Source organism: Macaca mulatta, chromosome 11 (genome assembly GCF_049350105.2).
Source record: "Macaca mulatta isolate MMU2019108-1 chromosome 11, T2T-MMU8v2.0, whole genome shotgun sequence".
In the NCBI taxonomy this organism is placed as follows: Eukaryota; Metazoa; Chordata; class Mammalia; order Primates; family Cercopithecidae; genus Macaca; species Macaca mulatta.
In genome coordinates, this window is record NC_133416.1 from 8,604,147 (window position 1) to 8,747,849 (window position 143,703).

Here is a 143,703-nt window from a genome sequence, read left to right on the forward strand (position 1 = left end):
CACCCTCCTAGCCTCTATCACCTGCTCCATCCTGAGTAACCTCTGGTCACCTGCTCCATCCTGAGTCACCCCTGGTCACCTGCTCCATCCTAAGTCACCCCTGGTCAACTGCTCTGACCCAAGTCATCCTGAGTCACCTGTTCTGCAAGCATCCTTCCCACCAAACTACTCACCCTGCCACTCCAGCTTATACCCCTGCTCTCTTTAAAATAGCCAATCAGAATTAGCTTAGACTGTGCAGTCCAACCCTAGACAATAGGGGAACAACACAGCAGTAGGGGCTACCTGTGTCATGGATAAGAACCCCTTCCCCTCCCTTGTTCACGTGTACTCTCACCATTGCTCCATCCATGAGATGCACGCTTCTACAGAAGTAAATTGCCTTGCTGAGAAAATTTATGCTCAAGTGCTTTTTTCTTTTTTATTTTTATGCACCAAAAATTTATTTCTAACACAACAAAAATATGGGCACAGTGCCAGTGATCTGAGGTGGCTCTCCCAAGGCTCACTAGCAGACCTGCTGAGGGGGTCACCTCTTCCCCTTGCATGCAGAAACAACTGCAAATTCAAAGATACTACAAAGAACCATGTGGCTGAACAAAAGCCTATCTACTGCCCATTGCTCTGAAACGCCATCTAGTAAATCAAACTACAACACCAAAACTCACTTCACTAATTATGCCCTCTGCAAAACTAAGGAAAAGACGAAGAAAGACCCTGTACAGAGCCTAAGTCCTCTGAAAATTTCCAGAAACAAAGTCAATGGACTATATTCAATTTACAACACAGTTAAAGGAATACCAGCCTTCCTAGATGAGAAAGAATTAGCACAAGAACTCTGGCAATTCAAAAAGCCAGAGTGTCTCCTAACCTCTATACAAGCCCACTAGCTTCCCAATAATGGTTCTAAATCAGTCTGAATTGTCTGAAATTACAGTAATGGAATTCAGAATCTGGATGGCAAAGAAAGCTGATTGAGATTGAGGAGAAAGTTGAAACTCAATCCAAGGGAGCCATGTAATCCAGTAAAACAATGTGAGAGCTGAAATATGAGACAGTCATCTTACAAAAGACCAAAACTGAACTTCTTGAGCTGAAATTTACTGAAAGAACTTCACAACACAATAAAAAATATTAGCAGCAGAAGAGACTAAGCCAAGGAAAGAATCTCAGAGTTCAAAGACAGTTTCTTTGGATCCACTTACTTGGGATTATGTAAAGGGACCAAATATATGACTCATCAGCATTCTTGAGATAGGAGACAAAATAAGTAACTTAGAAAATATATTTGAAGATATAGTACACAAAAATTTCCCTAATCTTCCTAGAAAGGCCAAGATGCAAATCCAAGAAATATGGAGAACCCCAGCCAGATACTATACAATATGATCACCACCATGGGACCTAGTAAACAGATTCTCCAAGGTCAATGCAAAAAATAATAATAATAATAATAATAATAAATAAATAAATAAATAAAAATCTTAAAGGCAGCTAGAGAGAAGGGCCAGGTTACCTACAGAGGAAACTTCATCAGGCAGCAGCAGACTTCTCAGGAGAAACCTTACATGTCAGAAGAGATTGGGGACATACTTTTCAACATCATTGAAGAAAAGAAATTTGAACAAAAACTTTTATATCCTGCCTGAGATTAATAATTAAAGGAGAAATAAAATCCTTCTCAGACAAGTAAGTGCTGAGGGAATACATTTCAATTGGACCAGCCTTAGAAGAGGTTCTTAAGAAAGTGCTCAACATAGATTTGAAAGAATAACACCTACTACCATAATAGCACACTTAAGCATGTAACCCACAGCCACTGCAAATCAATTACACAATGAAGTCTACATAATAACCCACTAACAATATGATGACAGGATCAAAATCACACATTTCAATAGTAACTTTAAATATAAGCGGGGTAAATGACCCATTTAAAAGACCTAGAGTGGCAGGCTAGATAAAAAGATGTGACAAAACCATCTGTTGTCTTCAAGAGACCCATCTCACATGTAACAATACCCAGAGTTTAAAAGTAAAAGTGTGGATTTAAATCTACTGATGCAGAGAAGACAAAAAATAAAATAAAAAAGGCAGGAGTTGCTATTTTTATATCAGATAAAACAGACCTTAAACCAACAAAAATAAAGAAGAACCATAAAGAGCATTACATAGTGATAAAGGGTATAATCCAACAAGAAGCCCTAACTATCCCAAATATATACGTGCCCAACACTGGAGCATACATATTCATAAAACAACTTTTTGACCTATGCAAACACATAAGACGACCACACAATAATGGTGGGAAACTTCAAACCCCACTTAACCATGTTAGATCATCAAGGCAAAAAAATAACAAGGAAAATCTGGACTTAAATTCAATACTTGTTAAATTGGACCTAAGAGAAATCTACAGAATATTCCACCCAAAAAACACAAAATGTACATTCCCCTTATCTGCAAACGAAACAAATTCTAAGATCAACCACACTTGATTGGTCATAAAGCAAGCCTCAATCTATTGAAAAAAATTAAAATCATACCAAGGAAAATATCAGACAACAGTGCAATAAAAATAGAAATTAATACTAAGAAGATCTCTCAAAACTACACAAATACATGGAAGTTAAACAACTTACACCTGAATAATTACTAGGTGAACATCAAAATTAAGGCAGAAGGTCGGGCGCGGTGGCTCAAGCCTGTAATCCCAGCACTTTGGGAGGCCGAGACGGGTGGATCACGAGGTCAGGAGATCGAGACCATCCTGGCTAACACGGTGAAACCCCGTCTCTACTAAAAAATACAAAAAAAAAACTAGCCGGGCGAGGTGGCGGGCGCCTGTAGTCCCAGCTACTCGGGAGGCTGAGGCAGGAGAATGGCGTGGACCCGGGAGGCGGAGCTTGCAGTGAGCTGAGATCCGGCCACTGCACTCCAGCCTGGGAGACAGAGCTAGACTCCGTCTCAAAAAAAAAAAAAAAAATTAGGGCAGAAATTATTTAATTTCTTTGAAATTATTGAATATAGGGACAAAACTTACCAAAATCTGGGATACAGACAAAACAATGTTAAGAGGAAAGTTTATGGCCCTAAATGCCTTAATAAAATAGCTAGGAAGGTTTCAAAGTAACAATCTAACTTTGCACATAAAGTCCTAGGAAAAGAAGAACAAACCAACTCTAAACCAGAAGAAAAGAAATAACTAAAACTAAAGAAGAATGTAATGAAATTGAGATACAAAAATTTATACAAAAAGAATCAATGAAACAAAGAGTTGTTTCTTCAAAAAAATAAAATGAAATGAAATTGATAGACCCCCCTAGCTGGATTAACAACAACAACAACAACAAGAAAGAAGATCCAGATAAGCACAATCAGAAACAAAAAAAGTGATATTACCACTGATCCCACAAAAGATCCTCAAAAATTATTATGAACAACTCTATGACACAAATTACAAAATCTAGAGGAAACAAATTTCTGGAAGTGTATAATCTTCCAAGATTAAATCAAGAAAATAGGCTAAAACCCTAAATAGACCAATATCAACTTCTAAAATTGAATTAGTAATAAAGAACCTATCAAAAACAGCAAAAAAGTCTTCAGCAGATGGATTCACAAATTCTACCAGACATACAAACAAGAACTGATACTTAACCTACTGAAACTATTCCAAAAAATTGAAGAGGATATGCTTCTCACTAACGCATTCTATGAAGCCAGCATTAGCCTGAAACCAAAGTCTAACAGAGTCAAAACAAAGAAACTTCAGATGAATATTTCTCATGAACATAGATGCAAAACTCCTCAACAAAAGACTAGCAAATTCAATCCAGAAGCACACCAAAAAGTTAATACACCACAATCAAGTAGGCTTTATACCTGGGATGCAAAGCTCATTTAACATATACAAATCAATAAACATGTTTGATTCTCACATAAACAGAATCAAAAGCAAAAACCATATCATCATATTAATAAATGCAGAAAAATTCTCAATAAAATCCAACATCCCTTTATGACAAAACCCTCAACAGCCTAGGCATAGAAGAAACATACTCCAAAATAATAAGAGCTATCTATGACAAGCCCACAGCCAACATTATACTAATTGGGCAAAAGGTTGAATCATTGCCCTTGAGAACTAGAACAAGACAAGGATGCCCATTCTCACCACTCCCATTAAATGTAGTATTGGAAGTCTTAGCCAGAGCAATCAGACAAGAAATAAAAAGGCTTCCAAATAGAAAAAAAAAAAAAAAAAAAAAGTCAAACTATCTCCCTTCACTGACAATATAATTCTATGCTTGGAAAATCATAAAGATTCTGCCAAAAGGCTCCTAGAATTGATAGACAACTTTAGTGAAGTTTCAGGATTTAAAAAAAAAATGTAGAAAAATCAGGAGCATTTCTATACACCAATAACATCCAGGCTGAGAATACAATCAAGAATACAATCTTACTTACAATAACCACAAAGAAAATGACATGCCTAGGAAAACAGCTAACCCAGGATGTGAAAGATCTCTCCAAGGACAACTACAAGACACTGCAGAAAAAAATCAGAGATGACACAAATAAATGGAAAAACATTCCATACTCATGGATTGGAAGAATAAATACTGTAAACATGGCCATATTTGCCCAAAGCAATGTACAGATTCAAGATATTCCTATCAAGATAACAACATCATTCTTCACTGATTTACAAAATACTAATCTAAAACTCATATTGAATCAAAAAAAGATCCCAAAGAGCCAAAGTAATCCTCAGCAAAAGGAACAATGCCAGATGCATTAAACTATCCAACTTCAAAATATACTATAAAGCCACAGTAACCAAAACAGCTTGGCACAAAACAGGCACCAAAAAAAAGTACAAAAACAGACAAATATACCAGTGGAACAGAACAGAAAACTCAGAAATAAAGCCACACACCTACAACCACCTGACCTTTGACCAGGCTGACAAAAACAAGCATTAGAGAAAGGACTCCCTATTCAATAAATGGTACTAGAATAACTGGCTAGCCATATGCAGAGGATTGAAGCTAGGCCCCTACCTTTTACTACAAGCAAAATTAACTCAAAAAGAAGTAAAGATTTAAATGTAAGACCTCAAACTATAAAATTTTGGAAGACAACCTAGGAAATACTCTTATCAACATCAGACATTGGCAAAGAATTTTTGGCTAAGTCCCTAAAACCAATTGCAACAAAAACAAAAATAGACAAGTGGGACATGATTAAACTAAAGAGCTTCTGCACAACAAAAGAAATGATCAACATAGTGTGGAAAAAACATTTTAATGGTCCATCATTATGGTATGATAGATCTAAGTACTGGCAATCAGCCTGCGGACATGACAAAGCACATGGTTCATGCACCTAAAAAGCCATGATAAGTGAACAGAATGTGGACAAGGGGGTCAGCCTGTAAAAGGGAATAAAGTTTTGTTATTGGGAAATTGAAACCTAAGCAGGAAAACAGACTAGGGTATGACCCTATAAGGGGATAACGGAACCTGGGCGACATCCGGGAAGATGTAACCCCATAGTACTCAACCAATGAGGAACTAGGGGAGGGGCTTGCATGCTGGGAAATAAATTGTCTGCTGTAACTGCCCCAGGTGTATCTGCCTACCAGACACCCAATCTTGCAAGACTGCCACTAAATTCTTGCTTCTGCTGTTGTGTCTCTGAGCCCATTCTTTGGGGTTGGACAGGTGAATGTGTTTCTCACAAGCTTGGGGGCTCATCCGCGCCTGCATGAGGTGGGACTCTGGCTGAGAGGGGAGATGCGTCCCACCCAATTTTAGATGGCCCACTCTGAGCATTTTGGCTCCCCACAGAGGCCACAGACAAATCCAAGACTGTTATTCAGGAAGCAGCAAAGGTGATGCAGGGAGAAAAAGCTGGCACCATGGCAACCAGTCAACCTCCTGCATGAGCCAAGCTAGGAAAGTTGGACTGTAAGTACTACCTTGGTGGTTGGGCATTTTTGGAGGTCGTGTGTGCGTGACTGAGACATATCCCAGATACAAGCAAGTACGGAGTCCCAATCCACCATTCCGTTCTCCCAAGAGAGGGAAACAGCCAGACAAAAGAAGCAATTCTCTAGGTGTGCAAGAAATCTCCAGCAGGGGGAGTTGAGTACGTAGGAAGAAAACAGACACAGAGACTTACCAAAAATGGCAAACAAAAATTCTAGGCCTAGGGAACAAAGGAAAGAGGGAGCCAAAAAGACTTCCTCCAACATTCCCCCAGATAGTTCCTTGGGGAGAATTCTGCAGGTTTGGAGAGACAACCCTTGAACCAGGGACAAGAAAAAGCAAAAGATGATGAAGTATTTCTGTTTTATCTGGCTCAAAGACTTTTCATATATCAATGTTTTGGCCTAAGTTTGGCTCAGATGAGGATTGGGTGTGCCAAGCTTTAATTCTCTATGTGAATGATAAAACCACATCCTCACAAGAAGAGATACGTTACTTTCTCTGTTGGATCAAGGAATTAGCCCCCATGTTGCCCCTCAAGGAATAAGAAGAAAAAGAGCTTAATAAAAAGCCCTCGTCTGGTGAAAAGCCCAGGGACCCCTTGTCATGCTTTCCCCCTCCATATTTCTCACAGAATAAGGGCCAGGAAGATCAAGGGGCAGCAGGAGGGTTAGAGGAAGAAAGACCTGGAGACTGCGGGGGAGCCAAACCAAATGCTCCTTTAGAGCCTTATCCAAATTTAAGAAAAGGATTAGAACAATGTAAAAGGGATATTAAGGTCTACTCTATCCTTTCCAAACAGCAGACATCTCGCATGTTCCCCATTAGGGAACCTCCGTGCGGCTTTGTAAATGCTCTGCTTACAAGTACTGAAGTTAGCGATTTCAAAAAGGGGATGAACCCACTCCTAGAAGATCCCCTTTGTTTAGCAGATAAGTTGGACCAATTCCTATGGCCCAGCTTTTACACCTGGGCTGAATAATACCTATTATAAATATTCTATTCATAGAGGAAGAAAGGGGAATGGTTGGGAGAGTGGCCATGACTATCTGGGAGAGGCAACATCCTCTCAGAAAAGGAGTCTCATCAGCCGAACAAAAATTTCCAAATGTCCATCCTGAATGGGATAATAATTATCCCATGGATCACGCCCAAATGCAGTACCTCAGGGAAATAATAATTAAAGGGATTAAAGAGTCCACTCCTAGGACAAAAAATATCTCTAAAGCATTTGAGATTCAACAAGAAAAAGAAGAAATCCCCTCTTCATTCTTGCAGAGGCTCAGAGACCAAATGAGGAAATACTCAGGATTAGATCCACAGGACTCAGTAGGGTAAGGCCTTTTGAAGGTTAACTTTGTAACTAAAAGCTGCCTGACATTACTAAGAAACTACAAAATATTGGTAGATGGAATGAGAAACTGATTAAAAAATGACTGAGGGAAGCTCAGAAGGTCTTTGTAAGGAGAGAGGAAGAGAAGCAGAAACAAAAAGTGAAAACCATGTTTTTCACTGTGGAAGAGGTAGTTAGAAAAAGGTTAGATTAAGATCTCCCTCAAAAGAGACAAGGGAATGATAAATTTTGATATAGAGAAAGAAGGGAAATGCAGGGAAAAGCTCCTAAGACTACAAATGGATGTTACAAGTGTGGAAAGCCAGGGCATTTTAAAAGAGAATTTCCTGAAAGGAAAAAAGAAGAAAAGGTGATCCCCCTTATGACCTTTGATGAAGGTTGCAGGGGGTCAGGGGTTCCTTCTGAGTAGGTACCACCAGGAACCCTTGATAGATTTGAGGGTGGGACCCAAGGGGGAAAAAGTGACATTCTTGGTTGACACTGGGGAGATTCGCTCCTCCCTAACTCAACAACCAAAGGGTACAGAACTCTCTAAGGAAAACTTGACAATATCAAGGGTAAAAGGGGAGGTATTTTGGGTTCTGATATTCAAGAAAATTTTAATTATATTGAGACCAGATCAAATTGAGGGGTCACTCCTATATGTTCCTGAAGCAGGAACTAACCTGGGTCAAGACTTGATTGTGAGACTGGGTTTAGGATTAGGAATAGAGGAGGAACAAATAAAAGTAATGGTGGACCTCCAAATAGAGAGGAAGGAAAGAAAAATCGATCCCCTTGTGTGGGTTAGGGAAAGCAACAAGGGAGTGTTAAAAATGACACCCTTATACACTGAACTAAAACAACCAGGAGAAGTAATTTGCAGAAAACAATACCCCATTCATATTGAAGGGAGAAAAGGTTTCCAACTAGTAATAGAGGGGTTGATTAGAGATGGACTATTGTAACCCTCCATGCCACCATACAATACCCCAATTCTCCCAGTTAAGAAGCCTGATGGGTCATATAGATTAGTGCAAGATCTAAGGACTATAAATCGAATTGCCCAAACCTGCCACCCTGTGATGCCTAACCCCTACACCCTCCTCAGTAAGATACCCTATGAACATAAGTGGTTTAGTGTGATAGATCTAAAAGATAGATTCTGAACATGTCCCCTAGACTTTAGGAGTAGGGACCTCTTTGCCTTTGAATGGGAAAATCCCATGAATGGGAGAAAACAACAGTACCACTAGACTGTACTGCCACAAGGTTTTACAGAAGCCCCACATTTATTTAGTCAAGTCTTAAGTCCTGGAGGAAATCCAACCTTCCAGGGGAACCCAGTTATTACAATATGTGGATGATCTTTTAATTTCTTGAGAGAGGAGAGCCAAGGTTTCAGAAACCACCATAAGCTTGCTTAATTTCCAAAAAGAAAGGGAATTGTGAGTCTTCAAGAACAAATTGCGGCATGTTAGGGGCCATTTTGAGCTTTAGGAAGTTTTAGGGGTATCTGGTTACCTTGGTAAGCCAAGGGGCTGAGCTGCCCCTTTTCTCCCAAAGTTCTCCATGGAAAAAAGTGTACCGAAGACAATGGGGAAGAAAATGCCATGTTACAGTTAGCTGGACTTGTGCTGAAACTCCTGTGTGGCTCTTTTTGGTAAGCTGGGGTGATTACTAGCAAGATGGCCTAATAGGAACAGCTCTGGTCTACAGCTCCCAGCAAGATCATCGCAGAGGGCAGGTGATTTCTGAATTTCCAACTGAGGCACCCAGTTCATCTCATTAGGACTGGTTGGACAGTGGATGCCGGGCACCCGTGGAAGGCAATCCGAAGGGCATCACCTCACCCAGGGGCAAGGAGTTGAGGAATCGTCTTTCCTACCCAAGGTAAGCTGTGAGCATCTGAGCCTGTGGAACTCTGAAACAGATACTGCACTTGTTCCATGGTCTTTGCAACTTGCAAACCAGGAAATTCCCTCCAGTGCCTATGCAACCAGGGTCCTGGGTTTCAAGCACAAAACTCAGCAGCCATTTAGGGAGACACCAAACTAGCTGTAGGAGTTCCTTTTTTTCATATGCCAGTGGTATCTGCAATGCCAGTGAGACAGAACCATTCACTTCCCTAGAAAGGAGTACTGAAGCCAGGGAGCCAAGTGGTCAGGCTCGGTGGGTCCCACCCCCACAGAACCCAGCAAACTAAGATCCACTGGCTTGAAATTATTGATGCCACCACAGCAGCAACCTGAGATAGACCTGGAGGTTCAAGCTTGGTGGGGGGAGGGACATCCGCCATTGCTGAGGCTTCAGTTCGCAGTTTTCTGCTCACAGTGTAAACAAAGCTGTTGGGAAGTTTGAGCGGGGCAGAGCCCACTGCAGCTCAGCAAGGCCACTGCTGCCAGACTGCCTCTCTAGATTCCTCCTCTCTGGGCAGGGCAACTCTGAAAAAAAAGGCAGCAGCCCCAGTCAGGGGATTATAGATAAAACTCCCATCTCCCTGGGACAGAGCACCTAAGGAAAGGGGAGACTGTGGGCAAAGTTTCAGCAGACTTAAATGTTCCTGCCTGACAGCTCTGAAGAGAGCAGCAGACCTCCCAGCAAAGCGTTCGAGCTCTGCTAAGGGTCAGACTGACTCCTCAAGTGGACTTCTGACCCCCATGTATCCTGACTGGGAAACACCTCCCAGTAGGGGCCAACAGACACCTCATACAAGAGAGCTCTGGCTGGTATCTGGCAGGTGCCCTTCTGGGATGAAGCTTCCAGAAGAAAGATCAGGAAGCAATCTTTGCTGTTCCGCAGCCTCTGCTGGTGATGCCCAGGCAAACAGGGTCGGGAGTGGGCCTCCAGCAAACTCCATCACACTGGCAGCAGAGGGGCCTGACTGTCAGAAGGAAAACTAACAAACAGAAAGAAACACTACATCCACTCAGAGACCGCATTTGAAGGTCACCAACATCAAAGACCAAAGGTAGATAAATCCACAAAGATGGAGAGAAACCAGCACAAAAACACTGAAAATTCCAAAAACAAGAATGCCTCTTCTCCTCCAAAGGATCACAACTCCTCACCAGCAAGGGAACAAAACTGACCAGAGAATGAGTTTGATAAATTGACAGAAGTAGGCTCTGGAAGGTGGGTAATAACAAACTCCTCCAAGATAAAGGAGCATGTTCTAATCCAATGCATGGAAGCTAAGAACCTTGAAAAAAGGTTAGACAAATTGCTAACTAGAATAACCAGTGTAGAGAAGAACATAAATGACCTAATGGAGCTGAAAAACACAGCACAAGAACTTCGTGAAGCATACACAAGTTTCAATAGCCAAATCAATCAAGAGGAAGAAAGAATATCAGTGATTGAAGATCAACTTAATGAAATAAAGCATGAAGACAAGATTAGAGAAAAAAGAATGAAAAGGAATGAACAAAACCTCCAAGAAATATGGGACTATGTGAAAAGAACAAATCTACATTTGACTGGTGTACCTGAAAGTGACAAGGAGAATAAAATCAAGTTGGAAAACATTCTTCAGCATGTTATCCAGAAGAACTTCCCCAACCTAGCAAGACAGGCCAACATTCAAAGTCAGGAAATACAGAGAACACCACAGAGATACTCCTTGAGAAGAGCAACCCCAAGACACATAATCATCAGATTCACCAAGGTTGAAATGAAGGAAAAAATGTTAAGCGCAACCAGACAGAAAGGTCGAGTTACCCACAAAGTGAAGCCCATCAGACTAACAGCAGATCTCTCAACAGAAACCCTACAAGCCAGAAGAGTGGAGGCCAATATTCGACATTCTTAAAGAAAAGAATTTTCAACCCAGAATTTCATATCTAGCCAAACTGAGCTTCATAAGTGAAGGAGAAATAAAATCCTTTACAGACAAGCAAATACAGAGAGATTTTGTCACCACCAGGCTTGCCTTACAAGAGCTCCTGAAGGAAGCACCAAATGTGGAAAGGAACAACTGATACCAGCCACTGCAAAAACACACCAAATTGTAAAGAACATCAACACTATGAAGAAACTGCATCAACTAACGGGAAAAACAACCAGCTAGCATCATAATGACAGGATCAAATTCACACATAACAATATTAACCTTAAATGTAAATGGGCTAAATGCTCCAATTAAAAGACACAGACTGACAAATTGGATAAAGAGTCAAGACCCATCAGTATGCTGTATTCAGGAGACCCATTTCACGTGCAAAGACACACATAGGTTCAAAATAAAGGGATGGAGGAATATTTACCAAGCAAATGGAAAGCAGAAAAAAGCAAAAGTTGCAATCCTACTCTCTGATAAAACAGACTGTAAATTAACAGATCAAAAGAGACAAAGAAGGGCATTACATAATGATAAAGGGATCAATCCAGTAAGAAGAGCTAACTATCCTAAATATATATGCACCCAATACAGGAGCACCCAGATTCATAAAGCAAGTCCTTAGAGACCTACAAAGGGACTTAGACTCCCACACAATAATAGTGGGAGACTTTAACAGGCACTGTCGATATTAGATCAATGAGACAGAAAATTAACAAGGATATTCAGGACTTGAACTCAGCTCTGTACCAAGCAGACCTAATACACATCTACAGAACTCTCCACCCCAAATCAACAGAATATACATTCTTCTCAGCACCTCATCACACTCACTCTAAAATTGACCACATAATTGGAAGTAAAACACTCCTCAGCAAAAGCAAAAGAATGCAAATCATAACAAACAATCTCTCAGACCCACAGTGCAATCAAATTAGAATTCAGGATTAAGAAACTAACTCAAAACTGCACAACTACATGGAAACTGAACAATCTGCTTCTGAATGATTACTGGCTAAATAACATAATAATGGCAGGAACAAAGATGTTCTTTGAAACCAATGAGAATGAAGACACAATGGACCAGAATCTCTGGGAAACATTTTAAGCAGTGTGTAGAGGGAAATTTATAGCACTAAATGCCCACAAGAGAAAGCAGGAAAGATCTAAAACTGACACGCTAATATCAAAATTAAAAGAACTACAGAAGCAACAGCAAACAAATTCAAAATCTAGCAGAAGACAAGAAAGTTAACTAAGATCAGCGCAGAACTGAAAAAGATAGAGACATGACACAAGAAACCCTTCAAAAAATCAATGAATCCAGGAGCTGATTTTTTGAAAAGATCAACAAAATAGACCACTAGCCAGACTAATAGAGAAAAGAGACAAGAATCAAACAGATACAATAAAAAATGATATAGGGGATATCACCACTGATCCCACAGAAATACAAACTATCATCAGAGAATACTATAAACACCTCTATGCAAATAAACTAGGAAATCTAGAAGAAATGGTTAAATTCCTGGACACATACACCCTCCCAAGTTTAAACCAGAAAGAACTCGAATCCCTGAATAAACCAATAACAAGTTCTGAAATTGAGGCAGTAATTAATAGTCTACCAACCAAAAAAGTCCAGGACCAGATGGATTCACAGCCAGATTCTACCAGAGGTACAAAGAAGAGCTGATACCATTTCTTCTGAAACTATTTCAATCAATAGAAAAAGAGGTAAGCCTCCCTAACGCATTTTATGAGGCCAGCATCATCCTGATACCAAAACCTGGCAGAGACACAACAAAAAAGAAAAGTTCAGGTCAATATCCCTGATGAACATCAATGCAAAAATCCTCAATAAAATACCGGCAAACCAAATCCAACAGTACATCAAAAAGCTTATCCACCATGATCAAGTTGGCTTCATTCCTTGGATGCAAGGCTGGTTCAACATATGCAAATCAATAAATGTAATCCATCACGTAAACAGAAACAATGACAAAAACCACAAGATTATCTCGATAGATGCAGAAAAGGTCTTTGACAAAATTTAACACCCCTTCATGCTAAAAACTCTCAATAAACTAGGTATTGATGGAGCGTATCTCAAAATAATAAGAGCTATTTATTACAAACTCACGGCCAATATAATACTAAACGGGCAAAAACTGGAAGCATTCCCTTTGAAAACCAACACAAGACAAGGATGCCCTCTCTCACCAATCCTATTCAACATAGTAGTGGAAGTTCTGTCCAGGGAAATCAGGCAAGAGAAAGAAATAAAGGGTATTAATAGGAGGAGAGGAAGTCAAATTGTCTCTGTTTGCAGATGACATGATTGTATATTTAGAAAACCCCATTGTCTCAGCCCAAAATCTCCTTAAGCTCATAAGCAACTTCAGCAAAGTCTCAGGATACAAAATCTATGTGCAAAAATCACAAGTATTCCTATACACCAACAACAGACAAACAGAGAGCCAAATCATGAGTGAACTCCCATTCACAATTGCTACAAAGTGAATAAAATACCTGGGAATACAATTTACAAGGAATGTAAAGGACCTCTTCAAAGAGAACTACAAACCACTGCTCAGGGAAATAAGAGAGGACACAAACAAGTGGAAAAACGATCCATGCTAATGGATAGGAAGAATCAATATTGTAAAAATTGCCATAATTCCCAAAGTAATTTATAGATTCAATGCTATCCCCATAAATCTACCAATGACTTTCTTCACAGAACTGGAAAAAACTACTTTAAACTTCATATGGAACCAACAAAGAGCCCGCATAACCAAGACAATCCTGGGCAAGAAGAACAAAGCTGGAGGCATCATGCTACTTGACTACAAACTACAGGCTACAGTAACCAAAACAGCATGGTGCTGGTACCAAAAACAGATATATAGACCAATGGAACAGAACAGAACAGAGGCCTCAGAAATAACACCACACATCTACAACCATCTGATCTTTGACAAACCTGACAAAAACAAGAAATGGGGAAAGGATTCCCTATTTAATAAATGGTGTTAGGAAAACTGGCTAACCATATGCAGAAAACTGAAACTGGACCCCTTCCTTACACCTTATACAAAAATCAACTCAAGATTGATCAAAGGCTTAACCATAAGATCTAGTACCCCAAAAATTCTAGAAGAAAACATGGGCAATACCAATCAGGACATAGACATGGGCAAAGACTTCATGTTTAAAACACCAAAAGCAATGACAACAAAAGCCAAAATTGACAAATGGAATCTAATTAAACTAAAGAGCTTCTGCACAGCAAAAGAAACTATCATCAGAGTGAACAGGCAACCTATAGAATGAGAGAAAATTTTTGTAATATATCCTTCTGACAAAGGGCTAATGTCTAAAATCTACAAAAAACTTCAACAAATTTACAAGAAAAAAAAACCCCATCAAAAAGCGGGCAAAGGATATATGAACAGACACTTCTCAAAAGAAGACATTTATGCAGCCAACAGACATATGAAATAGTGTTCATCATCACTGATCATTAGAGAAATGCAAATCAAAACCACAATGAGATACCATCTCACACCAGTTAGAATGGCAATCATTAAAAAGTCAATAAACAACAGATGCTGGAGAGGATGTGGAGAAATAGGAATGTTTTTACACTGTTGGTAGGAGTGTAAATTAGTTCAACCATTGTAGAAGATAGTGTGCTGATTCCTCAAGGATCTAGAACTAGAAATACCATTTGACCCAGCCATCCCATTACTGGGTATATACCCAAAGGATTATAAATTGTGCTACTATAAAGACACACGCACATGTATGTTTATTGCAGCACCATTCACAATAACAAAGACTTGGAACCAACCCAAATATCCATCAATAATAGACTAGATAAAGAAAATGTGGCACATATGCACCATGGAATACTATGCAGTCATAAAAAAGGATGAGTTCATGTCCTTTCCAGGGACACGGATGAAGCTGGATACCATCATTCTCAGCAAACTGTCACAAGAACAGAAAACCAAACACCAAATGTTCTCACTCATAGGTGGGAGTAGAACAATGAGAACACAAGGACATGTGGAGGTGAACATCACACACTGGGGCCTGTCTGTGGAGTGGGGGCCTATGGGAGGGGTAACATTAGGAGAAATACCTAATGTAGGTGATGGGTTGATAGGTGCAGCAAACCACCATGGCATGTGTATACCTATGTAATAAAACCACACGTTCGCACACATACCGTAGAACTTAAAGTACAATAATAATAATAATAAAAAAGAACAAATTGCAATTTATAGAAAAAGAAGTTAAATATTTAGGATACCTGATTAGTGAAGGAAAGTGGAAAATAAACCCAGAAAGAATATCAGGAATAGTGGTTCTGCCTTTGTCTAAAACAAAGAGAGAGCTCCAAAATATGTTAGGTTTAACTGGCTACTGTAGGTGCAGGTCCTCATGACATCCCCAATCCTAGCCCTCCTATTTTTAGAGAAACCAGTCCATCTGTTTGTAATGGTAGACCAGGGTGTGGTCCTTGGGGTGCTCACTCAAACCTGGGGAGGGAAGAGGCAATCTGTTGTTTTTGTCCCCAGGCTTCTTGATTCTGACTCTCAAGGGTGGCCCTAATGTGTGCAAGCAGTACCTGTCACAGCCCCACTGGCAGAGGAAAGTCGAAAGCTAATCTTTGGTGGGGCCCTAATAGTGAGCACCCCACATCAGGTCAGGAATATATTAAATCAAAAATCTAGGAGATGGTTAATGGATTCTCATATTCTAAAATATGAAGTCATATTACTAGAAAAAGATGATTTGGTTGTAACAACAGATACTTGACTGAATCCAGCCAGTTTCCTATGGGAAGGAGAGGAGAACAAAGAGGCATGAGACCATAACTGCTTAGACATCATAGAATGCCAAACCAAAGTTAGACCAGACCTTAGAGAAGCTCCACGACATGATGGGATTAGGTTGTTTGTGGATAGGTCATCCCAAGTGACAGATGGCAAGATATATAATAGTTATGCTGTCATTGATGGAAATGAATACTCCCTATGTGAGGAAGGTAGATTACCTAATGGCTGGTTGGCCCAAACCTGTGAATTATATGCTCTTAACTAGGCCCTAAAGCTCCTTGAAGGCCAAGAAGGCACTGTATATACTGACTCTAAATATGCCTTTGGGATGGTACACACTTTTGGAGAAAATCTATACAGAGCAGGGCTTAAGAAATAGCAAGGGAAAGGAACAGATACATGGGAAACTAGTCAGCAGGTCTTAAAGAGACTTCTGCTTTCAGCAGAGATAGCCATAGTTCATTTAAGTGGCCATGAGAAAGGGAACGCTATGGAAGCTGTAGGGAACAAGCTTGCTGATTAAGCTGCCAAACAAGCCTCTCTGCAGGAAGAAATTAGGCTATTTAACCTAATTCCAGACATCCTGAAGTTAATACTAAGGTCCCAATTCACTAGAGAAGAGAAAGAGAAACTAGGCAAGATAGGGGCCACTCAGACTGAAAATGGAAGGTGGGTACTTCCTGATGGGAAAGAAATGATAAGTAAACCCCAGATGAGAGAACTAATGTCTATGTTACACAAACGGAGTCACTGGGGACCCCAGGCTCTGTGTGATGTAATGCTTAAGAATTATGGATGTATAGAGATTTACACCCTCACTAAACAACTATGTAGAAGCTGTGTAACTTGTCAAAGAATAAACAAAAAGGTGATTAGAAAACAGGCCTTTGGAGGAAGACCTCCTGGACTAAGACCATTTCAGAGCATTCAAGTAGATTTCACAGAAATGTCCAAGGTAGGAAGACTAAAGTATTTGTTGGTGATCATAGATCACCTTTCCAGCTGGGTGGAAGCCTTTCCCTTTCTGACAGCCACTGCTTGGAATGTGGTAAAAATAATATTAGAACAGAGTTTACCTAGATTTGGCCTGGTGGAAAATACTGATTTGGACAATAGAAACCACTTTACCTAAAGGATGCTAAGGGGAATTATGGAAGGTTTACACATTAGATGGGATTATCACACCCCTTGGCATCTCCCTTCCTCTGGAAAGGTAGAGGGAATGAATCAAACTCTCAAAAAGCATATTACCAAACTAATCTTAGAAACGAAAATGCCTTGGAGCAAATATCTCCCAATAGCACTCCTTAGGATTAGGACAGCCCCAAGAAAATACTTGGGATTGTCTCCCTATGAGTTATTATATGGGTTCCCTTGTTTGGACAGAGCTACAGATCTTCCTACTAGGGAAACCAGGGACCAATTCTTAAGGAATTATATACTGGCCATACTCTCCATCCTGTCATCCCTTAGGTTAAAAGGACTTCTGACTGAAACTCCACCTCTTGAGTTCATGACTCACCACTCCCAGGCTGGTGACACAGTGCTAATTAAGACTTGAAAAAAAGACAAGATCCACCCAAGTTGGGAGAGTCCCTATCAAGTGCTCCTGACCATGAAAACAGATATGCAAACAGCTGAACAAAAGTGGACTCACTTTACTCAAGTCAAGGAACTGGTAAAAACAAACAAACTAACAAAAAACAGAAGGGAGATTAAAAAAAAAAAAAAATGGGAGGCAGGGCAGGGTGACTCATACATGTAATCTCAGCACTTTGGTAGGCCGAGGTGGGTGGATCACTTGAGGTCAGGAGTTTGAGACCAGCCTGGCCAACATGGTGAAACCCTGTCTCTATTGAAAATATAAAAATTAGCCGGCATGGTGGTGTATGCCTATAATTTCAGCTATTCAGGAGGCTGAGGTAGAAGAATCACTTGAACCTGGGAGGTGAAGTTTGCAGGGAGCCAAGATCACACCACTGCACTCCAGCCTGAACAACAGAGCAAGGCCCCACTTAAAAAAAAAAAAAAAAGAAGAAGAAGAAGAAAAGAAAACCAATGCAAGGTGCATGGGTCACCCAAGGAAACCTTAAAGTTAACTCTGAGAAAAACCTAAAAAGAAAACATGAGCTGGCCTTATCTCTGGAAGTCAATATGGCTGGGATGGGTTACTATACAAAGAGCAGAAGGTCAAAATGGAAATTGGCAGGGGACCCCTCCATACCCAATCAGGTTAGTGGTTAATGTGACCAAGACAGTAGCACCCCACACTATAAGATTTGATGCCTGCCAGGTTTTATCTCATGGGAATTTAGAAAACCAGAGACAGCTCTTGCAGGTGGATAAATATATTTGTTCTGAACAAGATATAGCTTATGACAGGGCATCACCCTGCCCCAGCTGGAATGATGTATGATGGACTACCAAATTTCATGGTTGGACAATAAACATGAGGTGGGTAACACTGAGCTGGAGACCCTTGAAGAATAAACTACATCTGTCCAAGGGCTCCCCACCAAATAACTGCTGGAATATAGAATGAAATCCTACACTTATCACCATTGACAATCCAGCCATTCTAGACCAAGAACCAAACGTACTGTCTCGAGTATATGGTTAGGGGCAGACATCACAAGAAAAGACGCCATACGGTGATTTGTTCTCAAACTGATCGAGAACTTGACCAACCCCATTTGCCTGGGACTACTCCAACCCCAGACCCTAACAAACACTTTAATCCACCAAATAATTACCCTAAAAGAGTAGAAATAATTGAAGTAAAGGATTCCTTAGAAACCTAAGAATTTGAGACTTGTAAGAAAATCTAAGCAAATCTTAGAAATTGAGACAGAGAACAGAGATGTGAATGCCTGGGTCAAATGGCTCAAATTTTTGGTATAGACACTCAACAAGAGCATCTACTACACGTGTGCTGTGGGAAGACCTCAGGCACAGGTGTTTCTGTTTCCCCTAGCCTGGGATATTGATCCTGAAGAAATGTGTTGCATGTTGGCTCCTGTGGGGAAAAGAAAGAGAGATCAGCCTGTTACTGTGTCTATATAGAAAGAAGTAGACATAAGAGACTCCATTTTGTTCTGTATTTGAGATGCTGTTAATCTGTGACCCTACCCCCAACCTTGTCCTTGCAAGAGACATGTGCTGTGGTGACTCAAGGTTTAATGGATTTTGGGCTGTGCAGGACGTGTCTTTGTTAAACAAGTGCCTGAAGGCAGCTTGCTGGTTAAAAATCCTGCCCGTCCCTGGGCAATGGAACACCTCGGTGTAAAACCCGATTGTATGCTCTGTTTACTGAGATAGGAGAAAACCACCTTATGACATAAGGTGAGACTTGCTGGTGGGACTTGCTGGCGGGACTTGCTGGCCGTAATGCTGCTAAGAGGTTTATGGAGATGTTTGCATATGCGTATCAAGGCACAGCATTTTCCTTTGAACTTATTCATGTCACAGAGATCTTTATCCATATGTCTTACTGCTAATTTTCTCCCTAAAATGATCCTATTGTCCTGCCACTCCCTTATCTTTAAGATGGTAAAGATAATTATCAATAAATACTGAGGGAACTCAGAGACCGGTGTGGCTGGTGTGGCGTGGGTCCTCTGTATGCTGAGCGCCGGTCCCCTGGGCCCACTTTTTCTTTATACTTTGTCTCTGCGTCTCATTTCTTTTCTCAAGTCTCTCGTTCCACCTAACGAGAAACGCCCACAGGTGTGGAGGGGTAGGCCACCCCTTCAGGCTCCATACCAGGACAAGAATGCATGGGGAAATGAGGTTCATAGGAGTCTGTCATTGATCTTTCCGACATTGTGGAGATCAGATTCCAGAGCAATCCTCTCCTTCTCTATAGGGAATATCAACCACTCCTCTTGCCTCTTTAGGCAGGGGCAGAGTTCATTAAGCCTGTAGGAGAACTCTTGACTTGTACCCACATCCTAAACATCACTGGTAAGTCAGGCAATGGCAATTACTCAGCTCTTACATACCCTGGGCTGATGTCTGATGGTATTATGGGAACAGGAACCTTGGTAACCTGTTACCATCTAATTGGACCAGGACTGGGGCTTTAGTTCAGTTGGCCATTCCCTTCACCCTGGCATTCCATAAAATACCTGAAAATACACAAGGCCATTGAAACTAGAGAGACTTGACAATTCTTTTTTTCTCATAAAAATATTATATTTTTCAGAAGAAATATTACATATAATACATTGAAAATCACTCATTGCTTTTTCTTCTTTTTTCCATGAATGTGTAGGTGTCTGAGTCTCTTGTATTTCTTCTTTTATACAAGATATGAGCTGTTTGAAAACTATTTCATTATCTTTATCATCATCATTCATTTCAGCCACTTCAAATTTTTGTCTCTCCAAAAATGTTGGTGTAAAAACTGGTATGGGGCCCTGGCTATCCACAGTCTTCTCAGAAGTGTCAAGAATGCCTAAAACCTTTCTCTTCTTTCATGAAACCTGACCTTTTGTAGATGTCTGATGATTAGTTTTTAAAATACTTTATGTTTTCTGTAAAACCAAAGAAGGAAAATCATAATCAATTCCTTTTTAGTTCATTTCTTCCTGAGTAATCTTTCTTTCTTTTTAAATCATTCCTCCGGCCGGGCGCGGTGGCTCACGCCTGTAATCCCAGCACTTTGGGAGGCCGAGGCGGGCGGATCACAAGGTCAGGAGATCGAGACCACGGTGAAACCCCGTCTCTACTAAAAATACAAAAAATTAGCCGGGCGCGGTTGTGGGCGCCTGTAGTCCCAGCTACTCGGGAGGCTGAGGCAGGAGAATGGCGTGAACCCGGGAGGCGGAGCTTGCAGTGAACTGAGATTGCGCCACTGCACTCCAGCCTGGGCTGGGCGACAGAGCGAGACTCCGTCTCAAAAAAAAAAAATAAAAAAAAAAATAAAAAATAAAAAATAAATCATTCCTCCATCCGTAGCTTTTGTGTTAGTGTCCAATTCTGATTATACCATTTCACTGATGGATATGATGGCTGCTTAAATGGAACATTCCAGTCTTTAAAGATTTCTTTTTTTTTTTTTTTTTTTTTTTGAGGCGGAGTCTCGCTCTGTCGCCCAGGCTGGAGTGCAGTGGCGCGATCTCGGCTCACTGCAAGCTCCGCCTCCCGGGTTCCCGCCATTCTCCTGCCTCAGCCCCCCGAGTAGCTGGGACTACAGGCGCCGCCACCACGCCTGGCTAATTTTTTTGTATTTTTAGTGGAGACGGGGTTTCATTGTGTTAGCCAGGATGGTCTCGATCTCCTGACCTCGTGATCCGCCCGTCTCGGCCTCCCAAAGTGCTGGGATTACAGGCTTGAACCACCGCGCCCAGCCTAAAGATTTCTTTATGTACTTTTTCAGGTGGCATATAATGACACTCCACGAGTCTTTCACCAAACAGGTAGTTGTTCATTGTTTCAGCAACCATCTTGGCAACATCCTCAAACTCAAACTTCACAGATGCAGAGCCTTTGCTATTTCCAGTCCTTTTACTTCTGAACAGTCTGAACCATGTAACAGTGCCAAACTGGGAGAAATACGAAAAGATCTGGGTTTCATTAAGTGGGTGGCACACAAAGACGACTGCAGGAGTAAGTTGTTCTTGTTCTTTTTGCTGGGTTGTGCGCTTGCGAACCTGTACCACCTCCTTTTGAAACTCGACATCTTCCTGTGGGTTAAGTGACAGGATTGGCCCAGCTGGGACAGAAAATGCTGCCATGCCAAAAGTGGCCATCACTAAATCCATGAGGCACTCCTGGAAATGTCAGGTTCTCAGCTCCCTGACAAATTTTTCTTATCATAATATATATGTTGACTTAATAGGAGTCCCTAGAGGAGGTGCTTAATGAATTTAAGGCCTGAAATCAAACAGCTGCTGGGTTTCAGTCAACACTCTTCTCATGATCAACTATTAATAAAAATGTAGATTGGATTAATTCTATTTATTATTATCAACAGAAATTCATCAATTATACTTGGGACATCCTCAAAGGGGTGGCTAGCCAGTTACATGCCACCGGCTGAATGGCCTGGGAAAAGAGGCTTGAACTAGACATGATACTAGCAGATAAAGGGGGCATTATGTGTTATGCTGGGTGGGAAATGTATTTTCATTCCCAAGAATACTGCCCCAGATTGAACTATCGCAAAAGCATTACAAGGACTGAAAACTCTTGCCAACTGGAAGAAAATGCTGGAATTGATGATCGATTTACTGGTTGGCTAGAAGGTTGGTTTGGGAAATGGAAAGGTGTGGTAGCTTCAGTTCTTACATCTCTAATAATTGTAGCAGGGGCATTAACAGCAGTGGGATGCTACATTATCCCTTGTTTAAGGGGACTAGCACAAAGGTTAATTGGAACAGCTATTAACAAACAAATGCCCATGACCTATCAGCAAAATAACTTACTGTTGTTAGACACTTAACCAGACTATGAAAAAGAAAGTAAAGTAGTCCTAAAATGATTTGAGGACCAAAGGACCTAAAGATTAAAGTAAAAATAAGACCAAAAGATAAGAAAGAAGAAAGAAGGAAGGAAGAAGGAGAGAAAGAGAGACAGAGAAAGAGAAGAAAAGGGAACTTGTAAGAAAACATTTTAATGGTCCATTTTCAAGGCATGATAGATCTAAGTACTCGCAGTCAGCCTGTGGATGTGACAAACTGCATTGCTTATGCATGAAGGAAGTCATAATAAGCAAACAGAAGGTAGAGGAAGGTTAGCCCATAAAAGGGAATAAAGTTTTGTTATTCGGAAATCAAAACTTAAGCAAGGAAGGGGACCAGGGTATGACCCTATAAGGAGATAGTGAAACTTAGGTGACATCTGGGAAGATTGTAACCCAATAGTACTCGACTAATGAGGAACTGGGGGAAGGACTTGTGTGCTAGGAAATAAATTGCCTGCTGTAACTGCCCTGGGTGTGCCTGCCTACCAGATACCTGATCTTGCAAGACTGCTATTAAAAGTTTCACTCCCACCTGGTGCAGTGGCTCATGCCTGTAATCCCAGCACTTTGGGAGGCCAAGGTGGGCAGATCACTTGAGGTCAGGAGTTCAAGACCAGCCTGGCCAATATGGTGAAACCTCATGTCTACTAAAAATACCCAAAAATTAGCCAGATATTGTGGCATGTGCCTGTAATCCCAACTACTCAGGAGGTTGAGGCAGGAGAATTGCTTAAACCCAGGAGGTGGAGGCTGCAGTGAGCCAAGGTCATACCACTGCACTCCAGCCTTGGCAACAGAGCAAGACTCCATCTTAAAAAATAAAAAGTCTCACTTCCACTGTTCATGTCTCTTCTTTGGGTTTGGATGGGTGAATGTGTTTCTCACAAGAGCAAATAGACAATGTTCAGAATGGGAGAAGATATCTGCAAACTCTGTCTGACAAAGACATGACATCCAGAAAACAGGGAACTTAAATCAACAAGCCAAAAACAATCCCATTAAAAAACAGGCAAAGGTCTTCTCCCTTCTCTCACTTGTCCTCCTCTCCCCGTTGCCACCACAGTGGTGGCTGCCAGGTATGGTGTCCATGGGCTGGTTGGTTTGTCTCTCACCATTTGTGTCTGTGCCATTGAATTGACTGCCCTGGCTGAGCTGGATCAAACCGCCCTGGCTGAGTTTGGTGACCTGCCTGCACCCCTGGCAGTCCGACAGTGGGGAACGGAGTGGCCAGCGCCAGTGAAGAAGATCTGGCCACAGCCTTCTTGGCACAGCAGGAGAGTGAAATTGCAGGCATCAAGAATGACAAGGCTGGGCCAGGCATGGTGGCTCACACCTGAAATTCCAGCACTTCAGGAGGCCGAGGCAGGTGGATCACCTGAGGCCAGGAGTTTGAGAACAGCCTGGCCAACATGGTGAAACCCCGTCTCTACTAAAAATACAAAAGAAAAATTAGCTGGGTGAGGTGGTGGGTGCCTATAATCCCTGCTACTCAGGAGGCTGAGGCAGAAGAATTGCTTGAACCTGGGAGGTGGAGGCTGCCGTGAGCCAAGACCATGCAACGGCACTCCAGCCTGGGCAACAAGAGTAAAATTCTGTCTCAAAAAAAGAAAAAGAAAAAGAATGACGAGGCCAGCCAGATACAGTGGCTCATGCCTGTAATCCCAGCACTTTGTGAGGCCAAGGTGGGCAGATCACCTGAGGTCAGGAGTTCAAGACTAGCCTGGCCAAAATGGTGAAACCCCGTCTCTGCTAAAAATACACAAAAAAATTAGCTGGATGTAGTGGAGCACTCCTGTATTCCCAGCTACTTAGGAGGCTGAGAAAGGAGAATCACTTGAACATAGGTGGCAGAGATTGCAGTAAGCTGAGACCGTGCCATTGCACTCCAGCCTGGGTAACAAGAGCAAAACTTTGTCTCAAAAAAAAAAAAAAAAAGAATGACGAGGACTTCACCATCCTGGACGGTGGTGCCCCCAGGCCCCAGCCACATGGCAAGCTGCCTGGGGGTCCAGATGCTCGATGGAGTAATGAATGGCAAATACTACCAGGAAGGTAATGATCCAACAGACAGTTGTGCAGTATTTCACAAGTGGATAGATTGCAGTCAGAGCCTGAAAGTATCCATAAACGGAGAGAAAAGCAAACGGAACACTTGGAAGCCCTTGATGCCAATTCTCAGGAGCACGAAGCAGAGTGGAAAGAAAAGGCAATAAAGAAGTTAGAGGTGTGATATGCAAGATAGGAGGAGCAGCTACAGAAAATGAAAACAAACAGGGCAGCAGAAGAAGCCTTTGTAAATGACATTAACCAGTTGTTCCCAGGCACTGAGTAGGAATGTGTGGCCTGTCTGTGTAACTTTAACCTCAAGTCCAGAAAGCAGGCCAAAGACATCTCACACAGGCACTCAGTCCTCATCTCCCTCAAGCAGGCCCTGCTGGTGCACTGAGGAGCCACCCTGTGGATACACTACATCTGCAAGATCTTAATCCAAATCAGCGAAGCTCTTCATAGTCATTGGATTAATTATGTTGAGTTCTTTTGGACCAAATCTTTTTGTCTTTAGAGCTGATCATTGTTCATGATTGCATGTTTTCTTCTACTGTGTTCTACCCGGCATTCCGAGAGTAGGGGGAGTAGGAAGAAGAAGGGAGGGAAGTATCTCAACAGTAGCCTAACCTGTGCTTTTGTGCATTATTTTGAGAATAAATTTCTGTTTCAAACTATTTAAAAAAAAACAAAACAGGCAAAGGATGTGACACTTCCCAAAAGAAATCATACAAGTGACCAACAAACCTATTAAAAATACTCAGCATCGGCCAGGCGCGGTGGCTCAAGCCTGTAATCCCAGCACTTTGGGAGGCCGAGACGGGTGGATCACGAGGTCAGGAGATCAAGACCATCCTGGCGAACACCGTGAAACCCCGTCTCTACTAAACAATACAAAAAACTAGCCGGGCGAGGTGGCGGGCGCCTGTAGTCCCAGCTACTCGGGAGACTGCGGCAGGAGAATGGCGTAAACCTGGGAGGTGGAGCTTGCAGCGAGCTGAGATCCGGCCACTGCACTCCAGCCCGGGCTACAGAGCGAGACTCCGCCTCAAAAAAAAAAAAAAAAAAAATACTCAGCATCATTAATTTTCAGATAAATGCAAATCAAAACCACAATAGATACTATCACATGAGTCAGAATGGTCATTATTAAAAGGTCAATAACCAACAGATGCTGGTGGCATTGTGGAGAAAGGGAATGCTTATGCACTGCTGGTGGGAATGTAAATTCATCCACTCTGGAAAGCAGTCTGGAGATTTCTCAAAAAACTTAAAACAGAGCTACCATGTGACTCAGCAATCCTGTTACTGTATATATACTCACACCATCCTGGCTAACACGGTGAAGCCCCGTCTCCACTAAACATACAAAAAAATTAGCTGGGCATGGTGACAGGTGCCTGTAGTCCCAGCTACGCAGGAGGCTGAGGCAGGAGAATGGCGTGAACCTGGGAGGCGGAGCTTGCAGTGAGCTGAGATTGCGCCACTGCACTCCAGCCTGGATGACAGAGTGAGACTCCACCTCAAAAAAAAAAAAAAAATATATATATATATATATATATATATATAAAATTTTACCTAAAAGACACATGCGCTGGTATATTCATCCCTGTGCTATTCACAGTAGTAAAGACAAAGAATCAACTCAGGTGCTCATCAATGGTAGTCAACGACAGATTAAATAAAGAAAGTGTAGTACATTGCTTTGCTGGCGCATGTGCTTGTGGGCAGAACTTGCCTCCACTTCCCTGTCAGTTCCTATGTGGGCATGCACCCTGACATGCCACAGCTGCCAGCATGAGTACACTGCACACCTTCAACACCCTGCTGTGCCGCTGTTACCATTGGAAAACAGCATTCACAGGCACAGAAACCACCAGACTTGCACCCACCAGCACCATTCCCCCATGCCAACACTGCCACTGGCAGAAAACTACCGAGGGAGACCAGCAGACCTGTCCCCAACTCAGTGGCAGATGCTGCCCATGTTAATGTGCATACAGAGGATGTACACAAGCCCATGCCAACCAGTGCTCTGCCAACACTACTGCCAGTGCAAATGTGTGCGTGGGCACCAGTGGGGTCCCCTACCCCCCATGCCATACAGCCACCACCAAAGCTGTGACTGCCTGTACAGTGACTGGCATATCTGCACCCACCAGCACCCTACTACAGCTGATGAGCATGCAGCCTACTGCACTGCTGCTGTTGCTGGCATATGCAAGTGAGGATGAATCCCACTGCCACCATGCTACAAAGTGCTGTAGCTGGTACCATCCATCACAGTGTTGTGACCAGTGGTCCAGGAACAAATTGGTCCCTCCAATATAGCAGGCTTCTAACATTCGGGAGCTACAAAAGAAAGCAAGGGGTTGATACCAGCTGCTCAGAGTTAGAGCACCACAGTCCAGTCCAGAAGTCCTGAGCTGAGCCTTGGACCCCTAAAATCTTCCAGAAACAAAGCCAGTTGCCTGAACCCACCTTATATCACAATCAAATCCCCAAGGACATAAAAAGAATAAAAGAAAAAAAAACCTACCCAAAAGTTAGCAACTTCAAAGTTTGAAGGAACATCAGGCAACAAAGATGAGAAAGAACCAGTGCAAGAACTATGGCAACTCAAAAAACCAGAGTGTCTTCTTACTTCCGAATGACCACACTAGTTTCACAGCAATGGTTCCTAACCAGACTAAGATGGCTGAAGTGACAGACATAGAATTCAAAATATGGATAAAAATGAAGATTATTAATATACATGAGAAAGTAAAAATCCAATCCAAGAAATCTAAGGATTACAGAGCAATATAGGAGAAAATAGATGAAATGGCCATTGAAAAAAAGAACTAAAATTATCTGAGAGAGCTGAAAAATACTCCACAAATATTTCATGATGTAATCATAAGTATCAACAGCAGAATTGACAAAGTTAAAAAAATAATTTCAGAGCTTGAAGACTGGCTCTCTGAAATAAGTCAGAGAAAAATAAAGAAAAACAATAAAGAAGAATGAACAAAAACCTCTGAGAAATACAGGCTTATGTAAAGAGACCCAGTGTATGACTCATTGGTGTGCCTGAGAGACAGAAAGAGAAACTAAGCAACTTGAAAAACATATTTCAGGATATTGTCCATGAAAATTTTTGCCAACTCACTAGAAAAGCCAACATTCAAATTCAGGAAGTGCAGGGACAGGGAAGCCATGCAAAATACTACACAAGAAAATCATTCCCAAGACACATAGTCATCAGATTTTCCAAGGACAAAATGAAAGAAAAACGTTAAAGGCAGCTAGAGAGAAGGGACATTTCACCTACAAAGAGAACCCCATCAGGCAAATAGCAGACATTTCAACAGAAATCCTACAAGCTAGAAGAGATTAGAGCCTATATTCAGCATTTTTAAAGAAAAAAAATTTAACCAAGAATTTCATATTCAGCCAAAGTTTTACAAACAAAGGAGCAATAGGATCCTTTTCAGACAAGCAAATGCTAACAGAAACTGTTACCACCAGACCTGCCTTACAACGGTTTCCCAAGAAAGTGCTAAATATGGAAAGGAAAGACTGTTGTTACCAGCCAGTACCCCCCAAAAAACTCCAAAATTTAAGCACGTATACCAGTGACACTATAAAGCAGGCACACAAACAAGCCTGCATCATTACCAGCTAACAACATGATGACAGGATCAAATCCACACATATGAGAGCTAACCTTGAATGTAAACAGGCTAAATGCCCCAATTTAAAGGTACAGAGTGGCAAGTTAGATAAAGAGGCAAAACCCAATTGTATGCTCTCTTCAAGAGACCCATGTCACATGCAATGACACCTATAGGCCCAGAGTAAAGGGATAGAGAAAAATCTATTAAGCAAATGGAAAATGGAAAATAGGAGTTGCTATTCTAATTTCACACAAAACAGACTTTAAACTAACAATGATCTGAAAAGACACAGAAGAGAATTAAATAATGGTAAAGGTCTCAATTCAACAAGAAGACCTATTAAATACATACACACCCAACACAGGACCACCCAGATTAATAAAGCAAGTTCTTAGAGACCTATGAAAAGATTTAGATAACCACACAATGATAGTGGTAGAATGTAACACCCCACTAACAGTATTAGACAGATCATTGAGGCAGAGGAATAACAAAGACATTTTGGACCTTAACTCAACACTTGACAAAATGGCCCTGATAGATGTCTACAGAATTCCCCACCCAAAAACAACAGAATATACGTTCTTCTTGTCTGTGCATGTGACACATTCTAAAATTGACCACACAATTGGACACAAAACACCCTCAGCAAATACCAAAAAAAACTAAAAATCATACCAACCACACTCTCAAACCACAGTGCAACAAAAATAGAATCAATGCTAACAAAATTACTCAAAACCATACAATTCAATGGAAATTAAACAACTAGCTCCAGAACAATTTCTGGGTAAACAATTAAATTAAGGCAAAAATCAAGAAATCTTTGAAACTAATCAGAGGGCCGAGCACAGTGGCTCATGCCTGTAATCCCAGCACTTTGGGAGGCAGAGGAGGGCAGATCATGAGGTCAAGAGATTGAGACCATCCTGGCCAACATGGTGAAACCCCATCTCTACTAAAAATACAAAAATTAACCAGGCGTGGTGGTGCACACCTGTAGTTCCAGCTACTCAGGAGGCTGAGGCAGGAGAATTGCTTGAACCTGGGAGTCAGAGGTTGCAGTGAGCCGAGATGGAGCCACTGCACTCCAGCCCAGGCAACAGAGCGAAACTCCATCTCAAAAAAAAAAAAAAAAAAAAAAACCCAGAAAGATCTGACCTCACCCTACTGTATGTAGAATTTATCAGTTTAACTCTTAGAGATCAACTTAACCAGTTCCTCTCATTTGCCCACCCATCTCTGTCTTCAGATTTACAGACTAATGCTCACTCAGCCATTTTTACCTTGCTTCTCCCTATGTTCGTTAATTGTTGATTATTCTCAACAAACCACAAAAACACTGACACATTATAATTTGGTGCCTAAGCCAGAATAGTGGGGACTGCCCTCCATCTTCTTTGTTTGTTTTTTTGTTTTTGTAGCTTGTGGGCTTTTTAAAATTTGTATTGTTATTTGAAGTTCTAGGGTACATGTGCAGGATGTATCCCTACTGAATTTGGTCCACCAGGAGCTATGTGTTAGGAGATGATCAAATCTGTCACGTTACCATTGCTGCCTATACATTTGCAATAATTTTTTTGGTTTTACCTATCATAATCAATGGTTTCAGTAATTTATTAATTCCATTAATAATTGGGGCCCCAGAAAAAGTATTCCCAGGAATACATAATAGGTTTCTGATTTCTGCCCCTATCATTCCTCCTCCTGCAATAGTCTAAGCTGCTGGTAAACAGGGTGACCAGTCTACCCACCTGTCTGGGGCTTTGCCACAGTCTGAGCTGTCAAAGTGTCTCTCAAAATCTCAGGTTTATATGTATTTTGGAGTCTAGTAGTTAAGGTCAATTACTCACATATGTGGTCTGATGAGGTGTGACATAACACTCTTGCAGGGAAGGGAAATTACAATACATTTTCTTATCACATCAAAATATACTCCATATATTCCATAGTCACTCACGTAGCAAACTATAGACGTGAAATCATTTTAAAGCTTTAAAACAGCACTTTTAGCTGGAAATTTAGCCTAGGCAGGAGCCTCTATAGATCAAACCATTTTCTCATTACATTTAGCAAGTATTTCATCAATGTTAGATGCTACTAATGTTATTATAACAATTATTAATATTCAACCACAAACTATATCCAACATCAAAAATTGATATTTATTTGACCTGTATTAATTACAGCTGTGCTCTTACTACTTTCTCTTCTAGTTTTAGCCCTGGTATTACTATACCTGTGCTATTCACAAACATACCTTAATACTACTATGTTTGATCCCACAAAAAGAGGAGACTCAATTTTATATCAAAGTTTTTTCTGATTTTTTTCTCTTACAGAAGTCTATATTCTTATTTTACTCAGATTTAGAAGAGTTTCACATGTTGTAACATATTCAGGAAAAAAGAATTATTCAGTTACATAGGAATAGTCCAAAACACAATATCTATTGGTTCCCTAAGATTCACTGTATAAGCCTGATATGGCTTATACAAGATTGAAAAGTCAAGCCATAGGCTGGGAGAAAATAATTGCACATCATATATTTAATAATAAGTTTGTATCTAGAATACATAAAGAACTCTCATAACTCAATTTTAAAGAGTAAACAATAGGCAGAAAAGTTTGAACAGACACTTCCTCAGGGAAGATATTCAGATGGAAAATAAGCACCTGAAATTAACACCATTAGTCATTAGAGAAATGCAAGTTAAAACCACAACCAAATACCAATACACAAAGATTAGAATAGCTAAAATAAAAAGACTTTACAATACCACACATTGGCAAGAAGGAGGAGTAACTAAAATTTCTTATTGTTTAAATGCAAAATGGTACCAACGTTTGGAAAACAATTTGGTGGTTTCTTATAAAGGTAAACATAAATGTACCACATAACTTAGAGACCCTACTCCTACATATTACCAAAATGAAATGTTTACACAAAAACCTGTACATGATTGTTTATAGTGACCTTATATGTAACTACCCAAACCAGAAGAACCCAAATGTCTCTCAACTAGTTAATGGATTAACAAGTTGCAGAACATCCAAACAATGAAACACTGTTCAGCAATAAAAAGGAAGAACTACCTATACATGCTACAACAGGGATGAATCGCAAATGCATTGTGCTAAGTGAATGAAGCAAGACACAAAAGTTTCCATACTGCATGAATTCACTGAATGACATTCTGGAAAAGACAAAACTATAGGAATAGAAAGCATAGGGTTTGGCAAAGGAGAAGTTAATCACAAAGGGACAGAGGGAAATTTTTTGTTGTAATTTAACTTTTCTGTATATTAATTATGGCGGTGATTACATGACTATATCCCTTTGTCAACATTTGCAGAACTAATACACTAAAAGGGTATATTTTACTGTAGTATACTTTAATATAAAGTACATAAAGAGATAAAGCAATAAACTTTTCAGAAGAAAACATAGAACATCTTCATGACATTGGAGTAAGTAGTTTTCTTAACTAGTATACATATACCACAGGAAATAAACACAAGTTCCAACAATATTAACATTAAGAATTTCTTTTACTCATTTATTTATTTTGAGATGGAGTCCAGGCTGGAGTGCAAAGGCACAATCTTGGCTCACTGCAACCTCTGCTCCCCACTCCCAGGGTTCAAATGATTCTCCTGCCTCAGCCTCCCGAGTAGCTGGGATTACAGGCATCTGCCCCTACGCCCAGCTAACTTTAGTATTTTTAGTAGAGACAGGGTTTCACCATGTTGGCAAGGCTGGTTTTAAACTCCTGACCTCAGGTGATCCACCCACCTTGGCCTCCCAAAGTGCTGGAATTACAGGAATGAGCCACCGTGCCCAGTCTACATTAAGAATTTCTGTTCATTAAAAAGCACTACTAAAAAAGTTTTAAAGGTATCTCTCGTAAAGGGAGAAGTTTTGCAGTTCAGATGTCTATGAAGGGCTTATATCCAGAATATATAAACGATTCCTACAGGTAATAAAAAAAAGATAAAACAACTTAGAAAGAAATGAGCAAGATACTTGAACAGATGCGTCACAAAAAGTGATTTTCCAATAACCAAAGAGCATTTGAAAATTGCTCAATTTAATTAATCACCAAAGAAAATTCAAATGTGATACAACTACATCCCACCATAATGGCTAAAATGAAAAATACCTGAAAATTCCAAGTGTTGGTAAGGATGTGGAGCAAATACATCTCTCAGGCTTGAGGGAGTATAACTAATACTGAGAGGTGAAGCCAGCTGGACATCCTGGGTGGAGTAGGGACTTGGAGAAATTTTCTGTCTTAAAAGAGGATTGTAAAATGTGCCAATCAGCAGTCTGTAGCGAGCTAGCGGTTTGTAAAATGGACCAATCAGCAGGACATGGGTGGGGACAAATAAAGGAATAAAAGCTGGCCACCCCAGCCAGCAGTGGCAACCCGCTCAGGTCCCCTTCCACGCTGTGGAAACTTTGTTCTTTCACTCTTCACAATAAATCTTGCTGCTGCTCACTCTTTGGGTCCATGCCACCTTTAAGAGCTGTAACACTCACCATGAAGGTCGGAGGCTTCATTCTTGAAGTCAGCGAGACCACGAACCCACCAGAAGGAACCAGCTCCAGACACAATACATCAAAATACCTGTACAAAATAACCACAACAGCTTTATTCATAATAGCGCCAAACTAGAAAACACCAGCAGTAAGGTGAATACATAAACTGTAGTCTATTCACACAATGGAGTGCTATACAGTAACAAGAATGAAGAAACCACAACCATAGCCAATGATATTGTACATGGATCTCACGAACAATATATAAAATAAAAAATCAACAGAGGATTATACCCTTTATGATTCTATTTATATGGAGTTCCAAAGGACACTGGAAACTATATTGTTAGATGTTTACCTATTGGTTATGTGATGGAGGATGGTAACTGAAAGAATGTACAAATGGGATTGGGGATGTCAGTAATGTTTTTTTCTTGACCTGGATGACAATTACGAGTGTGTTCAATCCATGAAAGGTGTAGAAGAAAACAATATAATTGTATGGTTTTTTATATGCATTCAAACTTCAAAAATAACTTTAAAGAGTACTAAAAATTCTACTGAAGAAACCAGAAAAATAGTTTTAAGTAACCTAGAATGTGAGAAATATTTTAGTATCTGAATGGATCCTACCCCCGCCTTCAATTTTACTTTCAAGGCATTTCCCTTTCTGAAGTTGAGCAGCAGCTAAAATCCTTACATGGCCTTGGTAGAAAATGTAAGGCTTCAGGCTCTGTGGAAACCTTACAGAGAAAGTTGATGCAAGATTGCCATTTCTCTGTGTTAATGAGAGTTTATTTGGATGAAGCATAGTGAATTGTAAAGTAACTGTGACCCCAGGGCTAGAGGGAGAACCCTGCTCCCTGGGAGCATGGCTTGTTCCTTGGGCTTCAACCCATCTGAAGAGGAGTGTTGCAGATTGGATTTTTCAGAAGCAGATGCTAAAACAAAGTGGCGGTGGCAAAACATTTATTAGGAATTAATAACTTTGAAAGGAAGCAGAGCTGGGGAATGATGAGAGAACAAAAGGTGATACAAGAAGAATTTGAACTGTGATCCAGGCACAACAGAGACCAAGCTGAGTACCTGGACCAAACTGAGGGTCGGGCTGCTATTTCTCATGGCCCAATAACAAGATGCTGACTTACTGGGGAGGAAGAGAGTTTTTATCTCTGTAACCGGTTACAGGGAAAAGGCCCGGAAATTATCACCAGACCAACTCAAAATTACAAAGTTTTCCAGAGCTCATATACCTTCTAAGCTGTATGTCTATGTGTAAGTGTGCATTCATCTAAAGACATAAGTGATTCACTTCTTTTTTTTTTTTTTTTTTTTTTTTGAGACAGAGTCTCGCTCTGTCGCCCAGGCTGGAGTGCAGTGGCACGATCTCGGCTCACTGCAAACTCCGCCTCCCGGGTTCATGCCATTCTCCTGCCTCAGCCTCCTAAGTAGCTGGGACTACAGGCGCCCGCCACCGTGCCCGGCTAATTTTTTGTATTTTTAGTAGAGACGGGGTTTCACCGTGGTCTCGATCTCCTGACTTTGTGATCCGCCCGCCTCGGCCTCCCAAAGTGCTGGGATTACAGGCGTGAGCCACCGCGCCCGGCCAGTGATTCACTTCTTTTAATCTGTAACTAAGGTCTGAGTCCTGACGACCTTCCTCTGGAGCCTTAGTAAATTTGCTTAGTCGAAATGAGTCTAGGTGCTGGGGTACTTACCCTTATCTTGTCTCCTGCTAAATCACAGAGGTTTGGGGAGTTCCTTCAGACTTCCAATAAACGTGTTTAATCATGCTTTAAAGTTCAGGAAAGGCCTAGGCAAAACTCTTGCTGGGCTTTTGTTACATTCCAACCTTTGTATAAGAGCACTGGCTTTTAATCGTTAACCACTGTGAAACAGTTGTTATGGAGGCCTGTATTAGTGAGACCTGGCCTGCCACAAAGCCATCTTGGTAGGGAGGGCTGGAGGTGCTGACTCAGTATTTCAATAATAAATTGTTCTTTTTTTTTTTTTTCTTTTGAGATGGAGTTTCACTCTTGTCATCCAGGTCGGAGTGCAATGGCGTGATCTCGGCTCACTGCAACCTCCGCCTCCCAGGTTCAAGCAATTCTCTTCCCTCAGCCTCCTAAGTGGCTGGGAGTACAGGCGCACACCACCAGACCTAGCTAATCTTTTTGTATTTTTAGCAGAGACAGGGTTTTGCCATGTTGGCCAGGCTGGTGTCGAACTCCTGACCTCAGGTGATCCATCCACCTCAGCCTCCCAGAGTGCTGGGATTACAGGCGTGCCCAGCCATAGATTGTTCTGATCATGTATTTCTAGTTCATAGAAAGGAAAAAAAAATCACAGGAACCACAGAGGTCACAAGTATGATGGGGGAAAAAAGCTACTCTTCACACCATCAAAAGTATAATTCAAGGCAATAACTCTTTCATTTTCTGCACTCAGAGCTGTGTTTGCTACTTAAAATATCTGTGAACCAAGGAAAATTTCAAATGAGCAGCAGGGTATAAAGCAAATGAGAAATTTAAGCTGTTCTCCCAGTAGAAGGCAGTTATTACTAAATATATGTACCACAGCATTATCATCATCACACACATGAAACAAATTATCACTGTAAGCAACCACAATTTCAGTTATCTTATTTTCCTTAGGAAGTCTACCATCACTCACCGGATTTTTACCTAAATGAATTATTATTAATGTCAAAGAACAATAGTTTATTACACCAACATCTGTAGCTATCATAGCATTACTTAGTTTATATTTTTATGTATGACTGATTTACTCCACATCACTTAAAATATTGCCAACCACCAACAACATAAAAACAAAATGCCAGGTCAAGAATACAAATAAAATAGCTTTTCTGGCGGGCGCGGTGGCTCAAGCCTGTAATCCCAGCACTTTGTGAGGCCGAGACGGGCGGATCATGAGGTCAGGAGATCGAGACCATCCTGGCTAATACGGTGAAACCCCGTCTCTACTAAAAAATACAAAAAACTAGCCCGGCGAAGTGGCGGGTGCCTGTAGTCCCAGCTACTTGGGAGGCTGAGGCAGGAGAATGGCGGGAACCCGAGAGGAGGAGCTTGCAGTGAGCTGAGATCCGGCCACTGCACTCCAGCCTGGGTGACAGAGCAAGACTCCGTCTCAAAAAAAAAAAAAAAAAAAAAATAGCCTTTCTATCTCCACTTAGGATATTATCAACCTTTCCTTTCCCCCTTGCACGAATATTTTTAGCATTGGATTAGGAATTTAGGTTAGCCAGAACGAGAACCCTCGAAGTCTTAAGCAAGTATATCATACTTAATTCCTGAAAAATAAGGATTGTAAAACTTTATCTCACATTAAATAAATGAAAATTAAACACTTTTATTAAAGTAAAACCTCATTAGACTCGTAGGCTCCAACCCCCATGGTACCATTTTGCATTTAAACAATAAGAAATTTTTAGGTACTCCTCCTCCTTGCCAGTATGTGGTATTGTAAAGTCTTTTTATTTTAGCTATTCTAATCATTGGGTATTGGTATTTGGTTGTGGTTTTAATTTGCATTTCTCTAATGACTAGTGATGTTAATTTCAGGTGCTTATTTTCTTTTTTTTTTTTTTTTTTTTTAGTTTTTAAACAGGTGCTTATTTTCTGAGTATCTTCCTTGGGGAAGTGTCTCTTAAAATCTTTTTGCCTATTATTTACTCTTTTTGAGTTATGAGAGTTCTTTATGTATTCTAGATACAAACATTATCAAATATATGATGTGCAATTATTTTCTTCCAGACTATGGCTTGCCTTTCAATCTTTTAAGGGTCTTCTGAAGAAGTAAAGTTTTTAATTTTCATAATATCTACCTTATCAGTTTATCCTTTGGTGTTGGTCTTATGTCCAAGAACTCCCTGCTTACCCAAAGTGACAAAGATTTTTCTTTTAAATTTCTTCTTCCTAGTGTTGGTGATGAGAAATTGGAAGTCAGTATAATTGCATTTCCTTTGAGAATTATGTGTTTTTCCACTCTGAAATTTAGATGAGGATTTATGTTTTAGCTAAATCCTGAAAATGTCTCATCTGTTGTAGTTAATAATTTTTATTGATTGTCCTCTACTCCATTTAATATTTCTATAACTTGGATGCATATTGAAATTTCTGTATGTGTATCCTCCATTTCTGTTTTATACTCTTTGTCATTATTCCCATTTTACTGTATTTTAGGAGAATTACTTAGGTCTCTCAGGTCAACAATTTTTCTGGCATTATCCATTCTGTTCTTCACTTATTATCTTAAAGGTTTTCTTTCTATTTTCATAGGGCAAATTTTTATTTTTATAATCTATGGCTTTTCAAATTAATAAAATAGGCCGGGCGCGGTGGCTCAAGCCTGTAATCCCAGCACTTTGGGAGGCCGAGACGGGGGGATCACGAGGTCAGGAGATCGAGACCATCCTGGCTAACACGGTGAAACCCCGTCTCTACTAAAAAAATACAAAAAACTAGCCGGGCGAGGTGGCGGGCGCCTGTAGTCCCAGTTACTCGGGAGGCTGAGGCAGGAGAATGGCGTAAACCCGGGAGGTGGAGTTTGCAGTGAGCTGAGATCCGGCCACTGTGCACCAGCCTGGGCGACAGAGTCAGACTCCGTCTCAAAAAAAAAAAAAAAAAATTAATAAAATATCGTTTAATGTCTCCTTGAATATGTTACTTATAGTTCTTTTCTATATCTTCTCTGTTTTATAAAACATGTTTCCTTGAGTGTAAAGTATTTCATTTGTTGTACTTACTGTCTTGTTTTCATGGTCTTGCAAACCAAAAATGAAGATTTCCTCCTTCCCAGGGTAATCAAGGAAGAAGCCTCTCACTCGTGAGCTCCCAAAGCTGAAATTCTATTTAAGCCATTCACTGCGTTTTCTACATGAGAAAACAAATTATTTTCATGTGCCATATCACTACCAAAAATAAATATTAAATACAGTTCTATTATGTACGTGGTGTGTTAGTGCTCTTCAACATGTAATAATCTACTACTACTGTACTTAATCATATGAATGCACATATGTAATTGTACGTGGAAGAATATATTCCCTGCATGTCAAGTGCCAGTGCCTGGGCGGGCAATTTCCAAAGCACCTCTTCAGGTAGTCTGTTTCCATCCTGGGGACCAAGTTCAACTTTCAGGGTTTTTTTATTTGGTTTGGTTTTTGGGTTTGTTTTGTTACTGCTGTTTGTTTTGAGACAAGGTCTCACCATCCTAGCTGGAGTGCAGTGGCGCGATTTTGTGTTGTTGCTGTTGTTGTTGTTTTGTTATTGTTTTTAGATGGAGTCTCGCTCTGTCGCCCGGGCTGGAGTGCAGTGGCGCGATCTCTGCTCACTGCAACCTCCGCCTCCCGGGTTCAGGCGATTCTCCTGCCTCAGCCTCTCGAGTAGCTAGGACTACAGGCATGAGCCACCGCGCCCGGCCCCCCAAGTTCCAGTCTTGATTCTACCTCTTGTTAGCTGTGAGATCTTCAGCAAGTCACGCCGTCGGTCCGAACCTGGATTTCCTCATCCATCAGTACCGCCTTCTCTTTGCTGCGCGCGCCCTCGTTGCCTGGCAACCGGAGGCGACGCCCGGAATGAGATAGAGAGTAGGCCGGTGCATTGGGTGAGGGCGCAGGACAGAGGCGGTTTTGACCGTTGGGCCTTGTCAGTTGCTTAGGACTCGACCGCGTCTCCAGTCAGTGGCCTGAGGCGACTCCCGGATTGAGCGTACGCGCGTGCGTAGGCTGCGCGCCCACCACAGAGGCGGTTCCGACCGTTGGGCCCTGTGAGTTGATTGGGACGCACCAGGGTCTCCAATCAGTGCCGAGTTCCTCCTCCCCCTCCCCCTCCTCCTCCTGGGTGGAGAGCGCTGCCGCACCTGCGGAACAGGGGGCGCCCCTTCCACAAACCTGAGGGCTGCGGGTGCAGCGTTGTCAGATGCAATACGGTACCGCATGCACAGTCAACTTTGAATTTCAGATAAACGAGTTACTTTTGAGTGAAAATATAGTACCATGCAAAGATATTCGTTGGTTATCTGAAATTCAGAGTTACCTGGGAGTGCTGTGTTTATTTGCTGAGTCTGGCACCGTGGCCCGGGCCGCTTCCCTGTCCACTCTGGTTGGGTCTCCCAGGCTTGGGCAAGGAGCCTCCTTCTATGTCCTGTGGCAACTTCTTCAGGCTGGAGGCAGCTGTTTCTGTGGAAAGGGGCTTTCGTATGTTGAGCGAAGATGCCTATTGGTGTATATGAAAAATAACACTACTAAGCCGGGCGCGGTGGTTCAGGCCTGTAATCCCAGAACTTTGGGAGGCTGAAGCGGGCAAATCACGAGGTCAAGAGATGAAGACCATCTTGGCCAACACGGTGAAACTCCGTCTCTACCAAAAATACAAAAATTAGCTGGGCGTAGTGGCGCGCACCTGTAGTCCCAGCTACTTGGGAGACTGAGGCAGAAGAATCGCTTGAACCTGGGGGGCAGACGTGGCAGTGAACCGAGATCGCGCCACTGTACTCCAGCCTGGTGACAGAGCGAGACTCCGTCTCAAAAAAAAAAAAAAAAAAAAAAAGAAGGAAAGAAAAAAAGAAAAAGAACACTACTTAAAACAGGAAAGATATGTTATTTTCGTCGTTCATGGACAAGAAACAAGTCCTCAGCGAGATGACAAGCCTTGCCCACTTCCGGCTGATATGCCCAGAATTCCCACACAGAACCTCGACTTGGCCCAACCCTTAGGCCGGAAGTTTTCCCGTTAGAGATGATGGTCCCCTTCTCATGTTCATCTTTCTGGCGCAGCAGCAGGAGTCTGTTCCCATTTTTATGTTATTTCACTTCAAGTGACATTGAGATGTCTATGCAGTATTTTTGTCTTTGGAGTATATCGTACTGAAGAAATACAGTGAAGATACTGTGTTCCAAAGTCAGTTGTAATAATACTTTCCTCTGTGTGGTTAAGACAGCAATGCCAACTCGCTAGGGAATTAGGCTTATTTGTGCCACTTTGTTTTCAGTTTTAATGACTGTATTTACATATACATGCATGCACATTCCTTTCTCCGCTGCTTTGAATTCGTTTCCCCAGTACAAAAGATGGCATACTGTGTGCAATTTCTGCACCTTGCTTTCTTCACTTCGCCCTGTGTCCTAGAGTTCACTCTCTACTTTAGAACTTCTGCATTCTCTAGTATATCTGCATAATAATACATTGTGTTGCTCTGCCTCATCAGTCCTGAATTTGATGAATATTCAGATGGCGCTCCAGTTTTACTATTGTAAATAATGGTGAAAATAACCATATGCATATGCCATTTCGTATTTTTGCAAGCATATCTTTGAGATAGGATCCAAGAAGTGAGATTGGTGGGTCAAAGGATAAACACGTGATTTTATAGATTTTGCCAAATTCTCCTCCATAGGGGTTTTATCATTTTGTTCTTTCATGGCCATCATGTGACAGAAGAGCAGTACTGGAGCTTATGAACCTCGGGATGTCAATGTTTCTGAAATTGTATGCAAATATTAAGTACATTTGTCCAGGGATAGGTTTAGATGCATTGGCATTCTGTCCTCTATAATTGCCATGCTCATTCCTATATCAGGGCCCTTCCTCATATCTAGAAGGCTCTTCTCTTCTTTGCCTTGTTTTCTGTTCTTTCAGTAAATTCAAACTGAGCTCAAATGTCACCCCTCAGAAAAGGTTTAATTCACTTCTCTGACTTGTTCAGATCTCCTTTTTTGGGTTAATTTTTGACTCAGGGGTACACGTGCATGTTTGTTACATGGATATACAGCTAATGAGGGGATTGGGCTTCTAGTGTACTCATCACCCAAATATTGAACATTAGCCAGGGATGGTGACACATACCTGTAATCTCAGATACTTGGGAGGCTGAGGCAGGAGAATTGCTTGAACCTGGGAGGCAGAGGTTGTGGTGAGCCGAGATTGCACCACTGCACTCCAGCCTGGTAACAGAGCAAGACTCTGTCTCAAAAGAAAAAAAAAAAAAAAAGAAAATTGCTCAATTTTGTTAATAATCAAATAAATGCAAATTAAACCCATAATATGATACAACTACATCCCCACTATATGGCTAAAATTAAAAATACCTGAAAATTCCAAGTGTTGATGAGGATATGGAGCAAATAGATCACTCAGGCTTATGGGAGTAGATTACTAATACATCAAAAGACATTTACAGGCTGGGTGTGCTGGCTCATGTCTGTAATCCCAGCACTTTGGAAAGTCAAGGTCAGAGAATCAAGGCCTTGATCACAAGGTCAAGAGATCGAGACCATCCTGGACAACATGGTGAAACCTCATCTCTACTACAAATACAGAAAATTAGCTGGGCTTGGTGGTGTGCACTTGTAGTCCCAGCTACTTAGGAGGCTGAGACAGAATTGTTTGAATCCAGGAGGCAGAGGTTGCAGTGAGCTGAGATCACACCCCTACACTCCAGCCTGGCAACAGAGCAAGACTCTGTCTCAAAAAAAAAGACACGTACAAAATAGTCATAACAGCTCTATTCATAATAGCTCCAAACTGGAAAACAGCAGCAGTAAAGTGAATAAGTAAAATGTGGTCTCTTCACACACTGGAGTGCTATACAGTAACAAGAATGAAAAAACTACAACCACAGCCAAAGAGATTATACATGTATCTCACAAACAATACATAAAACAAAAAATCCAACAGAGGAGATTCTATTCTTTATAATTCTATTTATATGCATTTCCAAAGCATATTGGAAACTACATTGTGAGATGTTTACCTCTTGGTTATGTGATGGAGGATGGTAACTGAAGGAATGTACAAATGGGATTGGGGGTGTCAGTAACGTTTTTTTCTTGACCTGGATGACAATTACATGAGTGAGCTCAATCTATGAAAGGTATAGGTCAGAACAATGTGACTTGGGTACTTTGTTTTTTTTTTTTTTTTGAGACAGAGACTTACTCTGTCGCCCAGGCTGGAGTGCAGTGGCGCGATCTTGGCTCACTGCAAGCTCCGCCTCCTGGGTTCATGCCATTCTCCTGCCTCAGCCTCCCAAGTGGCTGGTACTACAGACACTGCCACCATGCCCAGCTAATTTTTTTGTATTTTTATTAGAAACGGGGTTTCACCATGTTAGCCAGGATGGTCTCAATCTCCTGACCTCATGATCTGCCCACCTTGGCCTCCCAAAGTCCTGAGATTACAGGTGTGAGCCACCGCGCCCACCAACTTGGGTACTTTTTTCTACGCATTTAGACTTCAAAGACAAGTTCAGAGTGTAGTAAAAATTCTACTGAAGAAACTAGAAAAACATTTTTAAAGAACCTAAAAAGTTAGGTGGATATGTCAGACATATTTCAGTATCTGAAGGAAACCTTCCTCCCCTCCAATTTTAATGGCAATGCATTCTCCTCTGTGAAGTTGAGCAGCAGCTAAAATCACCAGTCCAGCAAGTCCTTGGTGGAACATGTAAGACTTCAGGCTCTGTGGAAATCCTCACAGAGATAGTTGATGCAAGCCTGTCAATTCTCTGTGCTCAATGAGTTATTTTCAGAGCGCTCTGAGGCAAGGATGAAGCTTAGTGAATTGTAGAGTAACTGTGACCTCGAGGCTGGAGAAAGAACCCTTCTGTCTGTGGGTATGGCTTGCCACCCAGGCATCCACAGATCTGAAGAGGAGTTTTGCAGTTTGTGTTTTTCAGAAGCAAATTCTGAAATAGAGTGAGGGATTCAAAACACGTGCTAGAATGAATACCTGTGACAGGAAGCAGAGTGGCGATGGTGAGAGAGCAGAATGGGATTGAGGAAGAATCTGAACTGCAGCTCAGGCACAAGAGAGCCCCAGCCATGTTGGCAGGGAGGGCTAGAGCAGGTGCTGGCTGTTACAGTAGGTTATTAGTAAATCGGTCTGATGACGTGTTTTTGGTTCATAGAAAGGAAAATAAATCACAGGAGCCACGAAGGTCATGATAGACTGACTGGGAAACAAACTATTCTTCACACCATCAGATGTATAATTCAAGGCAATAACTGTCTTATTCATTGTCTGCACTCAAAACTGTGGTTGATGCTCAAAATATCTGTGAACCAATGAAAATGTCAAATGAACAGCAGGATGAAGAGCAAATGAGAAACTTAATCTGTTCTTCCAGTAGAAGGCAATAATTATTATATGTTGATTCATTCTTCCTGATTGGTTAATCAGAAACAGGTTTTGAAATTGGTGAAAGGCTTTGGAAATGTTGACTTTAGGAATAGCCTGAAATGATACCAATGAGTCCATTAACCCATCTCAAACAAGTACTTCTCACAGAGAAGTGGTGAAGACTCCCCTTTAAGCATCTACATCCAGGTACCCATGGGGGTTCTATGACAGTTGGAGCTGTCATAGAACTGTTGGCTGAAGTGGGTTGCTTGGCACAGGTTGGTACGTAACTTAGAAAAAGAAGGAAATGACACTGAGAATTTGTGATGAGAGAAAACAGGATGGATAACTACTATCTAGAGAGCTGAATAAACTATGGGAAGAAGTTGGAGAATAAAAGCCGGTAAGAAAGACAGACTGATAAGAGAAAATTCGAAAAAGGAGTTAGTACATGAGAGAATAATAAGAAATATTATGAAATAAGCCTATTTCTCTTTGACACTCTCCTAAAATGTCTTCAGCATGCTCCTCTCACCTAAGACAATTGAGTACCCTTGCTGAGAGCACTTACGACAACAGCAGGGACTGTATGGATAGATGGGCTGAAATGCAGTCATTCTTTCCACCTGATGCTACTTTGTTTTTGTCTTCTGTTAGGATTTCATGAAGTCCCTCTGTCTCTGACAGAATGCCACCGTGAGTGAGCTCAGGGTGCACATGAAGCATATAAGACAGAGAGTCATGATAAGACTGAAAGTGTAATCAGCAGTATGATGGATATTATCTTTTCCTGTGTCCCCATTAACACACATGAATAAGGCCCAGGACACAAATGATCACTGCACCAAATGGGTTTTGTGGTCAGTGGTCAGTGATAGTGAGGAAGGATGGCCAAGAAGATCACCTGTAGAGACATGTGTCCCAGAAAGTAGACCAGATACTGTTTCAACAGGGACTTTTGCTGGGATAGGTCAAAAGTCATGTCTTCCATCTTTGCGTCGTCGGCATCACTGACAATGTCATGGGATCTTTCTTCATCTACAGACTGCTTCTTATGCATCTTGGTTTGTTTATGCATATTCTGAGAGACAACAAACTCCATCACAAAAAGGATGGAGGAGAAGATAAAGCCAACCATGTCCCACACTCCTGGAACAGGCCATGTGAAGTGGTTCTCATAGCACTCTGCTAGACAGGCTTCCGCTATTCCCGTGGCACTGGAATTCTTCCTTGATATCAAGCCAGGGGATGTGCCCTACATGCACAACTGAAGCATGAAGAAGAGCAATGCTGAACCACAGTGCTCGCCCTATGTAGAAGTTGGTGGGATCTCTGCTCATCTGCAGTATGACAGGTGCCACACCCAAAACTTCGGATCTCTCGGCCATCTTGGAATCTAGGAAGACAAAGTAGCATGTAGTACTAGAATGTCAGCCTGAGAATCAACATGTCTTGTTCTGAACTCCATTTAGGATCAATAAGGTAAATTGGCAAGACTAACCTCTGGCAATCGGTGTGTCCCTCCACTCAAGCTCCTCCTGTCACACTAACTGGATTGTGCTTTAGATGATCCTAGCTCTCTATAATTTGTGACATTGCAACATAAGATACAGCAAAATTATCTCTGTGGCCTATTTCAGAAAAATCTAGAACCTGTCTTCTCAGTAGAAATTAAATACCTAGCTGGGCACGGTGGCTCACGCCTGTAGTCCCAGCACTTTGGGAAGCTGAGGTAGGCAGATCACCTGAGGTCAGGAGTTCGAAACCAGCCTGGCCAACATGGAGAAACCCCCGTCTCTACTAAAAATACAAAAAATTAGCCAGGCATGGTGGCGCATGCCTGTAATCCCAGCTACTTGGGAGGCTGAGGCAGGAGAATCACTTGAACCTGGGAGGCAGAGGTTGCAGTGAGTCAAGATCGTGCCATTGTACTCCGGCTTCGATGACAAGAGCGAAACTCCATGTCAAAAAAAGAAAAAAGAAATTAAATACTTATTGTGCTATGAATTTGCTGCTTGTAGGTAAATTCTTCTCAGGTCTAATATCTGTCTGTCTAGTTTTCTCCATCGTCACTCTCACTCCTTACTATTACATGATCATCTCTCTCTTGGCTTTCAACAATAGCTGCCTAATGTCAATTTCCTCCCATTCTCCACTATTGCCACAGGCTTTCTGTAGCAAACCTTATTTTCCCTTTTGCATGCTTTTCTAAAAAAAGGTTTATACTCTTTCAACATCGTTTACAAGTTCCCACTTAGCAATTCAATTTAATTTTTGACCATGACCTCCAAACCCATTCACATCATGCTTCACCCAATTTCTAGCCTTATACTTGCAACGTTTTCTTTTAGTCCTGGGTCTTCACACTGCTATACTTTCCAAGAGTGATAATTTTCAGAACAGCCCTCATTCAATTCTTCAGCTACGTAACTTCTACTAGTGACCAAATTTATTGAGTTGTCATTCCCTGCAGGAGGACATCCTTGCTCTTCCAAGTCTAAGTTAAGAGGCATTATTTGGTTTTCTTACCTTGTCTTAGGACTTACAACACTGCCTGTTTATTTGCTTTTAATATCTACTCATATGTAAGTGTAACCTCTTCATAATAGGAAATATGTCTAATTTGCTTCCTAATTTATACTCAAGGCTGGCACATTGTAAATGTTGAATAACTATTTGGGGAATACATTCTTACATGGAAAAATAACTGTTGCCCCCATGTGATATATGTACTTTCAATATACTGGCATATTATCTACAGAAGTATTAGAAGCTAAAGAAAATTAAAAGCTAAGAGAAAATTCTTAAAGTCCCAAATTCCCATGTAGGATATTGATTGTGATCTTACAAGCCAAGTTAGACTTACATGACATGGAAAAACACATATGTAGGACCTAACTGCCTTTTTTATTTTGTAGCTTGAAAATGACTGCCATGGTTTATTTTTATTTTTTACTGATACGTAATAGTTGTACATATTTATAGAACACATGTAATATTCTGATGCGGGCATACAGTATGTAATAATCAAATGTGGGCATACAGTATGTAATAATCAAATCAAAGTAATTGTGATATCCATGAGCTCAAACGTCATGTCATTTTCAGGAACATGGCTGGAGCTAGAGACCATTATTCTTAGCAGACTAATGCAGGAACAGAAAACCAAATACCACCTGTTCTCACTTATAAGTGGGAGCTAATGATGAAAACACATGGATACATAGAGGGGAACAACACACACACTGAGGCCTATTGGAGGGTGAAGGGTGGGAGGAGGGAGAGGATCAGGAAAAATAACGATGGGTACTAGGCTTAACATCTGGATGATGAAATAATCTGTACAGCAAACCCCTATGACACAAGTTTACCTATGTAACAAACATGCACATGTACCCTGAACTTAAAAGTTAAACAAAATTTTAAAAAGGTAGTCTGTAGGGCCCAGACTTATCAAACATCCTTAGACTTTATTGCACTGTGGCCCTGTTAGATTTTCCTGAGTTGGATCTTGTTCAACTGCCCAAACAGAGGCTGATACTTTGTGGGTTGTGTAGTTATTGATAACTTGTCACCATCTTCTCATAATTGAAAGTTCATGGGGAAACCTTACCATCTGGTTTTGCTATAAATGGATTTTGTTCATTGCTCCTTGGTTTTGCTGCCCTAGATGCAGATTTTTAAAGTGCACTGTACTAAAACCACCTACCTAGAATCTGCCCCATCTTCATTCTTAAAACACTTTTCTCTCCACTTGGCTTCTGGGATAAAAGTTTTCTGATTTATCTTTTATCTTATTGACTGCTGCTACTCAGCCAGCTTTGCCGTTTTTTCATCTTTGTCTTGATCTCCAGATGCTGGTAAATCCTGTGGATTGACCTCCAATTCTCTTATCTCCACAATTCATATTCACATATCTAAGTAAGGTCAACCATTCCTGTGACTTTAAGACAATGCGACCGGGCACGGTGGCTCACGCCTATGATCCCAGCACTTTGGAGGCCGAGGTGGGCAGATCACGAGGTCAGGAAATTGAGACCATCCTGGCTAACATGGTGAAATCCCGTCTGTACTAAAAATACAAAAAAACTAGCCGGGCGTGGTGGCGGGTGCCTGTAGTCCCAGCTACTTGGAAGGCTGAGGCAGGAGAATGGTATGAACCCGGGAGGCGGAGCTTGTAGTGAGCCGAGATCGTGCCACTGCACTCCAGCCTGGGTGACAGCACGAGACTCTGTCTCAAAAAAAAAAAAAAAAAAAAAAAGACAATGCATATGTTGATAAAGCCCATTTTTTTATCCCCAGATTTTACCTTTTCTATCAAATTCACACATGAATAACTGTCCACATGTATGTCTAATAAACATTTTAAAAGTTAACATCATTAAATGGAACTCTTGTCTTCACTTTCAAACCACTCCTAGCCCTGTGTTCCTCATTTCAGTAAATGACAGTATCATTCATCTGGTTGTTCTTGCTAAAAACCTAAAAGTCATGAGTTTTCCCTTTATAGCATACATTTATTCCATCAACAAATCCTGTCAACTAAGCCTTTAATATGTATCCCAAATCTTACTACTTCTCACCACTTGTATCTTTATTTCAGTAGAGATAATAGTCACATTTCCTAGTATGGATGAAAATAGTCAAACTCTGTAAAATATTTGAAGAGATTTATTCTGAGCCAAATATGAGTGACCATGGCCCATGACACAGCCCTCAGGAGGTCCTGAGAACATGTGCCCAAGGTGGATGGGGCACAGCTTGCTTTTATATGTTTTAGGAAGGCATGAGACTTCAATCAAATACTTAGGAAATACATTGGTTTGGTTCAGAAAGGCGGAACGATTCAAAGCAGGGGCTCCCAGGTTACAGGTAAATTTAAACATTTTCTGGTTGACAATTGGTTGAGTTTATCTGAAGACCTGGAATCAACAGGAAGGAAATGTTCAGACTGGGTGTGGTAGTTCCTGCCTGTAATCCCAGCACTTTGGGAGGCCAATGCAGGTGGATTACTTGAAGTCAGGAGTTCGAGACCAGCCTGGCCAACATGGTGAAACCCTGTCTCTACTAAAACTACAAAAATTAGCTGGGCATGGTGGTGAGCACCTGTAACCCCAGCTACTTGGGAGGTTGAGGCACAAGAATCTTTTGAACCCAGGAGGCGAAGGCTGCAGTGTGCTGCGATCGCGCCATTGCACTCCTGCCTGGGTGACAGAATGAGACTCTGTCTCAAAAAAAAGAAAGCAATGTTCAGGTTAAGATAAAGGATTGTGGAGATCAAGTTTTATCGTGCAAGGCCGGGCGCGGTGTCTCATGCCTGTAATCCCAGCACTTTGGGAGGCCGAGGCGGGTGGATCACGAGGTCAGGAGATTGAGACCATCCTGGCTAACACAGTGAAACCCCGTCTCTACTAAAGAATACAAAAAATTAGACAGGCGTAGTGGCGAGCGCCTATAGTCCCAGCTACTCGGGAGGCTGAGGCAGGAGAATGGTAATTTTAGAATTAATTTTAATTATTTAATGGTGGGAATGGTGAGAATGGTGAACCCAGGAGGCGGAGGTTGCAGTGAGCCGAGATCGCGCCACTGCACTCCAGCCTGGGCAACAGAGCAAGACTTCGTCTCAGAAAAAAAAAAAAAAAAAAGAAAAAGGTTTATCGTGTAGAGTAAGCTCTCAGATAGCAGACTTTAGAGAGAGCAGGTTGTAAAATGTTTCCTACCAGACTTAAAAGGGTGCCTGGCTCTTAGTTGATTATCTCCTGGATCGAGAAAGGAAGGAGGGAAAACAAAAGGGGAGGGGATTCTCTATAGAATGTGGATTTTTCCCACAAGAGACTTTGCAGGCAATTTCAAGATATAGCGAGAAAATATATTTTGGGGTAAAACATTTTTATTTTCTTTCTAGTTATGCCAGAGTCAGATTGGAAAGTAAGTCACAATATACAGGATTAAATAAAACCCATCTGATGAGAATTTATGGTTTGTAGGTCGTGACTCCCCATATCCCTTAATTTGGGCGAGATAAAAAATCAGAGGTTAGTCCTCACTAGATATCTGCTGCATTTCTAACTGGACTTCCTTACTTCACTTTTACCCCACTATACCTGTTTTCCACACAGCAGGCAACGGTTCTTGTTAATACATTACAAATCCTGCACTATCACAAATTTTTTAAATCCAGTTTACTCAAAAGAAAATCCAAATTTCTATGCCGGGCGCGGTGGCTCACGCCTGTAATCCCAGCACTTTGGGAGGCCGAGGCGGGCGGATCACAAGGTCAGGAGATCGAGACCACGGTGAAACCCCGTTTCTACTAAAAATACAAAAAATTAGCCGGGCGCGGTGGCGGGCGCCTGTAGTCCCAGCTACTCAGGAGGCTGAGGCAGGAGAATGGCGTGAACCCGGGAGGCGGAGCTTGCAGTGAGCCGAGATTGCGCCACTGCACTCCAGCCTGGGCGACAGAGCGAGACTCTGTCTCAAAAAAAAAAAAAAAAAAAAAAAAAAAAGAAAATCCAAATTTCTTTCCATGGCCTATTCCCCCATACATAATCTTACCCCTGCTTGTCTCCCTGGCTGGATCTTCATTTTCTCATCTCATTTATTGCACTCTAACCACATTTTTTATTCTTTAAAAAATGCCAAGTTTGGTTTTTTTTCTGATTTAGCATGCCAGCACCTTCTTCCATCTGCTTGAAATAATCTTTCTCCAGATTTTCACATGGCCTGTTCATTTATTTCATTACCAATATCTGCCCAGGCGCAGTGGCTCATGCCTGTAATCCCAGCATTTTGGGAGGCTGAGGCGGGCAGATCACGAGGTCAGTCTGGCCAACTTGGTGAAACCCCGTCTCTACTAAAAATACAAAAACTAGCTGGGCGTGATGGCACATGTCTATAATCCCAGCTGCTCAGTAGGCTGAGGCAGGAGAATCACTTGAACCTGGGAGGCAGAGGTTGCAGTGAGTCAAGATCGCGCCATTGCACTCCAGCCTGGGTGACACATCGAGACTCCGTCTCAAAAAAAAAAAAAAAAAAAAAAAAAAATTACCAGTATCCTTGGCAAGTCCATCTAAAATAGTATTCATTGCTTCTAACACTCTGTAGCCTTTTACTTTGCTTTTACTTTACTTTACTTTAACTTTGCTTTACTTCACTACAACAATATCTATCGTGAAGGTTGATATCAAATGATAATATGATAATTTAGCTGATACAATTTTTGTTGAGCCTCCAACTAACTGTAAATGAGAAAATAAAGCCTAAAGTTCATCGTACAGCTAATGACCATTTGATATTTTCTCTGTGAAAGTTTGCTAATCAGCTGAATAATTTTACTCCTATAAGAATAGCAATAATTATAGTGGCTCATAGAAAATATGCTCATGTATCAACATCCATTTCTACTGTAAATATATAACGAGTTCTGTGTTAGTCTGCTTGCATTGCTCTAAAAGAATACCTGAGGCTGGGTAATTTATGAAGAAAAGGGGTTAAGTTGCCTCATAGTTCTACAGGCTGTGCATGAAGCATAGTGCCAGCATCTGCTTCTGATGGGGGCTTCAGGAAGCTTACAATCATGGTGGCAAAGGGGAGACAGTGCCCCAAGGTGAGAGTGGGAGCAAGAGAGATGCCAGACTCTTCAACAACTAGCTCTTGTGTGAACTAACAGAGTGAGAACTCATTACTTCATGCGGGATCTACCCACGTGACCCAAACACCTCCAAATAAAGCAGGAATTAAGAAATAATTTGTAGGCAGCTAGAAAGGGTAAAGGTTCTCAGTGTAAATTTTCCTGTAATTAGAGCAACCCCCAAACCATTTATTTTTTAACAGAAAGGCAGCTTGAAAAACCAGGCCGACAAGCTTTGATATGCAAATGCCGGCGATTAGAAACTAGGTCCACCCAACATGGCCAGCATGACAAGTGCCTCCCTCTCCTCCTTGTCACCACACGTGCCAAGTGTCATGGCAGCCTCCAGATTAACTCACACGTGTTCAGGATATCGTGGTTGCCTGTATTTGCATATTAAAGGTTAAGGTGGGAGTGCCAGGTTTTTCGGGCTACGTGAACCAATCTCCTGGGCCCCATGCAAATTAGACACCTCCTCCTTCAGCCTCCTAATATAACCAACTACTCTGCCACGCACGGGGTTTCCCTCCCGGAGCCCCCCTCCCTCTGTCTCTGTAATGGGGAGCTTCTTCCTTCTTTCTTGCCTATTAAACTCTCCACTCCTTAAAACCACTCTCTGTGTCCATGTCGCTTTATCTAAATGATGCTAGACCAAGGACCCTGCTGTTCCTCCATTCATCAGAGCAGTATCATTTTGATTGCATTGGCCGGGAATTCATTCATTGGAGTGGTGACTGCAGAGCAAGCCCCAACCTCAAATCTCTCCTTTAATCTCAAAGCTCTCTTCCTACTATCCTGTTGCAAAACTTTCCTTCTTTCTCTATCCGCGGTCTCTTACTCTCTCTCTCTGTGAAAAGTGCAGGGATTTTTACAGTTCAGTGAAACAGGTCTGTTAGGAAAAATGGCAAACACTGCAGGCAGTAACTCAGTAAGCGCGCAGCTCTGTGGCGTCTCTGGGGAATACATGGTATTTCTAAGCCAACATCGCCACCTAGTGGAAGTAGAAATCCTCTTCAGGAGGCACATTTTTTAGAGTAACAATTAGCTTCATTTTGCGCCGCTAGAAATCAGGTTCTAAGCTACTTCTGTGAACGGGAAAGTTCTGCCTTCAGCAGTTAGAAGTAATATGCCCTCAACAGGGCGCAGTGGCTCACGCCTATAATCCCAGCATTTTGGGAGGCTGAAGCGGGTGGATCACGAGGTCAGGAGATCGAGACCAGCTGGCCAATATGGTGAAACCCCGTCTCTACTAAAAACACAAAAATTAGTTGGGCCTGGTGGTGCGCACCTGTGGTCCCAGCTGCTCCGGAGGATGAGGCAGGAGAATTGCTTGAAACGGGGAGGCAGAGGTTGCAGTGAGCTGCACTCCAGCCTGGGCAACAGAGTGAGATTCTGTCTCAAAAAGAAATAATATGTCTCCTGCCAAATTTTAGTCTCGATATTGTCCCATAAGCAGGAAAATGGCCATTCTGTTCCTACGTTTTTTAAAGACACCTAGTCTGTTTCCTGTTAAAATGGTATAATTAGTAAGGAGATTTTAAGTTCAGAGGTTAACCAGAACCATTTTTCTGAGGGTAAATGCTTTAGCATGGGCCGTAATAGCAGGCAGTCTAGCACATTGCCTCTGTTAAAGGAGCCTTGCCCAAAAACAACAGTCTCTCCAAAGATCAATTTTTTGGGGAGCCAGGTAGATCACAAAGGTTTAGGAAGTCAAAGGGAATCACACAAGGCCGATAAGTTAAGGTTGCATAAGTAAAGCATAGTTAGTCCCATCACTTAGCTCATCTGGTCCCATGGTTTGGAGGATCATGCCTACAACCATGGGTGGCACATTTAACAGGGTGCCAGGACCCAGGAACGAGGGAAGGAAAACAGGAGGACGCTCCACTGTTTTATTCTCCATCGGGGGTCACAGGGAAACGAAGCAGACTAAAAGGACACTTTTATTCTGCTTCTCTTTCTAGATGGGTAACAGATTATCTGAGCTGAGCATTGTGGCTTGCGTCTGTAATCCCAGCTACTCGGGAGGCTGAGACAGGAGAATCACTTGAACCTAGGATGCAGAGGTTGCAGTGAGCCAAGATCGCGCCACTGAACTCCCACCTGGCAACAGAGTGAGACTCCATCTCAAAAAAAAAGCTTTCCAAAATTTAACTCAGGTATTTCACCTCACATGGAAAGATGTTATGCTGCTCCTAAGCCAGACCCTCACTGCAGCTGAAAAGCAGGCAGCTCTGATTTCCGAGATGAGCAACAGATCTCCTATAATACACCAAAAGGGAAAAAAGCAGATAAGGAAAGAGAAGAAATAGCAGAAATGCCATTCCCAATTGTGAGGAAAGCAGTTCCCCTTGACAACCCTATTTGGGACCCCAGTAACTCAGGAGATGAATGGAAAAGGAAGCCCGTTTTAAAGTGTGCATTACAGGGCCTACAGAAAACCAGGGCTAAACCTCTCAGTTACTCTAAACTGTCCAGGATAAACAAAAAGCCAGATGAGAATCCCGTAGCCTTTATGGAAAAACTGAGAACGGCACTAACAGAACACCCCTCCTTATCCCCTGATTCAGTGGAGGGACAGCTCATCCTAAAGGAGAAGTTTCTTAAACAGGCAGCTCCCAATATTAAAAGAAAACTACAAAAGCAAGCTATAGGACCAGAGAGCACCTTAGAGAACTTCCTGAAAGTGGCCACTGTGGTCTTCTGTAATAGGAACCAGGAGGAGGCCCAAAAGAAAGAGAGAATGGTCAGAAGGACAGAGGCTCTGGCAGCAGCTTGCAGGCTGGCAAAGTCCAGGACCCGGAGATGCATCTGCTGGTTGCTAGCAGTGTGGCAGGCCAGGGCATGTTAAGAAAGAATGCCCATACAGCAAGACAAAGCCACCCCAACCCTCTCCAGCCTGGGGCAGAGAGCACAGGAGATGGAACTGCCCCCAGAGGTGTGAAGGTCACTGGGTTCAGAACCAGTCTCACAGATAATCCCACAGAACTGACGGGTCCCGGGGCTCAAACTCCGGCTCCAGCGGCTCTAACTGCCATTATAGCACAGGAGCGCCGGGTGATTCCGGAAATTAAAAGAAGGAAAGTAGACCTCCTTCTAAACACTGAGCAAGTCTCTCTTTTTTCTCCTCTCTAATCCAGCCCTCCCCTCTGCCCATAGCACAACCAGAAGAGGCATCTCAGGAAAAACTCTAATCTAGTATTTTTCTCAAGCTTAGTTGACACATGCTTCCAAGTCATTGTCATGATAGCGCTACTCATCAGAAAAGCCTCCAAGTTAACCTTAGGAAATAATTTAACTGTTTACACGCCACATAATGTGGCAGGATTACTGTCCTCTAGGGGGAGCTCTTAGCCAACAAACAGCCAGTAAAGCAAGAAGTACATAAGGTAGGATAAGCAGCAGTCACTCTAAATAACGTCTCTCCCCAGGCACAAGCGCTCAATTAGCTCTTACAAGCACACTTGGATTAAGCAAGGGAAAGGTAGCTAACATTTATACTAATTCTAAGTATGCTTTCTTGGTTCTCCATGCTCATGCTGCCATTTGACAGAAAAGACTTTTTTTTTTTTTTTTTTTTTTTTTTGAGACGGAGTCTGGCTCTGTCGCCCAGGCTGGAGTGCAGTGGCCAGATCTCCGCTCACGGCAAGCTCCGCCTCCCGGGTTCGCGCAATTCTCCTGCCTCAGCCTCCCGAGCAGCTGGGACTACAGGCGCCCGCCACCTCGCCCGGCTTATTTTTTTTTGTATTTTTAGTAGAGACGGGGTTTCACGGTGTTAGCCAGGATGGTCTCGATCTCCTGACCTCGTGATCCGCCCGTCTCGGCCTCCCAAAGTGCTGGGATTACAGGCTTGAGCCACCGTGCCCGGCCAGAAAAGACATTTTCTTACCACTAATGGATCCCCTGTAAAAATATCACCAGGAAATTAGCAGGTTATCTTCAGTTTTTCTTCCACAAGAAATAGCAGGAATGCATTGTAAGGAACGTCAAAAGGGAACACATGAGGTAGCCAAAGGAAATAGGTTAGCTGATCAGGCAGTTAAGTCAGAGGCAAGGAAGCCTCAAGTCATTAACGCACTTCAAGCCCCTTCTAATCTAGGAAGGCTCCATAAGAAAACTTAAACCTCAATATTCCTCTGCAGAAATAAAATAGGCCAGTTTTCGAGGACGTTCTTCCCAGCCCTCAGGAAGGCTACAGTCAGAGGATGGCAAACTCCATTTGCCAGCCTCCAGCCAATGTCCTTAAAATCCTTCACCAAGCTTTTCACTTGGGAAAGGATAAAACTTACCAGTGTGCTCAGAGATTGTTTTCAGGCAGGAAACCTCTTAAATTAGTTAAGCACTTAACCTCTCTAGCTCACTTCCAACAAGAATTAACACAACTAGCAGAAGTCCAGCCTCAGCAAACAGAACCACCTTTATTTAACCCAGGAAAGTTGGTGTTAGCAAAACTCTCATCTCTGTCTCCTTCCCTAAGCCAAGCTGGGAAAGGCCTTACGGTTTTCTTCTTTCAACCCCACTGGCAGTAAAAGTTACAGGAATCAACTCCTGGATACATCACATTCAAATCAAAGCCTGAAGAGCTGAGGGAGCAACCCCTCACAGCCCAGAGGAACGTCCTGAATATCAGTGTGGAGAAATAGAAGATCTTAAGCTGAAAATCGTAAAAGATAGGTAACTGAGTGAGGACTGCTCCTACCTCACTGGATACTTTTTATTGTTTCTGCCTTTCCTCTCAAAATCTGCCACCAAATATTAAAACCCCCTTTAAGGCATATTTGCAGCAAGATGTAATTATACATGGGATTGCATTTGTAACTTTGTAGATCCCCAAAGGGAAATGTTATATCTTGGCAAGTAAAAATGTAAATGAAAATTATTTACTATGCCACTCTTGTGGGAATTGTTATAGTTCCACCACTATTCGCAATGGAACTATACACCGTGGCACCCACAATGCGGAATTTTGGTTGTAAAATTCTAATTGCTGTAATATTTTGCCTTATTATCTTCCTTATCATAGGATTAATAATTGCAGAAAAGATTTGGTCAAGGTTATTTTGCTTATAGCAGGAGTGATAGTTATGGATAAGAAGCAAGCATAAGGCCGGATGCCATGGCTCATGCCTGTAATCTCAGCACTTTGGGAGGCCGAGGCGGGTGGATCACCTGAGGATGGGAGTTCGAGACCAGCCTGACCAACATGGAGAAACGTCATCTCTACTAAAAAATACAAAATTAGCCGGGCGTGGTGGCGCATGCCCATAATCCCAGCTACTCGGGAGGCTGAGACAGGAGAATCACTTGAACCCGGGAGGCAGAGGTTGCCGTGAGCCGAGATCGCGCCATTACACTCCAGCCTGGGCAACAAGAGCGAAACTCCGTCTCAAATAAAAAAAAAAAAAAAAAAACGAAGCAAGCATGAAAGTATAAAAGTTTTACTATCATTAAGTTTAATAAAACTTTTTACTGAAAATTGGTAATAGGATGCACTCTATTAAAAGAAGTTTGTAAAGAAAGAGATTTTATATAAGGAAGGATGGTAAATTCTTGTCCTAAAAGGAAATGACTAGTCGTTTACAGAAAGGACGTTTAGGACAGGTCAGAAAGTTTGAGTATGTCCTAAGAGGGTCTGTGAATGTCACAAAAGAATTTACTAATTAAAGGAAAGGAATTGTCAAGATTAACGCTAAAGTTATTTTAGCCACCCAATATCTTATTTCTCCCAATCATATTGCAACTCATAAAAATGGCCTATGCCTAAAATTATTCTCTAATGGGAAGTCAAGAAGAAAATGTATGCTTTTCTCAGGAAAAACGTTACTTTTATATTAAAATCTCTGGTAATGTACAACGACATCTAGTGGAGGGAAACCGGTACTGCAATCGTTTGGTGTCACTAACAGATCTTAAACTCAGTTATGGTCTACAGGATTCCCACTAACCGTGGTCATCTTAATACTCATACTCTAACCCTATATTTTAAACCTTCTTGTAAAATTTATCTCTTTTCACCTAGAAGCAATCGAACTCCAAACAATGCTGCGAGCAGAGCCACACATGGACACACTATTCTTCCGAGAACGCTTAGATCAACCTCAGGAGGAGGACCAATTGCTGTTCCCTCACATGAGGTGCCTTTTCAACAGGAAGCAGCCAGAAAGAATCGTCGTCCAACACCCCCTGACAGCAGTTACGTTTACTTCTCTTGAGGCAGGGAATAATACAGGAGTTATTAAGAAATAATTTTTAGGCCGCTAGAAAGGGTCAAGATTCTCAGTGGAAATTTTCCTGTAATGAGAAGCAACCCCCAAATCATTTCTTTTCTAACAGGCAGCTTGAAAAACCAGGCCGGCAAGCTTTGACACGCAAATGCCAGTGATTAGAAGAAAAATTCTTTTTGTATAGCAATAAACCATGTGATTCATGAAATCATACTTTATCCCTTTTTTTTTTTTTTTTTTTTTTTTTTGAGACAGAGTCTTGCTCTGTAGCCCAGGCTGGAGTGCAGTGGCACAATCTCAGTTCACTGCAAGCTCCTCCGGTTCAAGCAGTTCTCCTACTTCAGCCTCCTGAGGAGCTGGGATTACAAGAACGCACCCCCATGCCCAGCTAAACTTTGTATTTTTAGTAGAGACAGGGATTCACCATGTTGGCCAGGCAGATCTTGAACTCCTGACCTCGTGATCAGCCTGCCTCGGCCTCCCAAAGTGCTGAGATTACAGGTATGAGCCACTGTGCCCAGCCTTTTATCTCCTTTTTTAAAGAAAACAAATGGATAGGACGTTCACCCTGTTTAAGAGCAGCTTAGACTATTGGAAGAGGAGGAATGATAGGGGCTGAAGTCAGAAACCTATTATGTATTCCTGGGAATGCTTTATCTGGTGCCTCAATTATTAATGGAATTAATCAATTTCTGAATCCATTGATTATAATAGGTAAAACCATGAAAAATTATTACAAATGTATAGGCAGCAATAATAACATTACAGATTTGATCATCTCCTCACACATAACTCCTGGTTGACCCAGTTCAGTATGGACATGTCCTGAACCCCCAGAACTTAAATAAAAATTAAAATTGGGAAATAAAGAAAAGAAAATGGAGGACGGTCCCCACTATTCTGGCTTAGACACCAACTTGTAAACATGATGTGCCAATGTCTTTGTGGTTTGTTGAGAATAATCAACAATTAATGAACATAGGAAAAAGCAAGGCAGGCCGGGCGCGGTGGCTCAAGCCTGTAATCCCAGCACTTTGGGAGGCCGAGATGGGCGGATCACGAGGTCAGGAGATCGAAACCATCCTGGCTAACACGGTGAAACCCCGTCTCTATTAAGAAATACAAAAAACTAGCCGGGCGAGGTGGCGGGCGCCTGTAGTCCCAGCTACTCGGGAGGCTGAGGCCGGAGAATGGCGTGAACCCGGGAGGCGGAGCTTGCAGTGAGCTGAGATCCGGCCACTGCACTCCAGCCTGGGCAACAGAGTGAGACTCTGTCTCAAAAAAAAAAAAAAAAAAAAAAAAAAAAAAAAAAAAAAAAAAAAAAAAAAAAAAAGGAAAAAGCAAGGCAAAAATGGCTGAGTAAGCATTAGTCTATAAATCTAAAGAAAGAGATTAGGGCTGGGCCTGGTGGCTCACACCTGTAATTCCAGCACTTTCAGAGGCCAAGGCGGGCGGACCAAGAGGTCAGGAGTTCCAGATCAGCCTGGCCAATATGGTGAAACCTCATCTCTGCTAAAAATACAAAAAGTAGCCAGGTGTGGTGGTACCTGCCTTTAGTCCCAGCTACTCAGGAGGCTGAGGCAGAAGAATTGCTTGAACCCAGGAGGCAGAAGTTAATCGCTTGAACCCAGGAGGCAGAGGTTGCAGTGAGCCGAGATCTTGCCACTGCACTTCAGCCTGGGTGAGACTCCGTCTCACAAAAAAAAAAAAAAAAAAAAAAGATTAAACCCTCTTTTTATCAAGTCATGAGGTGAAATTTCACACTGAATTTGCAAGGTTAAATGAGCAGCTTCAATTCTGGAGTGTGGGGGCAGGAGAGGGGAGATTCTCCTGCCTTTTTTCCTCTAGGGAGGGAAAGGTAAATTAAAGTCAGTTGGTTAGGATATTTAGCTGCTAACTAAATTTTCATGAGGTTGGAGCCTACCAGTCTAATGAGGCTTTTGCTTTAAAAAAATGTTTTATTTGCATTCAATTAATGTAAGATAAAGTTTTACAATCCTTATTTTTTCAGGAATTAAGTCTAACATACTTGCTTAAGGTTTTGAGGGTTCTTGTACTGGCTAACCTAAATTCTTAATCCAATGCTAAAAATATTTGTGCAAGGGAGAAAGAAAGGATTGATAATATCGTAAGTGGGGATTAAAAGGCTATTTTGTTTGTTTTCTTGACCTGGCATTTTGGTTTTATGTTGTTGGTAGTTGGCAATATTTTAAGTGATGTGGAGTAAATCAGTCATACATAAAAATATAAACTAAGTAATGCTATGATAGCTACAAATGTTGGTATGATAATACCATTGTTCTTTGACATTTATAATAATTCATTTAGGTAAAATTCAGTAAGTGATGGTAGACTTCTTTTTTTTTTTTTTTTTGAGACGGAGTCTCGCTCTGTCGCCGGGGCTGGAGTGCAGTGGCCGGATCTCAGCTCACTGCAAGCTCCGCCTCCCGGGTTTACGCCATTCTCCTGCCTCAGCCTCCTGTGTAGCTGGGACTACAGGCGCCCGCCACCTCGCCCGGCTAGTTTTTTGTATTTTTTTAGTAGAGACGGGGTTTCACCGTGTTCGCCAGGATGGTCTCAATCTCCTGACCTCGTGATCCGCCCATCTCGGCCTCCCAAAGTGCTGGGATTACAGGCTTGAGCCACCGCGTCCGGCCAGTGATGGTAGACTTCTTAAGGAAAATAACAGACTGTGGTTGCTCAGAGTGGTAATTTGTTTCATGTGTATGATGATGATAATGCTGTGGTACATATATTTAGATAACATGAACATAGTTGATGTTGATGTAGTATAAATTATAAACTCGTGTTGCAGTCTTGCCAGTGCACCACAATGTTTTGATTTTGTGGTTTGACGTAGGATTCAGTGTTGTCTCAGGACCAACAGAGAAAATTAAGGAGCATGGACACAAGGGTGAGGTTGGAGCAAGAGTTTAATAAGTGAAAGGACAAAGCTCCCCACAGCAAAGAGGGGACCCGAAAGAGGGTTGCCATTCTACAGTTGAATACAAAGCCTTTAATAAACAGGTTGGTAGGAGGGATGTTCCATTTACATAAGGCACAAAAAATCAGTTAGGGCTAGGTGCTTCATTTGCATAAAGTGTGAATTCCTGACCCTTTGAATTCCTGACCCTGTCCTTGTAGTGCACATGTGCATTCTTAGCCTAAGTGACTCCATGTGGTTTAATTTCCCTTACTGTGCATGTGTTAGGGGATGGAATTCTCCATTGCAGACATGTCTGGTTCTATATAACTCCCCTTATGTGTGCAGCTGCAGGTATCTTTCAAATAAGCCCTCCCGCTTTTATGCAAGTTCCCTTATCTGAGTATGTCCAAAAAAGGAAAGGGATGTGTTCACCGAACCCTAGCATGTATATGTGACCCTTGTTAGTTACACAGAACGCATTTTTATGGTGGACCTTGCCCCCTTATCTGTGCTTGCAATTTCATCTTTCAAGCTGTTTCTTTGTTAGAAAGGAATTCTACCAAGGACTTGTCCTAGCTATCTGCCTAACTGATTCTTTTTGCTCTCTTCTCTCATTAGTAAATTTATTTATTTATTATATATATATATTTTGTTGTTGTTGTTGTTGTTGAGATGGAGTTTTACTCTTGTCCCACAGGCTGGAGTGCAATGGTACGATCTCGGCTCACTGCAACCTCCGCCTCCCAGGTTCAAGCGATTCTCCTGCCTCAGTTTCCCGAGTAACTGGGATTACAGGCGTCCACCACCACGCCCAGCTAATTTTTGTATTTTTAGTGGAGACGGGGTTTCACCATGTTGGCCAGGCTGGTCTCGAACTCCTGACCTCAAATGATCCACCTGCCTCAACCTCCCAAAGTGCTAGGATTACAGGCATGAGCTACTATGCCCAGCCTCATTAGTAGATTTAATATTATTATAAAGTAGCTATAAATTAGAATTGCTGTTATTCAGCTTATACGAGTAATTGATGAACAGGCTAAGAGTTTTCTGTAATTGTGCCTGACTTAGCCCTTCTCATCCTCCTACTAAAAATAATATAGCAGTGGTTAATATTATGTTTAGGTTTGAGAAAGAAAATGAACGTTTTATTTGAGGAATGTGAGCTCCTTTAAATTATCAAGCCCAGAAGAACATTTTAAATGTGACAGCAATCACAGCTCACTCTCTGCTTGAGCTAATTACCTCTTAAAGCCCCTTGCAACATGGGCTCTAGACTGACGCCAAGCAGCCACAAAATGCCCCATGTCCAGCCAATCACTAACCAATATTATTTCTGTAACCCGATGAGAATTCCTATCACACAACGTCCACAGGCACATCGCGCAATGTCTCTGCAGGTTTCTGAAGCTCTCACAGAGAGGGGAGCTCCTCTCTGCATCTGGTCATCCAGTCCTCTATAGATCACCTATAAATCTTATGATATTCTAATTAAGAAACAAATCAAAACAGGTGCTACTACTTTGTCTTTTGTTTCCCTCTAGCTGTGTCTCCAGAAATTGGTTCCATGTAATTATTTGTCCTGAAAACAGAGAAAGCCCCTACAGGGAAAATGCAAGATGGCGTCCAGTGATTTTCACGTCCTGAGTTTCAGATCCTTGTGGATAAGTCCCCTCTTACTCTGACTCATGGCCGTCCTGTGTGACAAATAGAATACTGCAGAAGAAATAGGGTGTGATTCCAAAATGAACTCATTGCAGTCATGGAAATTTCCACCTTGGTCTCTCTTAGATCACTTGCTCTGGGCCAGGTAAGGTGGCTCACACCAGTAATCCCAGGACTTTGGGAGGCCAAGGCTGGTGGATCACTTGAGTCCAGGACTTTGAGACCAGCCTGGGCAACACGGCAAAACTCCATCTCTGCAGGAAATTTTTCAAAAGGTAACTTAACCTGTAGGAAGCCAAATGCCCTGTCTTGAGGTTATTTCAGCAACCCTGTGGAGAGGTCTACGTGGCAAGAAACTGAAACCTTCTACCAGCCACTAGCACAAACTTGCCAGCCATCTGAGCCTGCCACCTGGGAAGCATATTCTCCCGCCTCAGTTAGGCCTTCAAATGACTGCAGCGCTGGCTGCCATCTTGACTGCAACCTCATGGGGGACCTGAGACAGGAACACACAGATAAGCTGCTTCTAAATTCTTTACCCACAGAAACTGTGAGAGATAATACATATTTATTGTTGGTTTAAGCTGCAAAGTTTTGGGGTACCTTGTGAACATTTCTAGATTCTAAATGGCATTCACCCTTTAGTGGGTCATCATTGCTTGTTCTTGAATCAGTACGCACATAGAATCATTATATTCATCTCCAAGTCACGGAAGGCTGTATCAGCCCTGTAGCTAAAAGGATGTGTGGTGGAATCATTTGGTAATGGCAATTTTGAAGATGAAGTCTGAAAAATGTAAGATGATTTTGCCATCTTCTTGAAATCTTTAAACAGGGTGGAAGACTCTGGAATAAAAAAGGATTCTATTTAATCCTTAGGATAAATATTTTAATTAATAGTATTATCACCACAAACATTTTAAAATGTCAATTGGAAGACAATTGAACTTTTTTTATTTTATTCCCCCAGGCAGGGTCTTGCTCTGGACTTACTGCATATTCACCCAGGCTGGAGTGCAGTGCTGCAATCACAGCTCACTGCAGCCTCAACCTCCTAGGCTCAAACAATTCTCCCACCTCAGCCTCCCAAGTAGCTGGGACCACCACACCTAGCTAATTTTTGTGTGTTTTTGTTGAGATGTGGTTTTACCATGTTGCCCAGGCTGGTCTCCAACTGCTGGGCTCAAGCCATCCACCCTCCTCTGCCTCCCAAAGTGCTGGGATTACAAGCATGACCCACTGCACCCGGCCTGAACCACTTTCAAGAGAATCCAATGGAACACGTACATTCTCTTCAATAAGACTACACGCACTAATAAGGGAAAGGAGAATATCTGAAATACAGTAGAGCCAATGTGTGTTGTAGTAACAAGAACAATAATAACGATAAAGCCAGACATGATGACATATCCTTGTAGTTCTAGCTACCCAGGAGGCTGAGGTCAGAGGATTGCTTGAGGCTAGGAATTCGGAGTTTGAGACTGTGGTGTGCTGTGATGGTGCCTGTTAATAGCCACTACACCCCAGCTTAGGCAACACAGCGAGACCCTGTGGCTTAAAAGACAATACTAATAAAATAAGAATAAAGATGATAAAATGTAATTAATATGGGGACCACCCATATCTTAGATCTGTTGACCCAAATTCCCTTCTCCCACTTACTTCCCACAAACGTACTTCTTGTTCTTAGGCTTAGATGTTATTTGTTTGTTTGTTTGCTTGTTTAGTTTGTTTGATAACTAATTCTTTTTTTCAGAGATGGAGTCTCACTATCTTGGCCAGGCCAGGCCTCCCAAAGTGCTTGGATTACAGACATGAGCCACTGTACCCAGCTGTTTTTTAGAAACAGGGTCTTGTTTTACCACGCAGGCTGGAGCATATTGGCGCGATCATAGCTCACTGCAGCTTGCAACTCCTAGACTCAAGCGTCCTGAGTAGCTGGGACTACAGGTGTGCACCACCATACCTGGCTGCGAGATTTTCTTAAGATGGGCTAGCTAGTTAAATAACTAAATCTCAATATAAACGTCAAAGAGAAGATATGAGTCAAATTCTCAGGAAAGAACTTTGAAGAAGGATGCTTCTTTTGGCATCAGCATTTGTGTCTCTAAAGTAACTTACTAGAATTATGCAGTGCAGCTCCAGTGCGTACAACATCATCCACAGAGGCGGATATCGTGGCCAGTGAGCTTCTTCCCCAGGTGGGTAGTTGACAAAATTCCTCCAGCAGTGATAATACTCTAAGGAAACACGAATCTTGGCTCATTCAACAAGCACAGTGGTAAATTACTTAAGAAGATCCCCAACCTAGTTTACCATATAGAAAGCCTCTAGTCTCTGGTCTAGTTGCTGCTGGACATTAGACCCCCTAAAAAGAATAAAGCAGTTCATTTAAAGATGGCTGAGAGGCAAGACTAGAGAAAAGAGTTGTTGGCCGGGCACGGTGGCTCACGCCTGTAATCCCAGCACTTTGGGAGGCCGAAGCAGGTGGATCACAAGGTCAGGAGATTGGACCATCCTGGCTAACACGGTGAAACCCTGTCTCTACTAAAAATATAAAAAATTAGCCGGGTGTGGAGGCAGCTGCCTGTGGTCCCAGCTACTCGGGAGGCTGAGGCAGGAGAATGGCGTGAACCTGGGAGGTGGAGCTTGCAGTGAGCCAAGATCCCGCCACTGCACTCCAGCCTGGGCAACAGAGCGAGATTCCATCTCAAAAAAAAAAAAAAGAAAAAAAAAAGGGTTGTTGTTGTTGTTTGCTTTTGTCTTTCTTTTTTAATACAGGGTCTCACTCTGTCACCTAGGCCAGTGTGCAGTGATCCAATCATAGCTCACTGCAGCCTTGAACATCTGGGCTCAGGAGATGTTCCCACCTCAGCCTCCCAGGCAGGTAGGACTACAGGTGCATGCCGCCATGCCTGTCTGATTTTTTTTTTTTTTTTTTTTTTTTTTGAGACGGAGTCTTGCTCTGTCGCCCAGGCTGGGGTGCAGTGGCCGGATCTCAGCTCACTGCAAGCTCCACCTCCCGGGTTTACGCCATTCTCCTGCCTCAGCCTCCTGAGTAGCTGGGACTACAGGCGCCCGCCACCTCGCCCGGCTAGTTTTTTGTATTTTTTAGTAGAGATGGGGTTTCACCGTGTTAGCCAGGATGGTCTCGATCTCCTGACCTCGTGATCCACCCGTCTCAGCCTCCCAAAGTGCTGGGATTACAGGCTTGAGCCACCGCGCCCGGCCTCCTGTCTGATTTTTTAACTTTATTTTATTTATTAATTATTTTTATTTATTTATTTATTTATTTATTTATTTGAGACAGAGTCTCGCTCTGTTGCCCAGGCTGGAGAGCAGTGGCCGGATCTTGGCTCACTGCAAGCTCCACCTCCCGGGTTCACGCCATTCTCCTGCCTCAGCCTCCCGAGTAGCTGGGACTACGGGCGCCCGCCACCACGCCCGGCTAATTTTTTGTATTTTTCAGTAGAGAGGTTTCACTGTGTTAGCCAGAATGGTCTCCATCTCCTGACTTCCTGATCCGCCCGCCTCCACCTCCCAAAGTGCTGGGATTACAGAAGTAAGCCACCGTACCTGGCCTGATTTTTTAGTTTTTTTTTAGAGATGGGGTCTTACTATGTTGCCCAGGTTGATCTTGAACTCCTGGCTTCAAGTGATCCTCCTGCCTTGGCCTCCCAATGTTCTGGGATTACAGGTATGAGCCACCATACCCAACCAGGAGTTGTATTTTTGTTACTTTCCTTGTCATGAATTTCAGACCTAGTCCTTTATCACATTATTTTGGACTTTTACTTCTGAGACTTCCAGCCTGGACTAACCAATCTTCTGGCCTAAAGACAGCTCCTATCACCACAGTTTCTTGGAAACAATGAAGTTTCTTTGTTTACTGTTTTTACCTGATGCTCTCATAATCTGAATAGTTACTCCACTGTTAACGAGGTCCCTGAGACCTTGCCGATTTTGTTGATCCGTATGCCAAAAAAGCCGTGCTACATAGATCACCAGAGTCACACCAGGGTGCTGACTCAAAAACTCCCTAATAGCCTGGGAGCATTCCCAGCAGGGACTCCAGGACAAGAACCAGGTGATGGAGCAGCTGATGGATGAGTGAAAACGTCTTTCTGACGTCAATTTTTCTATAAAATTAACTTCCACGTGATTGGTGGTGTTTTTGCCTGAGCTTCGCCAGATCTTCGGGCTCATGCCCCACTTGATTTCGTAGAGCAGACAGGCCTCTTTACGAAGTTCTCTGGGGTCATAGAAGATGTCAAACTCCCAGGGTTCGATTCTTCTCCTGAAATGCAAAAAGCAGCCCACGCTGTCATGCCATATTTAGAGAGATCTTAGAAATCTTTTCCTGCTCCCCTCTTCTTTCTTTCTTTCTTTTTTTTTTTTTTTTTTTTTTTTTTTGAGACGGAGTCTTGCTCTGTAGCCCGGGCTGGAGTGCCGTGGCCGGATCTCGGCTCACTGCAAGCTCCGCCTCCCGGGTTTACGCCATTCTCCTGCCTCAGCCTCCCGAGTAGCTGGGACTACAGGCGCGCACCTCGCCCCGCTAGTTTTTTGTATTTTTTTTTTTAGTAGAGATGGGGTTTCACCGTGTTAGCCAGGATGGTCTCGATCTCCTGACCTCGTGATCCGCCCGTCTCGGCCTCCCAGAGTGCTGGGATTACAGGCTTGAGCCACCGCGCCCGGCCTCTTTTTTTTTTTTTTTAAGATGGAGTCTTACACTGTTGCCTGGACTGGAGTGCAGTGGTGTGATCTCAGCTCACCACAACCTCTGCCTCCCAGGTTCAAGAGATTTTTCTGCCTCAGCCTCCCAAGTAGCCGGGATTACAGGCTCCTGCCACCATGTCCAGCTAATTTTTTGTATTTTTAGTAGAGACGGGGTTTCACCATGCTGGCCAGGCTGGTCTCCAACTCCTGACCTCGCGATTCGCCCACCTCAGCCTCCCAAAGTGCTGGGATTACAGGCGTGAGCCACCGTGCCCAGCCCCTGCTCCCCTCTTCCATCAGGCTGATCTGAGGCATAACATCTCAGGAAACTTCTTTTTCTAGTATATGTCTCGAAGTTATCTGAAGAGGTCTGTTTGAATTATCAGATTTTTTTTCTCACAAACATAGTACACAGGATTTTTACCCTGGTCACATTATTTGGTGACCACTCTCTAATACCATTATATTTCAGTCTTGACTTTGTGTGCTTTGTTTCTCTTTTAAAGTTTCCTTCACTATATTCTAACCTGTTTTTTGTTTTTGTTTTTTTTTAAAAAACAAAAGCTAAGCTAGCCAGGCTGGTCTTGCTTCCTGGGCTCAAGCTACTCTCCTGCCTCAGCCTCCTGAGTAGCCGAGACTTCAGGTGTGCCCCACCATGCCTAGCTATATTCCAATTTTTCTCTTTCACACCTAAAGGTGCCATGTTCCAATCCTTATCTTTTCTATTCCTCAAGGGACTCTAACCAGATTTTCTCAAGTGTTGAAGCCCTAAATTGCCAACAAGATTGTATTGTCAAGAACAGACAAAAGAGCAATTTAGCCTCAAGATTCTTCCACAGTAGGATTCTATATACTAACTCCTATAAGAAAGAAATTCTAATTGCTCTCAGTGGTATCTTTAGATTTAGCACTCTCTATGTCTGAAAGCCGTGACTCAAGGGAAACTCAGAATTGAGCTGCAGAGTCCTCTTTGAAATATGGTTAAGTCACAAGCTTATTACATCCTAATAGTTCCCACTCATCCCTAAAGTATCACATTCATTTATATAGATCAATCCTTCCACCTATCACTAGATAATATATTTCTTGACATGACTTCCCTGTCATATGTCTGAAAAACGGGCAGACAGTATAAAATAAGATGAAGTTAAAGTGGCAAATGAGTTTCCCAGGTATTTCAGTGATGGCTATAAAAGCATGCGATTTAAAAAGAGAAGAGAAATTGAAAGACAATAACATATAAGCAAGCTAGAAAATCATTTATTTAAAGCAATGAAAATCTTTTTATAAAGATATAAAAAACAATAACCATAGAAAATGAAGTTGGAAAAGGCAAAAATGAAAGAAAGAATGGGAAAATGACAAAAGAGAAAAGGAACAATAAAGAAAGCTATATCCACAGCTCCATTTTTTTTTTTTTTTTTTTTTTTTTGAGACAGGGTCTCAGTCTTTCACCCCAGCTGCAGTGCCATGGTGCAATCATAGGTTACTGCAGTCTTGACCTCCTGGGTTCAAGCGATCCTCCCACTCCTGCCTCAGCCTCCTGAGTAGCTGGGACTATAGGTGCATGTGCCACCATGCACAGCTCTTAAACACCCAGTGATTCTTGATCGAATTAAATGTGCACTGTGATAGTATTATTCTTACCTCAGAGTGGGGTCACCTGTTGAAGGACCTGTTGACCAAGATAGGATTGTGTCAAATAACACTCAAATATCAAATGAGTTGCTAAGAAAAAGTGCTCTATTATTCCAAACCTGCAAATCATCTCAGAAGATGGAATTTGAAGATTCTTTCATGGATGAATTGTATTGGACCAGCTCATTGCACCCAAGAAAAGCAAGATTTTAAGGGCTTTGCCAAAATCTGTTTTCCCAGATGCCCAATCCCAAGCAAGGTAGTCTGCCTTAAGGCTTCAACAAAAATGATTAAGCGCAATTAGAGGCTGGGCGTGGTGGCTCATGACTGTAATCCCAGCACTTTGGGAGGCCAAGGCGGGTGGATCACATGAGGTCAGGAGTTACCGACCAGCCTAGCCAGTATGACAAAATCTTGTCTCTACTAAAAATACAAAAATTAGCCAGGCTTGGTGGCATGTGCCTGTAATCCCAGCTACTCCGGAGGTTGAGGCAGGAGAATCACTTGAACCCAGGAGGTGGCAGTTACAGTTAGCCGAGATTGCACCATTGCACTCCAGCCTGGGCGACAGAGCGAGAGAGACTCTGTCTCAAACAAAAAAAGAAGAAGAAGAAAAGTACTGGAAGGAGACAAAAGGTGGTGGGGGCACCATATCAACCACATCAGAGATGGCGGTCAGAGAAGACATCTGTAAAGAGGGACATTAAAGCTGAGACGTGAAGGTAAAGTTAGAGAGCAAGACATGTGGACATTGGGGAAGGGGAGAGGATTCCAAGCACAGGGAACAGCAGGTGCAAACGACCTGAAGTGTGGACCTTGACTTGTTCAACGAAGAGCAAGGAAGTCAGCCTGGCTGGGTCAGAGTGATCAAGACATGCAGTGGAGGGAGATGGGCAATGGAAGGAGTAAGCCATATGGCCTTACCAGCCCTGGATAGTATGTTAAGTGTAAGAAGCCGTTAGAGAATATGGGGATGATTCAAGGGAAAGTATTGGATTTTAGAGACCTGCGCCTCTCAGGACTCAGAGCCTTGGGGATGTTCCTAGCAAAAAAATGGGCACTGACAAGGCCTGAACCTCTAAGGGTGATTTGGGGAGATTCAGGCAAGAAATTCATCCCACTCTTCTGGCCAAACCTTAACTCGCAGGTGCTACTTTTGAACAAAGAAGAGTCACAGGCTCTGGGAGACACTTCCTTTAAAACAGAGCACGCTTTACCCTAGGCTGTGTGTGTGCCTGTCTGTGTGTGTTACTTTTTATGCATCTGCACTGGATGGTAGAGGAGTCGTAGAAAGGACTCTTGGCCATGGCATGTTTTTTTGGTAGATGGAGAGTGGTAGATGGGAGAGGAACTAAAATGAGAAATTAGCCAGATATCTAGGAAATAGGATGAAGTCAGAAAACACTATTCCAAGTGTGACCTGAAGAACAAATCTCTTACTTTTCAAGAAGGAATGGGGAATTTGAGCATTGGGAGGAAGGAGGAAGGGCGTGGCTGGCATGTTGAAATGAGCTCTTCTCAGACCTTAGTACAAATTGGGGCCCTTGAACCGGTAATCCACTCCAAGGGAGCCTCACAAAACCAGAGGCCGTATCATAGGAAAAAGGCATATTGAGGATGGGAAGACACTTTCTCTGAAGGAACTGAAGCAGCAGTGAGAAGTTCAGAAAGGGACAGTGAGATATATGCTGTGTCTACAATATTATTCCTGGGGTGCAAAGACGAGGATACCAGCCACATGACTGGGGACGGTTTGAGGTATAGAACACACCACCTTCGACCGGGCGCGGTGGCTCAAGCCTGTAATCCCAGCACTTTGGGAGGCCGAGACGGGCGGATCACAAGGTCAGGAGATCGAGACCATCCTGGCTAACATGGTGAAACCCCGTCTCTACTAAAAATACAAAAAACTAGCCGGGCGAGGTGGCGGGCACCTGTAGTCCCAGCTACTCGGGAGGCTGAGGCAGGAGAATGGCGTAAACCCGGGAAGCGGAGCTTGCAGTGAGCTGAGATCCAGCCACTGCACTCCAGCCTGGGCGACAGAGCGAGACTCCGTCTCAAAAAAAAAAAAAAAAAAAAAAAAAAAAAAAGAACACACCACCTTCATAAGAAAAGTCCAGGGAAGGTAGTAGATACTACAATTAAATAATGTGTTAGGTCTTTCCCCCAGTATGCCACTTAAAAAAGAATTCTTTTTTTTTTTTTTTTTTTTTTCCTGAGATGGAATTTCCCTCTTGTTGCCCAGGCTGGAGTGCAATGGTGCAATCTCGGCTCACTGCAACCTCCGCCTCCCAGGTTCAAGCGATTCTCCTGCCTCGGCCTCCCAAGTAGCAGGATTACAGGCATGCACCACCAGGCCCGGCTAATTTTGTATTTTTAGTAGAGACATTGTTTCTCCATATTGGTCAGGCTGGTCTCGAACTCCCTACCTCAGATGATCCACCTGCCTTGGCCTCCCAAAGTGCTGGGATTACAGGTGTGAACCACCATGCCCGAACTTAAAAAAGAATTCTAGTAGATGGAGAACATAATGGAGAAAATAAATTGTTACTTGAACTCCAAACTGTTACCTATGTTACCTCCTGCCCCATCACACTCACACTATTGCAATAGTCTTCTAACTGGTCTCCTTGCTTCCAGTCCAAAACCCATCACATGTCAAGTAAATGTGTCTAAAGCACTATTTTAGTCATATCTCTGTGCTATTCATAAATTCTCCAAAGATACTCCCTCTACCATAAAGAAAAACTTTCATGCCTTGAACCTAGCATTCAAAGTCCTCTATGGTATAACAACACTTCAAATTTGCTTTCTAGTCTTACTGCAAATTGTTTACATAAATTGTTTTGTAGCCTAACCAGTTTATTCATTATATTCCAGACACAAGTGTCTGTTAAAGCTTTTAAATTCTGTTTATCAATAGGATTCAATCAACCTGCAATCTCCTCTTCTTTGTCGATCCAAAGTCTGCCTTCTGGCCCGGCATGGTGGCTTATGCCTGTAATCCCAGTACTTTGGGAGGCCAAGGCTAGTAGATCACTTGAGCCCAGGAGTTCAAGACCAGCCTGAGCAATAAAGCAAAACCTCATCTCTACAAAAAAATTGGCAGGGCCTGGTGACCCTTGCCTGTTGTCCCAGCTACCCAGGAAGCTGAGGCGGGAGGATCTCTTGAGCCCAGGAGGTCAAGACAGCAGTGAGCAGTGATCACACCACTGTACTCCAGCCTGGGCAACAGGGCGAGTCTTAAAAAAAAAAAAAAAAATTGGTCAGGTATGGTGGCTCATGCCTGTATTCCTGGTACTTTGAGAGACCAAGGATGGAGAATTGCTTGAGCCCAGGAGTTCAAGACCAGCCTGGGAAAAGTAGTGAACCAACCCCCTAGTCCCTAAAAATAAAATAAAATAAAATAAATTTTAGGTCTACACGTCTCTTAGAATCCAGTTCAAATCCTACCTCATTTGAAATTATTTCCTTCAGCCTGAAGTGTTCTTCCTCTCCCATGCATTTTTCTAACACTTACTGGGCACTAATTTATCAATTAGTTATTGTCAATTCATTTCTCAATGAGCACATTGTTCTCATGCTATCACATCTGTTGTTTCCTTAAACTGTTATTTAAACAGTTGTACTTTTACTTAAATTTTTTTTTATTTTTGTGAGACAGAGTCTTGCTCTGTTGCCCAGGATGGAGTGCAATGGCATGATCTCAGCTCACTGCAACCTCCACCTCCTGGGTTCAAGCGATCCTCCTGCCTCAGCCTCCGGAGTAGCTAGGACCGCAGGCATGCGCCACTATGACTGGCTAATTTTTGTATTTTTAGTACAAATAGGGTTTCACCATGTTGGCCAGGCTGGTCTCGAACCCTGAGCCTCAAGTGATCCACCCTCCTTGGACTCCCAAAGTGCTGGGATTACAGGTGTGAGCCACAACACCCAGCTACTTAATTTTTTATTATGGTGAAACAAACACTGATTTGGCTAAAGTCACTTGAACATGTAAATACTTAATAATAATAAATCATCTTATTTAAGACTAATATATTAATCAATAATGGGGAAGTTTGAAAACACCCACAGATGCAAGAATCAGCAGAACACACACACACACACACACAGACACACACAGACACACACACACACACACACACACACACCATTCTTGCATTGTTCAAGAATACTTGCCAGGCCCCCAGATCCATTTTACCTTTCTCAGAAGTCATGGTGCTCTGTCTCTGGACTTCTTCCTCTGGAGTCATAAGTTGTGCTGATTGTTCCTGGACTTTGTTTCTTCAGGTGTGCCCACTGCCACCTGCTTGGGCAGAGGATGACTCATTCCTGCATCTCAGGCAGTTATGGGAATCTGGGCTGCCTGTACAAACAAGGGGCTGACTGACAGGGACCTTATCGTGGGGATTTGCATCTTCAGTGATGAGAAAGCCTGCGATGCAAATGACATGAATTCTGTAGAGTGGATCACTGGGGTTACCAAATTCCAAAGTTCTTCTCCGATGACATCTGAATTTAGTAACCTTTCTCTTTCTTTAAATAAAGATTAAGGCAAGGTGGATCATCTGTCATTCTTTGTATATTTTTTTGTTTTGTTTTACTTATTTATTTTTCATTATCTCCTACTCTGCATCAAACATGCAGCACTCTTTTTTTTTTTTTTTTTTTGAGACAGAGTTTTGCTCTTGTCGCCCAGGCTGCAGTGCAATGGCACGATCTCGGCTGACTGCAACCTCTGCCTCCCAGGTTCAAGCGATTCTCCTGCCTCAGCCTCCCGAGTAGCTGGGATTACAGGCATCGAACACCACGCCCGCCTAATTTTTTGTATTTTTAGCAGAGACAGAGTTTCACCATGTTGGTAAGGCTGTTTTAGAACTCCTGCCCTCAGGTGATCCACCCGCCTCGGCCTCCCAAAGTGCTGGGATTACAGGCGTGAGCCACCGGGCCTAGCCTAGGATGCATCCATCATTCTTTAATGGAGAGATGAGAGGAAGAATAAAGTTAAGAGAAATTTAACCTGTAACTATAGCTTGAAAATTTTTATGTTATCTGGTAAGCACACTGTGGCCTTGGCTTTCAGCTATTATTCACCTATTTCCAACTTCCTCTCATTTTGCTCTTTGCCCCACATCCCTGTTGAAGAGGGGAGGGGCACTATTAGATGCAAAACGACAAGGACCTTGGCCTCTGAGTCAGCTCATTTGTGTGCCAGTCTTTGGTGCTCTCTTCATCCTTGAAGCTGAGATTAAGCGTGTGGCCAAGTCCACTTCTGCTTTTTTTTTTTTTCTTTTTCTTTTTAAAGACAGAGTTTTACTCTTGTCGCCCAGGCTGGAGTGCAGTGGCACGATCTCGGCTCACTGCAACCTCCACCTCCCGGGTTCAAGTGACTCTCCTGCCTCAGCCTCCCGGGTAGCCGGTATTACAGGCATCCACCACCACGCCCAGATAATTTTTATATTTTTAGTAGAGACGGGGTTTCTCCATGTTGGCCATGCTGGTCTCAAACTCCTGACCGAGGGTGATCCACCCGCCTCAGCTTCCCAAAGTGCTAGGATTATAGGCGTGAGCCACCTCGCCCGGCCACTTCCGCTTTTTTATCCCCCTTGAAAAAGTAAATGCCGTACTTCCCTGTGCCATTGCTCTCTGTTGCCTGAACCCTGGGTCAAGTTCAAGTCAAAAATTCCTCTGAGTCTCATCACCTACTTCTAGAATTGAAGTCACTTTCTCAAGGCCTAAGTCTCCTTCTAGTGTCTCAAATCTAGAACCCCTGAACTTTGAATCTCAAGGCCCCATGAACCTGAAACTTGAATCCTACATGCAAGACTTTACTTAGTTATGAAAGTCAATCTGGAGCCTCCATGAGATAAAGCAGGTGTTTGGACAGGGACAGACCAGTGTTTTGAAGAAGGGGCAGAAATCCCACATCATCAATAGAGGCCCTTCAGAGACCAAATTTTTCTAAGCTAGGCAAGAGTAGAATAGTTGTAGAATAAAAGTAGGTTAGGCCAGGCGCAGTGGCTCACGCCTGTAATCCCAGCACTTTGGGAGGCAGAGATGGGAGGATCACCTGAGGCCAGGAGTTCGAGACCACCCTGGCCAACATGGCAAAACCCAGTCTCTTCCAAAAATATAAAAGTCAGCTGGGCGTGGTGGCAGGCACCTGTAATCCCAGCTACTCAGGAGGCTGAGGCATGAGAATTGCTCGAACCCAGGAGGCAGAAGTTGCAGTTAGCTGAGATCTCCCCATTGCACTGCAGCCTGGGCAACAGAGTGAGGCTACATCTAAAAAAAAAAAAAAAAAAAAAAAGGCTGGGCGTGGTGGCTCATGCCTGTAATCCCAGCACTTTGGGAGGCCGAGGTGGGCGGATCACAGGTCAAGAGATCGAGACTGTCCTCACTAACACGGTGAAACTCCGTCTCTATTAAAAATACAAAAAATTAGCCGGGCGTGGTGGCGGGCGCCTGTAGTCCCAGCTACTCGGAAGGCTGAGGCAGGAGAATGGCGTGAACCCGGGAGGCGGAGCTCGCAGTGAGCCGAGACGGCACCACTGAACTCCAGCCTGGGCGACAGAGTGAGACTATGTCTCAAAAAAAAAAAAGGTAGGCTAATAGCCCTCAGCAGTATCTATGTCCTGATCCCTGGAATCTGTTAAACATGTGAACTTAAATGCCAAAAGTGTCTTTGTCATTAATTAAAAATCTTGAGATGAGAAGACAATCCTGGATTATCCATACGGGCACAGTCTAATCACAGGGTCCATATAAGAGGGAGGTAGAAGAGTCAAGAGTCAGGATGTGAAATGGAGATGTGAGGATGAGAGCAGAGTTCTGCTTGCTGGCTCAAAGGGGGCCACGATTCAAGGAATGAGGAAAGCCTGTAGAAGCTGGAAAAGGCAGGGAATGGCTTCTCCCCCAGAGCCTCCAGAAGAAATGCTACCCTGATGACTCCTTGATGTCAGCTCATTAAGACCCGTTTTGTACTTCAGACCTCCAGAACTATAAGACAATGTGGGTCATTTACTACCATTAAGTGTGTGGCAATTTCGTAAAGCAGCAACAGGAAACTGATATGGTAGGACATGCTTCCAGGAAGTAAACGTGCAGCGGCCAAGAGGATGCAAAACTTGGGTTTGTTTTCTACTAGAATGCCTACTGAGCGCTTCATCCGCCTTCCGTTTTGTTTAAGAAAACTTGGAAATATGACATATGATAGGCTATCATGTGGTTAATTATTTGTAAGTGAGGTCAAAGATAATCAAGTATGAAATGTAGCTATTCAGTTTAAGTCTGTCCTGCATCTGGAAATTTATGAATTTTGAAAAATGTATACATACACTTATGTAACTGCTCCAGTCAAGATATTTAAAATTCCCATCGCCCCAAAAGTTCTTTTTTTTTTTTTTTTTTTTTTTTAAGGCAGGGTCTTGCTCTGTCTCCCAGGCTGGAGTGCAGTGGCTCAACCTTGGCTCACTGTAGCCTCAGCCCCCCAGGTTCAAGCCATTCTCATGTCTCAGCCTCTCAAGTAGCTGGGATTACAAAGACGCACCACCATGCCTGGCTAATTTTTGTACTTTTAGTAGAGATGAGGTTTCACCATGTTGGCCAGGCTGGTCTCAAACTCCTGACCTCAAGTGATCCACCCACCTCGGCCTCCCAAAGTGCTGGAATTACAGGGGTGAGCCACCATGCCTGGCCAGCCCCCACCCCACAATTCTCTGTGTTAGCCATTATCCTCCTACTCCTAGTCCCAGGCAAATACTGCTCTTTCTGTCCTATAGGTTAGTTTTGACTACTATAGAGCTTCATACAAATGGAATCGTGCATTGTGTACACTTTTGTGTGTTCTTTACTCAGCTTTTCCTTTTTTCATTTTTTTGAGACAGGATCTCACTATACAACTTTTTGTATTTTTAGTAGAGATGGGGTTTCACCATGTTGGCCAGGCTGGTCTTCAGCTTTTCTGTAAAATTGGTCTACATGATTAGGTGTATTGGTGGCTAATTTTCACTGCTGGATAGTATTCCATTACATAGGTATGCTACAATTTGTATATTCTTCTGTCAGTGTGATGTACTTTGGGTTATTTCCAATTTTAGGCTTTCATGAATAAAGTTGCTGTGAACATTTGGGTACAATTCTTTGTGTAAACACATGCTTCTTTTTCTTCTTCTTGGGTAAATACCCAAGAGTGGAATTGCTGGATCAAATAGGTAAATGCACATTTAACTCTTTCTTTTTTTATTGATTTTATTTTTTATAGGGACAGGGTTTCACTGTATTGCCCAAGCTGGTCTTAAACTCCTGGGTTCAAGAAATCCTCCTGCCTTGGCCTCCCCAAAGTTCTGGGATTATAGGTGTGAGCCACTACACCCAGCGACACTTAACTGAAGAAAATGCCAAATTGTTGTTACCAGTTTCCATTGTCATCAGGTGTGTAAGAGTACAACCTCATCAGCACTTAGTAATGTCAGCCCTGTCAGTTACAATCATACTTGTGAGTGTGTGTTAGTATCTCATTGTAATTTTAATTTGCATTAAAATTAAATGCAATGAACGTCTTTTCATGTACTTATTAGTTATTTATATATCTTTTTTCTGAAACGTGTTCAAATTTTTTGTCTTCCCTTCCTGTGTCGCCCACCCCCCACCCACCCCGGAGACAGAATTTTGCTCTTGCTGCCCAGGTTGGAGTACAATGGCGCTATCTTGGCTCACTGCAACCTCCACCTCCCGGGTTCAGGTGATTCTCTTGCCTCAGTCTCCCGAGTAGCTGGGATTACAGGCGCGCACCACTATACATGGCTGATTTTTGCATTTTTAGTAGAGAAGGGGTTTCATCATGTTGGTCAGGCTGGACTCAAACTGCTGGCCTCAGGTGATCCACCCACCCCAGCCTCCCAAAGTGCTGGGATTACAGACGTGAGCCACCACGCCTGGCCTTGCCCATTTTTTAATTGGGTTCTTTGTCTCATTACTGAGTTGTAAGAGTTTTTTTTGGTTTTTTTTTTGTTTTTTTTTTTTTTGAGACGGAGTCTCGCTGTGTCTCCCAGGCTGGAGTGCAGTGGCATGATCTCGGCTCACTGCAAGCTCCGCCTCCCGGGTTCACGCCATTCTCCTGCCTCAGCCTCCCAAGTAGCTGAGACTACAGGCGCCCGCCACACGCCCGGCTAGTTTTTTTTGTATTTTTAGTAGAGACGGGGTTTCACCGTGTTAGCCAGGATAGTCTCGATCTCCTGACCTCGTGATCCACCCGCCTCGGCCTCCCAAAGTGCTGGGATTACAGGCTTGAGCCACCGCGCCCGGCCGACTTGCAAGAGTTTTTTACGTATTGTGGATACAAGCTTTGTCATATCTGTATACAAATGCTCCTCAGCTTACAATGAAGTCATGTCTCCATAATCCCATTATAAATTCAAAATATGGTTAAGTTGAAAATTCATTTAATACACCTAACCTGGATGGGTGCAGCGGCTCACGCCTGTAATCCCAGCACTTTGGGAGGCCAAGGCGGGTGGATCGCCTGAGGTCAGGAGTTCGAGACCAGCCTGACCAACATGGAGAAACCCCATCTCTACTAAAAGTACAAAAATTAGCCGGGCGTGGTGACACATGCCTGTAATCTCAGCTACTCAAGAGGCTGAGGCAAGAGGAACACTTGAACCCAGGAGGTGGAGGTTGCCGTGAGCCGAGATTGAGCCATTGCACTCCAGCTTGGGCAACAAGAGCGAAACTCCGTCTCAAAAAAAATAAAAAAATAAAAAATATACCTAACCTACCAAACATCATAGCCTAGCCTACCTTAAACATGCTCAGAACACTTATATTAGCACACACTTAGGCAAAATCATCCAACACAAGACTATTTTTAAATGAAGTGCTTAACATTTCATTCAATTCATTGAATACTGCACTTAACGGGAAAAATCAAATGGCTCTATGGGTACTGGAAATACAATTTCTACTGAACACATATCACCTGCACACCATTGTAAAATTGAAAAATCTAAGTCATGCCATCATTAAGCTGGGGACTGTCTGTATATATTTCCCTTAGCCTCTGGTTTGCCTTTTTATTTCCTTAATGGTGTCTTTTGAAGAGCAGAAGTTTAATTAAGTTTTAGTAAAGTTCAGTTTATCAATTGGATTACTTTTTTTTTTTTTTTTTTTTTTTTTTTTTTGAGACGGAGTCTCGCTCTGTTGCCCAGGCTGGAGTGCAGTGGCGCGATCTCGGCTCACTGCAAGCTCCGCCTCCCGGGTTCACGCCATTCTCCTGCCTCAGCCTCCCGAGTAGCTGGGACTACAGGCGCCCGCCACCGCGCCCGGCTAATTTTTTGTATTTTTAGTAGAGACGGGGTTTCACCGTGGTCTCGATCTCCTGACCTTGTGATCCGCCCGCCTCGGCCTCCCAAAGTGCTGGGATTACAGGCGTGAGCCACCGCGCCCGGCAGGATTACTTTTTATGGTTAGTGCTTTTTGTCTATGAAATCATTGTCTACTCAAAAGGCACAAAGATATTCTCCTATATTTTCTTCTGGTACTTATATATTTTTAGTTTTAGCTTTTACACTAAGCCTGTGATACATTTGGAGTGATTTTTGTATGTGGTGTGATGTCAGGGTCAGAGACGGAGTCTTGCTCTTTCGCCTAAGCTGGAGTGCAGTGTCCAAATCTCGGCTCACTGCAACCTCCGCCTCTTGGGTTCAAGTGATTCTCCTGCCTCAGCCTCCCAAGGAGCTGGGATTACAGGTGTGCAGCCTCATGCCCAGATAATTTTTTTGTACTTTTAGTAGAGACGGGATTTCACAACGTTGGTCAGGCTGGTCTCAATCTCCTGAGCTCAAGTGATCTACCCTCCATGGCCTCTGAAAGTGCTGAGATTACAGGCAAGAGCCACTGCGCCTGGCCAGGATTCTTTTCTGTACATATGAATATCTGCATTATTTTCCCCCGTATGGAGATTTAGTTTTATAGCATCATTTGTTTCAAAAAATATATACTTTTCCCACCAGGCACTGTGGCTCATGCCTGTAATCCTAACACTTTGGGAAACCAAGGTGGGCAGACCACTTGAGGTCAGGAGTTCAAGACCAACCTGGCCAACATGGTAAAGCTCTGTCTCTACCAAAAATACAAAAATTAGCCGGGCATGGTGGTGCATACCTGTAATCCCAACTACTCGGGAGGCTGAGACAGGAAAATTCCTTGAACCTGGGAGGCAGAGGTTACAGTGAGCCAAGATCTCGCCAATGTACTCCAGGCTGGGTGACAGAGTGAGACTCCATCTCAAAAGAAAGAAAGAAAGAAAGAAAGAAATACATATATGTGTGTGTGTATGTGTATGTACATTTTCCCCATTGGATTATCTTGGCACCTTTATTTAAAAACCAGTTGGTAGTCTGGGCGCCGTGGCTCACACCTGTAATCCTAGCACTTTGGAAGGCAGAAGCAGGTGGATCACCTGAGGTCAGGAGTTCAAGACCAGCCTGGCCAACATGGTGAAACCTCTTCTCTACTAAAAATACAAAAATTAGGCCAGGTGCTGTAGCTCATGCCTGTAATCCCAGCACTTTGGGAGGCCGAGGCAGGCGGATCACCTGAGGTCGGGAGTATAAGACCAGTCTCACCAACATGGTGAAACCCCACCTCTACTAAAAATGCAAAAATTAGCTGGGCATCGTGGCGCATGCCTGTAATCCCAGCAACTCGGGAGGCTGAGGTGGGAGAATTGCTTGAACCTGGGAGGTGGAGGTTGTGGTGAGCCGAAATCAAGCCACTGCATTCCAGCCTGGGCAACGAGAGCGAAACTCCCTCTCAAAAAAATAAAATAAAATAAAATAAAATAAAATACAAAAATTAACCGAGCGTGGTGGCAGGTGCCTGTAATTCCAGCTACTTGGGAGGTTGAGGCAAGAGAATCTCTTCAATCCAGGTGGCGGGGATTACAGTGAGCCAAGATCTAGCCACTTCACTCTAGCCTGGGCGGAAGAGCAAAACTCAGTCTCAAAAAATAAAAAATAGGCCGGGCGCGGTGGCTCACGCCTGTAATCCCAGCACTTTGGGAGGCCGAGACGGGCGGATCACGAGGTCAGGAGATCGAGACCATCCTGGCTAACACGGGGAAACCCCGTCTCTACTAAAAAATACAAAAAACTAGCCGGGCGAGGTGGCGGGCGCCTATAGTCCCAGCTACTCGGGAGGCTGAGGCAGGAGAATGGCGTGAACCTGGGAGGCGGAGCTTGCAGTGAGCTGAGATCCGGCCACCGCACTCCAGCCTGGGTGACAGAGCGAGACTCCGTCTCAAAAAAAAATAAAAAATAAAATAAAAATAAAAAATAAAAAATAAAAAAAATAAAAAATCAATTGGCAGCCAGGTGCAATGGTTTAGGCCTGCAATCCCAGCACTTTGGGAGGCTGAGGTAGGCGGATCACTTGAGGTCCGGAGTTCGAGACCAGCATGGCCAACATGGTGAAACATCTCTACTAAAAATACAAAAATTAGCTGGGCATGGTGGTGTGCAACTGTAATCCCAGCTACTCAGGAGGCTAAGGCAGGAGAATCACTTGAACCCAGAGGGTGGAGGTTGCAGTGAGCCAAGATCATGCCACTGTACTCCAGACTGGGTGACAGCGCGACTCCATCTCAAACAAAAAAAAAAGACCACGTGCGGTGGCTCACTCCTGTAATCCCAGCACTTTGGGAGGCTGAGGCGGGTGGATCACTTGAGGTCAGAAGTTTGAGACCAGTGTGGCCAACATAGTGAAATCCTGTCTCTACTAAAAATACAAAATTAGCCGAGTGTGGTGACCTGTGCCTGTAGTCTCAGCTACTCAAGAGACTGAGGCGGGAAAATTGCTTGAATCCAGGAGGCAAAGGTTGCAGCAAGCCAAGATCATGCCACTGCACTCCAGCCTGGGTAACAGTACAACTCCATCTCAAAAAAAAAAAAAAAAAAAATTAATTGGCCATATATGTGCATGAATTCATTTTGGAATCCTCTCATTCCATTGATCTATATGTCCATTATTATGTTTACACCACATTGTTATGATTATCATAAATTTATAGTAAGTTTTTTTTTTTTAAGACGGAGTTTCTCGTCACCCAGACTGGAGTGCAATGGTGCCTCTTGAGTAGCTGGGATTACAGGAGCCCACCATATTTTCATATTTTTATGAAATGAAAATTTTTATGAAAATTTTCAATTTTTATGAAATTATGGCTAATTTTCATATTTTTTAGTAGAGACAGGTTTTCACCATATTGGCCAGGCTGGTCTCAAACTCCTGACCTCAGGCAATCCACCTGCCTCGGCCTCCTAAAGTGCTGGGATTACAGGCGTGAGCCACTGTGCCCAGCTATAGTAAGTCTTACAATCAGATAGTATAAATCCTGATTTTTCCAAAATTTTAAAGCGGCTTTGGAAGAATAAATGTTAGTTTGCCAATTTCTATAGCTATGCCTATGGAAATTTTGATTGCCATTGTGTCAAATTTATAGGTCAACTTGGACAGAATTGAAACATAAACAATAAAAGGGCTTCCAAATCACAAATACGGTATATTTCTCCAGTTATTTAGGTCTTCTTTCATTTCATTTAGCGATGTTTTATAATTTTTGGTGTATAAGTCTTACACATAGTTTATTATGTATATTCCTTAATATTTGATTGTTTTGTTGTGATTGTAAATGGTATTGGTTCCTTTTTTTAACTTTTAAGTTCAGGGGTACAAGCTCAGGTTTATTGTAATGCATGGCTAAACTCGTGTCATGGGGGTTTGTTGTGCAGGTTATTTCATCACCCAGGTATTAAGCTTTGTACCCATTAGTTATTTTTCCTGATCCCCTCCTTCCTCCCACCCTCCACCCTCTGAAAGTCCCCATTGTGTGTTGGTATTGGATCTTAAATTTCATTTTCTGACTCTTCATTCATAGTGTATAGAAATAGAATTGATTTTGTATACTGACCTTTTAACCTGTGATCTTGCTAAATTCATTTATTTATTTATTTATTTATTATTTTTACTTTTTGTTTTGTTTTGTTTTGAGACAGGGTCTCACTCTGTCACCCAGGCTGGAGTGCAGTGGCACTGCAACCTCTGCCTCTCGGGTTCAAGCGATTCTTGTGCCTCAGCCTCCCGAGTAGTTGGGGTTACAGGCCTCCGACACCATGGCTGACTATTTTCGTATTTTTGGTAGAGACGGGGACCAGGCTGTTTTCAGACTCCTGACCTCAGGTGATCCCCCTGCCTTGGCCTTCCAAGGTGCTAGAATTACAGGCATGAGCCACTGCACCCGGCTTAAACTCATTTATTTCGAGTAGGGTTTTTTGTAGATTCCTTAGCATTTTCCAGGCATGTGGTCATGTTGTCTTCATTTAAAGACAGTTTCACAGGCCGGGCACAGTGTCTCACACCTATAATCCCAGCTGTTTGGGAGGCTGAGGCAGGTGTATCATCTGAGGTCAGGAGTTCGAGACCAGCCTAACCAACATGGTGAAACCCCATCTCTACTAAAAACGCAAAAATTAGCCAGGCGTGGTGGCGTGTGCCTGTAATCCCAGCTACTCGGGAAGCTGTGGCAAGAGAATCACTTGAACCCAGGAGGCAGAGGTTGCAGTGAGCCGAGATCAAGCCATTGTTGATGGGCAACAAGAGTGAAACTCCATTTCCAAAAAAAAAAAAAAAATACAGTTTTACTTGTTCCTTTTCAATATGTATGCCATTTTATTTCTTCTTGTTACCTTAGTGGAGTCACTAAAAACTCTAGTGAAATGTTGCATAGAGAAGGTATGAGTGAACATCCTTGCCTAGTTTTCAGTCTCAGTGGACTGTTCAGTTATTCACCATTAAACATGATGTTAGCTGTAGGTTTTTCATAGATGCCCTTTATCAGGTTAAAGCTCCCTTCTATTTCTATTTTGTTGAAAATCTTCATCATGAATGGGTGTGGTTTTTTGTTTGTTTGTTTTCTTTTGTTTTTCAGACAGAATCTTGCTCTGTCCCCCAGGCTGGAGTGCAGTGGCACATTCTAGGCTCACTGCAACCTCGGGATCCCAGGTTCAAGCCATTCTCCTGCTTCAGCCTCGAGAGTAGCTGAGATTACAGGTGCCCGCCAACACACCCAGTTAATTTTTGTATTTTTAGTAGAGATGAGATTTCGCCATGTTGGCCAGGCTGGTCTAGAACTCCTGACCTCAGGTTATCCACCCACCATGGCCTCCCAAAGTGCTGGGATTACAGACGTGAGCCACTGTGCCGGCTGGGTATGGATTTTATCATATGATTTTTTTTTAGCGTCTATTGGGATGATTTATATGATTTTCCCCTTTGTTAATATTGAATTATCACATAATATTCTCATCATTCTTTTTATTTTATCCATATTTGCAGTTTTATTGCCTTTCTCTCTCTTAACCTTGATTTTTTCCCCCCCCCCTCTCTCTTTTTATCTCTTGAAGCACACGCGGCCAAGCGCAGTGGCTCACGCCTGTAATCTGAGCACTTTCGGAGGCCGAGGCGGGTGGGTCACCTGAGGTCAGGAGTTTGAGACCAGCCTGGCCAACATGGCGAAACTCCATCTCTACCAAAAATACAAAAATTAGCCAGGCGTGGTGGCGCATGCCTGTAATCCCAGCTACTCCAGAGGCTGAGGCAGGAGAATCTCTTGAACTCAGAAGGCAGAGGTTGCAGTGAGCCAAGATCATGCCACTGCACTCCAGCCTGGGCAACAGAGTGAAACTGCATCTTAAAAAAAAAAAAAAAGGCCGGGCGCGGTGGCTCACGCCTGTAATCCCAGCACTTTGGGAGGCCGAGAAGGGCGGATCACGAGGTCAGGAGATGGAGACCATTCTGGCTAACACGTTGAAACCTCGTCTCTACTAAAACTAGTAAAAAAAAAAATTTTGCCAGGCACGGTGGCGGGGGCCTGTAGTTCCAGCTACTCGGGAGGCTGAGGCAGGAGAATTGCATGAACCCAGATGGTGGAGCTTGCAGTGAGCCAGGATCATGCCACTGTACTCCAGCCTGGGCGACAGAGCGAGATTCTGACTTAAAAAGAAAAAGAAAAAAGGCATATGCAAGACCTCTACACAGAAATAAGCCTGCACATCTATGGTCAATTCATTTTATTTTAATTTTAATCGTGGTAAAATGGCATAATATAAAATACACCATCTTAACCATTTTGAAGAGTACAGTTCAGGGCCGGATGCGGTGGCTCATGCCTGTAATCTCTGCACTTTGGGAGTCCAAGGCGGGCAGATCACCTGAGGTCAGGAGTTTGAGACCAGCCTGGCCCCTGGCCAACATGGTGAAATCCTGTCTCTGCTAAAAAAAAGAGAAAAAAATGGCTAGGCATGGTGATGCACGCCTGTAATCCCAGCTACTCAGAAGGCTGAGGCAGGAGAATCACTTGAACCCGGGAAGCGGAGGTTGCAGTGAGCCAACATTGTGCCATTGCACTCCAGCCTGGGCGACAAGAGCGAGACTCCGTCTCAAAAAAAAAAAAAAGAGTACAGTTCAGCAGTGTTAGGAGTATTCATATTGCTGTGCAGTAGATCTTCAGAACTTGTTCATCTTACAAATCTGAAACTTTATACCCATTAAACAACAAATCTCTACTTCCCCTTCCTCCCTAGCCCCTGGCATCCACATTCTACTTTTCATTTATATAAATTCGACTACTTTGGATACCTCAGCCAAGTGGAATCATACAATATTTGGCTTTTTGTAATTTTTTTTCTTTTTTTTTTGAGACGGAATCTCACTCTGTTGCCCAGGCTGGAGTGCAGTGGCAAGATCTCTGGTCACTGCAACTTCTGCCTCCCCGACTCCCGATTCTCCTGCCTCAGCCTCCCGAGTAGCTGTGATTACAGGTGCCCACCAGCACACCTGGCTAATTTTTTGTATTTTAAGTAGAGACGGGGTTTTACCATGTTGGTCAGGTTGATCTTGATCTCCTGACCTCAGGTGATCCACTCGCCTCGGCCTCCCAAAGTGCTGAGATTACAGGTGTAAGCCACCACACCCAGCCACTCTTATTTCACCTAACATAATATCCTCAAGATTCATCCGTGTTGTAGCATGTGACAGGATTTGTTTCTTTTTAAAGCCTGAATAATGTTCATTATATGTGTATATCACGTTTTGCTTTTTCATTAGTCAGTGACATTTGTATTGCTTCTACTTTTTGGCTATTGTGAATTGTGGCGCTATAAACACAGGTGTGCAAAGATCTCTCTGAGATCCCTCTAAGTGTTTTGTTTTCTTTCGTATTTGTTTTTTAAGTGAGATAAGGACTCTGTTGCCTAGGCTAGAGTGCAGTGAAACAATCACAGCTCACTGCATCCTGAACTCTTGGGCTCAAGCAACCTGTCTGCCTCAGCCTCTCAAGTAGCTGTGACTATAAGTACTTGCCACCATGCTCAGCTAATTTTTTAATTTTTTGTAGAGACTGGGTCTCACTATGTTGCCCAGGCAGATCTCAAATTCCTGGGCTCAAGCAATCCTCCCTCCTCAGCCTCCCAAAATGCTGGAATTACGGGTGTGGGAAACTGCACTCAGCTTCCTCAGGGTAGTTCCAGCTACTAGGAACTGAAGCAGGAGGGTTGCTTGAACCCAGGAGGCTGAAGTGAGCTATGATCACACCACCGGTACTCTAGCCAAGTCAACAGAGTGATGCCTGTTTTATGTTTGTTTCAATGGCAAGAACATCATTGACATTAAATGTCAACTCAGGAATTTTGAGGAGATGAGGGCCTTCTGTGTAAGAATACTTCTCTTTTTTATCTCTACCATTTGGTTTGCCATACGCATGCTTATGGATTTTCAGTTTGGGTTGCAAAAAATACTCACTTGGTGTCCTAGAGTATTGTATATATGTCTGTGTGTGTGAGTGTGTGTAAATAGCTATTTAACAGAGGAAAAAGGGAAACAACAATACTTCTAAGATAAACATCTGAATTATATATTTGGCATCCCAGCCAGAATCATTTGAACCAGCTGCATTTTGTACTAAGTCAATGGGATTACAGGTGTGAGCCACTGCACCCAACCTAAATTTTCAATCAATATGAGCCAAGTGATTATTATTTAAAAATATTAGCTTGAGAAGAGTCCTCAGACTCAATTTTATTGTCATGAGCCTCTTACAGTGAGGTCCACAGACTTCCTTTTTCCTTCATGCCACTGACTCTGAGACCATCTGGCACTATGACACCTCTGTTGGGTGATCAAGCCATAAATCAAAATCTTTAGTCTCCAATTCCTGTACTGCCGTTCTCAAAATGCAGCCAGAGTCTCAAAAATAATATACCTGTAACCAAGGACTCCAAGCCCTATTTAATCATCTATCAAACCTGAAATAGAAACCCAATTTTGGCCGGGCGCGGTGGCTCTCGCCTGTAATCCCAGCACTTTGAGATGCTGAGGCGGGCAGATTACATGAGGCCAGGAGTTTGAGACCAGCCTGGCCAAGATGGTGAAACCCCATACGGGAAGAGAAAGAAAGAGTTGGAGTGGGAAATAGGTTTCTTAAAAGGAATTGAATATTACGAAGGAGTTCATGCGTACTCACACACACACAATTATAAACAGAGACAGAGGGAAAATACCTGACTCAAGAGGAGTGTGCTTTTCATCATCCCATGGTTTATCCATGAAGCCACTGAAATTATATGCAAAATAGTTTGTGTTTATGTGCATTATTTTCTGGGGGAGTGTCTACATGTTTTATCAGGTTCTTAATGGGTCCTTCAATCCCCCAGATGAAAGGAACCATGTTTTCATAGATTTGCTTTTCCCCATTTAAGTCAGCAGAGGGCAGAAAAACAATAGAATTAGCAGAGCCAACAACAATACAGAAATTGCCAAAACCCCTTGAGTCTCTCTCAGTTTCTGCCATCTGTTTCCTGCCTTTGCTCTAGATCAAATTCCCTGACATCTCCCTCTGTCAAAATACTACTATCTCTGAATAACCATATCAAGATAAGCAGCCCTTCTTCTTCTTCTTCTTCTTTTTTTTTTTTTTTTTTGAGATGGAGTCTTGCCCTGTCACCCAGGCTGGAGTGCAATGGCGCCATCTCTGCTCACTGCAACCTCCACCTCCTGAGTTCAAGCGATTCTCCTGCCTCAGCCTCCCGAGTAGCTGGGACTACAGGAGCCCACCACCACGCCTGGCTAATTTTTGTGTGTTTAGTAGGGATAGGATTTCACCATGTTGGTCAGGCTGGTCTCGAACTCCTGACCTCCGGTGACCCATCCCCCTTGGCCTCCTAAAGTGCTGGGATTAGAAGCGTGAGCCACCGCGTCCTACCTCTTCTTTTATTTAGTTGGACTAAGTCTTTAGGCCGGGCGCGGTGGCTCAAGCCTGTAATCCCAGCACTTTGGGAGGCCGAGGCGGGTGGATCACGAGTTCAGGAGATCGAGACTATCCTGGCTAACATGGTGAAACCCCGTTTCTACTAAAAATACAAAAAACTAGCCGGGCGTGGTGGCGGGCGCCTGTAGTCCCAGCTACTTGGGAGGCTGAGGCGGGAGAGTGGCGTGAACCCGGGAGGCGGAGCTTGCAGTGAGCCGAGATCACGCCACTGCACTCCAGCCTGGGAGACACAGCGAGACTCCGTCTCAAAAAAAAAAAAAAACAAAAAACAATTACCCCATGAGGAGCCTAAAGCTCCCATATCACTTACCACATAATTATTACATATGATTTACTTTTTGAAAGATGAAAATAGGTCTGGGCCCGGTGGCCCGCAGTTGTAATCCCAGCACTTGGGGACGCCGAGGCTAGTGGATCACTTCAGGTCAGGAGTTCCAGATCAGCCTGGCCAACAAGGCGAAACCCTGTCATTACTAAAAATACAATAATTAGCTGAGTGTGGTGCCATGCCTGTAATCCCAGCTACTCGGGAGGCTGAGTTTCGAGAATCGCTTGAACCCGGGAGGCAGAGGTTGCAGTGAGCCGAGATCAAGCCACTGCACTCCAGCCTGGGCAACAGAGTGAGACTCTGTCTCAAAACAAAGGAGGAGGAGGAGCAGGAAATAGTTTGTGGCTAAAACAATTCTCAATTAAGTTTCACTGTCTCAGAAAGATAAATTTTACGTTACCGCAACAGGGTAAAATGATGGCAGTGATAAATTTTTGCTTAGAAAGAATTACCCCTACTCTTGCTGTTTAAAGCTTTTTGTTATTATAAGAGAGAAGAAAGAATCTATCTGTCCATTAAACCCACCTGAATATATATATATATATATGTATGCATGTGTGTGGTACATATGTGTGTCTGTGTGATATACATGTTCTTTTTCTTTTTCTTTCTTTTTCTTTTTTTTGAGACAGAGTCTTGCTCTGTTTTCTAGGCTGGAGTGCAGTGGTGCAATCGCAGCTCACTGCAGCCTTCGACTCCCAGGCTCAAGTGATCCTACCATCTCAGATGCGGCTGCAGCCTAGGACTACACGGCCTGCCACCACGCCCGACTAATTTCTTTTTTTTTGGTAGAGATGGGATCTCCCTGTGTTGCCCAGGCTAGTCTCAAACTCCTGGGCGCAAGAGATCCTTGTGCCTCAGCCTTTCAAAGTGCTGGGATTACAGGCATGAGCCGCTGTGCCCGGACCTAAAGGAATGCATATACGTTTGCATGTATTGAAGAAAACCCAGAGCTAAACAGTAGCTGAAGTGGTCAAAATAGATTTTATTCAGGACAATTGCAATAGGGGAAAAGGGGCCTAGTTTAGAATGGGCTTAATTCCAAATATAACAAGGAAAAATGGGTATGAAAGTATGAAGTGCCAAGGACCAGTAATTTTCCAGTCTCTGACGGAAAACTTTTATCTCTGATGGAAAATTACTATGAAAAAACATTAGGAGTAAAGGGGGAGTCTGGCTAAATCAACCTAACAGAATTCTTGCTGAAGACAGGCCAAGGTGATCAGACATCACCTGGGGGCAATGCAGGATGAGGAATCTGGTCGCTTAATGACGGTGATCTTATATCAAGGTTGGGAATTCTTGCCAGAACTGAACAAAAAAGCTCAAGGTCAGGCTGAGTAGAAAAGCAAGCTCAGAAGAGCCCGACCAAAGTTTGGTCCAGGAGAAAATCTCGGCATATGCAATCACTGACCATGATTTCTACCCTACAAAAAGTGGAAAAAAACGACAGAACATACCCTTTTCCTGTTGAAACAGGGGCCTGTTTTCAGTCAAAATTCTTGTCGAAAGTCAACAGATTCAGATCTTTAAAGACACATGCTCCAAATATCCCACTCAAAAGCAAAGCACAGAAACCACTGCGATAAGAGTTGAAGTGTTCAACATCATTTTGAGGAGACAATAAAATGTTGAGAAAACAATCCTACAACAACCCCTGGTGTACTGATGTTTATGCTCCATTGCTTTTTTATGTAATTTTAATTTTTTCATTTTTAATTATTATTATTTTGAGATAGGGCGTCACTCTGTCACCCAAGTTGGAGTGCAGTGGCATGATCTTAGCTCACTGCAACCTCCGCTGCCTAGGCTCAAGTAATGCTCCCGCCTTAGCCTCCCAAATAGCTGGGGACCACAGGCCCGCTTTACCACACCCAGCAATTTTTTTTTTTCTTTTCTTTCTTTCTTTTTTTTTTTTTTTTGGGTAGAGATGGGGTTTTACTATGTTGCCCAGACTGGTCTCGAACTCCTGACCTCAAGTGAACTGCCCACGTCGGCCTCCCAAACTGCTGGGATTATAGGCGTGAGCCTATATGAGTCCCTTCATCTCATAAAAATGAATCCCTTCATTTTAAATTTTTTAGGGATTTTAATTTCTTGCTATGTTGCCTAGGATGGAGTGGAGCTCCTGGCATTAAGTGATTCTCCCCTGTCAGTCTCCTGAGTAGCTGAGTGCACGTCACTGAGCCTGGTTTTATTTATTTATTTATTTATTTATTTATTTATTTATTTATTTTAGGCTAGTCAAGTGAAGCAGCAGGAGTGGATAAGGAGCAAAGATTGTTTTATTTTAAAAGAAAAATTGCCAGGTGCGGTGGCTCACACTTGTAATCCCAGCACTTTGGGAGGCCAATGTGGGTGGATCACGAGGTCAGGAGTTCGAGACCAGCCTGACCAACACGGTGAAACCCCATCTCTAATAAAAATAGAAAAATTAGCTGGGCGTGGTGGCATGAGCCTGTAATCTCAGCTACTCAGGAGGCTGACACAGGAGAATCACTTGAACCCGGGAGGTGGAGGTTGCAGTGAGCTGAGATCATGCCACTGCACCCCAGCCTGAGCAACAGAGCGACGCCGTCCTCCCCCCCTCAAAAAAAAGAAAGAAAAGAAAACAAAAAAAGAAACAAAAATTAAACCCAGTCTGATTTGAGAAAGTACAATTTTACGATAAACTACTACTCAAAGGCAGAATCTGTATCTTATTTTTTTTCTCCGTTTCAAGGTAATGGGGCTCAGGACATGCTACCCCAAAATACAGCACCTTGGTATTTGAGGAAACAGAAGCCTGAAAGTCTCTTGCACTTTCTCCTGCCCTTCTTCTTAAAGCAGGCCATGAAAGAATGCTCTGCCCTTCCTCTGCACAAAACCTTCATTCTAGATGTATCCTCTCTATTCCCAAAGAAAAGGAACATCTTTATCCTTAAAGACACAGAGGCACTAAGAAGAATCTGAACAAACAGGCCTTGCTAAGTTCTCCAGTTCCTTTGTTTGTTTGTTTTTCTGTTTTTGGAGGTGGGGGTCTTACCACGTTGCCCAAGCTGGTCAAGCTGGTCTTGAACTCCTGGATTAAAGTGACCCTCATGTCTTGGCCCCCCAAGCAGCAAGGACTACAGGCTCACACAACAGTGCCCAGCCATTCCCAGTATATTACCATTAGATCAGACTCCCTTTGTCCAATCATACTTCTGCACAACTGTCCACCCCTTTATCAAACTTAGCACAAGTTTCCCTGTTTCGTTGAGTCTTCATTTCTGAAGATTCTCTTTTCACTAAAACTTTTTTTTTTTTTTTTTTTTTTTTTGAGACGGAGTCTCACTGTGTCGCCCAGGCTGGAGTGCAGTGGCCGGATCTCAGCTCACTGCAAGCTCTGCCTCCCGGGTTTTTACGCCATTCTCCTGCCTCAGCCTCCCGAGTAGCCGGGACTACAGGCGCCCGCCACCTCGCCCGGCTAGTTTTTTGTATTTTTTAGTAGAGACGGGGTTTCACCGTGTTAGCCAGGATGGTCTCGAACTCCTGACCTCGTGATCCGCCCGTCTCGGCCTCCCAAAGTGCTGGGATTACAGGCTTGAGCCACCGCGCCCGGCTCACTAAAACTTAAATAAATTTGATTGCTTTTCTCTTGTTAATCCTTTTTTTTTTTTTTTTCTTTTTTTTGAGACGGAGTCTCGCTCTGTCACCAGGTTGGAGTGAGTGGTGCAATCTCCACTCACCGCAGTACCTCCGCCTCCCGGGTTCACACCATTCTCCTGCCTCAGCCTCCTGAGTAGCTGGGACTACAGGCGCACGCCACCATACCTGGCTCATTTTTGTATTTTTAGTGGAGACGGGGTTTCACCATGTTGACCAGGATGGTCTCAGTTCCTGACCTCGTGATGTGCCCACCTCGGCCTCCCAAAGTGCTGAGATTACAGGTGTGAGCCACCGTGCCCGACCAATCCTTCTTTTCTCATGTTATATGTGCCTCAGTCATGAATTTAGCGATGGGTAAAGAAAGAAATCTCTTTCCTCCAACAAAGGCATTCAGTAAATGTGAAATTGAATAGAAATAAGTTAAATTGATGGTAAAAATTACTGCCATTAAATAAAATCATGAGTCTTGAAATGTTCTGAAATAGCTGTGCTGTACACACATGCTTAATTTACTTAAATTTTGGAATAAAGAGTCCTATCTTGCCCCAATCTGCCCAAATTACAGCCAATAACTTGGCCTACAGGGTGCATACTCTGCCTATTGTAGACTGGTCTGACGAACATGAAGATTCTAGTAGAGAAATAGAATAATGTGAGCAAAACTCCATCTCAAACAAACAAAAAACTTAGCTGGGCATGGTGGCCTGTGCCTATAATGCCAGCTACTCGGGAGGCTGAGGCAGGATAATCGACTGAACCCAGTGGGTAGAGGCTGCAGACAGCTGAGATGGTGCCGCTACACACCAGCCTGGGTGACAAAGTGAAACCCTGTCTCAAAATTTTTCTTTTTTTTTTTTTTGAGACAGAGTTTCACTCTTGTTGCCCAGGCTGGAGTGCAATGGCACGATCTCAGCTCACCACAACCTCTACCTCCCAGGTTCAAGTGATTCTCCTGCCTCAGCCTCCCAAGTAGCTGAGGTTATAGGCATGTGCCACCACACCCAGCTAATTTTTTGTATTTTTGGTAGAGACAGGGTTTCACCAAGTTAGCCAGGATGGTCTCGATCTCCCGACCTCAGGTGATCTGCCCACCTCAGCCTCCCAAAGTGCTGGGATTACAGCATGAGCCATCGTGCCCAGCCCTCAAAATAAAATAAAATAAAATAAAATAAAATAAAATAAAATTGTGTGTACAATGTGATCTGCACTATAGGAATCAAATGGAACATCAATAAAAGACCAGAAGGCGCTGGTCTAACTAGGGCTGGGCGCAGTGGCTTTCACCTGCAATCCCAGCACTTTGGGAGGCCGAGGCTTCCTTTAAAAAAATTATTATTATTATTATTTTGAGATGGAGTCTTGCTCTGTAGCCAGGCTGGAGTGCACTGGCACGATCTCAGCTCACTGCAACCTGTCTCCAGGGTTCAAGCGATTCCCCTGCCTCTGCCTCCCAAGTAGCTGGGACTACAGGCAAGCACCACCACACCCGGCTAATTTTTTGTATTTTGGTAGAAACGGGGTTTCACCATGTTGGCCAAGATGGTCTCGATCTCCTGCCCTCATGATCCGCCTGCCTCAGCCTCTTAAAGTGCTGGGATTACAGGCATGAGCCACTGCGCCTGGTCTAAAAATTTTTTAATGTAACACTATTAGCATATCAGATCTGCCAGGGAGAGCCAGGGATAGCTGCTGACCTTAGGAAAATTTGTTAGCTTCTCTAAACCTCAGCTTCTTTGTCTATAAAGCATAAACAACAATGCTTCCCTCAAACAACAGTGAAATGTTTGTAAAGTAACACATAGGATAATGCCTGCCCATAATTGGCCATCAGTAAATGCCAGTGTCCATACTGTCATATGCATAATGAGTATGTTAGAACAGAAATTAACCATGATTATTAGGGCTCCAGTGTGTGTGTGTGTGTGTGTGTATGTGTGTGTGTGTCTGTGTGCACGCACATGCAAGTATGGGCATCATTAATTATGCTGGGTTTTTCAGGAAGACAAATTATAAACACAGATATATTGACATTTCCGATCTAAGTGGTCATAAACCAGATAGGTAGTTTTATTAGAAGATTTATCCTAAGAACACTCCTTCTATTCCCATTTCTGCCATCCTACCCACACCCACATTCATCGACTACCATGTCTTCATAATGTCGTAGAATGACATTGTCATTATTGTCCTGGTAGAGCATGGAAATGGGAGACAGCTTGGTGGGGACACACACAGCCTGGGGGATCTCTGGGTCAACTGCATGCATCAGGGCTTGCATGAAAGCATAATTGGAGCTGTTGAGAGAGATGGTCAGTGAGAAGGGACACTCTCCGTGGCAGTAATTTGCCATGAACCCCTTGGGGGCAATGATCCACTTGTGCCAACCCAGGTCCTGGAAGTTAATGAACAGCTGGTGACGGTGGCAGAGGTTCTTACAAGAAACCTTGGGGACAGGGATGGCTGCTCTCCTTTTCCGAGAAGGGGGGCACTCATCAGGGTTGAGGGCCACCACCAGCAGGGAAGCATGAAGGGAGCGTCTCAGTCTGGCACAGGTGTCCTCAGGCTGAAAATTCACCCCAGAGTCTCTGTCTTCTTTGACCAGTATCTCCAGGAATAACCCAAAGTTTTTCTGGGGGTTGTCATTCCAATCCTTAGCTACATCCAGCAGGTTGAAGTGAACAGCACCTTGTGGCCATGGGACTGACCGCAACACAAACATTTTACCTGGCTTAGGGGTGGTCTGGCCCCACACAGGAGGCTCTTGAACCAGGAACAGAGCCAGTTCCAGCTCTGGTCCCAGGTTATAGTAAGAATTGGGCCCCAAGTCCAGGCCCAGCTGGGCCAGTGTCAACTGTTCTCTTTCTTTGATGGCAGACAGGTTAAAGTAGAGCAGCTTTTGCAGGCAGGAGGAAGCTTGGGAAAATTTCTTTGGGTAAAGAAAGAAACCTAGATGGGAAAAGAGACATGTCAGAGTCATAATAATACCTTTTAGTTCATATCCACCTATATGATATAAATGTCAGATATCCACATATACAATATAAGGGCAGGGAAGAGCCCAAGCCCTATTATGTGGTAGGGTTTGTTTCTCTATTCCTGAAAGCCAGAGGTTCTTATCTTCACATCCACAGGTTCCCAGAGATTCCTGGATGAAATGTAGAGGGTGCACGAACTTAGATGGGAAAAATAATTACATCATTATTTCCACTAAACTAAAGGAAATTTAGCATTTCCTTCATTATGAATATAGGCAACAAATCCCAGTAATATCATCAGGGCCTATGACATTGTTATCACTAATAATCATAGGTGTGTTCATACATTTAGTTGTTGCAAATAACTGAAAACATTTATGGAGGCCAGGCAAGTGGCTTATGCCTGTAATCCCAGCACACTGGGAGGCTGAGATGGGAGATTTGCTTGAGGCTAGGAGTTTGAGACCATCCTGGGCAACATAGTGAGACTCCATCTCTACAAAAAATAAATAAAGAAAGGAAAAGAAAAAAAAAAAAAAACACTTATGCTAACACTATACTGAAATTTATGGTAGCTATACGTATAGTCACCTCCCTAGATCTTGTTATGTATTACATTGATAAAGCATTATATACATTACTATATATACATTTGTTTAAAAAATATTTTAAAACTGTATTTCAATACTTAATTGGTTTCTTTTGAAATCCTAAATATTTTACTTCAGGCACTTAAACCATTATTCTGAGAAAAAATCAATAGACTGGGCCAGGCGCGGTGGCTCACACCTGTAATCCCAGCACTTTGGGAGGCCCAGACGGGCAGATAACCTGAGGTCAGGAGACCAGACTGACCAACATGGAGAAACCCTATCTCTACTAAAAATACAAAAAAATTAGCCAGGCATGGTGGCACATGCCTGTAATCCCAGCTACTCAGGAGGCTGAGGCAGGAGAATCGCTTGAATTTGGGAGGCAGAGGTTGTGGTGAGCTGATATCACACGAGTGTACTCCAGCCTGGGCAACAAGAGCAAAACTCCGTCTCAATTAAAAAAAAAAAAAAAGAGTAACCTAGACTGTCAGGTGTTGTTGGCCAAAGTCCAATCATTCAGATTGGCTTTACTTTTTTTTTTTTCCGAGACGGAGTCTTGCTTTGTCACCCAGGCTAGAGTGCAGTGGCTTAATCTCAGTTTATGGCAACCTCAGCCTCTCGGGTTCAAGCAATTCTCCTGCATCACCCTCTGGAGTAGCTGGGATTATAGGAGCACACCATGTCCGGCTAATTGCATTTTTAGTAGAGACGGGGTTTCACCATGTTGGCCAGGCTGGTCTCAAACTCCTGACCTCAGGTGATCTGCCCACCTTGGCTTCCCAAAGTGCTGGGAATACAGGCGTGAGCCACCATGCCCAGCCAATTTTTTTTTTAAGTTTTTGTAGAGATAGGGTCTCCCTATGTTGCTCTCCTGAGGTCACAGGATCCTCCCACCTCTCAAAGTGCTGAGATTACAGTCATGAGCCACTGCTCCAGCCTCTCCTCATATTGAAGTACAATGTGATTCTTTGATTTTTGTCCATGGATGCCCTTCTTCTGAAGTTACAAGTGTGCTCTCCGTTTTCTAAGCTAACTTTCCTGCCTGAATTTTCAAATTTTACCTATTCCTCTAGGAAAAGACCCAATAAGTATACTTTTACTATTTTATTTTTTGCATCTTCAATTTTTCCCTTTCCACAAATAACTTATTTGGCCTAACGCCATCATTTTGTTTGGTAGGATGACTTCACGCTTAAGTAAGTATTTTCTGTTTTTTTTTTTCCCCCTGAGACGGAGCCTTGCTCTGTCACCTAGGCTGGAGTGCAGTTGTGCGATCTTGGCTCACTGCAACCTCCGCCTCCTGGGTGTTCAATGGATTTTCCTGCCTCAGCTGGAATTACAGGTGCTCGCCACCACACCTGGCTAATTTTTTTTTTTGTATGTTTAGTAGAGACAGGGGTGGGGGTGGCGGGCGGGAGAGCTTACCATGTTGGCTAGGCTGGTCTCAAACTCCTGGCCTCATGATCTGCCTGCCTCAGCCTCCCAAAGTGCTGGGATTACAGGTGTGAGCCACCGCGCCCAGCCTTAAATAGGTATTTTCTAAAGTCATTCAGCTTGGGGAGAAATTGCAACTCAAACCCAAACACTCTTAGGCGCCCCACCACCATGCCTCTTCATTCTCAAGCATCATTCAAAACGTAACAAAATTTGGCTGGGCAAGGTGGCTCATGCCTGTAATCCCAGCACTTCGGGAGGTCAAGGCAGGCCATTGCCTGAGCTCAGAAGTTAGAGACCAGCCTCACGGCGAGACCTCATCGCTATAAAAAAAAAAAAAAAAAAAAAAAAAAAATATACAGGCCGGGCGCGGTGGCTCAAGCCTGTAATCCCAGCACTTTGGGAGGCCGAGGTGGGCGGATCACAAGGTCAGGAGATCGAGACCACAGTGAAACCCCGTCTCTACTAAAAATACAAAAAATTAGCCGGGCGCGGTGGCGGGCGCCTGTAGTCCCAGCTACTCAGGAGGCTGAGGCAGGAGAATGGCGTGAACCCAGGAGGCGGAGCTTGCAGTGAGCCGAGATCGCGCCACTGCACTCCAGCCTGGGCAACAGCGTGAGACTCCGTCTCAAAAAAAAAAAAAAAAAAAAAAAAATACAAAAATCAGCCTGGCGTGGTTGTGCGCACCTGTAGCCTGTAGTCCCAACTACTCTACTCGGTAAACTGAGGTGGGAAGATCACTTGAGCCCAGGAGGTGGAGGCTGCAGTGAGCTGAGATTGTGCCACTGCACTCCAGCCTGGGTGACACAGCAAGACCTGTCTCAAGGGGAAAAAAAAAGAGAGGAAGAGGAAGAAGAAGAAAAGCCTGAAGTACTTGACCAGGCAAATTCTGAGGGAGTACTTCAGGTAGCCTGGATACAGCACGTTTGAAGATGAGCCAAGAATGCATGCTCTAGGAGGAATAGACTATGAGCTTAGAGTTGAGTGTGCAAGCAGAGGTTGTAAAAGGTGAGACTGGGGAAGTAAGCAGCAGCGTCGGAACAGGCAGGGCACGGTGGGTCAACTCCTGCAGAATTCTGCAGACGAGAATTTTACGTGGAGGAGCAGTATGACTCAATATGCATTTTAAAAAGGTAATTCTGGGCTGGGTGCAATGGCTCACACCTGTAATCCCAGCACTTTGGGAGGCTGAGGCAGGCAGATCACCTGAAGTCAGGAGTTCGAGACCAGCTTGGCCAACATATAGTGAAACCCTGTCTCTACTAAAAATTTAGCTGGGTGTGGTGGCATATGTCTGTAATCCCAGCCACTTGGGAAGCTGAGGCAGAAGAATCATTTGAAGCCAGGAAGCGGAGGTTGCAGTGAGCTGAGATCGTGCCACTCTACTCCAGCCTGGAAGACAGAGGGAGACTCTCAAAAAAAAAAAAAAAAGCAAAATTTATCTTGTATTCTCAAGGCCATACACAGTTCCTGCTCACCATAGGTATCCAATAAGTGCTTCTTGGACAAATAAATATTCAAATCTCCTCTCCAGTTGCTGTAAAACTAACCCAGGCTCTAAATTCTGCATCTGAAACACCCGGGAGGTTGTATAGACATGCAGATTCTCAACACCCATTTCAGACTTTGAATAAGAATTGGGTGGGGAGAACAAGGGGCAGGAATGGAGTTGGAGGATCTACTGTTAATGGAAGACCTAAGTTATTTGGTGGGTGGTCAGTTTGGGAAAGTATTGGATGCCACTCCCTGGGATCCTTTTAAAAAAGGATATGACAACTGTATATATTATTACTCTCTATTCACAAATCTAGAATAACCTTTGCCACCCAACAAGAGTAGCCAGGAGGTGCAAATAAGGGAAGCAGGAGTCCTGGGCAAACCAACCTCAAAATTTTTATACCCTGCTTGCCACACAGAAGATGGCAGGATGTGTATATATGGGCTGAAGAGTGGGACACTGAGCTCCGATTCCTCCTTCACCTCTTTCATCTCAACTGAAGCACAAAGCAGTTGATTCAAAAAACAAAAACCTGTTTCAAATTCTGACTTTTTTCTCACACACTAGCTGTATGGTCTTGAATAGATTACAGGTTACCTACTGTCTGAGCCTCATTTCCTTACTGTTAGAAACTTGATAAGAATATCTAACTTCCTCTCAGGATCGTGGGCTGGAATTAAATGAGATAAAATATGAAAAATACCAGCACAAGGCCACATTAGTAATTGCCATTTCCTATTGTCCTTTCTTCACACCACCCAGTTCCAGATGTTTTTCTGGATAACACTCCTATTTCCTTACCTTGGTCTGGGAGAAAGCGAAGTACATTCCCACGGACGCCCAGCTCCTTTACGTAGCATAAGTCTCGGGAGACCCCAGTGGTTGCTGCTGCCTCGCGATCCTGGAAAATTTTCTTCAGGATATAAGGCACAGGTTGGAACTTCTGGGGTGAAGGCGCCTTATCTAAGCCCATAAATTGGAGAAAGACATATTCTTGAAATTGGACTGCCTGGCCAAAAGCCAGAGTTAACAGGAAGCTGAAAGCCAAATCTGGCAAGAATCGAAGCATGGCCTCTAGAGTGGCTGTCAGGCTGGGGAGAGCTCCACTGCCAGACTGCCCAACAATTCAGGGGCTGCTAATTTATCTGATGTAAGATAATCAAGTGTGAATTGCTCTCTTCCCAGCTCCTCAAAGGCCATTGGATGTGAAGACGGAATTTTTTTTTTCTCTTCTCTTGCTCTACTATTCCAGGAAAAAGTTCACAGAATAAAGATTACCAATGCATGGACATAAACTCTACAACAATGTGAGGTTGTCGGCAGTAGACAGAGTGAAAAGGAGACATGCATTTATTCATTTAACAAACAGTTACTAAGCATCTATTATGTGCAAGGTGCTGAGATAGGTGCTAGGAACAGAGCAGTGAATAATTCATAGACTTATAATTCATCATCTGCACAGACCAATGCAGAGGGTCGCATGAGGCACATGATGGCTTTGAATGCAGCCTCACACAAAGTCATAAACTTTTGTAAAACATTACGAATCTTTCTTGTGATTTTTTTTTTTTTAGTTCATCAGCTATCATTAGTGTTAGCTAACATCATTAGTGTTCGTATATTTTACGTGTGGCCCAAGACAATTCCTCTTCTTCCAGTGTGACCCAGGGAAGCCAAAAGATTGGACACCCCTGTATTAGACAAATACCCAAGTAGATTTCATGATTTTATTTTATTTTTATTTATGTATTTATTTATTTTCGAAACAGGGTCTTGTTCTGTCGCCCAAGCTGGAGTGCAGTGGCCTGATCTTGGCTCACTGCAAGTCTCGACTCCCTGGGCTCAAGAAACCATCCCACCTTAGGCTCTGGAGTAGTTGAGACTACAGGCGTAGGGCACCACTCCCAGCTAATTGTTTTATTTTTTATAGAGATGGGGCCTTGCCATGTTGTCCAGACTGGTCTTGAACTCCTGGCCTCAAGCAGTCTTCCCACCTCGGTCTCCCAAAGTGCTGGGATTATAGGCATGAGCCACCACACCCAGCCACCAGCCTTATTTCTCACCACCCACCATCCTTAGTGTGGAGGCTCTAATTATATTGACCTATTTGTAGTTCTGTGAGCTGATTTCTTCTCAGAGCCTTTACACAGACCAAGTGCAAAGGTCACCTCTACTTCCACAATTTCGACTCACCAAAATAGATTGAGATACTTCTTTCTCCCACTCAGCCATACTTGGGCATCCATTACAGTTTTTTGTTTGTTTGTTTTTTTGAGATGGAGTTTCGCTTTTGTCGCTCAAGCTGGAGTGCAGTGGCGCTATCTCAGCTCACCACAACCTCCGCCTCCCAGGTTCAAGCGATTCTCCTGCCTCAGCCTCCCTAGTAACTGGGATTACAGGCATGTGCCACCATGCCCGCCTAATTTTGTATTTTTAGTAGAGATGGGGTTTCTCCATGTTGGTCAGGCTGGTCTCAAACTCCCGACCTCAGGTGATCCGCCTACCTCGGCCTCCCAAAGTGCTGGGATTATAGGTGTGAGCCACCGCGCCCTGCCCTCCATTCCAGTTTTTGCAGTGCATTTTACAGTGTGCCTCCCTCCCTTTCAGACAACTCATGCCTTGAGGATCAGAACTGCGTCTCTTTGCCTAAGTATCTTCAGTGTGTCTTTTTTCCCCAAAGTATCTCCACTGGTGAGGAAAGTGTCCGGCAGGTAGTAGACATTCGATAAATATCTGTGCAAATAATAAATTAAGGAATTAATTGGTTGCTATTTCTAGAGGTCTCACTCTTTTATATAGTGAGGTTTTCCTCATTCCTTTTTTTTTTTTTAGAGTTAGAGACTAGGTTTAGGGAGTGTCTCACTATGTTGCCCAGGCTGGCCTTGAATTACTGGATCAAGGGAATCTTCTGCCTCGGCCTCCAAGTAACTAGAACTACAGGCATGTGCCACCACTCCCAGGTCCCACTTCTCTTATCTCCTATTTGTATCTTATCTAACACTTTTAAATTAATCTACAATCTTAACCTTTTTTCAACAATAAGAGTAGGTTGCATTTGGGTTTTCTTTATTTGATTTTCCTGACTTAAGGTCAGAAATCAGACTAACTGGTTCAAATTCTGGTTCCACCACTGATTAGTTATGTGACCATGAGCAAGCCACTCAAGTGTAAAGTGGGAATAAAACATTCTTTGTTAAGGTGCTGAGGGCAACTCATAAAATAATGTATATATGACACTCAGGACAATGTCTGCCGAATGGAAAGCACTCAATAAAAGTTAGCTATTATTATTATCGTCATTATTATTAATTAAAGAGGAGGTTGATCAGGTGGAGTGGCTTGTGCCTGTAGTCCCAGCCGCTTGGAAGCCTGAGGTGGGAGGATCCCTTGAGCTCAGGAGTGCGACGCCAACCTGGGTACTATAGCAAGACCCAGTTCCTAAAGGGAAAATAAAAAGGTTCATCGGAGCACAGCTAAGAGAAAAAGAAAAAGAAAAAAAAAGTAGGGAGAGAGGTAGTTTGATCATGGAGGAAAAAAGAAGTAATAGAGAATGTGCAGTTGCCTAGCAGAAAAAGCACCAAATCAGTCAGGGGATCTGAGTTAAGCACAGCATCTCCAATTATGATGTAATCGTAGGCCAGGCGCGGTGGCTCACACCTGTAACCCCAGCACTTTGGGAGGCTGAGGTGGGCAGATCACCTGAGGTCAGGAGTTTGACACCAGCCTGACCAATATACTGAAACTCCGTCTCGACTAAAAATACAAAATTAGCCTGGAGTGGTGGCACATGCTTGTAATCCCAGCTACTCAGGAGGCTGAGGCAGGATAATCGCTTGAACCCAGGAGGCAGAGGTTGCAGCGAGCTGAGATCGCACCATTGTACTCCAGCCTGGGCAACAAGAGTGAAACTCCAGCTCATAAATAAATAAATAAATAAATAAACAATGTAATCTTAGGCAATTCACTCAGTCTTTTATGATATATACTCAGACATGGAAATTTTTCAAAGTGAAGAATTGGAATGGTCTGATATGTCATACAGGGCTAACCTATTTGGGCCTCACTTTGCTTACCTAAGAAATCACAGGATTGAATTTTATTGTTTTTAAAGATTCTATAAGCAGGCCAGGTGCGGTGGCTCACGCGTGTAATCCCAGCACTTTGGGAGGCTGACGTGAACTCCTGAGGTCAGGAGTTCAAGACCAGCCTGACCAACATGGTGAAACCATATCTCTACTAAAAATACAAAACTTAGTGGGGCGTGGTGGCAGACACTTGTAATCCCAGCTACCCGGGAGACTGAGGCAGGAGAATCGCTTGACCCTGGGAGGCAGAGTTTGCCCTGAGCCGAGATTATGCCACCGCACTCCAGCCTGGGCAACAGAATGAGACTCTGTCTCAAACAAAAAATAAAAGAAAAAAAAGATTCTATAAGCAAAGCCACTGTAATTTTGGACTTTGAGCCCAAATCAGAAAATCAAAATCGGCCAAGTGCGGTGGCCGGGTGGATCCTTTGAGGTCAGGAATTTGAGACCAGGCTGGCCAACATGGTGAAAACCCATCTCTACTAAAATACAAAAATCAGCCGGGTGTGGTGGTACATGCCTGTAATCCCAGCTACTCAGGGGGCTGAGGCAGGAGAATTACTTGAACCCGGGAGGTGGAGGTTGCAGTGAGCTGAGATCGCGCCACTGTTCTCCAGCGTGGGTGACAGAGAGAGAGACTCCGTTTAAAAAAAAAAAAAGAAAGAAAAAAGAAAACCAAATCAAGGCAACATAGCTAGGTAGTATAGAACTGGTTCTGCAGTCATGGACTTAAGACTAAAATCCTAACTCAATCACTTACCGGCTGTGGGGTCCTGGAGAAATTGTTTCTCCAGTCTTTAGTTTTCTAATCCATAAAATGAGAAAAGGAGGTGGGAGAGAATCAGCAAAAATAATGAATGGATACTAGGCTTAACACCTGGATGATTAAACAATCTGTACAACGGGCCCCCGTGACACTCATTTACCTATGTAACAAACCTGTACATCCTGCACATGTACCCCTGAATTTAAAATAAATGTTAAGGACTGAGTGCAGGTGCTCATGCCTGTAATCTCAGCACTTTGGGAGGCCAAGGCGAGCAGATCACTTGAGGTCAGGAGTTCGAGACCAGCCTGACCAACATGGTGAAACCCTGGGTCTACTAAAAATATGAAAACAATTAGTTGGGCATGGGGGCGCGCACCTGTAATCTCAGCTACTCGGGAGACTGAGGCAGTAGAATTGCTTGAACCCAGGAAGTGGAAGTTGCAATGAGCCGGGATTGTGCCTCTGCACTTCAGCCTGGGTGACAAACAGAAACTCTGTCCTCAAGAATAAATAAATAAATAAAAGTTAAAATGATACAATAAAATAAAATAAGAAAAATATCAGTGCAGCAGAATTATTGTTATCATAAACATAAAAACTTTTCAACTTCACTAGTGAAAAAAAGAAATGCAAATTAAAACAATGAAATGTCTTTGTCTATCCAATTAGCAAGATGAAAAAAGACAACAGCTTGTGTGGATGAGGAAACAAGGAAATTAACACTGTTATTCACAGGTCTGGGTACACATTAACATAACTTATCCGGAGGAAAAATTTGTAATATTGCTAAAAGTTTAAAAACTATTTCTGGCCAGGCGCGGTGGCTCACGCCTGTAATTCTACCACTTTGGGAGACCAAGGAGGGTGGATCACATGAGGCCAGGAGTTCGAGAGAAGCCTGGCCAATATGACAAAACCCCACCTCTATTTAAAATTTTAAAATAAAAATAAAAATAAAAAAATTCAAAAACCCAGCTGGGCATGGTGGTTCACGCCTGTAATCCCAGTGCTTGGGTGGAGCAGAGGCAGGAGGATCCCTTGAGCCCAGGAGCTATGATTGCTCCACTACGTAATTGCTCCACTCAGCCAGGCGCGGTGGCTCACGCCTGTAATCCCAGCTCTCAGGGAGGCAGAGGTGGGAGGATAGCTTGAGCCCAGGAGTTCGAGACCTGCCTGGGCAATATAGTGAGACCCCATTCTCCACAAAAAGGAAGAAAAAAAAAAAGACACACAAAAAAAGTGTAATTGCTCCACTCTAGCCTGAGTGACAGAGCAAGAGCTTGTCTTGGAAAAAAGCAAACAAACAAACGAACACTCAGGAGGAGAACTTCAAACATAATGAAGCTTCTTTTTCAACCCTTACACTCTACACCCTCCCACTGATAAATGAGCTTCTTTTCCTAATAGAAATGTCTCCTTGTTGTTGTTTGAACCTTTTTTTTCTCAATTGAATTGTGGACACATCCTCCATCTGTTCTAAACATGATATGATCATTAGTGGGGATATAAGAAAGTTGAGGCCAGGCACGGTGGCTCATGCCTGTAATCCTAGCACTTTGGGAGGCCGAGGCAGGCGGATCACTTGAGGTCAGGAGTTAAAGACCAGCTTGGTCAACATGATGAAACCTCATCTCTACTAAAAATACAAAAAGTAGCTGGGCATGGGGGCACACACCTGTAATCCCAGCTACTTGGGAGGCTGAGGCATGAGAATCCCTTGAACCCAGGAGGCAAAAGTGGCAGTGATTCGAGATCACGACACTGCATTCCAACATGGCAATAGAGTGAGACTGTCTCAAAAAAAAAAAAAAGAAAGTTGAGAAGAATCTTCAGAAATTAAGGAAAACTCCTTGAGATTTCCTGTACTAATTACACGCCATGCCCTAGTGACCATTTCTACCTTTCTTACTAGTTTTCAAAGAAAGGAAATGAGCACAGGCCATGAGACATTATCGAAATAGGTTGAATAGAATTTGCCAAGGGTACACACGAAGCCAACATACCAAAAATAACTTTTAAAAAGAATCTCATGTCCAGGCACGGTGGTCCACGCCTGTAATCCTACGACTTTGGGAAGCCAAAGTGGGCAGATCACAAGGTCAAGAGATCCAGACCATCCTGGCCAACATGGTGAAACCCCAACTCTACTAAAAATGCAAAAAAAGGCCGGGCGCAGTGGCTCACGCCTGTAATCCCAGCACTTTGGGAAGCCGAGGTGGGCAGATCACGAGGTCAGGAGATCGAGACCATCCTGGCTAACCCAGTGAAACCTCATCTCTACCAAAAACACAAAAAATTAGCCAGGCGTTCTAGCAGGCGCCTGTAGTCCTAGCTACTCGGCAGGAGAATGGAGTGAACCCGGGAGGTGGAGGTTGCAGTGAGTCGAGATCGCACCACTGCACTCCAGCCTGGGCGACAGATAGAGGCTCCGTCTCAAAAAAAAAACAAGTAAAAAAAAAATGCAAAAAAAAAAAAATCAGCCGGGCGTGGTGACAGGCACCTGTAATCTCAGCTACTCGGGAGGCTGAGGCAGGATAATTGCTTGAACCCTAGAGGCAGAGGCTGCAGTGAACAGATATCGCGCCACTGCACTCCAGCCTGGGCGACAGTGCGAGACTCCATCTCAAAAAAAAAATTATCTACATTTTATAGTATTTTTTTTTTTTTTGAGATGGAGTCTTGCTCTGTTGCCCAGACTGGAGTGCAGTAGTGTGGTCTCAGCTCACCACAACCTCCACCTCCCAGGTGCTCAATTGATTCTTCTACCTCAGCCTCAGCCTCCCGAGTAGCTGGGATTACAAGTGCCTGCCACCACACCTGGCTAATTTTTTGTATTTTTACTAGAGATGGGGATTCACCATGTTGGCCAAGCTGGTCTTGAACTCCTGACCTCGTGACCTGCCCTCCTTGGCCTCCTCGCTGGAATTGCAGGCGCGTGCCACCGAGCCCAGCTATATTATCTTCTTATTAAATTATGTCTAAATAGGCCAGGCGCGGTGGCTCACGCCTGTAATCCCAGCACTTTGGGAGGCCGAGGCGGGTGGATCACGAGGTCAGGAGATCGAGACTATCCTGGCTAACATGGTGAAACCCCATCTCTATTTAAAATAAAAAAAAATTAGCCTGGGGTGCTGGCAGGCTCCTGTAGTCCCAGCTACTAGGGAGGCTGAGGCAGGAGAATGGCGTGAACCCGGGAGGCAGAGCTTGCAGTGAGCAGAGATCGCGCCACCTCACTCCAGCCTGGGCGACAGAGCGAGACTCCGTCTCAAAAAAAAAAAAAAAGAAAAAAAATTATGTCTAATTATCAATTCAGGGTACGTAAAGGGCCAGTCCTGGTGGCTCATGCCTATAATCCCAACACTATTTTATTTTATTATTTTATTTTTGAGATGGAGTCTTGCTCTGTCGCCCAGGCTGGAGTACAGTGGTGCAATCTAGTCTCACTGCAACCTCTGCCTTCTGGGTTCAAGCGATTCTCGTGCCTTAGCCTACACCACCAGGCCCGGCTAATTTTTTTTTTTTTTTTTTTTTTTTGAGACGGAGTCTCGCTCTGTCGCCCAGGCTGGAGTGCAGTGGCCGGATCTCAGCTCACAGCAAGCTCCGCCTCCCGGGTTCACGCCATTCTCCGGCCTCAGCCTCCCGAGTAACTGGGACTACAGGCGCCCGCCACCTCGCCTGGCTAGTTTTTTGTATTTTTTAGTAGAGACGGGGTTTCACCGTGTTAGCCAGGATGGTCTCGATCTCCTGACCTCGTGATCCACCCGTCTCGGCCTCCCAAAGTGCTGGGATTACAGGCTTGAGCCACCGCGCCCGGCCGCACTTTTGTATTTTTAGTTGAGACAGAGTTTCACTATGTTGGCCAGGTTGGTCTTGAATCCCTGACCTCAAGTGATCCACCCACCTTGGCCTCCCAAAGTGCTGGGATTATAGGCATGAGCCACCACGCCACCACGCCACCACGCCGTACTGTACACTTTTTTTGTTTGTTTTGTTTTTGTTTTTAGAGACAGAGTCTCACTCTGTCCCCTAGGCTGGAGTGCAGTGGTGTGATCTCGGCTCATTGCAACCTCCGCCTCCCACATTCAAGCGATTCTCCTACCTGGGCCTCCTGAGTAGCTGGGATTACAGGTATGCGCCACCACACCCAGCTAATGTTTGCATTTTTAGTAGAGACGGGGTTTCATCATGTTGGTCAGGCTGGTCTTGAACTCCTGACCTCGTGATCCACCCGCCTTGGTCTCCCAAAGTGCTAGGATTACAGGAGTGAGCCACCGCACCCGGCCATACTGTACACTTTGAAAGGAGTCACTATGTGCAGCTCGCACCTAAGAAGTGGGTAGTGGGGTGTGCCCACCCCCCTTGAGCATACATTGTTTGTAATTCTTCTGCAGTTCTAAAGGGAGTTGGAATTCTTGTCCAAAACTTTAAAAATAATTGACTGTTGGGGTTCATGCCTGTAATCCCAGCTATTCAGGAGTCTCTGAGGTGGGAGGATCGCATGAGCTCAAGAGTTCAAGGCTGCAGTGAGCTATGATGACACCACTGCACTCCAGCCTAGGTGACAGAGCGAGACTTTCTCAAACAAAAAACAGCCCAGAGAGTTGTCACTTTCTGTCCAATTATTAATTTGTCCTATCATTTATTTGTATCAGAGTGACCTCACGAGTATTTCTTTTTTTTTTTTTTTTTTTTTTTTTTTTGAGACGGAGTCTCGCTGTGTCGCCCAGGCTGGAGTGCAGTGGCCGGATCTCAGCTCACTGCAAGCTCTGCCTCCCGGGTTTTTACGCCATTCTCCTGCCTCAGCCTCCCAAGTAGCCGGGACTACAGGCGCCCGCCACCTCGCCCGGCTAGTTTTTTGTATTTTTTAGTAGAGACGGGGTTTCACCGTGTTAGCCAGGATGGTCTCGAACTCCTGACCTCGTGATCCGCCCGTCTCGGCCTCCCAAAGTGCTGGGATTACAGGCTTGAGCCACCGCGCCCGGCCTGAGTATTTCTTTTAAACTTTGGGTTATAATCTAATACTACTTATTGATTTTGTGGCTGAAGCTGTTCCAGGTGTTTTAGCTGGCTCCTGTGTGCCTAACAATAGGTGTGTTGTTTTTGGTTCTTTTTTCCTTTGAGACAGAGTCTTGCTCTGTCACCCAAGCTGGAGTGCAGTAGTATGAACGAAGCTCACTACTGCCTTGATTTCCTGGGCTAGAGCAATCCTTCTGCCTCAGCCTTCTGAGTAGCTGGGATTATGGGTGTGCGCCACCATGCCCAGCTGATTTTTGCATTATTAGTAGAGATGGGGTTTCACCATATTGGCCAGGCTGGTCTTGAACTCCTGACCTCGTGATCCGCCGGCCTCAGCCTCCCAAAGTGCTGGGATTACAGGCATGAGCCACCGCTCCTGGCCTTGTTGTTTTATCTAATTCAACAAGAGACAAGAGCCCTGGTGTTAGTTCACTCATCGGAGCCGTTTCAAAGTAATCCACCTGCACTGGCCTTCCAAGGTGCTGGGATTACAGGTGTGAGCCACCACGCCTGGTCTTACAATGCTCTTATCTTACATATTTTCTTCCCAGTCCTAGAATTAGCCATTTCTCCAAGGAGCTCTCGTTTTTTTTTTTTGTTTGTTTGTTTGTTTTTTTTATTGGAGAATGTTATTAGAAAGTAAGATGTTGCCGGGTGCAGCGGCTCACGCCTGTAATCCCAACATTTGGGAGGCCCAGACGGCGGATCACCGGAGGACAGGATTTCAAGGCCAGCCTGGCCAACATGGCGAAACCCCGTCTCTACTAAAAACACAAACATTAGCCGGCAGCACTTTGGGAGGCCGAGACGGGCGGATCACAAGATCAGGAGATCTAGACCATCCTGGCTAACCCGGTGAAACCCCGTCTCTACTAAAAAATACAAAAAACTAGCCGGGCGAGGTGGCGGGCGCCTGTAGTCCCAGCTACTCGGGAGGCTGAGGCAGGAGAATGGCGTGAACCCGGGAGGCGGAGCTTGCAGTGAGCTGAGATCCGGCCACTGCACTCCAGCCTGGGTGACAGAGCGAGACTCCGTCTCAAAAAAACACAAAAAAACAAAAAAACAAAACCCACAAACATTAGCCGGGCATGGTGACACGTGCCTGTAATCCCAGCTACTTGGGAGGCTGAGGCACAAGAATCGCTTGATGAGGGAGGACTGAGGTTGCTGTGAGCCGAGATCGTGCCACTGGACTCCAGCCTGGGCGACAGAGCGAGACTCTGTCTCAAAAAAGAAAAAAAGAAAAGGAAACAATGAAACACGAAGTTATTCTCAGGCAACACCCCACCATCATTACTTCCTGTACATTCTGTGGGGCCCTATAAATAGACAAAGAAAACAAGTCTTTCCTGAAATCCCATCCTTAAGCAAACCTGGGAATGCTAACAGTATTTACTACCGTCTTCTGAGAGGCCGAAGTGACCTTTAGTCAGGGTTCCAGCTATCTTCACTCAAACAGCGAATTCTGGAAATCTACCACCTATCTTCCTCTCTTTCCATCAGAGCCACCATTTCTTCCAGCAAGCTCTTTAGAGGGCTGTCATCGTCTTAAATCATCATTAAGTATTTTCCACTAAGCTATTAAATAATTGGCCCTGGGAGTATTAATTTCTCACTGTAGAATTCCAAAAACTAAGGATTCCTGGAGAGGAAGGTAACTGAGGGCCGTGGGAGGTGAGGAGGAGGCGTGGACGCCAGGAGCTGTTTTGCTCGCCTGTGGCGTCCCGCCGAGGTGAACTCCGGACCCTCCCGCCCCACCCCAGCGGGGCTGCTCGACTCCATCGTGCCCCTTGGGCTTCCACTGCAGGAATGCAAGGCGGGTAACCTTCAAAGCCAGGTGGAAACGTACGGTTTGAACCGCACGTATGCTAGGGTGGAGAGTGAGGGCCAATGCAAAGGGAGCCTAGGGTTGAGGTGGGGCTTCCGGGGCAAAGAGGCCCGGGGGGACGCCTGGGCCGCCAGGGTCAGAAACCATGGAAAGATTGCAAGCAAAATAGTTGCATGTCGGCAGAGCGCGGTGGCTCACGCCTGTAATCTCAGCACTTTGGGAGGCCGAGGTGGCCGGATCACCTGAGGTCGGGAGTTCCAGACCAGCCTGACCAACATGGAGAAATCCCCGTCTCTACTAAAAACACAAAATTAGCCCGGCGTGGTGGCGCATTCCTGTAATCCCAGCTACTAAGAAGGCTGAGGCAGGAGAATTGCTTGAACCCGGGAGACAGAGGTTGAAGTGAGCCGAGATGGAGCCATTGCACTCCAGCCTGGGCAACAAGAGCGAAACTCCGTCTCAAAAAACAAAAAACAAAAAACAAAAAAAAAAAAAAGAAAGAAAGAAAAAAATGGCAGGCCGGGCGCGGTGGCTCATGCCTATAATCCCGGCACTTTGGGAGGCCTAGACGGGCGGATCACCTGAGGTCGGGAGTTTGAGACCAGCCAGACCAACATGGAGAAACCCCATCTCTACTAAAAATACAAAATTAGCTGGGCGTGGTGGTGCATGCCTGTAATCCCAGCTACTGGTGAGGCTGAGGCAGGAGAATTGCTTGAACCTGGGAGGCAGAGGCTGCGGTGAGCCGAGATCGTGCCATTGCACTCCAGCTGGGCAACAAGAGCAAAACTGCGTCTCAAAAATAAAGAAAGAAAAAAGAAGAATAGCTGCATGTCTGATAGAGTTTTCCAAAATAGCAGCCCTTCTCTTCCCCTTACCAGGCTTTCGCTCTCTGGAATACGATACACACACCTACACGCGCACACACACGTATACATGTGTGTTTATTTATATGAATTTGTTTCAAAATGGGAGGGCAAAAAAATATATATTTTTGAGACAGGGTGTCTGTGGCCCAGGCTGGAGTGCAATGGTGCAATCATAGCTCACTGCAGCCTTCAACTCCTGGACTCAAGCCATCCTCAAGCCATCCTCCTGCCTCAGTGACCCCTATTGGGTACCCATATAGGGGGCCACAGGTCTGTGCCATCAGCCCCAGCTAATTTTTACATTTTTTTTGTGGAGACCTTGCCTCGCTTTGTTGTTCAGGCTGGCCTCAAACTCCTGGGCTCAAGAGATCCTCCGGCTCCCGCCTCCCAAAGTGCTGGAATTATAGGATTGAGCCACCAGGCCCGGCCCTGTTTCCTCTATACACATAACAGACTTTCTTAACTGAATTTATGAACTTTTTAAAGTTCTAACTTTATCATGTATTATTAAACACTTAAATAATTTTCATTACTCATCCAGACTCTTACAATGCAATATTCTTATGGATTTCCCTACATTCATTCTTGCTTCCCTTTCCCCTTCTCTTATGTGTTTTACATCTGATAACTGTTTTCTCCCCCATTTTTTTCTTTTTCTTACTCCCCTCTTTCCTTCTCTGCATTTTTTTTTTTTTTTTTTTTTTTATACAGAGTGTTGCTCTGTTGCCCAGGCTGAAGTGCAGTGGCCCATCTAGGCTCATTGCAACCTCCCCCTCCCTGGTTCAAGGGATTCTCCCACATCGACCTCCCAAGGAGCTGGGATTACAAGCATGTGCCACCACGCCCAGCGAATTTTATATTTTTAGTAGAGACGGGGTTTTTCCACATTGGCCAGGCTGGTTTCAAACTCCTGGCCTCGAGTGATCTGCCCCTCCATTGGCCTTCCAAAGTGCTAGGATTATGGGCATAAGCCACCATGCCTGGCCCCTTTACCCCCTTTTCCCCCGGCTTTTTTTAAATTCAAGAAGTTGTACGTGCATATACTATAAAGTAGCAAGTAGTTCTAAGTTTCATAAAACAGACACATGTCCCAACTGCCGTCCTATGCTGCATTCTTTGTTTTCTTTTTCCTGGAAGCACCCACTTTAAACTTTGGTTTGGATGGCTTTTGGGGGGTATTTGTGTATTTCTTTTCTTTCTGTTTTCGTTTTTGTTTTTGAGACAGAGTCTGTCACTGTGTCGCCCAGGCTGGAGTGCAGTGGCGTGATCTCAGCTCACTGCAACCTCTGCTTCCCAGGTTCAACCGATTCTTTCACCTCAGCCTCCCGAGTAGCTGGGCCTACAGGCATCTGCCACCACGCCTGGCTAATTTTTGTATTTCTAGCAGAGGTGGGGTTTCACCATGTTTGCCAGGCTGGTCTCAAACTCCTGGTCTCAAGTGATCTGCCCACCTTGGCCTCCCAAAGTGCTGGGATTACAGGCGTTTGAGCCACCGTGCCCAGCCCTTGTGTATTTCTATAGGGAAAGTTTTTTTGTTGTTTTGTTTTGTTTTTCAGATGGAGTTTTACTCTTGTCGCCCAGGCTGGAGTGCAACAGCATGATCTCAGCTTACTGCAACCTCTGCCTCCTGGGTTCAAGCAATTCTTCAGTCTCAACCTCCAGAGTAGCTAGGACTACAGGCGTGCACCACCACGCCTGGCTAATTTTTGTATTTTTAGTAGACATGGGGTTTCACCATGTTGGCCAGGCTGGTCTCGAACTCCCGACCTCAGGTGATCCACCACTTTGGCCTCCCAAAGTTCTGGGAGTCCAGGCATGAGCCACTGTTACTGGCCTATACAGCAAGTTTGTAATGATATGTCTTGATTTTTTCCATTTAGGCATTCTTTCTTGACTTCTAACTTGCAGATGTGGCTTTTTTCCTCTTCCTTATCATGTATTAACATATTTCAAATTTGGTTCCTCATCCTTCTAATTTGGTTCTTTTCTTTTTTATTTTTACTTTTTTTGAGACTGAGTCTTGCTCTGTCACCCAGGTTGGAGTGAAGTGGTGCAATCTCGGCTCACTGGAACCTCTACCTCCTACATTCAAGTGATTCTCCTGCCCCAGCCTCTTGGGTAGCTGCGATTACAGGTGGTTGCCATCATGCCCGGCTAATTGTTATATTTGTTTTGTTTTGAGATGGAGCCTTTTTTTTTTTCTTTTTGAGACAGAGTCTCGCACTCTCACCCAGGCTGGAGTTCCATGGCGCGATCTCGGCTCACTGCAAGCTCTGCCTCCGGGGTTCACGCCATTCTCCTGCCTCAGCCTCCCAAGTAGCTGGGACTACAGGCGCCCGCCACCACTCCCAGCTAATTTTTTGTATTTTTAGTAGAGATGGGGTTTCACTGTGTTAGTCAGGATGGTCTCGATTTCCTGACCTTGTGATCCGCCCGCCTCAGTCTCCCAAAGTCCTGGGATTACAGGCGTGAGCCACTGTGCGTGGCCTAATTTTTGTATTTTTAGTGGAGACTGTTTCACCATGTTGGCCAGGTTAGTCCTGAACTCCTGGCTTCAAGCGATCCACCTGCCTCAGCCTCCCAAAGTGCTGGGATTACAGGCGTGAGCCACTGTGCCCAGCCTAGGTTTTTAATAAATGAGAGTCTATTTCAGCCCTTTTTGTTGTCTCACCACCTAATCCTAAACCCCCTGCAATGGGATTTTTTTGTATTTATCTCTCCAGTGGAATTCTTGGGGACTGATATCAGAGAGACTCCCAGGGCATGAGGGAGATTAGCCAAGAGCTGAACAACAGAAGTAGAAAGTTCACAGTGCCATAAAGCAGGGCTGCTTAACTTGAGCACCCATCAGAATCACCTGGGGGTAGCTTCTGGGTCTTCTGGTTAAGTGCAGAATTGCCTGGGAGGCTTGTTAAAGCACTGACCACTGGGCCCCAGTCTTTGATTCAGTAGGGCTGGGTCGGGGCTCAGAATTTGTGTATCTAAGTTAACTAGGTGCTTGTTGTAGTCCGCACCTTTTTTTTTTTTTTTGTAAAGGCAGGGTCCTGCCCTGTCTCCCAGGCTGGAGTGCAGTGGCATGATCATAGGTCACTGCAATCACCTCCTGGGTGATTAAGCCATCCTGGAGACCACACTTTTGAGAATCACTTGCATAAAGTGTTGAGACACAGTCTATGTCTGTGGTTGCTCATTCTCTATGAAAATATTTCTTAAATCATAACTTCAATTTTTGCTTTTTACCAAACCCAAACAAGATTGCCTTTGAGTATTTTCTCGTGGTTTCCACCTAGAGAGAGAATGGGGGAGGGTGCGTATTTGAGTAAGAGGTAAAAAGATGAGCGGGGCAGCTGGGGACTTGTTCTTCCACCTCCTGTAGACAATCAGTGGTTAAATGTTGGTGTGCTTTGCTAGGAATACAAGCATTTTTTGGTGGGGAAGGAGTAGCAATTTGTAAGTTTAGTTAATTTCAGCTGCTCAGAAATGTTAAGTACTATTAGGTTTATAGTTTATGAAACAAATAAAAAATACATGTCCCTAAAATATCAAGCTATGAAAGTGTTCATAACAGATACTTGTTCATTTTTCCTCTCTTCTTCGTAGCAGCAAAGGTTTAAGATGATTTAGGCAAGGAAAACTTAAAGGAAACTTTCTTAGCTTAATTGGGAGTTTATGGGCAGTGGTGGTGGTGGGGTGGGGGCGGTAAAAACTGCCATTCTCCTCTCTACACTAGAACACTTAAGCCCAGTTCACAAAACAGAAGCCATCTTCAGGAGTAGAGTTTGGGAAAACAAAAAATAGCAAGAAAAAAAACAACTTATATGTAAGGCAACCTTAGGGAGACAGAACAACGAAAGAGAGGCGTTTTATAAATTTTCTAGCAGCTATGACATAGGACATATTATTTTAATGCAAAGCAGTGAAGAACTACCCTACTAGTCTAAACTACGCCCATTAACCTTTAATCATTTGGACCCCTTAATCCTCTAATCATTGGATCATTAACATTCAAATATCCTGGAAGATTGGCTTATCTGTATTTTAAGAGGAAGCCGGACCTACATTTTACGTCGGTTCTTTGACCATTCGTTGGAGCTCGGGTTTTCAGCCTCTTTCCGGGCTACCTTGTAGCAATTTAAGGGTCAGTCGTCAGTTTCTGCTTGGTTTCAAAGATCCAGGAGAAGCTTAGTGTTCAAGACGCAGATGGACCCATCACAGCAGTTTAGTCCAACCTCCATCCCAGAGTCTTCACAAATGCTGACCCAAGAAAATTCTCGGGACGATTCAGGTAAGTCAGATAATGCCCTTCTTGACTGTAAGACTATAGCGGGGTTGGGAAGTCAAAAGGCAGCCGTCTTTTTTTTTTTTTTTTTTTTTAATGTTGACTTCAGTCTTTGGAAGAGGAATGTATTTAAGTAAACCTCAAACCAGAGGGAGTCCAGCTTCCTCCAGTGAGAAAACACAGAGGTCAAAGACTTTATTTTAAAAGCGGTGATGGTGGTGGTGAGAATTGTATTATGTTATTCACTATGCTTAGGAGTACTTCAGATTTCTAAGACCAGTTTCTGGGGAGAAATAATTGGAATCACAAAACGCGGCTCATAGCGTGGTTGCATCAGCATCTACCCCCGCAGCAACACATGTCAGGAACGGTAAAAAGGAACAAATACAGAGACCAAATAAAAGATAGGAAAAAAAAAATGAAAGAATATGAGAAACTTAAACTTAAGTTGAACCTAAAATTTTTCTTTTTTTTTTTTTGAGACGGAGTCTCGCTCTGTCCCCAGGCTGGAGTGCAGTGGCGCGATCTCGGCTCACTGCAAGCTCCGCCTTCCGGGTTCACGCCATTCTCCTGCCTCAGCCTCCTGAGTAGCTGGGACTACAGGCGCCGCCACCACGCCCGGCTAATTTTTTGCATTTTTAGTAGAGACGGGGTTTCACTGTGTTAGCCAGATTGGCCTCGATCTCTTGACGTCGTGATCCGCCCGCCGCGGCCTCCCAAAGTGCTGGGATTACAGGCGTGAGCCGCCGCCCGCGGCCTATTTTTATTATTTATTTATTTATTTATTTTGACAGTGGGGCTCTCCATGTTGCCCAGGCTGCTATCGTACACCTGGGTTCAGGCCATCCTCTTGCGCAGCTGGGACTGCAGGCGTGCGCCACCGAGGCCGGGCTCTAAGCCAACATTTTTGAGACTGGCTTTCCAGCTAAATGTACCCTTCAGGAATGTTAATAAACAGACCAGCAGCTTTATCGGGGAAATGGAAGGCAGAGGCTGTAAACGTGCTCCGTAATGTAAATTAGTAGCAGGACCTACACCGGAGGGCTGCTTAACTAGAAACTGCTCCGGTAATTCTGGTCCCTGATAGGCCAGGTCTTCCGGTGGAGGAACTCCTTTTTTTTTTTTTTTTTTTGAGACGGAGTCTCGCTCTGTCACCCAGGCTGGGGTGCAGTGGCCGGATCTCGGCTCACTGTAAGCTCCGCCTCCCGGGTTCACGCCATTCTCCTGCCTCAGCCTCCCGAGTAGCTGGGACTACAGGCGCCCGCCGCCTCGCCCGGCTAGTTTTTTGTATTTTTTAGTAGAGACGGGGTTTCACCGTGTTAGCCAGGATGGTCTCGATCTCCTGACCTCGTGATCCGCCCGTCTCGGCCTTCCAAAGTGCTGGGATTACAGGCGTGAGCCACCGCGCCCGGCAGGAACTCCTTTCTTACAGCACGACTCAAGCGCGGGCCTGGCCACAGAAGCCTTCCACGTGGTTTGAAGTCTTATTTATGACCCTGACGGCGGGGCTGGGTGTCTAGGGTGGTGGCGGCAGAAACTCCCCGATGCCAGGAGGTCTGGGAACTGGGCCGCTGGCGCGCTGACGCCCTGTGCGCCTGATCTTGGCTGTGTCCCCTGCGTCCAGAAGAAAGAATGCTGGTCCATATATCCGAGTGGGAAAGAAAAATGAATTAACGTATCCCCAGTCTCTCCCTTTCCTTGCGTCTTAGTAACTGACAGTTCCACAAAGGATCCTCGTTTCTATGTGCACAGGTCCCTAGACTTTGAGAATCGATCTCAAACTTTGATATTGTTTAATACTTTCACATATAGAGGGCAAAAAACAAAACAAAACACATATACAGGGGGCAGTTAACGATAACCGTCTTATTATATGAGATATGCGTATGTATGGGATACGCATCGCAGTTCGGATGAGAAAGGAACAATGAGTGGTTGATTTCCCAAAATAATTGAGTTTGAGTGAGGAGATCTAATACCGTGAAGGAGCTGGGCAACTAAATTAGGGCTAACTGGATAGGGTAACAGCCGCCTCGACTGCCCAGTTTTGCTTAAGGATGAGGATTCTGGGAGAAAATAGTATATGGGTTTTTCTTGTCTGTTTCACAAGATTCCACAGAATGCACAATAGGTAATGCTTGTGAGATACTCAGTGGATCTCTTAAGTGTAAGTAAACAGTAAAAGGTAGCTCAGGGCAGGGTGTGGCACACGCTTGTAGTCCCAGCTACTCTGGACGCTGAGGTGGGAGGATCGCTTGAGCCTGGGAGTTGGAGGCTGCACTGAGCCATGATCGTGCCACTGCACTCCAGCCTGGGTGACAGAGTGAGACCCTGTTTCAAAAAATAACAGTCTAGAGACCAAGGGATTGCAGTCATCCCTCGGTTATACTCTGGGAATTGGTTCCAGGGCATCCCCAAAATCTGTGAGTAATCAAGTGCCACAGTGGGCCCTGAGAAACCTTCAGAAAAGTTAACAATGTGTGTGGGGATTTCGAATTTTGTGATTGGTTGGAAAAAATTCTCGTGTAAGTGGGACCCAGAGTTTAAACCTGTGTTGTTCAAGGGTCAACCGTGTTACCATGTGCCTCTGTACAAGTGATTTCTTCCTGCCTTGACTTCCCGCCTTTTTTTTTTTTTTTTTTTTTTGAGATGGCGTCTTGCTCTGTCGCCCAGGCTGGAGTGCAGTGGCCGGATCTCCGCTCACTGCAAGCTCCACCTCCCGGGTTTACGCCATTCTCCTGCCTCGGCCTCCCAAGTAGCAGGGACCACAGGCGCCCGCCACCTCGCCCGGCCAGTTTTTTGTATTTTTTAGTAGAGATGGGGTTTCACCGGGTTAGCCAAGATGGTCTCGATCTCCTGACTTCATGACCCGCCCGTCTCGGTCTCCCAGAGTGCTGGGATTACAGGCTTGAGCCACTAAGCCCGGCCACGTCTTCTTGCCTTTTTATTGAGAGGGAGTTTTGCTCTTGTTGCCGAGGCTGGAGTGCAATGGCGCACAATCGGGTCAACTGCAACCTCCACCTTCTGGGTTCAAGCGATTCTCCTGCCTCAGCCTCCCCAGTAGCTGGGATTACAGGCATGCACCACCACGCCTGGCTAATTTTGTATTTTTAGGAGAGATGAGGTTTCTCCATGTTGGTCAGGCTGGTCTCAGGTGATCTGCCCGCTTCGGCCTCCCAAAGTGCTGGGATTACAGGTGTGAGCCACCGCACCAGGCTAACTTTCTTTTTGAGAAAAGACTAGAGGTTGTGCATTGTTTACTGTAACCTTCCACTCTGAGAAATTTCCCACACAGCTGTCTGTTCCTCTGCTTAAGGGCAGACCTAGTTGAAGTGTGAATGTTGAAGATCCCCTTAATATAATGGTTTTTAACCTTCTCTTTCAGGGGCCTCTGAGATCTGTTCCGAGATGTTGATAAAGAACCTTAGTAACTTGACTATCAATGCCAGTAACGAATCCCCTTCCCCTCTGTCAGAAGATTCACTCCATCGAGTGATAGATGGAATTGCTGCAAGAGCACCAGTCCTCAGGGAAATCAGAGATGACTTGATTTACAGGAGGAGAGGAGTAAGAACATTGCTGTCTGTGCAGAGAGAAAGAATGGCAAGATTCAGATACATGTTACTCGGCAGAGTTCGTACGGTATGTTGATATGATGTGGGTGGGGGCTGCCCGATTCCAGGAACTGACACTCATAAATTAAGACTTAATTAGCCGGGCGCGGTGGCGGGCGCCTGTAGTCCTAGCTACTCAGGAGGCTGAGGCAGGAGAATGGCGAGATCGCGCCACTGCACTCCAGCCTGGGCAACAGCGTGAGACTCCGTCTCAAAAAAAAAAAAAAAAAAAAAAGACCTAATTAAGACTCCCTAGCTCTAGGCCCAGTGCAGTGGCTGAGGCCTGTGATCCCAGCACTTTGGGAGGCTGAGGCAGGTGGGTCACCTGAGGGCAGGAGCTCAGACCAGCCTGGCCAACATGGTGAAACCCTGTCTCTACTAAAAATATAAAAAGTTAGCCGGGCCTGCTGGTGGGCACCTGTAATCTCAGCTACTCGGGAGGCTGAGACAGGAGAATCACTTGAACCCTGGAGGGCAGAGGTTGCAGTGAGCCGAGATTGTGCCATTGTCCTCCAGCCTGGGCAACAAGAGCGAAACTCGGTCTCAAAAAAAAAGACTCCCCAGTTCACGGCTGTAATCCAGGCACCTTGGAAGGCTGAGATGGGAGTATCACTTGAGCTCAGGAGTTCCAGACCAGCCTAGGCAATATAAAAAATTAATAAAATCAACCATCTCTACAAAAAATTAATTAGCTGGGTGTAGTGATACATGCCTGTAAGTCCCAGCTGCTGTGGGGCGGGTGGCTGAGGGCTGACACAGCTGGATCACTTGAGTCTGGGAGGTTGAGGCTGCAGTGAGCCATGATTACTCCACTGCAATCCAGCCTGGGCAACAGAGAAAGACCCTGTCTCAATAACAAATTCCCTAGTTTCTCTCCCTTATATTGATGTGTAATATTAGTAATCTTTTTCTTGATAGAGGTTTCAATAAACATATTTTTTTCTTCCCATGTAGCATCAAAGAATACTAACAAACACTGGGCTTAAGGGAGTTAGGGTAAGTATAATTTTTTTTCTTTTTCTTTTTGGCTATATATGTGGATGGGTATCTATCTGGTTTGTTTCCTTTTGTCGGAATAGGGAATTGGCTTGGACTTTCTGAATCCCCAGGAGCCCTGGATAAGTCAATTCATGTTTGTAGTTTTAAAAAATATATTCTTTAAATATATTCTTTATTTTTCAGAGCAGTTTTATGTTCATAGCAAAATTGAGCAAAGTGTAGAGTTCCGATATATGCCCTTCCCCCACACATGCCGCCTCTACTGTCAACGTCGCACACCAGAACTGCACACTTGGCAGCCGATGAATTTACCCTGACAGGATTATCATCCAGAGTTCATAGTTTACACTAGGGGTCACTCTTGGCGTTAGGTTTATACTTTCACGTGCTGTCACAGATATCTTCGCGGTAGCACGGTATAGTGAGAGGACAAATGCTTCAGCAGCGTGTCTAGCAGCAGAATGAGTTACATACATTTAAGGCATTCAGAGAACGGAGACCAGAATGTTTTATTGACCATCTGCACTTGTTACCATTACAAAATGACCCGCAAGCTGCCATTCTGTGATACCCATATTTCCACCCTCCCTCTTTTTTGTCTCCTAAAATGTTTTGCTTTTGGCTTCTATGCCCTTTTTGTGTGAGTTCCCCATTCCAACGCTTACCCAAATAAACAACATTCTAGTTGAGGGTTTATTACATTTCTCTGAGGTACAATATTCTGATTAATCCATTTCATCATTTTTTAAGGAATCAAGACCATTCAAATGTCCCTGCAGTTTCTGCGTGTCCAATGGATGGGATCCTTCTGAGAATGCTAGAATAGGGAATTACGACACCAAGCCACTTCAGCCATAAAACTTACTCTTGCACCTTTTTCTTCTCGCTGGTAATTTTATGTAGCAGGTTGTGAAAGCTACTCTATGCTAGTATAGACTATATACCAACAATATTAATGAGTTCTAGGATGTATTTTTCTTCTTGTATCTTTTTCTTCCTACTATGATACTAGTAATTTGTAAGGGATCTGTGTCATTTGAATGTATTTGAATAACTTTAGCTCTACTGTTTGATTTGACCCAAAGATGACATAAGTATTCCCATGTGTCTTAGAAGCCCAAAGTCAGTGAGATGAAACCCAACATCAAGAAATTGAAGCAAAGTTACTTGTGGATAAAGAAAGCATTAGGTAGTTTGGCTATAGCATAATAACTAGATTTTCTGGCTTTCAAAAATTTGGATTGCAATCACAGCACACTTTGTTATTTTTACAGTTTTCAGTACAAAAAGGTGTTTATATAGAAACAATAAAGTTGACATTTGAGTACCTTTTAAAAATTGTTCTTGATTTTCTTATTCTTGCTAACAATTAGACGATCAATAGTTTTATCATTACATTCCTAGAATGTAAATATCTGGCATTCTAATATTTTGTGATATCTTCCCACTGGGAAGAAACATCATTGTACATATGGGTGAGATTGGAAACATAGGCACAGATATTTGCAAATATCAGCTTCCCATTAGAGATGGGAAAATCGGAAGGAGATAGAACAGAAGTGGAGCTTCCTATGTTGTTGATAGGAAATATGCAGGGGTCCTCACACCAAGCAAGCAATTATTTTTTGTTTGTTTTGTTTTCTGAGACAGTTTCGCTCTTCTTGCCCAGGCTGGAGTGCAATGGCACTATCTTGGCTCACTGCAACCTCCACCTCCTGGGTTCAAGCGATTCTTTTGCCTCAGCCTCCTGAGTAGCTGGGAGTACAAGTGCCTGCCACCACTCCTGGCTAACTTGTGTATTTTTAATAGAGGCAGGGTTTCACCACATTGGCCAGGCTGGTCTCAAACTCCTGACTTCAGATGATCTGCCCTCCTTGGCCTCCCAAAGTGCTGGGATTACAGGTGTAAGCCACGGTGCCTGGCCTCCAAGCAAGCAATTCTGCCCTTACATATCAGCTGGGTGTCTAATTCAATTCCAGCTATCTACCTGGAAATAACTCCAGATCTTACGGGTTGAAGGCTCAGTCCCACAAGACTGCCTGCACTTCTAATGCCAATCACAAGCTTCAGGGTGTCTTACCTGTGCTTTTGACTGACCAGCTACAAATCAGGGTTCCCTTGACCCCTTGCTTGAGTTTGATTAATTTGCTCTAGTGACTCGGAACTCAGGGACACACCTTACTTATTGTGAAGGATATTACAAAGGATACAGATGAACAGCCAGATGGAAGAGGTGCATAGGGCGAGGTACAGGAGAAAAGACAAGCAGGGTGAACCACCCTTAAGGAGCCTCCATGTGTGCAGCTATCCAGAAGCCCTCAGAACTCACTCCTTTTGTGTTTTTAGGGAAGCTTCATTAGGTTGGCATGATTGATTACATCACTGGCCATTGGTTTATCAACTCAACTTTCAGCCCCTGTCCCTTCCCCCGAAGTCCCGGAATGGGAGTGAAACTTTCAACCCTCCAGTCACTTGGTGGTTTCTCCTGGCAACCAGCCCACATCCTGAGGCTATCTTGGAGCCCCCAGCCAGCATTAGCATACAAAAGTTATTACTCCAGAGATTTCGAAGATTTTAGGAGCTATATGACAGGAAATGGTCACTAAGAACAAATATATTTCATAATATCACAGGGAGAATTGGAAAGGATATCTGCATGATATGTAATAACCCAAGAAGATGCTATCCAGTGATTTCTTTGTGGTTTTTGTTTTTTGTTTTTTTGAGATGGGGTCTCACTTTGTTGCCCAGGCTGGAGTGCGGGACCACACTGCCAAGTTTGGTCATCAGAAGTTACCCCACTGAAGAACTAAATCTAACATGGTCTACCAGCAAGTACAACGTGGGGTAGACTTGAGCATTGGTTATATTTCTTTTTTTTTCTTTATTTCTTTTTTTTTTGAGATGGAGTTTTGCTCTCGTTGCTCAGGCTGGAGTGCAGTGGCACAATCTCGGCTCACTGCAACCTCTGCCTCCCATATTCAAGCAATTCTCCTGCCTCAGCCTCCTGAGTAGCTGCGATTACAGGCACGTGCCACCATTCCCACATAATTTTGTATTTTTTAGGAGAGATGGGTCTAACCATGTTGGTGAGACTGGTACCGAACTCTTGACCTCAGATGATCCACCCACCTCAGCCTCCCAAAGTGCTGGGTTTACAGGCATGAGCCATCATGCCCGGTGGAGCATTCGTTATAACTTATAAATCGTTCCTAGTAGCAAAGCTACCTTTTATTATTTTTCTGTATGAACTTGAGAATCATTGACTAGTTAAGGCAACTTACCGGCTGGGCTTGGTGGCTCACGCCTGTAATCCCAGCACTTTGGGAGGCCGAGGCAGGCAGATCACAAGGTCAGGAGATCGAGACCATTCTGGCTAACACGGTGAAACGCTGTCTCTACTAAAACTACAAAAAATTAGCCAGGCATGGTGGCGGGCGTGGTCCCAGCTACTCGGAGGCTGAGGCAGGAGAATGGCGTGAACCTGGGAGGCAGAGCTTGCAGTGAGCCATTGCACTCCAGCCTGGGTGACAGAGTGAGACTCCGTCTCAAAGAAAACAAAAACCAAAAACAACAAAAAGGCAACTTATTTTTATTGCAATCATGTTAAATTTATAAATGAAAACATTAATTCATATGTCCTTTAGTATTTTTTTTTTTTTCTGAGATGCAGTCTCGCTCTGTCGCCCAGGCTGAAGTGCAGTGATGCCATCTCTGTTTACTGCAACCTCTGCCTCCCAGGTTCAAGTGATTCTCATGCCTCAGACTCCCAAGTAGCTGGGACTACAGGTGTGTAGTGTGTGCCACCATGCCCAGCTAATTTTTGTATTTTTCGTAGAGACAGGGTTTCACCATGTTAGCCAGACTCGAACTCCTGACCTCAGGCAATCTGCCTGCCCTGGCTCTCAAAGTACTGGGATTACAGGTGTGAGACACCGCGCCCAGCTAGTATTCTTTAGGTATATTTTTAAACCTTTCTATAGTAACACCTTCCTTTCATGTATTTGCTACCCAGAGCGTCAATTCATGTTGCCCTGAATCTTTATGCTCCCAGTTTACATTTATTGAGTGCTAGGCATTATTCTAAGGACTTTACGTGCATTTGCTTATTTAAACCTGAAAACTTCTGAGGTAGGTCACTTTTGGTGTCTTCATTTTACAGAAAAAAAACCCACAGAATTAATGAACTCTCTCAAAGTTATATAAAAAGTGGCTTATCTGAGATGGAAGTCAGCTAAGCCAAGTCGGTACTTTCTTCTTCTCCTTTTTTTTTTTTTTTTTTTTTTTTGAGACGGATTTTTCCTCTTGTAGCCCAGGCTGTAATGCAATGGCATGATCTTGGCTCACTGCAACCTCCACCTCTTGGGTTTAAGCAATTCTCCTGCCTCAGCCTCTCGAGTAGCTGGGATTACAGGTACCTGCCATCATGCCCAGCTAATTTTTGTATTTTTAGTAGAGACGGGGTTTCACCACATTGGCCAGGCTGGTCTCGAACTCCTGACCTCAGGTGATCCACCCACGTCGGCTTCCTAAAGTGCTGAGATTAGAGGCGTAAGCCACTGCGCCCGGCCCAAGTCAGTACTTTCTAAAGATATCTTCCTCTTCAGATTCTTTTATGGTGTGTTAAAATATTTCCACTATATTTTTCAGCTGGTTGTAATATATGAAAGTTGTTTTTTTTTTCTTTTTTTTTTTTTTTTTGAGACGGAGTCTAGCTCTGTTGCCCAGGCTGGAGTGCAGTGGCCGGATCTCAGCTCACTGCAAGCCCCGCCTCCCGGGTTCACGCCATTCTCCTGCCTCAGCCTCCCGAGTAGCTGGGACTACAGGCGCTGCCACCTCGCCCGGCTAGTTTTTTTGTATTTTTAGTAGAGACAGGGTTTCACCGTGTTAGCCAGGATGGTCTCGATCTCCTGACCTCGTGATCCGCCCGTCTCGGCCTCCCAAAGTGCTGGGATTACAGGCTTGAGCCACCGCGCCCGGCTGGTTTTTTTTTCTATATTTATTTATTTGAGCCAGGGTCTCGCTCAGTCTCCCAGGCTGAGAGTGTAGTGAGGCTGGCTCACTGCAAACTCCACCTCCCAGGCTGAAGCAATCCTCCCACCTCAGCCTCCCGAGTAGCTAGAACTACAGGCATGAGCCACAATGCCCGGCTAATTTTTTGTATTGTTTGTAGAGACAGAGTTTCACCATGTTACCCAGGCTAACACTGTTGATTTCTATATTTGCTGTTCACTCAGCAGTGTTTGTTTTACTTTAACCTTTTTAAAAATAATTTCAAACTACATAAAGTGGCAAGCTGAAGCCCATAAACCTGTGTGTACATTTTACCTAGATACAACAATTGTTAGCATTAGCCACATTTCATTTAACATTCTCTTTTTTCTCTTTTTAAACAGATATTTGAGAGTAAACTTCAGATACTATAACACTTCCTCCCAAAATACTTCAGTTTGTGTTTTCTTAGAACAAGAATATTGACTTACACAACCACAGTAGAAGGATAAAATTCAAGAAATTTATGGCCAGATGTGGTGACTCATGCCTGTAATCTCAGCACTTTTGGTGGCCAAGGCCAGAGGTTTGCTTAAGGCCAGGAGTTTGAGACTAACTTGGGCAACATAGTAAGATCCTAGTCTCTAAAAACAATAAAAAATTAATTAGCCAGGTGTAGTGTTGGGCTGGGGGAAGATGTGGAAGGGATAGGAAGCGGGGAAGGGGTAGGAAGAGATAGGAAGGTGGGAAATGGGCTAGAGGAGCCCAGGGATTCAAAAGGCAACTTATTTATTTATTTATTTATTTAGAGGCAGAGTTTCACTCTTGTAGCCCAGGCTGTAGTGCAACGGCGCAATCTCGGCTCACTGCAACCTCTGCCTCCTGGGTTCAAGCGATTCTCCTGCCTCAACCTCCCGAGTAGCTGGGATTACAGGCGCCTGCCACCACGCCTGGCTAATTTTATATTTTTAGTAGAGACGGGGTTTCACCACATGGGCCAGGCTGGTCTGGAACTCCTGACTTCAGGTAATCCGCCTGCCTCGGCCTCCCAAAGTGCTGGGATTACAGGTGTGTGCCAGCGTGGCCACCGCGCCCAGCCCAGAGTTTTTGTATTTCTACTGGGCCCACACACACACGCCCGAAGGGCCTATGACCCAAGGCCTTGCAATCAGGCCCCAGCAGTCACTAGCTCTGGTCTTGGGCCAGCCCTTGGTGCCTACCTGTACCCCCACCTCACCCATTTGGTTACGTGCAGTGGTCGTCACTAAGCTGCAGCTCATTCCTTTCCAATAAAAGTTTCTGTGACTTAAAAAATATACATTTTTTTCTATATGATTTTAGATAGGGGTCCTACTTAATTCTTTTGCATACGGCTATCTAGTCGTCCAAGCAACATGTGTTGAAAAGACCATTCTTTCCCTATTGAGTTGTTAATAATCAATTGACTATTAATGTGAATGTTTATTTTTGAATTCGCTTATTACATTGATCTATACATTTATTTGATTGTTTGTTTGTTTATTTATTTATTGAGGTGAAGTCTTGCTCTGTCGCCCAGGCTGGAGTGCAGTGGTGTGATCTTGGCTCACTGCAACCTCTGTCTCCTGGGTTCAAGCGATCTCCTGCCTCAGCCTCCCGAGTAGCTGGGACTACAGGTGTGTGCCACCACACCCGGCTAATTTTTGTATTTTTAGTAGAGACTGGGTTTCACCACGTTGGCCAGGCTGGTCTTGATCTCCTGATCTCAGGTCATCCGCTCACCTTGGCATCCCAAAGTGCTGGGATTACAGGCGTGATCCACCTCGCCCAGCCTGATCTATATGTTTATTTTTATGCCAATATCACACTGTCTTGGTTACTCTTTCTCTGTGGTACATTTTGAAATCAGAAAGTGTGAGTCCTCCAACTTTGTTGTTCTTTTTTGAGATTTTGAGACTTTATTAATTTAAAATATTATTAGGCCAGGCTACGTGACATAAACCTGTAGACCCAGCTACTCCTGAGCTGAGGAGGGAGGATCATTTGAGGCCAGGAGTTCGAGGCTGTAGTGTCCTATGATCACACTGTGAATAGCTGCTGCACTGCAGCCTGGGCAACATAGTGAGGCCCCTTCTCTAGAAATAAATTAAAAATAGGCTGGGCACAGTGTCTTATGTCTGCAGTCCCAGCACTTTGGGAGGCTGAGGCGAGAGGATCACTTGAGCCCAGGAGTTTAAGGCCAGCCTGGGCAACATGGCTAGACCTCATCTTTACAAATAATAAAAAATTATCTGGGTGTAATGGTATGCACCTGTGGTCCCAGGTACTCGAGAGGCTGAGTTTGGAGGATCACTTGAGCCTGGGAAGTTGAGGCTGTAGTGAGCTGAGATCACGGCCCTGCACTTCAGCTTGGGCAACAGAGTGAGACCTTGTCTCAAAAAAAAAAATTGTTATAAGGATACTTTGGTTTGATATATCACTTATCAAATTTGTACGATTTCTCATATACTTGTGGGCTTTTCTCTATTCTTTTGAATTCCTTATGAGATTGAGGCCAGGCATGGTGGCTCACGCCTGTAACTCCAGCACTTTGGGAGACCAAGGCGGGTGGATTACCTGAGGTCAGGAGTTCAAGACCAGCCTGGCCAACATTGTGAAATCTCATCTCTACTAAAAATACAAAAATTAGCTGGGTGTGGTGGCAGATGCCTGTAATCCCAGTTACTCAGGAGGCTGAGGCAGGAGAATCGCTTGAACATGGGAGGCGGAGATTGTAGTGAGCTGAGATCGTGCCACTGCACTGTAGCCTGGGCGACAAAGCAAGACTCTATCTCAGAAAAAAAAAAAAAAAAAAGATTGAAAATTAAGTTTATCTTAAGATCCATTGTTTTTCAAAATAGCGAGAGTCTTGCCCAGGTGCAGTGGCTCACGCCTGTTAGCCCAGCACTTTGGGAGGCAGAGGCAAGGCAGGTGGATCACCTGAGGTCAGGAGTTTGAGACCAGCCTGGTCAACATGGTGAAACCCTGTCTCTACTAATAATACAAAAATTAGCTGGGCGTGGTGGTGCGTGCCTGTAATCCCAGCTACTCGGGAGTGGGAGGCAGGAGAATCACTTGAACCCGGGAGACGGAGGTTGCAGTGAGGCGAGATCACGCCATTGCATTCCAGCCTGGATAATAAGAGTGAAACTCCATCTCAAAAAAAAAAAAAAAAAAAAATTGTGAGAATCTAGTAATAAATAACAGGAAGAAATGGTGTGTGTAACTTGCTAAATGAGAGGTGGTAGATGAGATCTTTCCCATTTCCTGGTTACCAGGACCCACAGTCACATTTTAGTTTCAGAGTAACTCCAGCTCAGTTTCCTTCGTGCAGGGTTTGCTAAGGGACACGGTTTTATAAGATCAGACACAAGAACATCTTCCACTATCAAAAGTAGGCTAGCGATAGGAAAAGAGAGTACATTTGGGAGAATGCCAACCTTATGTTACTGATTCCCATCTGCTTTATCTTTTTTTGGGAAAAGAGCAGGGCATTTTATATATACTCCCTTATCCTTGAAGGATCAGATATGACCAAAGTATCTTTGCCTGCAAGTAAAACTGGAGCTGGTGATTACATCTAATCTAATTGCTGAGCCATTGAACCAGCAGAGAGCCTGATAGCCAGGCCTTATGCTGCTGGTTGGTGAGAAAGGAGTGCAGGGTGATGCTAGAGGTCTGCAGACAGCTGGCATTCCCACCATTTGGTGAAGCAAGTACAGTTCAGAAAGTGGCTGGAACCCAAACCATCTTGTAAGTAACCACCCATGACCTTCCCCCAGTAAGGGACTGCTGGATGAGAATTCCCTAAAAGCAAGAGGTTGTGGGGATGGAGTAGAAGTTTGAGCCTCAGCTCTATCTTTATGACAAAGGACTGGGCAGAGACTAACACCCATAGAGCTCTCTAAAATCCAATAAATGCAACCCCATGAAACAGCCAAGTTTTAGGCTATTGCCACAGAGAGGAAACTGATGGCTGGTCAGTGTTGAAACCTGAATATGTCAGAATTGAAAACCACCCCTGACTATCACTGGAATGGGAGAGCTTTGAATCAAACGTTTAAAGTGAACATTTACATGTTGAGTATATATTTTATTATAAACTACTTTTTCATTATAGAGTATTATATTTCTAAATTCTAAACTTAATAACTGAAAGGTTTAAAAAAATTTTTTTTCTTTTTATTCATCATATCCAACCCCAAGAAAGTGGGTTTTTTTTGTTTGTTCGTTTGTTTGTTCTTGAGGCAGAGTCTCGCTCTGTCGCCCAGGCTGGAGTGCAGTGGTGCCATCTCGGCTCACTGCAAGATCCACCTCCTGGGTTCACACCATTCTCCTGCCTCAGCGTCCTGCGTAGCTGGGACTACAGGCACCCGCCACCATGCCTGGCTAATTTTTTGTATTTTTAGTAGAGACGGGGTTTCACTGTGTTAGCCAGGATGGTCTTAATCTCCTGACCTCGTGATCCGCCCGCCTCGACCTCCCAAAGTGTTGGGATTACAGGCATGAGCCACCGCGCCCAGGCAGAAAGTGGTTTTTTAAACATTTTTTATTTTTTTGAGGCAAGGTCTTGCTCTATTGCACAGGCTGGAGTGCAGTGACATGGTCCTATCTCACTGCAGCCTCAACCTCCCAGGCTCAACTGATCCTCCCACTTCAGCCTCCTGCGTAGGTGGAACCAAAAGCACACACCACAACACATAGCTAATTTTTTTTTTTTTTTTTTTTGAGACGGAGTCTCGCTCCATCGCCCAGGCTGGAGTGCAGTGGCTGGATCTCAGATCTCAGCTCACTGTAAGCTCCGCCTCCCGGGTTTATGCCATTCTCCTGCCTCAGGCTCCCAAGTAGCTGGGACTACAGGCACCCGCCACCTCGCCTGGCTAGTTTTTTGTATTTTTTTCAGTAGAGACGGGGTTTCACCATGTTAGCCAGGATGGTCTCGATCTCCTCACCTCGTGATCCGCCCGTCTCGGCCTCCCAAAGTGCTGGGATTACAGGCTTGAGCCACCGCGCCCGGCCCACATAGCTAATTTTTAAATTTTGTGTAGAGATGGGGGTCTTGCTATGCTGCCCAGGCTGGTATGAAACTCCTAGGCTCAAGCGATCCTCCTGCCTTGGCCTCCCAAAGTCCTGGGATTTCAGACATGAGCCACCATGCCTGGTCAAAAATGTTTCAGTAACTGAAAATGACACAAATATCGTGGAACTGGACTAATATTTCATTAATGAAGACCTTGCTACCCTGGAAAAAAAGGGTTTCACAGAATTCGATGGTAGCAGGTATTGAAATCAACAAAACCATTTCACATTTATATCTTAGTTGAGGTTCCTCAATCAAACAAGCTTTATGTATATAACTTTGGGTTTCATGCTTCAATATTACATTATAAGTTAGGTATCTTGAAGTAAATGAAATAGAATTCAATGAAATTCTGATTAATCTTTCTACTCATATACTTTCTGTCAAAAGTTACTGTAAGGGCTGGGCATAGTGACTCATGCCTGTAATCCTGGCACTTTGGAAGGCCAAGGAGGGTGGATCACTTGAAGCCAGGAGTTCGAGAACAGCCTGGCTAACATGGTGAAACACCGTCTCTACTAAAAATACAAAAATTAGTTGGGCGTGGTGGCATGTGCCTGTAGTCCCAGCTACTCGGGAGGCTGAGGCACGAGAACTGCTTGAACCCGGGAGGCAGAGGTTGCAGTGAGCTGAGATGGCGCCACTGTATTCCAGCCTGTGTGACAGAGCAAGACTCTGTCTCAAAAAAAAAAAAAAGTTACTGTAATATGCTGAATAATGGCCCTCAGACACGCCCACACTGTAATCCCCAGAGGCTGCAAATGTTACCTTATATGGCAAAAAGGACTTTTCAAATGTGATTATTTTAAAGATCTTGAGTCCAGGAGATTGTACGGATTGTTCAAGAGGGCCCAGTGTGATTACGCTCAGGGTAATCTTATGATCCTTATGAGAGGGACACAGGAGAAGTCAGAGTTAGAGAAGACAGTGTGATGACAGAGGCAGAGATTGGAGAGGCGCTCTTTAAAGGCAGAGGAAGTGACCACAAGCCAAGGAATATAGGTGGCCACTAGAAGCTGGAAAAATCAAGCAAGCAGATTTTTCTCTCACTGCCTGCAGAAGGAACTAGCCCTGCTGCCTCCCTGACTTCAGAGCACTGGGTCTCATTTTGGACTTCTGACCTCCAGAACTATAAACAAATTAACTTGTGGCCAGGCACAGTGGCTCACACTGTAATCCCAGCACTTTGGGGGGCGGAGGCAGGTAGATGGCTTGAGCCCAGGAGTTCGAGACCAGCTTGGGCAACATGGCGAAACCCCATCTCTGCAAAAAATACAAAAAAGTTAGCTGGGCATGTTAGTGCATGCCAGTCCCAGCTACTTGGGAGGCTGAGGTTGCAGTGAGCCAAGATCGTGCCACTACACTCCAGCCTGGGTGACAGAGTGAGTTCCTGTCTCAAAGAAAAAACATAAATAATTTGTGTTGTTCTAAGCCATTTTGCGTTGATTTGTTACAGCAGGAACAGGAAACTAATGTGGCTATCAAATGTAATTTTCCCATCTGCTCGGGAGGTGTCCACCTCATAGTGCTGAGTTTGTGTATGAAATGATATTGCACAACAGCAAATGTAGATCAGAGGTTCTCAATTCCAGAAACTTAAACATGGGGATGTCTGGGGTGAGGCATTTTTTAAAAAGCTCTCTAGGATTGTGATTATATTCCGCAAGCAAGGCTTAAAACTACTCATATGGATGGGCAAATGAGAGGAACTGGTTAAGTTGATCTCTAAGAGTTAAACTGATAAATTCTACATACAGTGGTTAAGGTGAGGTCAGATCTTTCTGGTTTTGTTTTTGTTTTTTTTTTTTTGAGATGGAGTTTCGCTCTGTTGCCTGGACTGAAGAGCAGTGGCGTGATCTCGGCTCACTGCAACCTCTGCCTTCCAGGTTCAAGTGATTCTCCCGCTTCAGCCTCCTGAGTAGCTGGGATTACAGGTGCCCGTCACCATGCCTGGCTAATTTTTTTGTATTTTTAGTAGAGAGGGGGTTTCACTGTGTTGGCCAGGCTGGTTCTGAACTCCTGACCTCAAGTGGTCTGCCTGCCTCAGCCTCCCAAAATGCTGGGATTACAAGCGTGAGCCACCGTACCCGGCCAAGGTCAGATCTTTCAAAATAGCCCATCCTAAAGAGTGAAGAAATCAGTGGCTGAAAAAATGAAATGATTCTGTTGCATCAGGATGATCAGGGCACAATCTCAGGAAGTTGGAAGTCACACTGGGAAAATCTACAAAAGTAGTCATGGATGGAACCAGCTTTATTGTCATTCTAATCACTATACCAGAGCAGTGAATTACTCTGATGTAAATATGATGTATTTTTACTACACTAGAAATAAAGTGACCTGTAGGAACCTTAGTAAAAAGAAGAATAAGAACAAATTAGGGAACATTTGAGGTGGCAATCCATACACAGAAACTCTGAACCAAAGAAAAACTTATTGGGATATCTGAGGACAAGGAAGATAGTTCTGTATGCCAGCTAACCAGGAGAATAATCATCTCTAATTCTCCTCTCTGTGCACCTTGAGATGAGATGCCAGCCCAGGACTGAACAAATATTAAGAAGCCCAAGTAATTTACTGGACCTAAGCAAGAACACTGCCTTCTTTGGATATCATGTTTTCTTGTGTACCTTGCTTCATAGTCTGCTTTCAGCTAAAATTAATAAATCAGAGCCAAATGGAAAACCTTTTGACCAAACACAGAAAGTACATCAAATACTGACATCAGTACTGCATGATTGGCTTGCTAGGGCTGTAATAAAATAGCACAGACTGGGTTACTTAAACAGCAAATACTTATTTCCTCTCAATTGTGGAGGCTGGAAGTCCAATATCGAGGTGCCGGCAGGGTTGGTATCCTCTGAGGACTCTCTCCTTGGCTTGCAGATGGCCACACTCTTGCTGTGTCTTCACATGGTCGGCCTACTGTGTACGTACACTCCTGGTGTCTTTGGGTGTGTTCAAATATCCTCTTCTTTTACTTATTTCTTTAATTTTTTTTTTGAGACAAGGTCTTATTCTGTTACCCAGGCTGGAGCACAGTGGCATGATCATAGCTCACTGCAACCTCAAACTCCTAGGTTCAAGCGATCCTCCCACCTCAGCCTCCCAAGTAGCTGGGACTATAAGCACGTGCCACCACACCTGGCTAATTTTTTTTTTTCCTTTTTGAGATGGAGTTTTGCTTTTGTTGCCCAGGCTGGAGTGCAATGGCGTGATCTCCGCTCACTGCAACCTCCACCTCCCAGGTTCAAGCTATTCTCCTGCCTCAGCCTCCCAAGTAGCTGGGATTACAGGCGCCTGCTACCATGCTTGGCTAATTTTTGTATTTTTTAGTAGAGATGGAGTTCCACCATGTTGGCCAGGCTGGTCTTGAACTCCTGACCTCGTGATCCACCCAACCTCAGCCTCCCAAAGTGCTGGGATTACAGGCATGAGCCACATTACCTGCCTGAATTTCCTCACAGGACATCAGTCAGATTGAATTAAGGCTCTTAATGTCCTCATTTCAACTTAATTTCCTCTGATAAGGTTCTATCTCTAAATAGACTCCCATTCTGAACTACTGTAGGTTACGGCTTCAACATGAATTTGAGGCAACACAATTCAGCCCATAACAGGCACCTCATCCCTCAGCTGTCAGAAAATAAGAGCAGATGCTCATGCTCCCTCTGTTTTTCTGCAAAAGCATTCTCCAGTAGTCTCTGGCACATAGAAAAATGTTCACTAAACACTAATTGTATGAATGAATAAATGAGTAAATGAATGTGTGAATGGATTATATCATAAGTGTAATAGGTAGCCGGGCGCAGTGGCTCACGCCTGTAATCCCAGCACTTTGGGAGGCGGAGGCGGGTGGATCACCTGAGGTTGGGAGTTCGAGACCAGCCTGACCAACATGGAGAAACCCCGTCTCCACTAAAAATACAAAATTGGCCGGGCGTGGTGGCACATGCCTATAATCCCAGCTACTAGGGAGGCTGAGGCAGGAGAATCGCTTGAAGCTGGGAGGTGGAGGTTGCGGTGAGCCGTGATCGTGCCATTGCACTCCAGCCTGGGCAAATAAGAGTGAAACTCCGCCTAAAAAAAAAAAAAAAAAAAAAAAAGTGTCATAGGTGACAGCCTACTAAAAAATTTTAGGGTCATTCCTTGTACAAAACTTACACAGAAATTAAAAAATCAAGTTAGCTTTCTACAATGGTGGATGCCAACAAAACACATTTCCATGGAGAATATTTCATTTATATGTAGATCTTCTTCATCTTGCAAATGGACTTCTGAGGTACATGACAGTGAACGTCATTCCAGCCCCATTCTTCTGAACGGAAATTTATTATCGCACAACGCTCATCAGGGCTATTGGGTTCACCTGAGTGCCAGAATCTGAAAGGCAGATAAAGGACAGTGGTGTTTTGAAACAGTGTTTTGGGGCTGGGCACAGTGGCTCATGCCTATAATCCCAGCACTTTGGGAGGCCGAGGCGGGTGGATCACCTGAGGTCAGGAGTTCGAGACCAGCCTGACCAATATAGAGAAACCCCATCTCTACTAAAAGTACAAAAAAATTAACTAGGCGTGGTGGCACGTGCCTGTAATCCCAGCTACTAGGGAGGCTGAGGCAAGAGAATCGCTTGAATCCGGGAGGCAGAGGTTGCGGTGAGCCGAGATAGTGCCATTGCACTCCAGCCTGGGTGACAAGAGTGAAACTCCGTCTCAAAACACAAGAAACAGTGTTTTGGAAAAAGTGAGAGACTGGGAGAGAGCTAGCGTTAAACAGTGTGAAAGTCAAAGTCACGCATACCCAAACCACCTTCCCACTTCTGCTGCCACGTTTTGTAAAACCTCATGTTCAGGCAGTTTCCTCTCCACCTATGTCTCTGGTATTTCCCTTGAAAACTGTTCCCACATGACCTAGTGGCCTGTCATCTTAATCAACTCGGCATACATTGAACACCCCCCGGCAGATATCCCAGAGGATTCCTTCATTTTGGCCATCCCTATGTCCAATTGCCATAGAACTTCCAACTCACAGAGTTAAATGATTCCAAGATTTTTTTTTCCCTGGTCCCAAGTATTAATCAGGTTCTATGCACTGCTTTTGGAGTCTGAAAAACTAGGGAAATTCCCTGGATCTGCTATTTAGTCTCTGTTATTTAGTGCAAGTAATTTAATTTCCCTGATTCTCAGTTCTTCTATCTGAAAAAATGGGAACTAGAACAATGTCCCTACGTATTTGACATAATTGATATGTCAAAAGTGGTAATCTGTACTAAAGTGCTTTAAAATTTGTAAAGAAATCATAAACGGCTGGGCATGGTGGCTCACACCTATAATCTGAGCACTCTGGGAGGCCAAGGCAGGCAGATCACTTGAGGTCAGGAGTTCCAGACCAGCCTGGTCAACATGGTGAAATCCATCTCTGCCAAAATTACAAAAATTAGCCGGGCGTGGTGCCACGTGCCTGTAATCCCAGCTACTCAGGAGGCTGAGGCAGGAGAATCACTTGAACCTGGGAGGCAGAGGTTGCAGTGAACCAATCACACCACTGCACTCCAGCCTGGGTGATGGAGTGAGAGTCTTGTCTTAAAAAAAAAAAAAAAAAAAAAAAAAAAAAAAAAAAAAAAGCACAACCCTTGATGTCAAATAGACCCAGTTCTATACTCACGTGACATTTTTATTGTATGGTGTCTGATCAACCCATTGCCAATGTCGCCAACCCTTTGGATCTGACAGCCCCAGAAAATAAGCAGAATTTATTTTCAGATTCTGAGTGATGAAATCCTGAGGGAAGAAAACGGAAGAGTCATAGTTGATAGAGCAGGAGCACCCTCATCTCGGACAAACACCGCCATTTTAAGTTCCAGCTCCCTTTCTTGCCTCATGCATTTCAAGGAAATCACTTCCCTTCTGACCACAAGCAGACAGAAAGAGCAGACAGTAAAACACAGATAAGACAGCTCAGGCACAGAGGGAGGTGGGGGGAAAGTCTCTTGGGTAACTGCCAAGCTTCACCCTCATACAATGGGTCCCAATAAAACAGTGGGCCTTAATAAGCACATTCCTTTCCCTTCAGGTGCACTAAGATAGGGAAGCTAAAAGCAGACTCCGGGGGGCTATGCCTGCAGCTGCAGAAAGGTGTATGGGAACAGACACACAACTCTCCCTCCCAGATAAGCGCAACACTATCTCTACTTAAAAAAAAAAAAAAAAAAAAAAAAAAAAAAAAATTGCGCGGTGGCGGGCGCCTGTAGTCCCAGCTCCCCGGGAGGCTGAGGCAGGAGAATGGCGTGAACCCGGGAGGCGGAGCTTGCAGTGAGCGGAGATCTCGTCACTGCACTCCAGCCTGGGCGACAGAGTGAGACTCTGCCTCAGAAAAAAAAAACAAAAACCAAAACTCTTAGTCTGTAAGAGAGTGTGCCCCTGACCTAACTCAGCCAGAGGCTCCTCTCAGGTTTATTTTCTCTAAAATAAACCTATCTTGACCGGCAAGCCGCCTTTCATATTTCTTTCCTCTTTCTTTAATTCTTACAATAGCCTTTAGCGGGGACTCAAGTTGAACAGAGTTCTTATGGCCATAGGAAGAAAAGAAGAAAAGGAGATGACCCAGGAGTCACCACAAAGGGCCCCTGCCCAGGAGCAGAGGCCTCTGGCTGAGCAGAGCTGGATCAAAGACATCACTTGTGAGCATGATGTTTGGCGTGTACAGGAACATGCTCTAGCCGTGGCCATCATAAATCCTCATGTCACACTTGCTTTCCTATTTCTTTGCTAAGTGACGGCATTCTTCAAGGCTCTGCGTATTGTGAGGAAATTTCTCCCTCGCTCCTAATATAGTCTTCTTGTAAAGGGAGTTGAATTAGTATATCTTTAGGTTTCTCTCTGCACCCCACCCCCCTAGTTATTTATTTATTTATTTTTTGAGACAAGGTCTTACTGTCACCCAGGCTGGAGTGAAGTGGCGTGATCTCAGCTCACTGCAGCCTCAACCTTTCAGACTCAAGCAATCCTCCTACCTCGGCCTCCTGTAGCTGGGATTACAGGCATCCACCACCATGCCCCGCTAAGTTTTGTATTTTTAGTAGAGACGGGGTTTCGGCCATGTTGCCCAGGCTGGTCTCGAACTCCTGGGCTAAAGCCACCCTCCTGCCTTGGCCTCCCAAACTGCTGGGATTACAGGCTTGATCCACAACACCCAGCCAGGAAAGGGTATTTTTATTTTTATTTTTGAGACAGAGTCTCATTCTGTTGCCCACATTGAAGTGCAGTGATGCAATCTCAGCTCACTACAACCTCCACCTCCTAGGTTCAAGTTATTCTAATGCCTCAGCCCCCCGAGTGGCTGGGATTACAGGTGCCCACCACCACACCTGGCTGATCTTTGTATTTTTAGTAGAGGCAGGGTTTTGTCATGTTGGCCAGGCTTATCTTGGCCTCATGTGATCCGCCAGGTTCGGCCTCCCAAAGTGCTGGGATTACAGGCGTGAGGCACCGAACCTAGCCCCATATCAGTTCTTGATTGTCAGTTCTTGCAATTTAATTTTTTTTCGCAAGTCCTCATAATATTTCTTCTCTGTGAGGCAATTAATTGTTTCTAAGTATTTCTATATAACTGCATGTTATATAAATGATTGATAACAATGCTGGTATCAACACTGAATGTAGTGGGACTTCTACTTTACTTTCAATAATGGTGGACTAAGTAATTTGGACCAAACTTCTTGGCAAAATCAACTACATAAGCTGGATGAAACATGAAAAACTTTAATGTCTCAAAAGGTCACAAAATAGTAAAAATTACCAGGTCAAGAAGCCAGAGAGAATGAAAAGCAAGGAAGATGTGCCTGGAAATCATGGCTCCTTTCTCTCTAGGGAAAAGTTTGCTGATCCAGAAAAGGCAGTAGAAGGGCTGAACAGCACATTCCTCCCCCGCCCGCACAACCTCAGGATGCTAAAGTTTAAAAATTTAAAAGTTTTGTGTTGTGGTGGTTTATGCCTGTAATCCCAGCACTTTGGAAGGCTAAGGTGGGAAGATTGCTGAGGCCAGAAGTTGAGACCAGCCTGGGAAATATAGTGAGACTTCATCTCTACCAAAAAATAATTAGGCCAGGTGCAGTGGCTCACACCTGTAATCCCAGCACTTTGGGAGGCCGAGGCAGGTGGATTACCTAAAGTCAGGAGTTTGAGACCATGGGGAAATCCAGTGTCTACTAAAAATACAAAAATTAGCCAGACGAGGTGGTGGGCGCCTATAATCCCAGCTACTTGGGAGGCTGTCGCAGGAGAATCCCTTGAATCCAGGAGGCGGGGGTTGCAGAGAGCCAAGATTGTACCACTGCACTCCAGCCTGGGCGACAGAGAAAGACTCCGTCTCAAAAGAAAAATAATAATAATAATAATAATAATAATAAAAACTCTGGGCTGGCCGGGCGCGGTGGCTCAAGCCTGTAATCCCAGCACTTTGGGAGGCCGAGACGGGCGGATCACGAGGTCAGGAGATCGAGACCATCCTGGCTAACACGGTGAAACCCTGTCTCTACTAAAAAAATACAAAAAACTAGCCGGGCGTGGTGGCAGATGCCTGTAGTCCCAGCTACTCCGGAGGCTGAGGCAGGAGAATGGCGTGAACCCGGGAGGTGGAGCTTGCAGCGAGCTGAGATCCGGCCACTGCACTCCAGCCTGGGCGACAGAGCAAGACTCCGTCTCGAAAAAAAAAAAAAACAACTCTGGGCTGAGCATGGTGGCTCACATCTATAATCCCACCACTTTGGGAGGCCGAGGCAGGTGGATCACTTGAGGCCAGGAGTTCGAGACCAGCCCGGACAACATGGTGAAACCCTGTCACTACTAAAAATACAAAAGTTAGCCAGGTGTAGTGGTGCATGTCTATAATCCCAACTACTCAAGTGACTGAGGCATGAGAATCACCCGAACCTGGGAAGTAGAAGCTGCAGTGAGCCGAGCTCATGCCATTGTACTCCAGCATGGGCGACAGAATGAGACTCTGTGTCCAAAAAATACAAACCCACCCCGTGCCCAAAAATAAAAAACAACTTTGCATGTACACTCCAAATGCTTCAGGTCACTTTTTGTTTTCTTTTTTTGACAGAGTCTTACTCTGTCACCCAGGCTGGAGTGCAGTGGCACAATCTCGGGTCACTGCAACCTCCGCCTCCGGGGTTCAAGTGATTTTCCTGCCTCAGCCTCCTGAGTAGCTGGGATAACAAGCATGCACCATCATGCCTGGCTACTTTTTGTATTTTTAGTAGAGGAGGGGGTTTCAGCATGTTGGCCAGGCTTGTCTCAGACTCGTGACCTCAGGTGATCTGCCTGCCTAGGCCTCTTAAAGTGCTGGGATTACAGGCGTGAGCCATGACATCCAGCCACAGGTCACTTTAAAATTAAGATATTTATAATAATAATAGCAGTAGTTAAAATTAGTTATTGTTTACTATATGCCAAATATTACACCATGAGTTTGCATAAGTTACTTCATTTAAATCTTACAGCTACTACTGTGAGGAAGATAGTGTTGCTCTCTCCATTTTACTAAGTCTCAGGAAACAGAGATTTAGAAAGATAAAGTTGTCAAAGGTCACACAACTAATAAATAACAGAGTTCTAACTCTAGAGCCAGTATTCTTAAGCAGTACATGTTCTGTGTTACAAGAAAGATAGAGGTCTGTAATGAAATTTTAGAAAGCCAATTTTTTTTTTTTTTTTTTAAGATGGAGTCTTGGTCTGTTGCCAAGGCTGAAGTGCAATAGTGTGAGCTCGGCTCGGTGCAACCTTTGCTTTCTGGGTTCAAGTGATTCTCATGCCTCAGCCTCCCGAGTAACTGGGACTACAGGTGCGTGCCACCACACCTCTCTAATTTTTGTATTTTTAGTAGAGATGGAGTTTCACCATGTTGACCAAGCTGGTCTTGAACTCCTGACCTCAAGTGATCTGCCCGCCTTGGCCTCCCAACATGCTGAGATTACAGGCGTGAGCCACCACACCCAGCCGTCATATATTTTGTTTTGTTTTGCTTGTTTCTTTTTGAGATGGAGTCTTGCTCTCTCACCCAGGCTGGAGTGCAATGGCATGATCTAGGCTCACTACAACCTCTGCCTTCCAGATTCAAGCAATTCTCCTGCCTCAATCACCTGAGTATGTGGGACTACAGACATGAGCCACCTCGCCAGGCCTCAAATAATGTTGTGCAAATAAGAAAATATATTTTGACATAGGTTTTCAGATTATTTTGAATGTACATGAACGTATATGAGACATTGTTAGTGGTTTGTGTACTTCCTTCCCTCTCCACCATATCAATTTATCTATTCATTCTTTCACTGAACATTTAAGCAGTCTATTGTCTGCTCAGACTCTGTGCTAAGTGTAGCATAGGAAGTCAAAACAAATAAAAGTTTACAACATGGCTGGGGAGACAGGATGAACAGCACTTTTGAAAACTTTGTAGAGTTAGGCAAAAATTAGTCCAGAGCCAAGAAAGAGGTAAGGGTAAATAGGCAGTAAATCAGACCTCATATAGATTATGACCTGGCTTTGAATCATTTGGATATTGTAGAAATTTCAGGCCCTGAAATTGCTATAATGTACTGTAGGACTTGTGCCAAGGCATGTGGCAAAAGCAAATGAAAATACTCTTTGGAAGCGAATAATATCTTAGGCTTCCATTTTTTTTTTTTCTGTTTTGTTTTTGAGACAGAGTTTTGCTTTTTCACCCAGGCTGGAGTGAAGTGGCATGATCTCGGCTCACTGCAACCTCCGCCCCCTGGGTTCAAGCGATTCTCCTGCCTCAGCCTCCTGAGTAGCTGGGATTACAGGCATGCGCCACCATGCCCAGCTAATTTTTGTATTTTTAGTAGAGAGGGGGTTTCACCATGTTGGCCAGGCTGGTCTTGAACTCCGGACCTCAGGTGATCCACCCACCTCAGCCTCCCAAAGTGCTAGAATTACAAGCATGAGCCACCGTGCCTGGCCTCCAATTATTTTTATAAATAATTTTTCAAGTACAACATCCACCACACAAGGATAATTTGAAACATACTATAGGCCAGACGTGATGTCTCGGGCCTATAATCCCAGCACTTTGGGAGACCAAGGCAGGTGGATCACTTCAGGCCAGGAGTTCGAGACTAGCCTGGACAACATGGTGTAACCCCATCTTTACTAAAAATACAAAAATTAGCCAGGAGTGGTGGCATGCACCTGTAATCCCAGCAGCTCAGGAGGCTGAGTCAAAGAATCACTTGAACCCAGAAGACAGAGGTGGCAGTGAGTCGAGACTGCGCCACTGCACTCCACCCTGGGGTGACAGAGAGAGACTTTGTCTCAAAAAAATAAAAGAAGAATATCTGGGCACAGTGGCTCATGCCTGTAATCCCAGCACTTTGGGAGGCCAAGGCAGGTGGATCACCTGAGGTGAGGAGTTCGAGAACAGCCTGGCCAACATGGCAAAATCTCATCTCTACTAAAAATACAAAAATTAGCTGGGCGTGGTTGCGGGCACCTGTAATCCCAGCAATTCGGGAGGCTGAGACAGGAGAATCGCTTGAACCCAGGAAGCGGAGATTGCAGTGAGCAGAGATCTCGCCACTGCACTCCAGCCTGTGCGATAGAACGAGACTCTGTCTCAAAGGAAAAAAAAAAACAAAAACTGGCCGGGCACCATGGCTCACGTCTGTAATCCCAGCACTTTGGGAGGCCAAGGCGGGTGGATCACGAGGTCAGGAGTTCGAGAACAGCTTGGCCAATATGGTGAAACCCCGTCTCTACTAAAAATACAAAAATTAGCTGGGCATGGTGGTGGTTGCCTGTAATCCCAGCTACTCGGGAGGCTGAGGCAGGAGAATCGCTTGAACCCTGGAGGTGGAGGTTGCAGTGAGCCGAGATTGAGCCACTGCACTCCAGCCTGGTGACAGAGCAAGAGTCCATCTCAAAAAAAAAACAAAAAACAAAAAAAAATCCAGCAACAACAACAAAATAAGCTTAAGCGTTGAACATTATAAAGTTTGATAGCATATTTGAAAGAGAAGCAAGATAAATTCTAGATTTGAAAAATACAATAACTGAATTTAGATGTTAATATATGGTTTTAATAGCAGGATTAGACATGGTTGAAAAAGATTAGTGAAGTGGGAGGGCCGGGCGCTGTGGCTCAAGCCTGTAATCCCAGCACTTTGGGAGGCCGAGGCGGGCGGATCATGAGGTCAGGAGATCGAGACCACCCTGGCTAACACGGTGAAACCCCATCTCTACTAAAAATACAAAAAATTAGCCGGGCGTGGTGGCAGGTGCCTGTAGTCCCAGTTACTCGGGAGGCTGAGGCAGGAGAGTTGGTTGAACCCGGGAGATGGAAGTTGTAGAGAGCCGCAATCGTGCTGCACTCCAGCCTGGGCAACAGAGCGAGACTCGGTATCAAAAAAAAAAAAAAGACTATCAGTTAAGAAAGGAAACAGATTAGCTGCCTGTTAGAACATACCTGCTCTTCCTTGGTGTTGATCACCACCAGATCAGCCCCCATCACAGAACAGTTATTTTGACTCTTAGTCCAAGACTGCATCACGGTAGAAATAAAGTAGCAACTAGACTGAAATGATGTCCAAGGGGTTGGGCAGCAGCTCCAATCTTCCCAAAGGAGTATAGAAGAAGAAAAAATATTAACAGAGAATTCTCCTCACATAAAGTTACAAGCTTAGCTTGCTAAGGTTTAATTAGTTTTCATCTATGGATCTCCATGGATTTTCCAAAGCTGAACTCATTTACTGCTGTATTTACTAATCTCTAGACCATTTCACTCTATATTGGGACCAGCAAACTTCCTGCAAAGGGCCAGATAGTAAATATCTTAGGATCTGGGGGCCATAAGGTCTCTGTTGCAACTACTCAACTCTGCTACTGCAGTATGAAAGCAACCACTGGCAATATGTTACCAAAAACAAACAAAAAAAAGAATATGGCAATAAAATGTCATTTACAAAAGTAGGCAGCTGTTTGAGTTTGGCCCATGCCTTAGTTTTCCAGGTTCTGCTTTAAACCCACAAAAATTATTTTAATGATAAATACTTGCCGGGCGCAGTGGCTCACACCTGTAATCCCAGCACTTTGGGAGGCCAACGCGGGCAGATCACGAGGTAAGGAGATAGAGACCATCGTGGCTAACATGGTGAAACCCCGTCTCTACTAAAAATGCAAAAAATTAGCCGGGTGTGGTGGCGGGCGCCTGTAGTCCCAGCAACTTGGGAAGCTGAGGCAGGGGAATGGCGTTAACCCGGGGGGGCGGAGCTTGCAGTGAGCGGAGAGCGCGCCACTGCTCTCCAGCCTTGGCTACAGGTTTTTGTTGTTTTTTTTTTGAGACGGTGTCTCGCTCTGTCGCCCAGGCTGGAGTGCAGTGGCCCGCTCTCCGCTCACTGCAAGTTCCGCCTCCCGGGTTCAGCCACAGCCACCCGAGTTGCTGGGACTACAGGCGCCCGCCACCACGCCCGGCTAATTTTTTTGCATTTTTTAGTAGAGACGGGGTTTCACCATGTCAGCCAGGATGGTCTCAATCTCCTGACCTCGTGATCCGCCCACCTCGGCCACCCAAAGTGCTGGGATTACAAGCGTGAGCCACCGCGCCCGACTAAGACAAATACTTTAACTTAAGGTTCTCATCATTTATTGGTGGTCATATATGAACCATGTCTACATCTTTAGCAAAAATAACTTTGACAATGTTATATTTGCCACTAATAATTGTAGCTAAAAATATCATTTAGAGTTTAGCTTCTCATTTTAAAGAATGAGTCTAGAATAAGACAGATCTGGGTTGCAACCTCATTTTCTGTGCTGTAATTTTGGGAAAATTATGTAACCACTCTATGCCTTAAATATTTTTCTTTTCATTTGTAAATGGGAATGTTTCTTACTCAGAATATTGAGAGGCTGAGGTGACATAATACATGCAAAACACTTAAGAGCGGTAAGTGCTGAAAAAGATCCGTCTCTCCTTCGAAGCACCAGTTTTTCCACTGTCAGCACAAAACAGATTATACAAATTCCCTCTGACAAACAATGTAGAGCATGTCAAAATGTTTTTCTTTATTATATTTTGGCATACATTATACCAAAATAAATATTTTTAAATTTTTTTTAGAGACAGGATTGCGCTTTGTCATCTAGGCTGGAGTGCATAATCATGGCTCACTGCAGCCTTGACCTGGGTTCAAGCGATCCTCCCACCTCAGCCTCCCAAGTAGCTGGGACCACAGGGGTGCGTCACCTAATCTTTTTCGTATTAATCCAGCTAATTTTTTTGTATTATTTGTAGAGACAGTGTCTTGCTTTGTTGCCCAGGCTGGTCCAGAACTCCTGGGATCAAGTGATCCCCTGGCCTCAGCTGCCCTGAAGTGCTGAAATTATAGGCATGAGCCGCTGAGCCTGGCCTCCTATGGTAGTTTTGAGGAACAAGCTCTTGTCATCTTTTTACCCCGCACAGTTTTTCCCTGTAAGTAGAGAATGATTTCATTCTTGAAATAACAGTTTGATGTCCTTTGGGTCCATGTTTTCTTCCTGGAAAGGATTAAGGCCATTGAGACATTTCTGATGTAGAACTTGTTTCTCTCTGGCTCTGCACACGAGGCTGTAGCAGTCCCTGATT

The 143,703-nt window shown here is 43.9% G+C and overlaps 4 protein-coding genes, 1 long non-coding RNA gene and 1 pseudogene across 10 annotated transcripts in view; 2 read left to right on the forward strand and 4 right to left on the reverse strand.

Moving 5' to 3' along the window:
- Positions 1-22,657: 22,657 nt before the first annotated feature.
- On the forward strand, positions 22,658-24,929 carry LOC100424553 (clathrin light chain A pseudogene; annotated as a pseudogene).
- Positions 24,930-30,334: 5,405 nt separating this feature from the next.
- Positions 30,335-38,473, reverse strand: LOC107000745 (uncharacterized). Its single transcript, XR_013400849.1, has 3 exons — positions 38,202-38,473; positions 32,352-32,819; positions 30,335-32,162 (listed from the first exon to the last, which is right to left on the reverse strand). It is a non-coding gene; the product is annotated as an uncharacterized LOC107000745 (long non-coding RNA).
- Positions 38,474-42,742: 4,269 nt separating this feature from the next.
- On the reverse strand, positions 42,743-79,331 carry APOBEC1 (apolipoprotein B mRNA editing enzyme catalytic subunit 1). Of its 4 annotated transcripts, XM_077953518.1 has the most exons (6): positions 79,319-79,331; positions 71,874-71,899; positions 67,679-67,706; positions 65,215-65,612; positions 63,437-63,555; positions 59,643-62,161 (listed from the first exon to the last, which is right to left on the reverse strand). In XM_077953518.1, exons 2-6 carry the CDS (start codon positions 71,887-71,889, stop codon positions 62,012-62,014), a joined length of 711 nt encoding a protein of 236 aa, XP_077809644.1. In that variant the 5' UTR covers positions 71,890-71,899; positions 79,319-79,331; the 3' UTR covers positions 59,643-62,011. The 4 variants fall into 4 exon arrangements, with proteins under 4 accessions (XP_077809645.1, XP_077809644.1, XP_077809643.1 ...); XM_077953519.1 differs by lacking the exons at positions 59,643-62,161; positions 79,319-79,331 and adding an exon at positions 42,743-44,269 and having other exon boundaries at positions 71,874-72,033; XM_077953517.1 differs by lacking the exon at positions 79,319-79,331 and having other exon boundaries at positions 71,874-71,998.
- Positions 79,332-93,050: 13,719 nt separating this feature from the next.
- On the reverse strand, positions 93,051-98,633 carry GDF3 (growth differentiation factor 3). The gene is made up of 2 exons (XM_001112644.3): positions 98,313-98,633; positions 93,051-93,957 (listed from the first exon to the last, which is right to left on the reverse strand). Exons 1-2 carry the CDS (start codon positions 98,578-98,580, stop codon positions 93,131-93,133), a joined length of 1,095 nt encoding a protein of 364 aa, XP_001112644.1. The 5' UTR covers positions 98,581-98,633; the 3' UTR covers positions 93,051-93,130.
- A 15,173-nt stretch (positions 98,634-113,806) lies between these two features.
- Positions 113,807-120,308, forward strand: DPPA3 (developmental pluripotency associated 3). Its single transcript, XM_001112679.4, has 4 exons — positions 113,807-114,363; positions 117,743-117,999; positions 118,926-118,967; positions 119,721-120,308. Exons 1-4 carry the CDS (start codon positions 114,279-114,281, stop codon positions 119,826-119,828), a joined length of 492 nt encoding a protein of 163 aa, XP_001112679.1. The 5' UTR covers positions 113,807-114,278; the 3' UTR covers positions 119,829-120,308.
- Positions 120,309-133,160: 12,852 nt separating this feature from the next.
- The window catches only part of CLEC4C (C-type lectin domain family 4 member C), an 18,956-nt gene continuing 8,413 nt past the window's right edge, over positions 133,161-143,703 (reverse strand). For all 3 annotated transcript variants that reach the window (XM_077953520.1, XM_077953521.1, XM_015150836.3), the window contains 3 exons: positions 141,547-141,692; positions 134,725-134,840; positions 133,161-133,443 (listed from right to left, as the gene is read on the reverse strand). In XM_077953520.1, coding sequence (XP_077809646.1) covers positions 133,302-133,443; positions 134,725-134,840; positions 141,547-141,692 — 404 coding nt within the window. In that variant the 3' untranslated portion in view covers positions 133,161-133,301. The remainder of the gene's footprint in view (positions 133,444-134,724; positions 134,841-141,546; positions 141,693-143,703) is intronic.

Coding starts and splice junctions, on each gene's coding strand:
- APOBEC1 (XM_077953517.1), bottom strand. CDS start 71,925: ATGACTCCAGAGGAAGAAGTCCAGAGACAGAGCACCATGACTTCTGAG. Junction 63,556..65,214: donor TCAGATTATGAGAGCATCAG/GTAAAAACAGTA, acceptor GTGTTTCCTTAG/AGTATTATCACTGCTGGAGG. Junction 62,162..63,436: donor AGCTGCACTGCATAATTCTA/GTAAGTTACTTT, acceptor TTTTTATTCCAG/AGTCTTCCACCCTGTTTAAA.
- GDF3 (XM_001112644.3), bottom strand. CDS start 98,580: ATGCTTCGATTCTTGCCAGATTTGGCTTTCAGCTTCCTGTTAACTCTG. Junction 93,958..98,312: donor TCGCTTTCTCCCAGACCAAG/GTAAGGAAATAG, acceptor TTTCCCATCTAG/GTTTCTTTCTTTACCCAAAG.
- DPPA3 (XM_001112679.4), top strand. CDS start 114,279: ATGGACCCATCACAGCAGTTTAGTCCAACCTCCATCCCAGAGTCTTCA. Junction 114,364..117,742: donor AAATTCTCGGGACGATTCAG/GTAAGTCAGATA, acceptor CTTCTCTTTCAG/GGGCCTCTGAGATCTGTTCC. Junction 118,968..119,720: donor CTGGGCTTAAGGGAGTTAGG/GTAAGTATAATT, acceptor TCATTTTTTAAG/GAATCAAGACCATTCAAATG.